Source organism: Pleurodeles waltl, chromosome 10 (assembly GCF_031143425.1).
Source record: "Pleurodeles waltl isolate 20211129_DDA chromosome 10, aPleWal1.hap1.20221129, whole genome shotgun sequence".
In the NCBI taxonomy this organism is placed as follows: Eukaryota; Metazoa; Chordata; class Amphibia; order Caudata; family Salamandridae; genus Pleurodeles; species Pleurodeles waltl.
The window spans coordinates 509,865,140-510,009,318 of NC_090449.1; positions in this window are offsets into that span (position 1 = coordinate 509,865,140).

The following is a 144,179-nucleotide window of genomic DNA, read 5'->3' on the forward strand; positions in this document are numbered from 1 at the left end:
GCCAATGGATTACTGCGGTTGAAAGACCGCTTCGTTGATTCGTGATAGTGTGGGTGTATTCTTGTTGGCGTGACGGTGTAGGTTTTGGTATCGCCAGTTTATCACTGACCTTTGGTGTGGTGGACTTGTGTGAGTGTCTGTATTGTGGCGGATTCCGAGATGTGGATCGTAATACCTGTAGCGGAATTCCGCCACCGCCACGGTATGTTGGCGGCCTTCAGCACGGCGGTAAGCGGGATTTACTGCCAGGGTTGTAAAGAGGGCCTAAGTTCTTCCATCCCAGTCTACCAAATAAATTGAATAAATCCATTCTTGGCATGTGCCACATTTTTTGGCAATGTGAAGTGCTTCCAAAATATATTTCATGGTTTCCTATAACAGATTTATTTTACACCTGTTCAGATTTTTCCCTTTAGTCTTTAGTCTATACAGTGACTGAATAAGCCAAAGCTTAGGCACATGATGAATCCATGATCAGGGCCACTCCTCTATTCTATAGCTAAAGCTCTACCTACCCGCCTACTCCCTCACCCTTACTCTGCAGTAGAATAAGTCAAAATGTATTTTCTTTACTGCACAGCAAATTAATTTGTTGGAAAGAATTTGTGGTGGTGGGCGAGGCCAGTGAGTAAAGTGGGGCTAGTAAGTGCCGATTTGCTTTCAAGTTTGGCGTAAGGGATACTCTGTGACAAATGTGCCAAATACGATCTATATAGCCCGTTCCTTTCCCCATAGTGCAGTGCATCGTTTTCCCCACCGTCTACTTAAGGCAGACAGGATAAATATGCCTGCTTTTTATACATGACATGTGTGATGTATCTTATTTATTCATCTGCCTCTTTAGAGTTGGGGTAGAAACTAAGTGAAAGACATTTGGGGAACAGCAGGGCCATTGGAATTAAAGACAGATAATTGTCAACTACAGCTGCTCCAGATACAGTCAGTAGCAAAGTACTTGGAGCTTTGCCTAGCATGCCTCCATTAATTTGGCACCACAACTTGTACTCTGTAGTGCAAAATGCCTTACTCATAACTGAGAGATAATTCATTATTATTTTTTCCACTAAGAGTGTCTGTTTAGTTAGTAGATAAATCTTTAAAAGAAAAAAATAAAATCACTGTTTTTTTTTTAACCTGGTGTTATTCTGCCATAATTCTTTTCAACCAGTCTGTGCTTTTTATATGAGGCATGTGTGGGTAAACAAATAAAATTGGCCCTTTGACACTCCTAATCATAATCATATCAAATTCCAATCTCCCTAGGGGACCAACAGTATAGTGCTACTGTGCCACCCACTACCTATTTTTGCAGAAGTGTTTGTTCAGAGCATTGTTTAAAATTTGTCTTTTTTATTTTGGTTTTCTCTATATAGCTACTTCTGTTGGACGACCACCAACCAGGCAGAAGATAGCGTCCTGTCTAAGGCGGCAGAGGCTGGAGAACATCCAGGACGAATACCACGGCTGGTGGTCCTGGAGAAGGAAGAGGCTGAAATAGCTGACTTGGACTCAGGCCCCAGCTCAGCAGCACGCCAGCCCCAGCCCCCAGCCTCCCGGACACTACATCACTAGCACTGCCGTCACCAGCTATCAGGGTCCCTGGCTGCAACTGCTCCAGCCCCTCCCGCTTTGACAGGTCATTGCTCCAGCATATCCTGCAGCAGATGAACCGGGTGGAGAGCTGCCTCTCTAGGATCGAGCAGAGCCTAGACCAGCTCCGGACCCATAGAGACAATGCCCTCTTCTGAGCCCTTTTTCAATTATTTGTTTTTGTAGGAGTGACTTGTGAGTGAAGATGGTGGGGATGGAGTTGGGACAGGGTTTTCAAAAACATTTCATATTGGTCTTTTCATTGGACTTTTTGGGGTGGTTGCTATTTGTTTGGGGAGAAGGTTGGGCCTGTTGTGGGTGGAAAGGATAAAAAGGGGGTCATTTATTTGACTTGATTTATGTCTCATTTCTATTTTGGTGTTTTAGTTTTCACAGTTGTTTTTTAGTGTCGCCTGTTTTTTTAAATCTGCTAAATCTGCTAAAACGAATTGTATGTCATTTACTTATACTCTTGCTCTACTGCCCTCTACAACTATAATGACCTCTAGAGGGTGGTTGCCATTGCCATTGTCTGTATTGACTACAAACACCTAGATACAGACAGACACCATCTTCTTCAGTAGGAGTTAATTATTACCTAAACAAGCTAACTTCAATCCATAGTTCTTCTCTTACCTAATTAGAAGAAGTGAGAAAGTCTTCTTACTGCAGGGTTTTTCCCAAGATGGCATCTTAAGGGGGTGGTAGGTAACAGTTGTAGCCCTAATCAGTCTTCAGCCAGGGAAGACTGAAGGTGCCACTCCTACCTATGTGAACTCCAACTGCAGGATTAAATCAAAGGATTATCCATCACTGTCTACAAGATTGAACAAAAAACAGAGAGTTAGTAGGTCACATTGTATCATAACTTTAGGAAGACTGAGAACAGAGTATCACTATGACAATATTTGATACACAACAAATAAGACCTTATATGATAATAAAAACTAAGTATTTAAAAAACAAACTTAGGAAATGAAATCATGGAGTCAGGAGAAGTTGGCTCAGAGTCAAGAGTGGTTGGGCAAGGTTAAGCGTTTATGCAACACACAAAACAACAGGGCTTAGTGATGAAGTTGATGGGGCCGTGTGGAATATTTCTCAGGTAATAGAAGGTCATGCGGTGAGTTGGTCTCACTTTCATCACATCCACCTCAGCAAGTGGAAGATCAGTTTATGGTGTAACATTAAGTCATACTTTAGTAAATTACAGAGCCAGCAGGAAGAGGGTTAGGGGCTCGATGAATGGCTGGGAAAGGGGATTTGGCAAAAGATGTGACAAAGACAAACACTATACAAAAGAAACCATGACAATATTCATTTGGGTGCCAAGAGCACACCATCATCAATTTGTTGTGGAAGGAAACGATGAAGGGATACGTATAACACAGTTCAGTTAAATGCATTGCAAACAGTCCACAAGATAGTATATCTCTAAAAGTTATGTCTTATAGGTTTGAAAAACACAAATTATGGAGGATAGAAGTTAACCCACCCAATTAAATAAATTATGATTTTTAAAAGAAAAATGATTCTGTATTGCCAAATTGGGCGGTGCATCTCCATTCTTCTTGGAATGTCCGTCACTCTTGGGTGCCTGGCTGAACCTGTCCGTTAGGTACGCTGGAGTCTTGAGCTTTCACCAAGTTTTGTTTGTGCAGTAAAGGACTAGAAGAAGGTCTACATTTTGAAAAAAACAGTAACTGTATTGTAGAGTAAAGGCGAAGGACATAAGGAAGCAAGGTAAGCTTCATGAGGAGCCAGGAGTGCACCAAAAAGCATGGTAGTTGAACAAAATATTATCACCTCCATTAGTAGCAAGTAGCAGCACATTGGAATTTGGCAAACTGCATTTATTTCCGGGCTTTAAAAGAATGGCTGAAATGAGTGCAGATTTGTCTGCAGGTGGTCAGTATGTTGCTGACTTTGTCTTCTTTTTTTTTTAGAAAGCCTTACACAACCAGGTTGATGCAGTGCGCCAAACACAGAACCCTGAAATAACCACCATCTGCCATGGCCTTGACTATGTTACTGTCATTGACTGTGGCAATAAATCCAGTTTGAAGACCACTGAGACACAGCCATTTAGACACCTTGCTATTAAATTTGTCCAAGACGTTTGCAGTTATGTGTCATTTCTCCTCAGCAAACTTGGCTACTGTTGCATGCCGCCGAACGCTCTTAAAACTTTCTTCAGGGCCAAGACTTGTAGATAGCTTTTGCTTTACCCCCAAAAAAGAGATCCAGTGCACAGTGAAGCACATAGAATCAGTTGCCTGACAACTGGTCCACATGTCTGTCATCAGGTGGATAGTGTGGATGGCACTTTGCTGCAAAGCTTGCCCAACCAATAGGCAGCACATCATGATGCCAGCAACTCTGGCAAAATAGGCCCAACATGGAATCTTCCATTTCAGGCAGACGGCTGCCACAAAGTTTAAGAATCCACAAAAGAAAAATGGAGGGGGTTCAGCGCTAGCAATTTTGCCAGCTTCCCATTGTACAAACATACCATTGGTTGGTTGCAGTCATAGGGCCCCTCCTTCCTAAACCTGCCCATAGTTTTAGCCTGGATTTTCTTCTTTTGTTCTGCCACTGACACAGCGACTTTTGCTAAGCAGACGGTGGTATACTCAATGTGCATCGTGGTGCAGTCACCATTTGCCGTGGTGTTTCCATCTGACTTCGAGTCTTCCTGTGCCATTGTGAGGTTGCTGAGATGGAGTTTTCTGGCGCACTGCTGGGGACAGGACTGCTTTGCATGAGGATGTCACCCTCTTCTTCCTCACCTTCCATGGTGATTTGACCAGTTGTAGCTGGTGTTTCCCATCTCTCCTCATCTTCACCCCTGCAACCATGTTCAGCCATTTATTTAAGGTTCTCCTCCCACCAGATTGCATGATGTTTTTTCATATGGGCCATCTGGGCCCCAGTACCATAATGTGAACTAGGCTTACCTCGACGAACACTCACATGGCAAATGGAGCATATCACAATGTCTTTTTCTGTATGCTAATTATTAAAAAAAGTCCCAAACTGGGGAGGAGTACTTTGTTGTGGGCCCCTGCCAATGCCTGAAGAAGAACTGGAGGTAGGTGGGTATATTGAATGCCTCTCTGCAGTGCACACTTCTACTAAGGTACAGGTTGGTGCAGGTCTCTGCTAGGGACTTACAAATATGGAAGCTGGCGTGCTTCTTGTGCCACTTCCTTCTGAGCAGGTTGGATAGTTATGTCAGACTCCCCTGTGCCAGCTTCCACGATGACTGGCTCGTCGTCATCATCCTCCTCATCGTCATCATCCTCCTCATCATCATCCCTTCCATGATTCTAAGTCTTTCTGGAACTTTTCTTTTCCATTGCCTCTCCTGGCATCTCCTGGACTCTACCAGGATCCACTCCATGTCCATATCATTGTCATCAGAAGTGGTGCTTGGAGAAGATGGTGGAGTAGTACCCTTCCTTGTACTTGCTGGAGATCTCGGACCCATTGATTCTAAAAGAGGTTCTTGCTCAGCAGGAAGCTTGACCTCCTGTTCTGCTCCAACTTCAGGAAGATTTACTATTGCTGGCTGCAGCTGCTGTCTACTTTGCTCTGTTTCCTGAAACGATTGGGTACTATTTTGCGAAAGAGACAAATCTAATTCAACACCACTAGCCATTACTATATCTAGAAGCAAATGCCCTCACACATCCAATGGATGTCATGCTTCATCATAGGGCTTGCTCCTCGTCAGACTGGCACTGCAATGTCTGACGGGCCCACCGCAAGGGGGCACTTCGCTGGAAATCTTTACTGGAGATCCGTGCCGTGGTTTAAAGAAAGTAGGGAAGAATTCACCCACATGCAGAAAAAGAGTAGGAGAGAGAAAAAAAGGATCAAATTGGTTCAAGAACCCTCCAAAAAAATGCAATTTATTGATCAACGAAGGGTCTCGGTCAAGGTTAAAAGAATGTTAGGGAGTGAAAAAGAGATAATGCTCAACCACTCTACCAACAAAACACAGATAAGGGAGAAGCAATCTACTTTTTTCTGCGTGTAGGTTTGAATTCATCCCTACTTTCTTTAAACCACGGCATGGATCTCCAGTAAAGATCTCTGGCAAAGTGCCCCCTTGCGGTGGGCCCTTCAGGCATTGCAGCACCAGTCTGGTGAGGAGCAAGCCCTATGATGAAGCATGACACGCATTAGATGTGTGAGATAATTTGCTTCTAGATATAAAAGTGCCTAGTGGAGTTCATTATCTGTTTTTTTTTAACAGTGTACTGTTATGTATTGAATCATTACTAGGGAGGCTGTACACTGGACCATTAACCCCCCTGACCCTATTTTGATTGTGTGTAATCTAATTCAACGTCACTGCTCATAAGCGTCGCCATGATTGCATTGGCTGCCTCATTGACAGACATGGTCTTGGGCTTAGGTTGAAGTGTTGCTGTTGATGCTGGAGTGCTACTCCCAGGTTCCTCCTCGGAGGCAGGCGTGGCAGGCACATGTCTCCCAAAAAAGGTTGCAGTTGGCACGCCACTGGTGGAAAGCAGCTTCTTCTCACTGGCCCCTTTCTTGGGAGCAATTTTCTTTGGAGCCATCTTAAGCCCTAAGGCCCGTATTTATACTTTTTTAGCGCCGCATTTGCGTCACTTTTTGATGCAAAAGTGACGCAAACTTGCAAAATACAATTGTATTTTGTAAGTTTGCGCCGTTTTTGCGTCAAAAAGCAGCGCAAATGCAGCGCTAAATAAGTATCAATATGGGCCTAAGTTAGCAATGGCACTAAGATGCACAAGCGGAAGAGTTTGGAGGGCCAAAGTAACAGTAAGGCCTTCTCTTTGGCAGTGTGGTTGCAAGGTGGTCCTGGGGAAATGGAATAATCATTAAAAAAAGAATTATGCTGCTGATTAGTCTGCAATGTTCTGCAGCCAGGGTGTCCAGGAGGAACTGGAATTATTATACACCTAAAGAAACCAAATGCTGTAGTGCACCTGGGTGTCTTTGGTTGATGAATGTATGGAAGAATGGATGTGGATGGATAGATGAAGGCAAAATGCAGAATTGAATAAAACTAAAATTAAAAATTAAAAATAAAACAACAATAAAAAACTAACATACAAATTAAAATAAGAAATAAGAAATTAAAAAAAACTAAAATAAAAAAACAAAAATGGAAATAAACAATTAAATTACAAAATAATAGTATACAATTTTAAATAAAAAAATAAAATAGAAGATTAAAATAAAAGATTAAAATATAAACATAAAATAAACAAATGATCAACATTAATGATGTTTGTATATAAGTCTATTGCAGGGACACACTGGCTGGATGCACAAAATGGCTGCCAGCCACATGGTAAAACCACAACAAGGAACAAGAAGGCATGGCAAACAAACAACACATGAAAGCCTGAGGCAAAGGTACACTGGCTGGATGGACAACATGACTGCCAGACACATGGTCAAACAACAACAACAAGGAGCAAGGAGGCATGAGGAACAAAGAAAACACAGATGTAAGCCTATGGCAAAGGAACACTAGCTGCATGCACAACAAAGCTGCCAGCCACATGGTCAAACAACAACAAGGAGAAAGGAGGCACGGCAGACAAAGAACTTATGCAAGCCTATAGCAAAGGGACACTGGCTGGATGGGCATAATGGCTGGCAGTCACATGATCATTCAACAATAAGAACAAAGAAAGAACACATGCAAGCCTATGGCAAAGGAACCCGCTGCATGCGCAAAATGTCTTCCATCCACATGGTCAAACAAGAAGAAGCAAGGTGGCATGGGGAACAAAGAAAGAACACATGCAGGCCTATGGCAAAGGAACACTGGCTGCATGCACAAAATGGCTGCCAGCCACACGGTCAAACAACAGAAACCAGGAGCAAGGAGAACAAACAAGAACACATGCAAGCCTATGACAAAAAACACTAGCTGGATGCAAATAATAGCCACCAGCCACATGATCAAACAACAACTGCAAATAAGGAGGCATGGAGAACAAAGAACACATGCAAGCCTACGGACATAGGCCCTCATTCTGACCTTGGCGGGCGGCGGATGCCGCCCGCCAAAGTCCCGCCGTCAGGTTACCGTTCCGCGGTCGAAAGACCGCGGCGGTAATTCTGACTTTCCCGCTGGGCTGGCGGGCGGCCCCAGCGGGAAAGAGGCTTCCACGATGAAGCCGGCTCGGAATCGAGCCGGCGGAGTGGAAGCTGTGCGACGGGTGCAGTTGCACCCGTCGCGTATTTCACTGTCTGCGCAGCAGACAGTGAAATACATTTAGGGGCCCTCTTACGGGGGCCCCTGCAATGCCCATGCCAGTGGCATGGGCACTGCAGGGGCCCCCAGGGGCCCCGCGACCCCCCCTACCGCCATCCGGTTCCCGGCGGTCGGACCGCCGGGATCTGGATGGCGGTAGGGGGGGTCGGAATCCCCTCGGCGGCGCAGCAAGCTGCGCCGCCTTGGAGGATTCAATGGGGCGGCGGTACACTGGCGGGAGACCGCCAGTGTTGCCGGTCCAACCGCGGCTTTACCGCCGCGGTCGGAATCCCCATTGGAGCACCGCCGGCCTGTCGGCGGTGCTCCCGCGGTCCTCCGCCCTGGCGGTCTTTGACCGCCAGGGTCAGAATGACCGCCATAGTCTGCACAAACTGGCCCCTGGCCACACATCATAGAGAACAAAGACAAGTGATGGACGATGACAAACACACACACACACACACACACACACTGGCCATAAGGAGGCATGGTAGTAACAATGAAAAAACACTAACATTGTTTAAGCAATCTAAAACACGAAAACTAACTGAGCTGAAAACAATTAACAACAATAGTACACACGTCCTCTTCTGCCATCAAATATTACCACACAACACATATATTTCTTGCAAGAAAATGAAATAAAAAAAATAACCAACATTTTTAATTCAGTCCAATGCCATACCTGTCATAAATTAAGTTTTAAAAACATATACCACTGAAATATTTATTTCATGCACTGATGACTACTAGTACTGGGCCTATTGGCTAGATGGCCGTTTGGAAATCTAGGCCACATAGTAAAATAATATTGTAAATGTTACACACATGTAGAAAAGGAACTGAGCTGCGCAACAATTTTCCTTTACAAAAGATGAAAAATCAATGAAATGCAAAATGAATAGTAACTAGGCCCACACTCAAACTCCAGGCCACCAACCATTATAAAAAGTTTAAAATCTAATTAAAGTACAAAGAAATACTGGTGCATGCGCAAGCAAACAAACAACACCCTTATTCAATTGTTTTTTAACTTACTTGAGTGATTTCACAAAAACAAAGTCCTTAAATCCAAAGGTATATCCAGGAAACAAAAAGAGAGATCCTTCCATCTCGGAATTCAAGTGAAAATGTACTAGGAGGTGGACAAAGCACAGGGAGGAGTCTGCTGGGCAGGAAAAGAAAGTTGGAGTCTGTGGGGCACTTCCTTCCTGTTTGGAAAAAAAGCTTCTCAATCTAAAAAAACAACTTGAAGTGTCCATTGGAAAAGAAAATCCACTCAAAAAACACTTTTTGACTAGATTTAAATGTATCTGGATTCGAAAATCTACTCCAGGTGTATTCATGCTCGCAAGCCAGACTGTTTTGGCTGCCGTTGCAGCCGGAAGCAGAGTTAGGAAATGTAAAATCTTGCAAGGGTGGCCAGAAACAGCGCAATGGAACACAAAGGTGGTCATTATGACATTGGCGGTAAAAGCCGCTTACCGCCGTGCAGAAGACCGCCACCACACTGCCGCGGCTGTGGAATTCCGCCACAGCTATTATGACCCACAGCTCGGAATCCGCCAAAATTCAGACACCCACACAAGTCCGCCACACCAATGGTCAGTGAGAAACTGGCGAAAACAAAACCTCCACCGTCACGCCAACAGAAATACGCCCACACTATCACGACCCACGAATCCACGAGGCGGTCTTTCAACCGCGGTATTCCATTGGCGGTACACACCAGCGCGCTCAAAATACACACACATATACAACACACAGCCACATTGGACAATTCCAAATACACACACCTGATACACATACACACACCACTCCCACACACTCAATACAATATAAAACACACACCCACATCACCCACAAACCCTTACAACAACAAATCACAAACGAAAGCCAGAGAGAGACACCACCAGCAACAACACTAGCATCCAAAGGTACACAACACCATCACCCACATAACTTCCACGCACCTCGCACAACACCCCACTACATATCAGCACACTTATCACCCCACACACCACCCCACACATCACCCACACCACCCCATGGCACGGCAAAGACACCCCAGGTTCTCGGAGGAGGAGCTCAGGGTCATGGTGGAGGAAATCGTCCGGGTGGAGCCACCGCTATTCGAATCACAGGTGCAGCACACCTCCATTGCAAGGAAGATGGAGCTATGGCGAAGAATAGTGGACAGGGTCAACGCAGTTGGACAGCACCCAAGAAATCGGGAGGACATCAGGAAGAGGTGGAATGACCTACGGGGAAGGTGCGTTCCGTGGTCTCCAGACACCACCTGGCGGTTCATAGGACTGGCGGCGGACCCCCACCACCTCCCCCACAACTAACAACATGGGAGGAGCAGGTCTTGGCGATTCTGCATCCTGAGGGCCTCGCAGGAGTAGGTGGAGGAATGGACTCTGGTAAGTCAAAGCTTTACTCTTACATCCCCCACCCTACTTGCATGCTATCACATACCCCCACCCTCGCCCTCAACCCCATCACTCCTACTCCTCACAAATGTCCCAAAATCACAAACCACTCATCCCAACACCAAGCCCTGCATGCAACACCAAAGCATGGACACCGATCACTAAAGCATGCCCACTGCACATACCCATGCACCCCCCTAAACCATCATCACACAAAGTCCCACACAGGAATGCTAGCACTGGGGTACACGGTCACCCACCCATTGCACACCTTGACACACACAGATGCAATAATCATGCCTGTATACCCCTGCAGGACCCCTACCCAACTTCACCGGACAGGAGGGTCCACACATGTCCACACCACCAACAGAAGAGGCCCACAGTGATGACAGCACCTCTGTCCAAATGGATCTAGATGACCAGCCCGGCCCATCGGGGACCTCGGGACAGTCGGTTCCCCACACCCAGTCACAGGCCACTACAGAGCTTCCCCCTTCTGGAAACACCAGCACAGCACCCACCCAGCGGGCCCATACCTCCGTCCCCAGGACACCTCAATCAGCAGTGTGTCCACCACTACAGGGAACCCAGGCTAACCCACCACCCCAACAACAACAGGGACCTGGGGGCAGTGCTAGTGGGCACACGGTCCAGGGGACGGAGGCCCAGGAACACAGGGGACCTGGGAGGGCTGCTGTGCGACAGGGGGCGGACAGGCCCAGGGAACCCACTCTCCACGAGGCCCTCTCCTCCATCATGGGAGCCTACCACCACTCCCAGGAGACGATGGCAACGGTACTGGCCAAGTTTCAGGTGACCCAGCGCCTGCAGGAGGAACAGTATATGGGCTTCAGGGAGATACTCAGAACCATCAATTCCACCCTGGGCACCATAGTAGGGGTGCGCTGAAGGAAGTACTCAGCACCAGGAGTGACACTGTGGCACTACAATGGGCCCCTGACACTAGCCTGGACGATGAACTGCCCACCACCTCCGCCGGCGCTAGTGGACAGGAGGCACCGCCACAGGACCACCACACCAGCACCCCACCCCCTGCAGAGGGAGAACCACCTCACAAACGGTCCCTGAGATCCAGGAACAAGACTGAGAACGATGCCAAGACCCCCGCCAAGAAATGAGACCACCCTGATTGTCATCCTACTGTCCCACTTTGCCACCCTGTCCATACTTAAATTGCCCGGGCTCCACTTCCTATGCTCATTTGGGCAATGCACCTGTGAGACTAATAGACTGGACTCTGCCATGGACATTCCTCCGCCATCACCCCCTCACCATTTTGCTACCCCCTCCAATTTTGAGCACTAAACTAAACACCCTTAAAGCACAAAACAATCTGGAGTCAGTCCGTGATTTTGGAATACTGTATTAGTAATAACTGTGGCAAAAAGCTCTTTCATTTGTAATGTCAACATACCTATGTCACACAGCTCTAGTCCATGAGGAATCAAAGCAGATGTCACACTGTGGGACCCGCATCTGTGAAATCGTAAGGGAAAGTGACAACTAAGGGGCCATACACTGGGTGAAAAAAGACAGACAGTAGAGAGGCAGTAGTGTTTAAGTACATGTAGTAGGCAGGTTTGTATCCTTACCTGTGTTTCACTGGAAATATTGCTGGATCACTGAGTCCCTGTTGTCCATGTCTTCTTTCTCTGCTTCCTCGTCTTCACTGTCCACAGGCTCCACAGCTGCAACAACACCACCATCTGGACCATCCTCCTGCAGAAAGGGCACCTGTTGTCGTCGCAAAGCCAAGTTGTGAAGCATACAGCAGGCCACGATTATCTGGCACACCTTCTTTGGTGAGTAGAATAGGGATCCACATGTCATATGGAGGCACCTGAACCTTGTCTTCAGGAGGCCGAAGGTCCGCTCGATCACCCTGCTAGTCCGCCCATGGGCCTCATTGTAGTGTTCCTCTGCCCTTGGCCTGGGATTCCTCACTGGGGTCAGTAGCCATGACAGGTTGGGGTAACCAGAGTCACCTGCAAATGGCGAGGGACAACTGTTAGACACACACTAACTTGGAGGGATAACCCCAGACCCAGACAACCATTCCCACTGACTTGCTTCCAGGTGCTCACCTAATAGCCACACACAGTGCCTCTGGAGTTGACCCATCACATAAGGGATGCTGCCATTCCGCAGGATGTAAGCGTCATGCACTGAGCCAGGAAACATGGCATTCACATGGGAGATGTACTGGTCTGTCAAACATACCATCTGTACATTCATCGAATGATAACTCTTGCGGTTTCTGTACACCTGTTCACTCCTGTGGGGGGGACCAAAGCCACATGGGTCTCATCAATGGCACCTATGATGTTGGGGATATGTCCCAGGGCATAGAAATCACCTTTCACTGTAGGCAAATCCTCTACCTGAGGGAAAACGATGTAGCTCTGCATGTGTTTCAGCAGGGCAGACAACACTCTGGACAACACGTTGGAAAACATACGCTGGGACATCCCTGATGCTATGGCCACTGTTGTTTGAAAGGAACACCTTGCAAGGAAATGGAGCACTGACAGCACCTGCACTTGAGGGGGGGATTCCTGTGGGATGGCGGATAGCTGACATCAGGTCTGGCTCCAACTGGGTACACAGTTCCTGGATTGTGGCACGGTCAAGCCTGTATGTGATTATAACATGTCTTTCCTCCATTGTCGACAGGTCCACCAACGGTTGGTACACCGTAGGATGCCGCCATCTCCTCACGTGTCCCAGCGATCGGTGCCTATGAAGGACAACAGCGAGCACAGTGTCAAACAACTCAGAGGTACCTACCCACAGCTTACACAGAACACCATTCATACTCAAAAAGTGGCCTGTATGTGTGTTGAGTCTAGGCCTAGGTATGTGTGACGCAGTTGAAAATGAAGCCATGTGGGCCCCTGAAATGGCAGCTGCCTGACCTCTAAAGTGGGACAATGGGATGTGAGATAACTGCGCTGGCATTGTACACCGTCGCAGTAGGCGGTCAAAGACCGCGGCGCAATGCTGCATTGGTTAACATTGGACCCTATGGGTCCCAGGAGCCAATGACGATGTACGCCGGCGGTGACGGTACGCACCGCCGCGGACGTGACCACCATTTTCTATCTGTTCAATCACTCGATACCTGATCTTCGACAGGGGAGGACCTACACTGCAAGTGTTGCTGTGACCTCGGTCTGGAAGAGACAATGGCTCGAGTGCCAGAGGAAAGAGCCCCTGCCTTCACATCGGAGGAGTTGGAGAAACTTGTGGACGGGGTCCTCCCCCAGTATACGCTACTCCATGGTCCTCCAGACAAACAGGTAAGTACAATGGGGGCAAGATGTATGGGCTATGCCTGTGTGGAGAGGGGTGGATGTAGGAAGGAAGGGGCGAGAGTGCGGCGTGCATGAATCGACGGTGAGTGCATGTGCCACATGGCAAGGGTAGGGATGGGGGCCAATCAGTTTGACGGTGCAGTTGGTAATAACTTTCTTTTTCCACTGTACAAATCATGTAGGTCAGCACCCACCAGAAAAAACATGTTTAGCGTGCCATTGCCCAGGACGTCCGGACCCTGGGGGTCTACCACAGACGGAGCACCCACTGCCGGAAAAGATGGGAGGACATTCGCCGCTGGAGCAAGAATACGGCGGAGGCTCAGCTGGGGATGGCCTCCCAACGTGGGAGGGGTGCCCGTCGCACCATGACCCCCCTGATGTTCAGGATCCTGGCGGTGGCGTACCCGGAGTTGGAATTGGTGCTTGAGGGCATCACAGCAGACACAAGGGGGTGAGTACACTCGCATTCTGCTGACTTTGCGCGCAGTGGAGGGGTCTGGGTGGGGGAGGTGGGCTGTGGGTTTCCCTAGGCCAGGGCGAGTTCCGTAGGCAAGGTCCCTCCAAAAGGCAGGCCATGTGGCACCCCACCTCTGTAGAGTGACAACTACACCCAGTGATGCCCCTGTGTCATCTATGTGTGCAGATGTAGTTCATAGCCTTGTAGGCCATTTCCCAGGAATTGAACAGTGGAGCCCAAGAGCGCGGCGTAGTGCAGGGGGCTTCTGTGTCTGTCGTGTCCGCCAACGGTAGCGGTAATGCATGCACTCAACATGTCTTTCTTCTGTCGTCCCCCCCTTTTTGTGGTCTCCCTGTTCTTGTGTGCATTAGCATCATCAGGCGGAGGAGCAGTGGCACCGGAGCACCAGGGGGCTGCATCCCACATGGCCATGGAGGGCCACACTACAGAATCGGACTTCACCAGTGGGACGGAGGGCGAGGGGAGCTCCACGGCGGGGACAGGAGCTGAGACCAGTGACACGGACTCGTCCTCCGATGGGAGCTTCCTTGTGGTGGCAGCAGCATCTGTGCCCTCCCCATCTACAGGTACAGCCGCCATCCCCCCTTCCAGCACCGCCCTCCCAGCAGCCCCTCAGCCTTCGCCCCATGCCCGCTCACCCGGGAGGGTGGGCATCACCTTTGCCCCAGGCACCTCAGGCCCTGCCCCAGTCACCCCTGCTGCCCTCAGTGAGGAGGCCATTGACCTCCTCAGGTCCCTCACTGTTGGGCAGTCTACCATTTTGAATGCCATCCAGGGTGTAGAAAGGCAGTTGCAACAAACAAATGCATTCCTGGAGGGCATTCATTCTGGTCAGGCGGCCCTTCAGCAAGGTTTTCAGACTCTGGCCTCAGCACTGATGGCAGCCATTGTCCCTGTGTCTAGCCTCCCCCTCCAACTTCCTCCACCCCGACCCAATCCCCTGTACCTCAGCCTATCCCAAGCAGACCTACAGACCAGCATGCACACACGTCAACACACAAGGGAAGCTCAGGCAAACATAAGCACCACACATCCCACAGGCACTAACGCAAGCATTACACACATGCAGACATACCAACATCCACTGCCTCCACTGTGTCCCCCTCATCCTTGTCTCCCTCCTCCCTCCCAGTCTCGTCTACACTCACACCTGCATGCACTACCTCTACAGCCACTACGTCCCTCTCCAGCACATCCACCACCACACCCCGCTCACGTGCAGTCACCACCCCCACTACCATTCACACGTCCCCTGTGTCCTCTCCCAGTGTGTCTGTGACACCCTCCCAAGATACACAAACGCAGGCACACACCCATCCAACAGCCATCCACCTCACGACAGCCTCCAGCGCATGCACCTTCACCCAAAGTCAGCAAACTAACACCTCCTACAACCACAACCTCTTCCTCCACTCCCAAACCCCCTCCAGCTACCCATCCCAGTGTGTCAAAAAAACGTTTCCTGTCTAACCTTGACTTCTTTCCCACACCTCCCCCACCCCGTCCGTCTCCTAGGTCCCGAACTAGCACCTCAGCCACAACATCTCCGGGACCAGTGGTGCCTGTAGTCACTGGAATCTGGAGTGCACAGGCCACCAGGGCAGCCAGTGTGGCACAGAGCCACAGCACAGACAGTCCCCCACCTGTGAAGCATCAGAAGTTGGCCAGTGCCCGGCGGGAGAGGGGGAAGACTCCAGCCACCAAAGCCGCTCCCAGGGGTCCCGGTGGGAGTGTGGAGTCAGCTGTGACGCCTTCCAAGGTGGGGAAGGGCCACAAGAAACCCTGAAAGTCTGGGAAGAGCAGCACGGCGGAGAAGACCGCCATCATCCCCGCTGCCCAGGAGGCCACCGCCAGCACTAGCCCGGCTGCCCAGGACAGGATGCCAGCACTAGCCCAGCTGCCCAGGACAGGACCGCCAGCACCAGCCCTGCTGCCCAGGACAGGACCACCAGCACCAGCCCAGCTGCCCACGAGGCCACCGCCAGCACCAGCCCCGCTGAGCAATGAAGGACTGCCAGCAAAAGCCCCGCTGGGCCATGAAGGACCACCAGCAAAAGCCCCGCTGGGCCATGAAGGACCGCCAGCAAAAAGCCCCGCTGGGCCATGAAGGACCGCCAGCAAAAGCTCCGCTGGGCCATGAAGGACCGCCAGCAAAAGCCCCGCTGGGCCATGAAGGACCTCCAGCAGCTGAGTCCCTGCAATGGAGACCGCCACCTCAAGCACCGCTGAAAAGGGCACCGCTGCCTCAAGCACCGCTGAACAGGGCACCGCCGCCTCAAGCACCGCTGAACAGGGCACCGCCATCTCAAGCACAGCTGGCCCATGAGCGCCAAGGGTAGTGATGCTACTGAGTCCGTCACGGGGAGAAAGAAGCACTCTGGGCACAAGGCCCCCTCTAGAACCAGTGGAGAATCACATCCACTACCTATGTCCTTGGCAGTGTAGTGTGGTTAGTTTTATGTATCCTTTGCGCATTAGCTTCAGGCTTTAGCCCTTTGTGCACTTTGCCCTGAATGTATTTTATTCATTTGCTGACAGCTTAGAGCCTCTGTGCACTTTGCTCTAAATGCTTTTTATTAGGCTTCGTACTGTTATTTTTCAAATAGCCAGTTCTACGGTGTTGTTTTTTATTCATATCACACTGTTTTGCCTACTTCAGCACTGGAGTTCTCCATCACATATTCACTCTGTGCTTCAGTCAAGGATACAGTCTGGTACATTGCCGATAGACGTGGTAGGAGTTTAGATTTGGCATTCCTGCGTCGGGACATTTTGTGATCACGATGACATGTTAGTTATAAAATCACTTCCTTGTCCCAATACAAGCAAGAGGGATATTCCGACCAGGGAACCACAACTAGACGCTGACTGCCTCGTTGCAGATGCTGAACCAGATCACAGGCCTTTGCTCAGGTATGAGGGCTGATGTCTCCCCAGTGATTCGGAAAGGCAAGCTAGAAGCTTAACATGCTGTGCTCTAAATAGAACAAGCAGAGGGAGAGTAGAAACTGTTAGGCACTATGATAGCTTTGTTCTTATGTTTTACTCTCCTGGTGACTATTTCAATCCTACTATGTTGTATTGGTCTGGTTATTGCGGCTCACGCCTTATTATCTAAAATACAGTTGTTTTATTAAAACATTATATAAAACTTATACTGTCTTTGTCATTTGTATATGAGATCATATTGTAAATGAGAGAGTTGGTTTGGATCTGAGTAACCACGACTTCCCTGAGAAGTTCCAAAGATGTCATGCGCTCGGCTGCCTAATCATTTCTTCCCCGTGGGAGAAATGAGGCACTGCTAGTTAGCCGGAGCAAAAACCGGATTTAGGGTGACAGAGTTCCTTACACGTGGGTCAGACTAGTCCCCCACACCGTTATCGATCCTGCTGCCTAGAAATCCAGTAGTCTCATTTAGGATAATGAGAGTCCACGCGACAGCAGGATGAAGCACTCTGGGCACAATGCCCCCTCCAGAACCAGTGGAGAAAGGCATCCACTACCTCTGTCCTTAGCAGGATGAGGCACTCTGGGCACAAGGCCCCCTCCAGAACCAGTGGGGAATCACATCCACTACCTCTGTCCTTGGCAGGATGAAGCACTCTGGGCACAAGGCCCCCTCCAGAACCAGTGGAGAATCACATCCACTACCTCTGTCCTTGGCAGGATGAAGCACTCTGGGCACAATGCCCCCTCCAGAACCAGTGGAGAAAGGCATCCACTACCTCTGTCCTTATCAGGATGAGGCACTCTGGGCACAAGGCCCCCTCCAGAACCAGTGGAGAATCACATCCACTACCTCTGTCCTTGGCAGGATGAAGCACTCTGGGCACAAGGCCCCCTCCAGAACCAGTGGAGAATCACATCCACTACCTCTGTCCTTGGCAGGATGAAGCACTCTGGGCACAATGCCCCCTCCAGAACCAGTGGAGAATCACATCCACTACCTCTGTCCTTAGCAGGATGAAACACTCTGGGCACAAGGCCCCCTACAGAACCAGTGGAGAATCACATCCACTACCTCTGTCCTTGGCAGGATGAAGCACTTTGGGCACAATGCCCCCTCCAGAACCAGTGGAGAAAGGTATCCACTACCTCTGTCATTAGCAGGATGAAGCACTCTGGGCACAAGGCCCCCTCCAGAACCAGTGGAGAATCACATCCACTACCTCTGTCCTTAGCAGGATGAAGCACTCTGGGCACAATGCCCCCTCCAGAACTAGTGGAGAAAGGCATCCACTACCTCAGTCCTTAGCAGGATAAAGCACTCTGGGCACCATGCCCCCTCCAGAACCAGTGGAGACTGTTATCCACTTGAGAGACTGTGGCTTTGCACTCCCCAGAATGGAACAGTGGGCAACCCACCCACTGTAGAGACTTGAGAGACTGTGGCTTTGCACTCCCCAGGATGGAACAGTGGGAAACCACCCACTGTAGAGACTTGAGAGACTGTGGCTTTGCACTCCCCAGGATGGAACAGTGGGCAAGCCACCCACTGTAGAGACTTGAGAGACTGTGGCTTTGCACTCCCCAGGATGTAACAGTGGGCAAGCCACCCACTGTATAGACTTGAGAGACTGTGGATTTGCACTCCCCAGGATAATGCAGTGGGCAAGCCACCCACTGTAGAGACTTGAGAGACTGTGGCTTTGCACTCCCCAGGATGTAACAGTGGGCATGTGACCCCCTCGTGGATTTGGCATTGTGCGCTCAACAGGCTGAGGTGCCCCCCCTTTCCCTCCCCCTGAGGTGCCTGTTTAGTTGCTCTCTGATGCCCCTGCAGTGTTCTCTCCGTCATGGTCGGGGATCTTGTGTGGGCCTCGCCCATGCCGTGTGGGCCCAGTGTTCCACGGACTTAATTGGAGCACTACCTGGACTACTATGCTTGATATATATTTTGTAAATGGTGTATATATATATATATTTCTGCCTACTTGATTTTAATATATTACAATGGTTACACTCATTTTCTATTGTCTTTGCATTCTTCCGGGTGGGTTGGGGGGTGTAACTGTGATGTATTAATATGCATTAGTGTGTGTGTTGTAGTGGGTGGGGGTGTTGCGTGTTGCGTGTGTGTGTCTCTGTTTTTTGCCTCCCCCGCTCCCCTGTGTCGTAGGTGCAGTACTCACCGTGGTCTTCGCCACCAGCGTTCCTGCTCCTGGTAGAGGAGCAGGAAGACTATCGCAGGTAGAATTTGGAGTTCCGGGTCCATGGTGTCCTCGTTCCTCGTGGGGTGTGTAGAGGTGAGCGTTTTCCCTTCGGAATTCCTGTTTCCGCCGTGTTTTTATCCGCAGTGAATCCGCCCCGGAAAAGGTGGCGGATTGGCCTGTCATAATAGTGTGGGCGGTACATTGTCTCCCGCCTGTCTGCTGGCGGTGACCGCCGCGCTGTTTGTTTGTACCGCCGTGGCGGTTGGAGTGTTAAAGTGGCTGTATTTGTTGGCGGTTTCCGCCACGGTCATAATTGCAAATTTTTTACCGCCGGCCTGTTGGCGGTCTTACCGCCGCTTTAACACCACCCGCCAGGGTTGTAATGACCACCAAAGTCTTTTGCATGCTCGATAGCAGCCCAGGAACAAAGTGGCACTCACAAGATAGTGCCAAAATCCAACCTCATGTACACAAACGAACTCTGCTCTACACCAGATTGCAGAATTAGGGAATTCTGTGCTACTCAGTGTGGCACGAAGTGCCCAAATTCCACAAACCCTGCCAGTGGAGTGGATTTCTACATCCTAAAAACTAGAAAACATGTGCACACTAAGTAAATTTGACCACCAACAGAGGTGAAAATTGTCACATGATTCTGCCGCCTTACCTCAAAAGATAGTACCTGAAGCAGTGTTTTGTTAATGAATGTACACTTCCAGCTCATAGGCAGTAGTACTGCTGCTACTAGAGGCAGCAGGGGAGTGAAATGTCAGGTTAGGCCCATATTTATGGGTTTTGTGGCAATGGGCAGCACCGTAGGTCACCTTGCTGTACTGTTCTGCGTCCTAGGGAATGGGCAGAAATGTGCCGTATGTATCCAATATGCTTTATCCCTATTTTTTCCCCTCTGCTTTGGTGCCATTTTGTCAGCAAAGGTGCCTGGGTTGCATACAGGATTGTTTTTGTGCAGTAAGGAACACCTTCCTTCACAAAATAATCGTGAGAGGCTTTTCCCTCTTTCTGTGTGTGCTGCAGAATGAGCAGGTGTATCTTTTTGGCACATTCCCAGGTTTACCAGGTATGGTAAAACTGGAAATGCGTAAAAAACCATGGGAGATGCATGGGAACACCCACACAACGCCCAAGAAAGGGCCTCCCTTGCGCAAAGTTAGGCACAGAAGTGATTTGCACTCTCTTGCCTTACTCCATATTTTTTTAGCCATTCAAAGCCACGCAAAGTGGCTTAAAAATATGACTTAGTGGTTTGACCCACTCACGTACCACGTGGTGTCGTTCAAGCATGTTGCAAACTGCTTATAAATATGCCCGTAAGTGTTTAGATCAAATTTGAAGGAGATAATACATGTGTATGTATTCTATTGTGATTGTGTCTGACAAAACTATTGTATTTGTAATTGTGTTTCTACAACGCTTACTACCCCTGAGAAGGCGTCAAAGCACTTTTTGGCAAGTAGCACATTACTCCAGAACCCATAAAGGGTTAGTGGATGATTAGTATGGGGAAATATGAGTTAATTTGAGCGGAGGACAAGCAAGTCTGTTATTTGGATTGAATAGGATAGAGAAGGGATAGAAGAAGGAAGGGAAGAGTCTAGAAAGTGTTATTTGGGAGATCATAGTAGTAAGATGAGGTTTGGGGTGAGTTAAAGGAGAGAAAGAGAAGGCAAGAGTCTCTAGAAATGGTTTAGGGAGATCATAGTAGTAAAATGAGGCATTAGATGAGTCAAAGAAAGGATACAATGAGGGAAGAATTTAGAAAGGGTTGTTTGGATGACCATAGTAGTAAATTAGGTTTGGGGTGATTCAAGGAGAGAAGGGTCCAGAAAGGGTTATTTCAGAGATCACAGTAGTAGAAAGAGGTTTAGGATGAATCAGAGGGTGGAGGTAGAGGACATATTGAGAGACGTATAGGGTGAGACATGGAGTAGTGCATTGGAGAAAGTCAAAGTTTTTTTCTTTTTTTCTTTTTTACAGTCCGAGTAAAGTAATAAATATATTGATACATAAGTACATAGAGATGGTATACATGTTTAAGGAAGATAAATTGAGATTTAAAATTGTATTTTATAAACTTAGACTGTCAAGTGTTGCTGTACTTTTAGCAAATCTATTTGTGCATTTTTATAACTATTTTTTTAAATTTTATATTTTCCTCAATATTTCAATAGAGAATCACTTGTAGATAAAATGGAGTAACCGATATACATGTTAGGCATAGAATTATATATATATATTATATGTATAAATATATAAACATGTACCCATAAGTGATATATACATTTGTTAAGCAGACCTAAAGAATATCTATGTACTTTAAAAGACATAGGTGGTCATTACAACCCTGGCGGTCGGAGTTAAGCGGCGGTAAAACCGCCAACAGGCCGGCGGTAAAAATTTTGGAATTATGACCATGGCGGAAACCGCCAACAAAGACAGCCACTTTAACACTCCGACCGCCACGTCGGTACAGACAAACAGCGCGGCGGTCACCGCCAACAGACAGGCGGAAGACAATGTACCACCCACAGTATTACAACAGGTCAATCTGCCACCTTTTCCGGAGCGGATTCACCGCAGATAAAAACACGGCGGAAACGCTCACCTCTACACACCCCACGAGGAACAACAACACCATGGAGCCGGAACTCCATATTCTCCCTGCGATAGTCTTCCTGCTCCTATACGAGGATCAACAACGCCGGCGGCGAAGACCACGGTGAGCACTGCACCTACGACATAGGGGAGGGGGAGGGAAGAACACAGGGACACACACAATCAACATCACAATCCCCACCCCGACCCTCACCCACTACAACACACACACCAATGCATAACCAAACATGACATTAACAACCCCCAACCCCCCCTATGAATGCAAAGACAAAAGAAAATGAGTTGAACCATTGTAATATATCAAAATACAGTAACCAAATATATACATATATATATACACATTGAACAAAATATACACCACGATTAGTAGTGCAGGTAATGCACCATTCATTGTCCGTGGACCACTGGGCCCAAAATGCATGGGCGAGGCCCACACTAGATACCTGATCAAAACGGAGAGAATACTGCAGGGGCATCAGATAGAAATACAACAGGCACCTCAGGGGGAAGGGAAGGGGGGGCACCTCAGCCGGATGAGTGCACCACGCCAGATCCACGTATCATCCTGGGGAGTGCAAAGCCACAGTCTCTCAAGTCTCACAAGTGGGTGGTTTGCACACTGTTCAATCCTGGGGAGTGCAAAGCCACAGTCTTTCAAGTCTCTACAGTGGGTGGTTTGCCCACTGTACCATCCTGGGGAGTGCAAAGCCACAGTCTCTCAAGTCTCTACAGTGGGTGGTTTGCCCACTATTCAATCCTGGGGAGTGCAAAGCCATAGTCTCTCAAGTCTCTACAGTGGGTGGTTTGCCTACTGTACCATCCTGGGGAGTGCAAAGCCACAGTCTCTCAAGTCTCTACAGTGGGTGGTTTGCCCACTGTACCATCCTGGGGAGTGCAAAGCCACAGTCTCTCAAGTCTCTACAGTGGGTGGTTTGCCCACTGTTCAATCCTGGGCAGTGCAAAGCCACAGTCTCTCAAGTCTCTACAGTGGGTGGTTTGCCCACTGTACCATCCCGGGGAGTGCAAAGCCACAGTCTCTCAAGTCTCTACAGTGGGTGGTTTGCCCACTGTACCATCCCGGGGAGTACAAAGCCACAGTCTCTCAAGTCTCTACAGTGGGTGGTTTGCCCACTGTACCATCCTGGGGAATGCAAAGCCACAGTCTCTCAAGTCTCACAAGTGGGTGGTTTGCCCCCTGTTCAATCCTGGGGAGGGTGGTTTGCCCACTGTTCAATCCTGGGGAGTGCAAAGCCACAGTCTCTCAAGTCTCTACAGTGGGTGGTTACCCACTGTACCATCCTGGGGAGTGCAAAGCCACAGTCTCTCAAGTCTCACAAGTGGGTGGTTTGCCCACTGTACCATCCTGGGGAGTGCAAAGCCACAGTCTCTCAAGTGGATAACAGTCTCCACTGGTTCTGGAGGGGGACTGGTGCCCAGAGTGCTTCATCCTGTGCAGGACAGACGGAGTGGATGCATGTCTCCACTGGTTCTGGAGGGGGACTGTTGCCCAGAGTGCTTCATCCTATGCAGGACAGACGGAGTGGATGCATGTCTCCACTGGTTCTGGAGAGGGACTGGTGCCCAGAGTGCAGCACTCACCCAGTGACGGTCCCAGTTGCGTCACTGCCCCTGCCGCTAATGGGCTAGCGGTGCCTTCCATGGCGGTATTTGCCCTGTTCAGGGGTGCTTGAGTTGGCAGTTTCTGACCTGTTCAGCGGTGCTTGCCCTGTTCAGCGGTGCCTTCCATGGCGGTCTTTGCCCTGTTCAGCGGTGCTTGAGTTGGCAGTTTCTGACCTGTTCAGCGGTGCTTGCCCTGTTCAGTGGCGCCTTCCATGGCGGTCTTTGCCCTGTTCAGCGGTGCTTGAGTTGGCAGTTTCTGACCTGTTCAGCGGTGCTTGCCCTGTTCAGCGGCGCCTTCCATGGCGGTCTTTGCCCTGTTCAGCGGTGCTTGAGTTGGCAGTTTCTGACCTGTTCAGCGGTGCTTGCCCTGTTCAGCGGCGCCTTCCATGGCGGTCTTTGCCCTGTTCAGCGGTGCTTGAGTTGGCAGTTTCTGACCTGTTCAGCGGTGCTTGCCCTGTTCAGCGGCGCCTTCCATGGCGGTGTTTGCCCTGTTCAGCGGTGCTTGAGTTGACAGTTTCTGACCTGTTCAGCGGTGCTTGCCCTGTTCAGCGGTGCCTTCCATGGCGGTGCTTGCCCTGTTCAGCAGTGCATTCCATGGCGGTCTTTGCCTTGTTCAGCGGTCCCTGGCCTGTTCAGCGGTGCTTGCCATGGCGGCCTTTGCATTGTTCAGCGGTCCCTGTCCTGTTCAGCGGTGCTTGCCAAGGCGGTCCTTCATTGCCCAGCAGGCCTGTGGCTGACGGTCCTTCATGGGTCAGCTGGCCTGTGGCTTGCGGGGCCCTCCTGGCCAGTGATGATGGGGCTGGCCTCCTGGGCAGGGACTCTGGCGGTAGCCTCCTGGCCAGTGATGATGGGGCTGGCCTCCTGGGCAGTGACTCTGGCGGTGGCCTCCTGGCCAGTGACGATTGGGCTGGCCTCCTGGGCAGTGACTCCGGCGGTGGCCTCCTGGCCAGTGACTATTGGGCTGGCCTCCTGGGCAGTGACTCCGGTGGTGGCCTCCTGGCCCGTGACGATGGGGCTGGCCTCCTGGGCAGTGACTCTGGCGGTGGCCTCCTGGCCAGTGACGATTGGGCTGGCCTCCTGGGCAGTGACTCTGGCGGAGGCCTCCTGGCCAGTGACGATGGGGCTGGCCTCCTGGGCAGTGACTCTGGCGGTGGCCTCCTGGCCAGTGACGATTGGGCTGACCTCCTGGGCAGTGACTCCGGCGGTGGCCTCCTGGCCAGTGACTATTGGGCTGGCCTCCTGGGCAGTGACTCCGGTGGTGGCCTCCTGGCCCGTGACGATGGGGCTGGCCTCCTGGGCAGTGACTCTGGCGGTGGCCTCCTGGCCAGTGACGATGGGGCTGGCCTCCTGGGCAGTGACTCTGGTGGTGGCCTCCTGGCCAGTGATGATTGGGCTGGCGGTGGCCTCCTGGGCAGCGGGGATGATGGCGGTCTTCTCCGCCGTGCTGCCCCTCCCAGACTTTGGAGATTTCTTCTGGCCCTTCCCCACCTTGGGAGGAGTCACAGCTGAGCCGACACTACCCCAGGGACCCTTGTGAGCGGCTTTGCTGGCTGGAGTCTTCCCCCTCTCCAGCTGGGCACTGTCCAACTTCTGGTGCTTTACAGGGGGGGGACTGGCTGTGCTGTGGCTCCGTGCCACACTGGCTGGCCTGGTGGCCGGTGCACTCCAGATACCTGTAACAGGCACCACTGGTCCCGGCGATTTTTTGGTTGAGGTGCTAGTACGGGACCTATGAGTTGGAAGGGGTGAGGGGGTGGGAAAGAGTTCAAGGTTGGCCAGGAAACGTTTCTTAGGAACACTGGGATGGGTAGCTGGAGGGGGTTTGGAAGTGGAGGAAGAGGTAGTGGTTGTAGGAGGTGTACGTTTGGTGACTTTGGGTGAAGGTGCATGCGCTGGAGGCTGTCGTGAGGTGGATGGCTGTTGGGTGTGTGTGTGCCTGCGTTTGTGTATCTTCGGAGGGGGCGTCACAGACACACTGGGAGAGGACTCAGGGGACGTGTAAATGGGAGTGGGGGTGGTGACTGCACGTGAGCGGGGTGTGGTGGTGGGTGTGCTGGTGCAGGACGTAGTGGCTGTAGAGGTAGTGCATGCAGGTGAGAGTGTAGACGAGACTGGGAGGGAGGAGGGAGGCGACGAGGAGGGGGACACAGTGGAGGGAGTGGATGTTGCTGTGTCTGTATGTGTGTGATGCTTGCGTGAGTGCCTGTGGGATGTGTGGTGCTTATCTTTGCCTGAGCTTCCCTTGTGTGGTGAGGTGTGTGCAGGCTGGTCTGATGGTGTGCTTGGGATAGGCTGGGGTACAGGGGATTGGGTCTGGGTGGAGGAAGTTGGAGGGGGGAGGCTAGAGACAGGGACAATGGCTGCCATCAGTGCTGAGGCCAGAGTTTGCAGGGTTCGATGAAGGGCAGCCTGACCAGAATGAATGCCCTCCAGGAATGCATTTGTGTGTTGCAATTCCCTTTCTACACCCTGGATGGCATTCAAAATGGTAGACTGCCCAACAGTGAGTGACCTGAGGAGGTCAATGGCCTCCTCACTGAGGGTAGCTGAGGTGACAGGGGCAGGGGCTGAGGTGCCTGGGGCGAAGGTGATGCCCACCCTCCTGGGTGAGCGGGCACGGGGGGAAGGCTGAGGGGCTGCTGGGAGGGCGGTGCTGGTAGGGGAGTGGCGGCTGTACCTGTAGAAATGGGGCGGCACAGATTTTGCCGCCACCACAAGGGAGCTCCCATCGGAGGACGAGTCTGTGTCGCTGGTTGCTGATCCTGTCCCCGCCGTGAAGCTCCCCTCGCCCTCCGTCCCACTGGTGTATCCAGAGTCCGTGGTGTGGGCATCCATGGCCATGTGGGATGCAGCTCCCTCGTGCTCTGGTTCCACTGTACCTCCGCCTGATGATGCTGATGCACACAAGAACAGGGAGACCACAAAAAGGGGGGGACGGCAGAAGAAAGACAGGTTGAGTGCATGGCTTACCGCTACCGTTGGCGGACAATACAGACACAGCAGCCCCCTGCACTACGTTGCGCTGTTGGGCTCTACAGATACAATTCCTGGGATATGTCCTACATGGCTATGGTCGACATGTGCACACATAGATGACACAGAGGCATGTATACCTGTACTTGGCACTCTACAGAGGTGGGGTGGGGTGCCACATGGCCTGCATTACGGAGGGGCCTAGCCTACGGAACTCGCCCTGGTCTAGGGAAACCCACAGCCCTCCTCCCCCACCCAGACACCTTCACTGCGCGCGAAGTCCGCTGAATGATGTTGTACTCACCCCCTTGTGTCTGCTGTGATGCCCTCAAGCGCCCATCCAACTCCGGATACGCCACCGCCAGGATCCGGAACATCAGGGGGTCATGGTTCGACGGGCACCCCTCCCACGTTGGAGGCCATCCCCAGCTGAGCCTCCGCCGTCTTCTAGCTCCAGCGACGAATGTCCTCCCATCTTTTCCGGCAGTCGGTGCTCTGTCTGTGGTGGATCCCCAGGGTCCGGACGTCCTTGGCGATGGCACACCAAATATCCTTCTTCTGGTGGGCGCTGACCTACATAACATGTATAGGGGAAGAAGAGAAGTCATTACCAACTGCACCGTCGAAGTGAGTGGCCCACATCCCTACCCTTGCCATGTGGCACATGCATTCACAGTCCTTCATGCATGCAGAACTGTGCCCCCTTCATTCTTACAACCAGCCCTCTCCACTCAGGCATAGCCCATACAACGTGCTTGCTCCCTGTGTACTTACTTGTTGGTCTGGAGGACCATAAAGTAGCGTGTACTGGGGGAGGACCCCGCCTACGAGCTTCTCCAACTCCTCTGCAGTGAAGGCAGGGGCCCTTTCCCCAGACGCACGAGCCATTGTCTCTTCCAGACCGAGGTCACAGCAGCACTTGCAGTGTAGGTCCTCTCCTGTCGAAGATCAGGTATCGAGTGATTGAACAGATAGGAAATGGCGGTCACGTCTGCGGCGGTGACGTCCACGGCGGTGCGTACCATCAACGCTGGCGCACTTCGTCATTGGCTCCTGGGACCCATAGGGTCCAATGTTAACCAATGCAGCATTGCGCTGCGGTCTTCGACCGCCTACTGCGACGGTGTACAACGCCAGCGCAGTTACCTCACATCCCATTGTCCCACTTTAGAGGTCAGGCAGCCGCCATTTCAGGGGCCCACATGGCCTAATTACCAACTGCGTCACACATACCTAGGCCTTGTCGTGCAACACAAATACAAGCCAGATTTTGTGTATGAATGGTGTTCTGTGTAAACTGTGGGTACATACCTCTGAGTTGTTTGACTCTGTGGTCGCTGTTGTCATTCCTAGGCACCGTCCGCTGAGACATGTGAGGAGATGGCGGAATCCTCCCGTGTACCGACCGCTGGTGGACCTGTCGACCATGGAGGAAAGACATTTGATCATCACCTACAGGTTTGACCGTGCCACAATCCAGGAACTGTGTGCTCAGTTGGAGCCAGACCTGATGTCAGCAATCCGCCATCCAACAGGAATCCCCCCTCAAGTGCAGGTGCTATCAGTGCTCCATTTCCTTGCAAGTGGGTCATTTCAAACAACAGTGGCCATAGCATCAGGGATGTCCCAGCCTATGTTTTCCAACGTGTTGTCCAGAGTGTTGTCTGCCCTTCTAAAACACATACAGAGCTACATCGTTTTCCCTCAGGTGGAGGATTTGCCTACAGTTAAAGGGGACTTCTATGCCCTTGGACATATCCCTAACATCATAGGTGCCATTGATGGGACCCATGTAGCTCTGGTCCCCCCCCACAGGAGTGAACAGGTGTACAGGAACCAGAAGAGTTATCATTCCATGAATGTACAGATGGTATGTTTGGCAGACCAGTACATCTCAAAGGGTAAATGCTATGTTCCCTGGCTCTGTGCATGACGCCTACATCCTGCGGAATAGCAGCATCCCTTATGTGATGGGTCAACTCCAGAGGCACCGTGTGTGGCTATTAGGGGACTCTGGTTACCCCAATCTGTCATGGCTACTGACCCCAGTGAGGAATCCCAGGACCGGGGCAGAGGAACGCTACAATGAGGCCCATGGGCGGACTAGGAGGGTGATCGAACGTACCTTCGGCCTCCTGAAGGCCAGGTTTGTGTGCCTCCATATGACAGGTGGTTCCCTATTCTATTCACCAAGGAAGGTGTGCCAGATCATCGTGGCCTGCTGTATGCTTCACAACTTGTCTTTGCGATGACAGGTGCCTTTTCTGCAGGAGGATGGTCCAGATGACGGTGTTGTAGCAGCTATGGAGCCTGTGGACAGTGATGTGGAGGAAGCAGAGGAAGAAGACATTGACAACATGGACTCAGTTATCCAGCAATATTTCCATTGACACACAGGTGAGAACAAATTCCTGCCTACTACAAGTACTTTCACACTTCTACCTCTATCCTGTCTGTCGATTTCACCCAGTATATGGTAAATAAGTTGTACATTTCCCTTACGGTTTCACAGGTGTGGTTTCCAACGTGTGTCATCTGCTTAGATTCCTCATGGACTTGAGATGTGTGACACAGGTATGTTGACATTACATTTGAAAACGCATTTTGTCACTGTCATTGCTAATACACATTTTCGAAATCACAGACTGACTCCAGATTGTTTTGTGTATCAAGGGTGTTTATTGAAGTGCTCAATATTGGAGGGGGGTTGTAAAATGGTGAGGGGTGATGGTGGAGGAATGTCCATGGCAGAGTCCAGTCTATTGGTCTCACAGGTGCATTGCCCATATGGGCATAGGAAGTGGAGCTGGGGCAGTTCCAAGATGGACAGAGTTACAAAGTGGGATAGTAGGATGACAATCAGGGTGGTCTCATTTCTTGGCGGGGGTCTTGGCATCGTGCTCTGTCTTGTTCCTGGATCTCAGGGACCGTTTGCGGGGTGGTTCTCCGTCTGCAGGGGGTGGGGTGCTGGTGTGGTGGTCCTGTGGCGGGGCGTCCGGTCCACTAGCGCCGGCGGAGGTGGTGGGCAGTTCATCGTCCATGCTAGTGTCAGGGGCCCCTTGCAGTGCCACAGTGTCCCTCCTGGTGTTAAGTATCTCCTTCAGCACCCCTACGATGGTGCCCAGGGCGGAGCTGATGGTTCTGAGTTCCTCCCTGAACCCCAAATACTGTTCCTCCTGCAGCTGCTGGGTCTCCTGAAACTTGGCCAGTACTGTTGCCATCGTCTCCTGGGAGTGGTGGTAGGCTCCCATGGTGGAGGAGAGGGCCTTGTGAAGAGTGGGTTCCCTAGGCCTGTCTGCCCCCTGACGCACAGCAGCCCTCCCAGTTCCCCTGTGTTCCTGTGCCTCCGTCCACTGGACCGTGTGCCCACTACCACTGCCCCCAGATCCCTGTTGTTGTTGGGGTGGTGGGTTATCCTGGGTTCCCTGTAGTGGTGGACACACAGCTGATTGACGTGTCCTGGGGACGGAGGTATGGGCCCGCTGGGTGGGTGCTGTGCTGGTGTTACCAGAGGGTGGAAGCTCTGTGGTGGCCTGTGACTGGGTGTGGGGAACCGACTGTCCCGAGGCCCACGATGGTCCGGGCTGGTCATCTGGATCCAGTTGGACAGAGCTGCTGTCATTATTGTGGGTGGGGTGGAGATGTCTGGACCCTCCTGTCTGGTGACGTTGGGTAGTGGTCCTGCAGGGGTATAAAAGCATGATTATTGCATCTGTGTGTGTCATGGTGGGCAATGGGTGGGTGAGCGTGTACCCCAGTGCTAGCATTCCTGTGTGGGGGCTTGTGTGATGATGGTTGAGGGGGGTGTTATTGGTATGTGCAGAGGGCATGCTTTAGTGATGGGTGTCCATGCTTTGTTGTGTCATGCAGGGCTTTGTGTTGGGATGGGTGGTTTGTGTTATTAGTGCATTTGTGAGGAGTTGGAGTAATAGGGGAGGGGGTGAGGGTGGGGGTCTGTGATAGCATGCAGGCAGGGTGGGGGATATGATAGTTAAGATTTGATTTACCAGAGTCCATTCCTCCACCGACTCCTGCGAGGCCCTCAGGATAAAGAATAGTCAAGACCTGCTCCTCCCATGTTGTTAGTTGTGGGGGAGGAGGTGGGGGTCCGCCGCCAGTCCGCTGTACTGCGATGTTGTGTCTTGAGACCATGGAATGCACCTTCCCCCGTAGGTCGTTCCACCTCTTCCTGATGTCGTCCCTATTTCTTGGGTGCTGTCCCACTGCGTTGACCCTGTCGACAATTCTTCGCCATAGCTCCATCTTCCTAGCTATGGAGGTGTGCTGCACCTGTGATCCAAATAGCTGTGGCTCTACCCGTACGATTTCCTCCACCATGACCCTGAGCTCCTCCTCCGAGAACCTGGGGTGTCTTTGCCGTGCCATGGGGTGGTGTAGGTGATGTGTGGGGTGGTGTATGTGGTGATAAGTGTGGTCATATGTAGTGGTGTGTGGTGTTTTGTGCGTGGAAGTAGTGTGGGTGATGGTGTTGTGTGCCTGTGGCTGCTAGTTTGTGGATGGTGGTGTCTCTCTCTGGCCTTCTTTCTGAATTTTTTGTCGTAGGGGTTTGTGGGTGATGTGGGTGTGTGTTTTATATTGTATTGGGTGTGTGGGAGTGGTGTGGGTATGTGTATCAGGTGTGTGTCTTTTGAATTGTCCAATGTGGGGTTGTTTTGTAAATGTGTGTGTATTTTGAGTGCAACAGTGTGTACCGCCAATGGAATACCGCGGTTGAAAGACCGCCGCGTGGATTCATGGGTCGTGATAGCATGGGGTTATTTCTGTTGGCGTGACGGTGGAGGTTTTGTTTTTGCCAGTCTCTCACTGACCTTTGGTGTGGCGGACTTGTGTGGGTGTCTGAATTTTGTCGGATTTCTGGATGTGGGTCGTAATAGCTGTGGCGGAATTCCGCGGCGGTGGTCTTCTGCACGGTGGCCAATGTTGTAATGACCCCCACAATTATTTCATATATTTGTACAAAGAAATACATACATCTAGAAATATATATGTAGGAAAGTACCCTCTTTTGGGCATGGCTACCCCCACTTTTTACCTTCTGTCATTGTGTTTTGACTTTTTTGACTGAGATCCAGCTAACCAGGAGCCCAGTGATTGTGCTCTCCCTCTAAATTTGGTTGCTTAGGACTTTGCACAACCCACAATAGGCATACTGGTGTTCCCATATAAGCCCCTGGTATATGGTACTTCGGTACCCAGGGCATTAGGGCACCTGGGGTTCCACATGGGCTGCAGCATGTATTGTGCCACCCTTGGGAGCCCATGCAAAATGTGTCTTCAGGCCTGCCATTGCAGCCTGCGTGAAAAGGGGCATGCACCCTATCATTACAGGGCACTGCACCAGGTCACTGCAAGTCACCCCTATGGTAGGTCCTCCTAGCCCAGAGTGCAGGTACCTGTGTGTGAGGGCACCCCTGCATGAGCAGAGGTGCTCTACAAACTCCGGCTCCATTGCACTGGACTTCGTAAGTGCGGGGAAGCCATTTTACCCGTGTGGCTGTGTCCAGCAGCATAATGGTAACTCCGAACCTGGGCATGTTTGGTACCAAACCTGTCAGAATCATACCCCAATACTGTTGCCGGTTTTGGTTGTATGATTTCATGCACTCCGAGGGCTCCTTAGAGGCCCCCCCCCCAGTATTGCTCCTACTAGTCTTACAGGGTTTTGTAAGTAGCATGAGCAGCTGGCACCCTACAGACGGGTTTGTACCCTCCTGCTGCTCACGCAGGGGAAAGCAGAACAAAGGATTTCATGTGGGAGAGGGAGGCAACACCCTCTCACTTTGGAAATAGGTGTGACATGGCTTGGGAGGGGTAGCTTTCTCGAGCCACTGATATGTTTTGAAGGGCACATTTGGTGCTATTCTTGCATAAACTGGTTTGCACCAGTCCAGGGAAACAGGGTAATTCCAAGGTTTCTTATTTCCTTATATATTTTAGGAGGTGGTTCCAAATTGTCAGGCCAGGCACCGAGTGGGTCATAGTTCTTCTAATTGCCAAATATTAGTATTTCAGTTTTAGAAGTATTCAACTTGAGATGGCCCCGTGTGATCCACTGATAAACGTCTCTGAGGCAACAGGAGAGTTTTGAGTTTTCCATGTCTTTGGGGCTGTTCCAGTTTAAGGAGTATTTGTGTGGCATCTGGATAGTTGTAAGATGTGAGCTGAAATACATTGATTACTGCTGGTAATTACTTCATGTAGATGTTGAAAAGCATGGATGCTTTTGTGAAGTATGGCTTGGATGTGAAAGGGGGAGTATAGATGACATTTGTTCTGTTTTGACGGTAGGATGTGATCCAGTCTAGAGCAGTATCCTCCATGCCAGCTTCGAAGAGTCTTTATATTAGAGAGTCATGAGTAACTATGTTGAAGGCAGCTGAGACAGCCAAGAGAAGTACTGCAGCGACCCCATTGCAGTCTACTGTGTTTTTAAGGTCATCCCAGATAGCGATGAGAGAGGATTCTGTGCCTCTTCCTGGGCACAATCCTGTTTGGTAGTCTGAAAGTATGGATTTATCTTTGATGAATTGTGACATCTTGTCAATGCTGCTCTTTCTATCAGTTTGAAAGGCCCTTTTGTAACCAGACTGTAGTTGTTGGGGGTCATGCGGGTCCACTTTTGTTTTCTTTAATAATGGGCGTATGTATACCTTTTTTTAGGTCTTCTGGAAAGATTTCCGTAGGTAAAGAATTATTGATGATTCTTCTTACTGGTCTGGCAGCCGCAGTAGTTAAAAGAATGTTTTTGAAAATTTGCGGTGGACAAGGGTCCGAAGGGCAGCCAGCTAGCCTGCTCGCTTTGACCAGATCCATATATTCACTTTGTGATATTTGTTTGAAGGAACAGAGGGGCTTAGTTAGCCTACTCTTGGAGGGGATTTTTGAAAATGGGTTGGTGCTGGTGGTTTTCCTTTGTTTTCAACAGGAGTCCAATGTGGCTGATTTGGTTGTGTAATGATCTGCCAGTTTGGCAGTGAAATCCAGAGTAATGGAATGAGTTCCTTCTGTACATTTAGGTCTACGAAATTTGTTGAGAATTTTATTTAAAAAACGTATTTGCACGTTTAGCATTTTGAATTCAGTGTGACTAGTACCTTTTTTTTTTTTAGCTTTTTTGATTGTTGACTTGTATATTTTGTAAGTTCCTGTAGGTGAAGTTTGTCTTGATTGCTGTTTGCTTGGAGCCAGGTGCATTGGAGCTTTCTAATTTGTTGTTTTATCTCTTTTAGTTCTATATTTCTATATTTCTACAAAGTGCTTGTTTTCTTTTGTCTTTTTTTAGTTTTTAGTGGTATTCGGATATCAAAAACTTCCAGTAGCCAATCAGAAAGCTTTTGAAAAGAATTGATTGTGTCTAGATCTGTGTTGGATGTTAGTTGCGTTTCTAAGTATTCGAAATTGATCTTGTTCTGTGGGTGATAGGTGGATGCATTTAATGTGGTCTTAGGTGTGCTGCTTTGTGGTGTTTTATGTTGAAAAGCTAGCAAATGGTGGTCTGACTATGTCACTGGAGTAATTGTTTGAAATGTTACTAGTTCTGAATTTGCTAAAATGAAATCTAGGATATGTAGAGCAATGTGTGTGAGTTTGTGGACAATCTGATGTAGGTTCAATGTGTCTAGGCCAGAGATGGTTGTTTTTGGATGGGGTATATTGGATTTGTCAACCAAATGTTTAGTTCACCAAGAATGCATAGAGTGGAGGTTAGTGTTATAAGGTTTGAAACTGTTTCTAGAAATGTGTCTGGGAATGCTACATTTTTAGGTGGTGGTCTGTAATGGAGAAGGAAGTTACAGAAGTCAGATGGTATGGGGTTGCATCTGGTGAGGAGGGCCTCACAAACTCGTATGGAAATGTTGTCAGCGTTGGTGAGATTGACTGTTTGTTTAAATAAAACAGCTACTCCAGCTCCTCTTCTGTTTATACAATGTTGTGTGCTACTCTGGTATCCTGGAGGAATGGTGTCATGCAATACTGGGGCCATGTCATCTTCCAATCATGATTCAGTTATGAAAAGTAAGTCAGGGTATGTGTCAGTGAATAGGTTGTAAATGTGGTGATTGTTTTTTAGAGAGTGATCGAGCATGTATTAATAGGCAGTTTAGAGACTGTGTTTTGGTGGTGGTGTGACTTTGTTTTGAGGAAGAGTTGGTAGTATTTTTTTTACTTGTAGCAGGTGTGTCATTAGTGCTTGTATTAGTTGTATGAGGATAGCACTAGTGTTGCTTTGCTAAATCGTATCCCTTTACAAGCAGGCTCAGAAGGCATTTTGATATGCCTGCATGTGTCGGTAGTGGAGAGGGTGGTTGAGGTTAGTTAGTGAACTGTGTTGTTTTTGTAGGGTAGCCGTGTTGTATAATAGACATGGAGATGTGAAGTTGTGAAGAGTGGCATGCTATTACTTTTTAAGTTGAGGGTAGGCATTCAACCTGGTATGTACTTAAGTATACTTATACTGTGGGTTAAAACAATTTCATTTGTTGGTTACATTGTCCTTTAAAAATACTTGCTCACTAGTGGTCAGTTCTGCCTTTGTCTCCCTCCTTTTTCTGTTTCACAGCAGTGACCTACTACTGTATTGCGCCACTTTGGTTTCTTTATCTGTTGTTGTGACAGACTACTTTTTCACATTTCTTTGGTGGTCCCTTTTCATTGTGGGTGTTTTAGGCTGGTAGATGTCTGCGTTTTATTGCAGCATTCCATTCCTCCCATCTCTTCCCATGTCACTGACATTTCTTTTAGCTTAATTCCAGTGCTGTCCTCATACCAGGCTCCTGAAATAAGCTTACTTTACTAAACAAACAACTCCTAAAATAAGCTTATTTTACTAAACAAACACAATATGCCCTTTCATCTCAGAGAGTGTCTCTCTCTCCAGGGCCCCTCTGTTCCAGCACTCATGAAATCGCACCCAGGGTCTTTACTGTGGTCCTAAATCTTCTCAGGCTGCTCTGCTGGTTGAAATGTGAGGCAACAATGCTTGTTCTATTTTTTATTAGCAAGTCTGACCCCTGTTTTGCCTTGGATGTGGTGGGGCGCTCTGCTAAACATAGTCACATAGAATCATGTGATTTGGTTCCCACCAATCACCTTGTTTCTCGCTACCCTTTCATGCTGACATCACCCATGATGCTCTGACATACCACATTTCCTTGCCTGGCTGCAAGATCTTCTGGATGCACATGTCCGATGGTCCGTGCAGTGCACGCGTTGACAGATTTTATATGTTAAACTACCGCAGGCCGTCAATCTCAGTGGCATCTGACTACATCCGCCAGCCTTCCTTATCTCGTGGATTGTCTATTAAACGTCACCAGGCCTGCAGCATCTGCCTCATGATATATGTAGAGCTTGCTCTGCTTATCTGTTATGAGTTCATTGGCTGCACTCTGATGTTTGTGCGAAATGTGTTTATTCATTGTTATGCTCCGTGTGGGTGTGAATTCTGAACCCACTAACTTAAGCACGGAACAGAGCGGGCATATTTTGGCCTTGCTGACACTGGCACCCCTCTGCCTTTGTGTGCAGCGTTTGCCACCAGCTATTGTTCCTACTTTCAACCCTTAACACAAAACTGTGGCCTGCGCCCTTTTGATGTTGAGCAGAGAGCAGTCCACTTTGAAAAGGACAAAGGCTGCAAAGTTGGCAGATTCGATGGGTCTGGCAGTATTTGGAGAGCTCACAGACTTCATTTGAATACAATGAGTCCCCAGGGTCTTTATGTGTTAATTAACCAATTGCTCCGATCTCGGGCAAGGCGAGGGAACCATTCAGCCTGTGAGAATACCCAGGCTGTGTCAGCTAAAGAGTAGAGTTCACTAACACTGCCACTCAGAAATCCAGCTGTGCCCACTGTGATTTGCGTATGCACACCAGGGAATTGAGAGCGGGCGTGGACTATGTTGGGGTTCATGCACCTGTGACAGAAACCTGCGCATATCATTACAGATACATACATATTGGGCCTGATTACAACTTTGGAGGAGGTGTTAATCCATCCCAAAAGTGACGGTAAAGTGACGGATATACCACCAGCCGTATTGCGAGTCCATTATATCCTATGGAACTCGTAATACGGCTGGTGATATATCCGTCACATTTGGGACGGATTAACACCTCCCCCAAAGTTGTAATCAGGCCCATTGTCTTTACAAGATCTCCCCAAAGCACTCTCCCAGCTAGCCCCTTGGAAATGCAAGCACAGAGATGGAGAAGTAACACTTTGAACTGACGTACACTGCTCTCCAGTACACACACGAACTATATACAAACATGGCAAACCCCACAAACAGAATACCGCCTTAAAGTGAGAAACATCAGAACATTAAAAACATACAAAGCACTCATAGCGTCTGCAGACAAAAATGCACCAATACAGAAACAGGAGCAGTGTACGAATACAGAGAAAACTAGTCGCTAAACAGCATGCACATAACGAACACATATACAAGAATACACAGAATCATTAACACTAGCAGAAGTGAACATACACAAAAAAGACCAAAAAAATCCAAGCAGAGTGAAAGACAAAGGCACACAAAGTGAACATACGTGAACAGTGCACACAAACAGGTTAAGAGTAGAAACGTAGATAGAGACACACACCAACAGTGTACAAACATCCAACATCCGCGTCGTCTGTTCTTTCATTGCACAAGAGTTTCTATCGGAGACAACGCATATCACACCTGACACAAAGTCAAGCCAGTTCAGTACTGTATGCGAGCACCCTCAAATAACACAATGGAAAATCATCCACAGTAGTGTGTGGCAGAACGGATATAAGGATGTGCACAGTACACAGCTCTCCTCGCGCAACATTTGCAGTAATTTATCAATGTATTTCCAATGGATACTTCATCCAACACAATTTTCATAAGACACTCTTCAAATGCGTCAGGCCGGATCCAGAAGCTTTTGCGTAAATTCCAGGTCGCTCTCCCAAGATGGCATTTTTTTTGCAGCACAAAACACATGTTAAATAAAGTACCCCCCACAAATTCAAAGTCTAAAATATGTATTAACTAAGGAAATATATCTGAAAACCACAGAGACGTGCGTGCGACAAGTGCCAGCGTCGCAGACGACCCTAAGCTGCACCAGCAGGGGCAACCCATAAATGTGTAGGTTTTCATGAACAGGGCTCCAATGGAGATCGTGTGACGAAACTGAAAGAAATGTGTTACACAGGTGCTGCATTCTGAAGTCACCCGAAAGCACCCAAACAAACTTCAAGTAGATACAGAAATATAAACTCTTGCCGCTGAGCAAGATTATCCAAATTTCCTGCTTTAAGTCTTGGGGTATGAAAATGAGTCTTTACATGTTACAGACATGTTACAGACATGTTACAGGCAGGCACAACTTGTAGGCAGGGTTAGCATGAGCAAAAAGATGGCCACAGCAGTTATAGTTATGATAAAACAAACATTTTAAAATCTCACTGTTCGACCACATAATGTCATGGCGGCATGAATCATACTCCTCAGATGGCGGTATATGACAGTTCCCAAGTTTATCACGTTTTAGGTTGAGCATAGCAGCATGCAAGCGCTGCTCTTTTTGACATGTAATCTATTCTGTGGGCTTTAACCATGCTCATTTCGCGCCCATCACTTTCATTCATTTCTGGTCCTGCCTTTCAAACATCTCTTGATTCTGTTGGTAAATGTTCTACTTTGTCCTGCCTTGAGACTGTTTTGTTAGCCTTGCAGACTGACCGTGTTACATGGGTTATTGTACCATCGGCTATATACTTTCGTGTGGGCGCACTACCTTTTTCTTTGGCTTCAAGGGGCCATTGACATTTATTGGGAGTGTTCGCACCCGAAAGAGTCGGCTGTCCCAACCTCACGCGCTCCGAAGCGGCTGCCTGTACAAAGGGATAATCACAAGATCAGGCACATCGTTGGGCTCATCCATTTTTGTCTAGCACACAAAACGTGCATATTGTGCACGTAGACTACAGGTGCTGACATCGCGCACTCCCCTGTGTGTACCTTCAGATACAGCGTTACTTTTTATTGAATAGTTCCGTTTACTTTCTTGACCCACTCCCTACCCATAAAACGCATCTGCATTGTAACTTTCCCATTTGCAAGGACATTTGTTGCATTCACATCTTCCTCCTCTTGTTCATCAACTCCTCGCACCCTGGACTTTACCGTTTCCTGCACTTTTACCATCTTTGTTTAAAGTTCGTTGTCTTTCCACAGGAGGTAGAAGGTAATATAACATTTTGGGCCATATTTATACTTTTTTAGCGCTGCATATGCGCCACTTTTTTGACGCAAAAACGGCGCAAACTTACAAAATACACTTGTATTTTGCAAATTTGCGCCGTTTTAAAGCCAAAAAATGACGCAAATGCGGCGCTAAAAAAGTATAAATATGGTTATGTCATATGTCATGAGAGATTGCTTTGCTCTCATTCCAAAGGCACCTACAAATCATTTACTCACCCTGCGAGGTGGGTACACTCCAGATACTCGCTGTGTTTATACTTTTTTTCTTGCAGCACTGGCGAGAAGAGCAGGTGCAGAACAAAAGCTTCTACTTTATCAGTAAAGCCTTGCCGCCTTCTTTAGCAAACACCTACCTCATTTTTGTGAGACGTTCACATCATACTAATCCTATGGTGAATAACCAAAGAGCTTGCAAATGATTGGCATTCCGAATACATTTTCATGAAATGTTAAACAGTGCTCTGTATTTTAACAAGCAGTTCTCTCTACTGCTGGTTGAAAGGGTGATTTCCACTCAGCGTGCCATGAAACACCAGTGCAGGATTATCACCACAGATTCACTTTAAAATAAAATGCAGGGCTCCTGTTTCATATTGGTTGGGGGAATAGACGGCAACAAAGCTCTTTATCTTGAGTGCTCATCCCAACACTCTCTCAACTCATCACCCTAACCCTGTAGTAGGTGTGACCGTGCTCTTGCACCCATATATTTCTCTAATCCCCATGTGTTCAGTGTTTAGGGGATTACCATATGATCCCTAGTACGAGCATAGATGCGCCACTCCTGAGGTGCAGGTAAGGGCAGTCCAAATTATTGTGACATAGGGGGAATTTATCACATTATGTGTAATCAGAGAACAGGAGCTCCTGGGTCCAACGTGGTGGGCAGTTACATACTGTCTGGTGTTTTACTGTGTTTGATGATTGGTGATGTATCAGTATGTAATCATCCTGGTGAATGTTTATTATTTATTGTGTTATATGCTGAACTGTCTCTCTTTGCTGTGTTCGGTCTGTCGCTCATTTAGTTATTTTTTCTGTTTCTTGTTTTGCTATTTTTATGGGTGCTATATTTTTCTGATCCTGGCCTCAAGTTGTACCTAAAAAAGTTTTCCTTGCCAGTCTTGACCTGTTCCCTGCTTCTGTCCCACCCCATGATGCCCCTAAGTGCCATGTCTCCCTGACTCAATCCAGACCTTCCACCTCCCATGCCCCTCCCCTGCCAAGAAACCATCCCCTCCAAAGTCTAAGGTCCCTACTCCACCCCAAAATCCAAACACACTCCCCCACAATCAAAATGTAAGCCTAAACCCCCCTTCAAGCCCAAGCCCCCCCCCACTGTCCCCCTCCACCCCTGAGGTGTCTGCCTGCCCCATAGGGCCAATTTACAGTCAGGAGTCAAGTTGGGGCATGTGACTGTGCCCAATGTGCCTGAGGAACTTAAGACATTCTGACTGCCCAGTGAGCCTTACTTGTATATAGTTTTAGTTCTTTATTTGAATTTTAAATACATCTGCCTACATAGCTGTGGATGTCAAGTTTGAGAAATTGTCCTGGATTTCCTTCAGCATGGTTGTGTTATATATGTATACTTTGTGTTGTATATTGGTGTTGTATGTGTATGAGATGTATCTATGTTGCTCCATGCACTAGGTTGATGACTTGTGCCATGTGCTTGTTGTGATGTGTTGTTACGGTTGTGTGTGGCACTGTTTGGTAGAGGTGTGTGCGTTTGTGTATATAGTGATGCATTTCTGATGTCCTTAGTGTGTTGGTTGGACATGGCGTGTCACCTGAGGCCTTGTTTGGATGTCTGTACTATTTCTATGATTGTGTATAGTTGCTACGTATTGCTGCCAGTATGTGTTGTCGGGTGGAGTTGTTTGATGTGTCTTTCTGACAATATGTTTGTGATGTTGTTGTCGTTGTGTGATTGTGGGGTGTTGTGTACGGATGTGTTTGACGGTGGTGTTCGGTGTGCTGTGTGAATGGCACATGTCTGTTGGCCATGGTGTGTGTATTTGGCGTTTTTGTAGTCAGTGTGTGTGTGTATGTGTGTCTGTAGATGTGTGTGTTGATAGGGGCATTTGTGTGTGTGTGTGGCTGTCGCTGTCAGTGCTGGGTGTGTGTTGTGTGTGGGTGTGTAATACTGCCCTTCCCTTCAGTGCGTGCTAGGTGGGGGTACTTACGGTTGTCGTCTTCTTTGTTATCGCTGGTCCTGGCGGTGTATGGTGAGATACAGCAGTGGGAAGACTTCCAGTTAAGGTTCCATAGCAGCCATGGACACATCTGTGTACCTGGAGGTGAGTGTCTCGTTTTATACTGCCTGTTTCTGCCAGGCTTTTCGTGGTGGTTGCACCGCCCCAGAAATCCAGGCAGTCTGCTGACTCGTAATTTGGTGGGTGGTGAATTGATCCCCTCCAGCTGGGAGAAGGCGACCGCTGTCAGTGGCAGTCCGACCGCACTGGCGATACTGGCGGTGACTTGGGTATGTTGCGGTTGGATCACCACCGTGGTCGTAATATGGCGGTCTGCACTGCCGGACTGGCTGTGGTGTGATAGTCACTATTGGTGTGGCGATCTGTTCGTAATGAGGGCCTTAGTGTAAGGTCATGGAGATCAGGTCACCAAAATGCCAGGGCTAGCAAAAGTGACATCGCACTCCATTTGACCTTTACTTTCACTCATACACTCCTCATACATTTCAAAGCATTTTTTGCTTAATTCAGCTGCCAGATAGGGACATATTCCTGCTAACTGTACTCAGTTTTTATTACACTAATAGTGAATAATAATATTATTCACTATTTGTGTGACAAAAAACTGACAGAAAACCAGGTAATTGGAGCCCAAGCAGAATTCCATCAGGACGAGCTGCCACTCTGTTCCAGGCAGTGATGTTGCCACCTCTGAGGGCAGGGTTCGTAAAGGCAGTGCCAGAGGTGGCAAGGGGCAAGCCAGGGGTCGCAGTGGTAATCCCTGGCAACCACTAAATGAAGTCCATATGTGCTCTCATATCATTCACCATTGAAAGAGGTGCTAGGATGTGGTGGCATACTGACTAAAATCTTGGCCTGATTTCTACGGACACAGATACTAACAAATGAGGAGTTCAGGCGTCCATAGTTCCATTGCACTATTTTGAGAAACATCATGGTACTGTTTTGAGGAAAACCATCGTACTGTTTCGAGGAGGAGCCCAGAATGGGAGACAAAGCAAGTGGTGGCAATGGGAATGGCAGACAGTGGAATTAAATCAACACATGGACAACCCAAAAGGATATCACGGTTAAAGAAGTGGATGTAACTAGACACTGGAAAGTGGAATCTATACTCCCTTATTCTTCTGCAGAACTGTTGGAAAACAGAAGGTTTTTTTACAAAATAATATTCAAGTACTAGAAAAATATCTAATAGGACACAGAGAGAAATACTACAACAAGAAGGGGACAACACTGTGAAATTACTGTTGTGGTTACCGACGAGGAAAAATACTGTTACTAGTACTTCTCAGGAATCAAATTGAGTGATTTGATTTGCACACAACTCCCAAGAGAGCAGTAATAACCAAACAATACAGCACTAGTGATAGAAGTCAAACAATCAATAGTGGTAGCACATCACCTCTTGGGGTCCTACTGCTCATGAACCCTAACCATTTATAAAACAATCCAAACCAACATAGGGAGCACTGCAAAATATCACATAAAGATCAGTAGGTCATTGTAACATATATCTAAATATTGCAAGGCAGCCAATAAGACTGAATGATTCTTCATTTAGTCCATTAAAACACAGGAGCCATAGTGTTCTTCCCAATATTCTTTATTCTTCAAGCGCATGTTTCCAGAAAAGCTAACATGTTTTGCCCTTTTAAGAGGGCTTCATCAGGGATAAATAGATTTGGCAGCCAGTTAAATTCTTTGTCATACAAATATGTAAAGAGAGCAGAGTGGTAAGCATTCACAATACCGATCCTTTAACATCCCATAATGTATTACGCCATGTAGCTTCCAATGCTTTTGTGGAAAGGATGAAACATGTTGGCTGGGCTGGAAGCATGAGTTTGACCCTAGACGATGCTCCGCTTGTGGTGTGGCTGCTATCTGCTACATAGCCCCACAGCGTCCAGAGTCACCTCTTCTGGCTGCCATGGCTCAAGGTGGCATCTCCCAATCTGCGCGGCCACACTCCACCTGCTTCCCTCACCAATCTGCTTACTGCACGATACTGGCACAGCACCCCCGTAATTTGGTCCCAGGGGGCCAAGCTCACAAGCACTTGATGGCGATAGATAGGATCGGGGGGGATACCAATATGCAAGGTGGTACGCCCGCTGAAGTGGCCATTTTGGCTCCTTTCCATTTGTATTTTCTTCTGATTATTTTCTCTTTCCAGTACTTTATTGTATATAATGCATCTATACCACCAATGTATAATGAATATACTATTGCAAATTTTCCTTTTTGCTTTTTCTACCCTTTTGATATTTCTTTTCATGCTTGTTGTGAGGTATGTCTACTTGGAGGCTTTGCTTTATATGACATCAATGCTCTAAATACTTTCGATTTGTAAAAGACTTTGAAAAAAATATAATATATATATTTTCTCTTAATAGACACCAAATGGCAAAAATCTGATGAAGGTAACCTGAGTTATGATTTTTAAAAGGTTTTCATAAATCACTGCAGTTCACTCAAAACTTTCATAAATCTCTTGTTTTCACTATTAGCAGTAGATCTGTAAGATTCAAATGAGAGGGTCCAGGCCAAAGTCAAAGTTTCAGGCTGACTGCAATAGAGCACCAGTCAGATGCAGGAGCCGAGTTGTTCCCAGTCAAACTTTTACTTTCCCACTTAGACATTTTTCTGGCTCTTTTTGTTAGTGATGGGCTTGATGGCTGGGTCCTCTGCAGCTTGGATCTGGCTTTGGGGTTAACCTCAGCGGACGGGTGCAGCCCAGCAGCCTGATGTCATTCTTGGGGCCAGATGTAGGAAGAAATGGAATTGTGACTTGCAAATTGCGAGTCGGAGCGACTCGCAATTTGCGAGTCGCAATCCCATATGCAGGATGGTGTCCCTGACACCATCTGCGAATCGCAAGGGGGGTCGCAAAGACCCACCTCATTAATATTAATGAGATGGGTCGCAATTTGTGACCCCCTTGCGATTTGCTGCACTCACAGGGATGGTGGCCTGCTGGAGACAGCAGACCTCCATGTATGTGATTGCTTTGTTAATAAATCAGTTATTTTTTTTGGTATTGCAGCCCGTTTTCCTTAAAGGAAAACGAGTTGCAATACACTCGAGAAAATGAAACCATTTGGTTTAATTTTTTCAGAGTAGGCAGTGGGCCATAGGACCACTGCCTACTCTGAAAAAATATTTTTAGAGCCATTCACAAAGGGGAAGGGGTCCCATAGGGACCCCTTCCCTTTTGCGAATGGGTTAGCACCCACTTCACATGGGTGCTAACTGCGAATTGCTTTGCGACCGCGTTCGCGGTCACAAAGCAATTCTGCATCGCGGTGCGAGTCGCAAATAGGAAGGGGAACACCCCTTCCTATTTGCGAGTCACATTCCCATTTTGCGAGTCGGTAACCAAGTTACCGACCCGCAAAATGGGAATGTGCATTGCGATGCGTGTTTTGCATGGCTCAAACTGCGAATTTCACAGTTTGCGCCATGCAAAACGTTTCGTACATCTGGCCCTATGTTCTTGATAGAAGTTCAACTCCATCCATAAACTGGCATAACTTTTCAGTGGGTGTAATCTGAAGTCAGAAGTCCAGGGAGGCTTCACCAACAATTTGGAGCTGATTAGCGCCAGTCAAGGGTTCATGGTCTGCAGAGCACCTCTTCGGGACTAGGACTCGATCTCCTGGACAGTGCAAGCTGGGTCCAGGGGAACTCTACAGATGCAGGGCTTCTTCATCTTTTGTGTTCCTAGAGCTCAGCAGGAGGCTAGTCAACTAGCGCTTAGAGTCTACTCACTGGTGCTTGGCACAAGTGGGAGCCTGCCCAGCCCTTGGGGTTGCTCTGCACAACTTCAACAGCAGGAGCAGTACTGTTTCCGAAGTTCTGTCCAGGTTGAGCAGGTGCAGTCTTTCTGGATGCAGCCTTTTTTTCTGAGGACCATAGGTTCAGCAGGTGTAGTCTTTCTGATGTTCTTCCTGAGTCCAGTAGTGTTCTGTAGCAGGTAGCTAGGGGTGCCACTTTCATGGCAGTTTCAAGTTTATGGGTGGGCAGGACTACCTAACCAATGAGGGTAAAATCTCATGGGCAATACCACCCACTCCTACATCACTTCCTAGGAAATTGGCACTAAATAATCCCAAAGTGCATCCCTGTCAAATCCAAGATGTCAGCATCTTTCCTGACCTTACCCTGAGATATGTCAAGTATAAAGAGTAATTCCTGCTGGAAAACTGGTTCCACAACAGGTATTGCCCCTCTGGACGTGATGCCAGCCTATCTACCTAAACAAAGAAGAGGGCAGGCTAACCTGTGACTTGCATTTGTGTGTGATAAGCGGCTGGCGCTTTGAAGCTTACCCTTCTGCAGCCAAATCCCTCTGGAGGAGATCATGCCTCCTACTCTCACAGGCCTTTTGTTCCCCTTTCCTGGGAGCCATTGACTCCTGCTGGCAGGAAGGCAGCTGTCTGTCTCAGGTGACAACTGCTGTAGTTAATCAGAAAATAGCTACTAGAACCTTTAGGTAAGAAAGTGGTGACTTCATAAAATCTATATTACCAAAAGCAAAACCCCACTAGTGAGTAGTTAACCAAACCCTGGATCTCTTATCCCCAGAATGGGGTCAATTATAAAAAGACAAGTGTGTCTGTCACTGTACGATAATACAAAAATATGAACTACAAAAAAATTGTAAGGTAGGTCTTCAAATACCTACCCAAGTGTTGTGTTTCATCATGGGGCATCCTCGCTTACTAGAGATTGTTGCACTGATAAGCAGGCTTTCCTGAGTCAGGCAAGAACTTGATTAGAACTCAAAATTAGAGACAAAAGATTCCCACAAGCAAAAATTAAAACACTCCCTATACCCCAAATCGACAATTTTATTTCTTTGGTACCAGGGAGATTGATAAAACAAGTGTACTGGTGTCTAAGGAGAACTGGTACTCCCACATCCAGCTGGTCGACATTAGGGTCCATGGCATTCATCAAAGTAGTTATATACTTGCTGTAAGTAACAGCTGTCGCTTTGTAAATAAAGGTACAGACACATAAGACAAAAATTTAAATCAAGAGAAACTGTACACATTATTGATCATAGTGAAAGTCCACAGTGATGCTATTAATGGATGCTCCCGTGAGAAGTTATACTGCACTGCACTTGTGTATATAGTAAAATCAGTGTACCTACTACAACAAGTGACACACACAACCAGTGCACTCAAACAAAACATTGTGGGGCTCAACTGAATTCAGGGACAAGGATGACCCATGGAGAAGCCGTCTGTATGTGTGTGTATACATATATATATATATATATATATATATATATTTTTTTTTTTTTTTTTCTTGGTTCACATTTTATACGCACAAAACCATAGAAATTTAACTGTCAGAGTTATTTCAAGAAACTATAAGTTGCGCTCCCTGTTAACGCATCAGACCTTATTTGGTTAATTGACATTAATTTGTAAGGAGACGCGTTATTAGGCCGTTGGACCTTTTGACTGCTCTTAGAGTAGTTCCCACTATGTGACCCAGTAGCAATGCAAAATCGATAGCAGTAACAATCAATAACATCAATAATCAATAGGAGTCAGTAATTTCCACACACCATGACCTCTCAGCCATGAATAACCACACCTTGATGTAAAAGTTAGAATGTTTATTTCCCTATATTAACAATGCTTCATTTCCCTATATTAACAATGCTAAAGTCACGTAAGTCTCAAAATCAAATGAAAAGCATACTGAAACAATACTGGTTGACCAAATCTCCTAAAGAATCGGAACTTAATCAAAGCTTGAACCACTACACATTCTAAGGTTAAAGTACAGATCAATAGCAAGAATAACTGCACAAACGAAATGGCATACATTTAGATTTCAGCAAAGAAAAGACATCAATTATTATTACATGTAGCGAGCATCATCAGTGAGTTCCCTAACTAACCTTCAGATTAGAATAGCATGTTTGGACTTCATGCACAGCAATTTAGTCAACACAAATTTGGAAAAACATGGAACTATGGCTCTTTCAAAATTAGCGGTTGGTACCTAGGAACAAAAGCAAATATACATATCAATCTGTAACATCGTCAGTATGGTTCAGCAAGCTGTGACAGTCTTTGTCAATAGGGCATTAGTTCAGTGAGCAAAGCATCAGGATTCGGCATTAAAGTTCAGGAAAAGCAAAGTCTCTTCTAAGCAATAAAGTTAAGCATGTCTCTTCTAGGGGCAATCAAGAAAATAATAGCAAAATGGTGTTTCCTTCTCAGTGCAGTCTGGCTAAGTTAGATTTCCTAAAACTACTTCCCATGTTCTCATTGGTTAAAGAATCATCATTGACTTTTAGTCCAATGGAAATAAAACCCCAAATCTAAGAATTTACTAGTACACGGTTCACATGTCGGAGATTGGCTTATCTTCTCCTGTTCTCATCGTTGGGCTTGTCAGGTATCAATATTGTATCAGCTTATACTCCAGTCAGTGCATCCATTGTCTGCTCCTGGGAAGGTTGCCTTTACACACACTGGGCCTGATTACGACTTTGGCGGAGGGGATTACTCTGTCCCAAATGTGACGGATATCCCACCTGCCGATTTACAAGTCCATTATATCCTATGGAACTCGTAATACGACAGGTAGGATATCCATCACATTTGGGACTCAGTAATCCCCTCCGCCAAAGTCGTAATCAGGCCCACTATGTTATACATTGTATCCCTAGCTAGTACAGCATATTCTAGCAAGCAGTTCTGATGAGAAAGAGTTTCATCTACTAGCATTTGGTAAACGCAGTGGAAAATCACAATTTAATTCTCTAAACCGACATTTTATAAATTGCCCAAGCAATGCATCTTGACATGAGGCCGTGCAACTAGGCCCAAGACCTTGCTAAATTAAGGCCTGCGATTAATAAAGCAAATACATAATACATACCCTTTAATATGACATATTACTACATTAATCAAACATGAGCTCAACATTTTACATTGATAAGCTATTAATAAGTACACTTCATGAATATTGGCGTCTACTCAAGTAGGCACCTTTTTAAATGCGTGCATTGCGTCTCTAAGTTAACTCTTTTTCCATGCAAATTCAAAACTCAGATTACGTGAATATTCATTATTAAAAATTCAGCTTTAACACTATAAGGAAATATAACTTGCGCCGTCGCCATGCACTGTTTTCTCATCAATAATTTTACTGCAAATGTTACAGTCAATGATATTGTCAATGATGTCAAAGAAGATGTCATGAGTGATGTAATATCTTAGGTAATTAGCAGTGCATGGCAAGGGCTTGAGTTATAGTTACTGAGAGAGCGTAGCTTATATAATCAATATTAACATGAAATGATTATGAACTAATGTATAATAATGGAACGAATTGGGCAAAGCACACAGAATGTAGTGTCCAATAGTGTTGCAAGGATAAAGATCCCTGATAGTGTGATGAAGGTTAAAGAAAGTATGAGGTTGAAGAAAAGTCCTGGATCTCATTAGTAGATGATGCCTTTATTCGTGGGTGTTGTAGAATATAACAACATCATAGATAGCCAGCCATAATAACATCATAGATAGACAGCCAACACGTGTTTCGTCACACAAGTGACTTCATCAAGGCTGCAAAAAGATAGTGAAAAAAGCAACAATTGGTATATACAAGTGTGCGGAATCAATAATGAACTCATTGGTGAACATGTAGAAAAGATACCAGAACCAGAGACCAGTGACTAGTGTAAGAGCTTGCGAAAATGTGTATGACAAGCAAACATATGTGAAAGGGACACCAATTAGAAAGACATATATTAGATAAAGTAAGTCAAATGACCATGCAGTAAATATAGAGAACCAATATGTCTCTGATAGTAGACTGTTAGGATGTGAAAAGTCGTCTATAGAAACTGTGAGGTGAAGTATGATGAATACGAGAGTAGGGCAGGATTGAGAGAGACCAAACATGTGGGTGAATAAGAAACACCAAATAGGAAGAAACGGAGCGGTACAAAGTAAGTAAGTGATTGAGAGAGAGGAAGGAAATAGGAGCCCATAGGAGCCGAGAACATTGATTCATACCTGGGCCGTAAGGCCAGAGTGCTCAATGTTAATTAGATATGTGGGCTAGAATAGTTGATATTGATCTGGGAAGGGAAAGAAAAATAATAATAATGAACACGATACGGTAGGTTATGAGTAGACAGTGAAGGAACGAGATCAGAGAGTGTCCATAAGACTGAGGCAAGAATAGTAAAGGAAAGAATGATTAGGAGGAGAAGTCATAGGAGTAAGAATATAGACTAGAAGGTAGAAAAAATCACTAGGTACATACCTTATTGGTTTAGTAAAATTGAAAGTATTATGGCTGCCCGAGCAGCAGCAGGGTTAGTAGGTGTTGGGTACGTAGGTAAATGCAGGTAAAGCAGGCCCTGATAAGCCGTGAGACAAAACCTACAAGGTGTCAAAAAAGAAAAATGAAAGAAAGAGAGTCGGTGTAAAGGGAACAGAAGCAAGAACATGTCCCGTGGGAAATGTAATTGTGGTGTTGGGGTGAAAAAGCCAGTAATGAGTCCAGTCCTATGGGGCTGCAAGGTAAATGCTGGTGAGATGAGAAATGTGCCCAGAAAAAGTAGTGAGGGAAGTAAGGTAGAACGAAGTCAATCAAAATATCATGGGGTAAGTATTAAAAGAATGAAGCGCTAGTGCGCAGGCTAGTATAAACTATAGTGCAAGCATGAAAGAATCTGTCTCAAGGTATGCGTGGTACATATAATAAAAGTGAAAGTGGCGAACCCAAGCGGCAGTGCGAAATGTGTTAAAAAAAAGGCAGGGTAGTGAGGCTAGGGCATTATACGTTGCTCAAAAGTGAGCCCGAAGAAGGAAAGCGTCCTTGTACTGTAAATATGGTAAGTAGCACGTTGGTAACCCGGTAATGTTACGCTGATGATAAGACGAGAGGCGAGCGTAAGACGAGACAGGGTAATAAACAATTAATGGTAAAGCGTGTTTAAAAAATGGGACGGGTCGAGGGATGTAGAGTAACTGGGAAAAAAAAAGTCCGGCGTGGCTAATCTCGTAAAGATGGAACATATATGGCAATAAAGAAAAAATAAAATACATCAAACTTGAAGGAGATGCCTATTTAAATGAATCGGAGCGGAGTGCACCAAAAATCGGGAGTTGGAGGACTTACCTTATAGAGGCAGGCCGGAGAGGCGCGGTGAGCAGCCAAGGAGCGTCTGATGGTCGTTGTGGACCCGCACTCTTATGGTGATCAGGAAGTTACGGTGCTTTAGAAATGGAGAAGGGACCAAACCGTAGTCTGAAGAGGACAGTGTGGCGGCCATCTTGGGTGTGTAGAAAAGAAGTCCGTGTGATAGGAAAAGGACTAATAAAGACCCAATTAGAGATAAGGAGCTAACGAGGAGCAAGTTTACAAATGGATAATGGAACCATGGAAAGTAGAGTTAGGAATGAGGAAAATAAGACAAGCCCTAAATTAGGTAATGGGCCTGGTGATATGGTGATCAGTGGTGTGAAACCCCTATGGCAACAGTAAAAAGGGGCCAAAATGTTATTGAAAGAGCAAGATATAGATGAGATAAGGAAAAAATATAAATAAAATTAAGAAGGGGTTGAGAACGTAAACGACATGCCGGAGGATGATAATTCAAAAGGTAGTGAAAAGAAACATGATAAAAACACAGTAAAACAAGTACAATAATAGACATAATGGACGTCCAGTAAGTCGAAGGCAACGGTGAATATGAAAGGCAAGACCATGAGATGTAATGACCCGATACAACAATTATCTCTATACAAAAGAAATATGTGGATGCCTAGCAAAACATGGAATACAGTGACAAAGTTCACGAGTAACATCTATTAAGAATACATGCGTAAATTAGTTGAACACAGAAACAAATCCAAACATGGTAGAAAATAATGATAGAGTTGTGTACATTGTTAAGCTCACGCGTAGGGATTGTACATGAGTAAATACAATACAACGTAAAAATGGGCAACCTCAGGAAGGAGGAACAAGAAGGTTATGTCAGAAAGAAGTGTAATTCGCGGTCAGTGTTGAGGCCTAGTTCAACTTCGCGGAGTTTTATGATCCATTTGGCCTCGCATCTGCGCAGTTCCCTGGTTCTGTCTCCCCATCTTGGTGAGTTGGAGACCTGGGTAATGCCATGGAATCTAATTCTTAGCAGATCCCTTTCCCCGTGTGCATTGTTGAAGTGAACGGCAAGGGGATAGTTAATATTGACATTTCTAATGGCCCTGATATGCTCCTGAATACGTTCTTTCAGTGGGCGTATAGAGCTTCCAATGTAGATCATACCACATACACATATCAAACAATACACTGTGTATTTTGTGTTGCAATTGATGAAACTCATGATGTGGTACGTTGTCCCGGTGTTGTACGAAAAGGATATGGTTTTGTTGAGGGCTAGTTGGCAGGATATGCAGCAGCCACATTTATAGAAGCCAGTTGGTTTCTCTGGAATCCACCCCAGAGGGCGTGTGGGAGAGGAGGGGTAGAGAAAACTAGGGCACAAAATGTTCCTGAGAGTCCGACCCCTGCTATGTACGATGGTGGGGGACCCGCCTAGTGAGTCTTTGAGACATGTGTCCAGCATTAACAAGTGCCAATGTTTCTTGAGAATGCGTAGTATCGCCTTACTAGCTGGGCTGTACTGGGTGATAAATGAGACAGGTCTCTGGCTGGTGGAATTCTTAGTGCCAAGTTTTTTAGGGTTTTCGATTAATAACTCGTGTTGTTCCTTGTTGGAAATGTGTTTGGTGGCTCCTGAGATAAGTTTATTAGAGTAACCCCTAGTTCGGAAGCGGTGGGTCAGGTTTTCGAGTTCCTGCTTGAAAACATCAGTGTCAGTGCAGTTACGTCGAATCCTAACCATTTCTCCGTATGGGATGGCCCTGATCTGTGTGATGGGATGAGCGCTTTGTGCATGCAAGATAGAATTGCAGGCAGTGGGTTTTCTGTAAAGTCTAGACATAATCTTGTTGTTGGTAGTGTACAGCAGTAGGTCCAAAAATTCAATTCGAGTAGTGTCAACCTTATGAGTAAACGCTATGTTGAAATCATTAGTGTTGAGGTGTTCTATGAGTGTGTTTAAGTCAGGGATGTTGCCAGTCCAGATGGCAAAAATGTCATCGATGTACCTGCCCCAGTACAGAATGTATTTGTATTGTATTTTCTCAAATTGACCCATGTATAGGTTGGCATATGATGGAGAGAACTTAGCTCCCATAGCTACACCCTGACACTGTCGAAACCACCTGCCATCATGCAGAAAAACATTGTTCTCTAACACTAGTCGTGTGAGTTCAAGAAGCATGTGTGTATGTTCATACAATGTTGCGTCCCGAGCACTGAGTGCACGTTGGAGCATTTCTAGACCCCTTTCCAGGGGAATGGATGTGTAGAGTGAGCTAACGTCAAGACAAATAAACATGCAGGCATCCGTCCATTCGATGTCTTCAAGTTGACACAAAAGGTCCCTAGTGTCCTGTGTGTACGAAGGTAAGTTACGTACCAAAGGTTGGAGGAAAGAGTCAATGTACTCAGAAATGTGTTCCGTGGGAGAACCAATACCTGAGATGATAGGTCTACCTGGAGGAAATCCTCCTGGTTTGTGGACTTTGGGTAGGATGTATATGCAGGGGGCACGAGGCGCCTCAATGAACAAGAATCTATATTCCAGATCGGTCAGGAGACAACGATTTTTCAAGGACGTTAGTTTAGTTTTGATCAAGTTGGTGATGTCAGGAAGAGGGTTGGTTAGGACCACAGAGTAAGCCTGTGTGTCACTGAGTTGTCTGTTGATTTCTGCGATGTAATCAATTTTGTTCATAATGACAACGTTGCCTCCTTTGTCTGCCTCCCTGATAACTATATCTGTATTGCTGGAGAGTTTGTGTAATGCTTGGAGTTCATTGGGGTTGAGATTTCTGTTAGGTCTGTAGGTACAGGTGTTAGCCTTGTCCTCTAAGTTGTATAGTTCTGTACTGATGGCTTTGTAAAAGACGTCAATATGATTGTCCGGTGGTAAAATGGGGACAAACGTGGAACTGGGTTTGAGCCCACTGTCTACTTCTAAGTTAGGTGCGATGTTAAGTTCAGTCAGTAATTCATTGAAGCTGAGTGAGGGCGAGGAGGTGTTGTCTAGGGAGAGAACCGTATGGATGTCCTGCAGGTCCCTAATGGATTGATTGCAAGTTGGTAGTGCAACACGGACAGTTTTGTTAATGTCTGGCTTGTCATGGAAAAACTTCTTAAGCTTGAGATTGCGTATGAACTTAAAGAGATCTATATGAATGGTAGTGTAGTCAGGTTTAGAAGTAGGACAGAAGCCCAGACCTTTTTTCAAAACATTTATTTCATGTACAGAAAGTTGCAAATTGGAAAGATTCATGACCTGTACTGTTTCCTCTGAAACGTTAGAGGTTATTTGCTGAGGGGGGCCATTCAGGGTCTCTGGGTTTTCGCAGTAGCGCGAGTTGTCATTCCCTCCCTGGTGTTTACTGTGGTGTTTCCTGCCCCCCCTGCGGGTGGGTTTGTATTTATGCCTGACCTGTTGTAGTTCTGTCGTAATCCCTTTCTGTATCGGCCAAGTTCCTGTACAAAAGAGCTCGACTGTTGGGTTGTATTTAGTGGATGTGTACTAGCAGAGGACCCTTCTGTGAGTGATTCACTACAGTCACTGGATAGGTTAGAGATGTCAGATAAGCTACCCGCGGTTGACCCAGCAGGCGTGTTGGGTTTGGTGGGTCTGTTACTGGAGTCTTTGTTAAACTGGTCGAATTTCCGTGCAAAAGTGTAAATCCTACTGTTACTGTAATCGTTGTCATCTCTGACCAGTTTGCGCATTTTTTTGTCTTTTATGTATAGCTGATACCCAGTAAGCATTTCCTTCATAATAGTGTGGTTCTTGTCAGTAGCTTCCGGGAGGTTGAGGTTTTTAATCTCCTCCTCCAGGGATGCAATGTCCTGTAGTAGTTTGTTACGTTTTCTATCAGCATGTTTAATCAATATGTTAATCATGCTGAAGGAGGTGGAGGAGATAAGGTGTTCCCATTCCCCAAGTAAGTCGGGGTCGAGGTCTTCAAAGGATGGAAAGATTATAACACGCAGTCCTCTAGGGACTTGTTTAAGTTCTAAGTAACGTTTGAGAGTAGTGATGTCCCACCAGCGGGCAAGCTCCTGTTTTCTTAGTCTCTCTAGTTTAATAAATTTCTGTCTCAATCCTTCCTTGGAGGTTGTAGAGTCTGTGGTACGTGAAGCCAGGGGTTTCCTGGAAAATAACTCCGCAGCTAAGGTGTCCTGGTTATCATCAAATGAAGCCATGTTATGAAACCTAACGATGGGGTACCACTTCCGATCAGAAGAAATACAATGATACAGTAATACAGTGTACAATTCCTAGAGTGCGGCTAACCCTATTCAGACAGAATATTAAAAAAGGAAACACAAGGGTAGTAAGGGTACAGAATGCTGCACTTAAAGGCAGTAAAACAATAATTTATAACAAATATATAAGAAAGAGTAATGTCTGGTGCAACCTGGCCGAGTGCTCTACTACCCAAAAGGCACCAAACGGGTAACAAAGTACCCACGGGCAAAACTGGAACGAATTGGCCAAAGCACACAGAATGTAGTGTCCAATAGTGTTGCAAGGATAAAGATCCCTGATAGTGTGATGAAGGTTAGAGAAAGTATGAGGTTGAAGAAAAGTCCTGGATCTCATTAGTAGATGATGCCTTTATTCGTGGGTGTTGTAGAATATAACAACATCATAGATAGACAGCCATAATAACATCATAGATAGACAGCCAACACGTGTTTCGTCACACAAGTGACTTCATCAAGGCTGCAAAAAGATAGTGAAAAAAGCAACAATTGGTATATACAAGTGTGCGGAATCAATAATGAACTCATTGGTGAACATGTAGAAAAGATACCAGAACCAGAGACCAGTGACTAGTGTAAGAGCTTGAGAAAATGTGTATTTCAGTGAACATGACAAGCAAACATATGTGAAAGGGACACCAATTAGAAAGACATATATTAGATAAAGTAAGTCAAATGACCATGCAGTAAATATAGAGAACCAATATGTCTCTGATAGTAGACTGTTAGGATGTGAAAAGTCGTCTATAGAAACTGTGAGGTGAAGTATGATGAATACGAGAGTAGGGCAGGATTGAGAGAGACCAAACATGTGGGTGAATAAGAAACACCAAATAGGAAGAAACGGAGCGGTACAAAGTAAGTAAGTGATTGAGAGAGAGGAAGGAAATAGGAGCCCATAGGAGCCGAGAACATTGATTCATACCTGGGCCGTAAGGCCAGAGTGCTCAATGTTAATTAGATATGTGGGCTAGAATAGTTGATATTGATCTGGGAAGGGAAAGAAAAATAATAATAATGAATACGATACGGTAGGTTATGAGTAGACAGTGAAGGAACGAGATCAGAGAGTGTCCATAAGACTGAGGCAGGAATAGTAAAGGAAAGAATGATTAGGAGGAGAAGTCATAGGAGTAAGAATATAGACTAGAAGGTAGAAAAAATCACTAGGTACATACCTTATTGGTTTAGTAAAATTGAAAGTAGTATGGCTGCCCGAGCAGCAGCAGGGTTAGTAGGTGTTGGGTACGTAGGTAAATGCAGGTAAAGCAGGCCCTGATAAGCCGTCAGACAAAACCTACAAGGTGTCAAAAAAGAAAAATGAAAGAAAGAGAGTCGGTGTAAAGGGAACAGAAGCAAGAACATGTCCCGTGGGAAATGTAATTGTGGTGTTGGGGTGAAAAAGCCAGTAATGAGTCCAGTCCTATGGGGCTGCAAGGTAAACGCTGGTGAGATGAGAAATGTGCCCAGAAAAAGTAGTGAGGGAAGTAAGGTAGAACGAAGTCAATCAAAATATCATGAGGTAAGTAAATACAAACCCACCCGCAGGGGGGGCAGGAAACACCACAGTAAACACCAGGAAGGGAATGACAACTCGCGCTACTGCGAAAACCCAGAGACCCTGAATGGTCCCCTCAGCAAATAACCTCTAACGTTTCAGAGGAAACATTACAGGTCATGAATCTTTCCAATTTGCAACTTTCTGTACATGAAATAAATGTTTTGAAAAAAGGTCTGGGCTTCAGTCCTACTTCTAAACCTGACTACACTACCATTCATATAGATCTCTTTAAGTTCATACGCAATCTCAAGCTTAAGAAGTTTTTCCATGACAAGCCAGACATTAACAAAACTGTTCGTGTTGCACTACCAACTTGCAATCAATCCATTAGGGACCTGCAGGACATCCATATGGTTCTCTCCCTAGACAACACCTCCTCGCCCTCACTCAGCTTCAATGAATTACTGACTGAACTTAACATCGCACCTAACTTAGAAGTAGACAGTGGGCTCAAACCCAGTTCCACGTTTGTCCCCATTTTACCACCGGACAATCATATTGACGTCTTTTACAAAGCCATCAGTACAGAACTATACAACTTAGAGGACAAGGCTAACACCTGTACCTACAGACCTAACAGAAATCTCAACCCCAATGAACTCCAAGCATTACACAAACTCTCCAGCTATACAGATATAGTTATCAGGGAGGCAGACAAAGGAGGCAACGTTGTCATTATGAACAAAATTGATTACATCGCAGAAATCAACAGACAACTCAGTGACACACAGGCTTACTCTGTGGTCCTAACCAACCCTCTTCCTAACATCACCAACTTGATCAAAACTAAACTAACATCCTTGAAAAATCGTTGTCTCCTGACCGATCTGGAATATAGATTCTTGTTCATTGAGGCGCCTCGTGCCCCCTGCATATACATCCTACCCAAAGTCCACAAACCAGGAGGATTTCCTCCAGGTAGACCTATCATCTCAGGAATTGGTTCTCCCACGGAACACATTTCTGAGTACATTGACTCTTTCCTCCAACCTTTGGTACGTAACTTACCTTCGTACATACAGGACACTAGGGACCTTTTGTGTCAACTTGAAGACATCGAATGGACGGATGCCTGCGTGTTTATTTGTCTTGACGTTAGCTCACTCTACACATCCATTCCCCTGGAAAGGGGTCTAGAAATGCTCCAATGTGCACTCAGTGCTAGGGACGCAACATTGTATGAACATACACACATGCTTCTTGAACTCACACGACTAGTGTTAGAGAACAATGTTTTTCTGCATGATGGCAGGTGGTTTCGACAGTGTCAGGGTGTAGCTATAGGAGGTAAGTTCTCTCCATCATATGCCAACCTATACATGGGTCAATTTGAGAAAATACACCTTTGGTCCAACTGTCCGACGCATCTCACCCAGCACATTCTGTACTGGGGCAGGTACATCGATGACATTCTTGCCATCTAGACTGGCAACATCCCTGACTTAAACACACTCATAGAACACCTCAACACTAATGATTTCAACATAGCGTTTACTCATAAGGTTGACACTACTCAAATTGAATTTTTTGACCTACTGCTGTACACTACCAACAACAAGATTATGTCTAGACTTTACAGAAAACCCACTGCCTGCAATTCTATCCTGCATGCACAAAGCGCTCATCCCATCACACAGATCAGGGCCATCCCATACGGAGAAATGGTTAGGATTCGACGTAACTGCACTGACACTGATGTTTTCAAGCAGGAACTCGAAAACCTGAACCACCGCTTCCGAACTAGGGGTTACTCTAATAAACTTATCTCAGGAGCCACCAAACGCATTTCCACCAAGGAACAACACGAGTTATTAATCAAAAACCCTAAAAAACTTGGCACTAAGAATTCCACCAGCCAGAGACCTGTCTCATTTATCACCCAGTACAGCCCAGCTAGTAAGGCGATACTACGCATTCTCAAGAAACATTGGCACTTGTTAATGCTGGACACATGTCTCAAAGACTCACTAGGCGGGTCCTCCACCATCGTACATAGCAGGGGTCGGACTCTCAGGAACATTTTGTGCCCTAGTTTTCTCTGCCCCTCCTCTCCCACACGCCCTCTGGGGTGGATTCCAGAGAAACCAACTGGCTTCTATAAATGTGGCTGCTGCATATCCTGCCAACTAGCCCTCAACAAAACCATATCCTTTTCGTACAACACCGGGACAACGTACCACATCATGAGTTTCATCAATTGCAACACAAAATACACAGTGTATTGTTTGATATGTGTATGTGGTATGATCTACATTGGAAGCTCTATACGTCCACTGAAAGAACGTATTCAGGAGCATATCAGGGCCATTAGAAATGTCAATATTAACTATCCCCTTGCCGTTCACTTCAACAATGCACACAGGGAAAGGGATCTGCTCAGAATTAGATTCCATGGCATTACCCAGGTCTCCAACTCACCAAGATGGGGAGACAGAACCAGGGAACTGCGCAGATGCGAGGCCAAATGGATCATAAAACTCCGCGCAGTTGAACTAGGCCTCAACACTGACCGCAAATTACACTTCTTTCTGACATAACCTTCTTGTTCCTGCTTCCTGAGGTTGCCCATTTTTACGTTGTATTGTATTTACTCATGTACAATCCCTACGCGTGAGCTTAACAATGTACACAACTCTATCATTATTTTCTACCATGTTTGGATTTGTTTCTGTGTTCAACTAATTTACGCATGTATTCTTAATAGATGTTACTCGTGAACTTTGTCACTGTATTCCATGTTTTGCTAGGCATCCACATATTTCTTTTGTATAGAGATAATTGTTGTATCGGGTCATTACATCTCATGGTCTTGCCTTTCATATTCACCGTTGCCTTCGACTTACTGGACGTCCATTATGTCTATTATTGTACTTTTTTTACTGTGTTTTTATCATGTTTCTTTTCACTACCTTTTGAATTATCATCCTCCGGCATGTCGTTTACGTTCTCAACCCCTTCTTAATTTTATTTATATTTTTTCCTTATCTCATCTATATCTTGCTCTTTCAATAACATTTTGGCCCCTTTTTACTGTTGCCATAGGGGTTTCACACCACTGATCACCATATCACCAGGCCCATTACCTAATTTAGGGCTTGTCTTATTTTCCTCATTCCTAACTCTACTTTCCATGGTTCCATTATCCATTTGTAAACTTGCTCCTCGTTAGCTCCTTATCTCTAATTGGGTCTTTATTAGTCCTTTTCCTATCACACGGACTTCTTTTCTACACACCCAAGATGGCCGCCACACTGTCCTCTTCAGACTACGGTTTGGTCCCTTCTCCATTTCTATAGCACCGTAACTTCCTGATCACCATAAGAGCGCGGGTCCACAACGACCATCAGACGCTCCTTGGCTGCTCACCGCGCCTCTCCGGCCTGCCTCTATAAGGTATGTCCTCCAACTCCCGATTTTTGGTGCACTCCGCTCCGATTCATTTAAATAGGCATCTCCTTCAAGTTTGATGTATTTTATTTTTTCTTTATTGCCATATATGTTCCATATTTACGAGATTAGCCACGCCGGACTTTTTTTTCCCCAGTTACTCTACATCCCTCGACCCGTCCCATTTTTTAAACACGCTTTACCATTAATTGTTTATTATCCTGTCTCGGCTTACGCTCGCCTCTCGTCCTATCATCGGCGTAACATTACCGGGTTACCAACGTGCTACTTACCATATTTACAGTACAAGGACGCTTTCCTTCTTCGGGGTCACTTTTGAGCAACGTATAATGCCCTAGCCTCACTACCCTGCCTTTTTTTTAACACATTTCGCACTGCCGCTTGGGTTCGCCACTTTCACTTTTATTATATGTACCACGCATACCATGAGACAGATTCTTTCATGCTTGCACTATAGTTTATACTAGCCTGCGCACTAGCGCTTCATTCTTTTTATACTTACCCCATGATATTTTGATTGACTTCGTTCTACCTTACTTCCCTCACTACTTTTTCTGGGCACATTTCTCATCTCACCAGCGTTTACCTTGCAGCCCCATAGGACTGGACTCATTACTGGCTTTTTCACCCCAACACCACAATTACATTTCCCACGGGACATGTTCTTGCTTCTGTTCCCTTTACACCGACTCTCTTTCTTTCATTTTTCTTTTTTGACACCTTGTAGGTTTTGTCTGACGGTTTATCAGGGCCTGCTTTACCTGCATTTACCTACGTACCCAACACCTACTAACCCTGCTGCTGCTCGGGCAGCCATACTGCTTTCAATTTTACTAAACCAATAAGGTATGTACCTAGTGATTTTTTCTACCTTCTAGTCTATATTCTTACTCCTATGACTTCTCCTCCTAATCATTCTTTCCTTTACTATTCTTGCCTCAGTCTTAGGGACACTCTCTGATCTCGTTCCTTCACTGTCTACTCATAACCTACCGTATCGTGTTCATTATTATTATTTTTCTTTCCCTTCCCAGATCAATATCACCTATTCTAGCCCACATATCTAATTAACATTGAGCAGTCTGGCCTTACGGCCCAGGTATGAATCAATGTTCTCGGCTCCTATGGGCTCCTATTTCCTTCCTCTCTCTCAATCACTTACTTACTTTGTACCGCTCCGTTTCTTCCTATTTGGTGTTTCTTATTCACCCACATGTTTGGTCTCTCTTAATCCTGCCCTACTCTCCTATTCATCATACTTCACCTCACAGTTTCTATAGACGACTTTTCACATCCTAACAGTCTACTATCAGAGACATATTGGTTCTCTATATTTACTGCATGGTCATTTGACTTACTTTATCTAATATATGTCTTTCTAATTGGTGTCCCTTTCACATATGTTTGCTTGTCATGTTCACTGAAATACACATTTTCTCAAGCTCTTACACTAGTCACTGGTCTCTGGTTCTGGTATCTTTTCTACATGTTCACCAATGAGTTCATTATTGATTCCGCACACTTGTATATACCAATTGTTGCTTTTTTCACTATCTTTTTGCAGCCTTGATGAAGTCACTTGTGTGACGAAACACGTGTTGGCTGTCTATCTATGATGTTATTATGGCTGTCTATCTATGATGTTGTTATATTCTACAACACCCACGAATAAAGGCATCATCTACTAATGAGATCCAGGACTTTTCTTCAACCTCATACTTTCTCTAACCTTCATCACACTATCAGGGATCTTTATCCTTGCAACACTATTGGGCACTACATTCTGTGTGCTTTGGCCAATTCGTTCCAGTTTTGCCTGTGGGTACTTTGTTACCCGTTTGGTGCCTTTTGGGTAGTAGGGCACTCGGCCAGGTTGCACCAGACATTGCTCTTTCTTATCTATTTGTTATAAATTATTGTTTTACTGCCTTTAAGTGCGGCATTCTGTACCCTTACTACCCTAATGTATAATAATGTTGCTTAGAAAATGTATTAATTTACTTTGCAAAGTGCATGCTTGAAATGTGGCCACGGGGAGTGGCCATCAATACATACAGGGACTAATGAAACTGACTAATAATTATGGAATGTTATATTAAAAAAAAAGTGATTTGTACTAATAATGAAAGGTTATATGTTAGAATTCTGTTAGTAAGTTATTAGGCTTTAGTTAGCGTGAGTCGAGGCCTAGCTGCCCGGTTTCATATTAAATGTGTTTTTCTAACGTGCAGTGTGCTGACTTGCTGAAGGACATGAACTCTTGTTTTCTTCCAACTAGAAGATGAATGTAACCGTAGTAGATCCGTTCTCATGAAAATCGAATTGCTTGTAGAAACATTTTAACTGAATGCAACAGTGTAGATTAATACCAGGTACAAGGTCGCCTGAACCGGTACAGACAATGGAGCCACTGACTGAAGATGTGCAAAGGACCACAAGAGTATGAAATCATACCGGACATTCCACCCGCTAAAGACGTCAATCATAAGGACCAATAAAATATGTGAGAACTGTTATGGGGTGACAAATTTGATGAAGTAATCGAAACTCTATTGGAGGAAGATAGTGAGGTACAACCCCTCATCCAACCAAACTTTAGGGGAATGTACAACGAAAAAGGGATAAAAACCCTTGACACAAGGAAGTAAAGGAGAACAGGAGACTAGGAGAGAGATAGGGAGATGCTGATGCGATTTGCTATGACCCAAACACTTTGTCACTCTGTATAGAGACGTTGCTGTTTGGTTCTTAAAACCATCCTTGCCTTATATTGACCGTTTACACTTTACCTCCTTATGAGGGAAGTGCCCCTTTTTACCTGATTGCTGAACTCCTGATGGTGAACCAACTGATGTCCCGAGGACGAAGACTGAACCTGAGTGCTGACCCAATACAGAGGGTAACTATATGACAATGATATTGTGATTGTCTGTTTGCTTTTCCTTTCTAGGTACCGACTGCTTTTTTTGACAGAGACCATAGTTAGATGTTTTCCAAATTGGTGTTACTAAATTGTTTTGCATGAAGCCCAACATGCCAATGCTAATTCGAGGGTAGATGAGGGGTTCACTAAACTGACTCAAATAGACAAATGACTGAATCTATGCTTTGTTGAATAACGTGATGATGATACTCTGCTAAGGATATCCTATGTTGACTCCGTGCTATGTTCTAATATTCGTGATTCTTGCTTTGATGAAATCTTATCAGAGTTGCCATATTGTGACTATGCTCATGTGTTTCTTGGTTTTGAGACTAATAAACTTGCTAGTAGAATTGTAATCAATAGGGAATAAAATTCATATAATAGTACTAAACTGGTGTGGTTATTCATGACTGTAAGGTCATGGTGGTTTCTGAGTTTTATTAAATGTCTTTGACTAATTTGAATTGTCGTATTACTGTGAACTTTGATGACGTTATTGACATATTGATTGACATGCTGATTAGTTATCTCGTTCTAAGGTGTCTTCAATCAGGGTCAAAAGATTCATTGGCCTAAAACAAGTCCCAAAGTGAGTAAATTAGTCATAAAGGGACGCGTTAACAGTTCTGGTAGCAGAGCGACGGTTTAGGCCCTTTGGGGCCCGAGGACGAGGGACCATTGTTTAAAAGTGTTTTTCGAGATAATGCAAATTGGAGGTATGATGGTTTTCTACATTTCCCATGACTTTCCCGGAATCTCAGAGCTCACCTGAGTGAGTTGGGTATATTCTCGGCATTTTAGCATGTGTGGTGTAGAATTTGCACTTGCTCAGCTTATGTATATTGCAGGTGATTTGTGAAATTTGTGTGGATTTAGGCCAGGTAATGTTGTTTTAGTAGGAGTGGGCGTACTCCGCAGTATGAGAGTAGGGAAGTCGGCGAACTTCATGTGAGTGTGGCGCTTTGTGCTAAAAAATTATCCATGTGGTTGTTGGTGATGTACGGACCCGTCGTGGTCTAAGACTCCGGAGTATATTGACAAGTGTAGGAGACACTTGGGTTTATGTTATAATTTGTGCGGTTTAATAGGTCAATCGGGCGTAGTTGACAAGTCGAATTTGAGTCTAAGTGTGTGAATGAAACGTTTGATGGAGATTTGGCAAGTTTTAAAGTGCACTAGAACGAACCATTGGCAAGTCGAGAGTAGGATTTGCGGGTCAAATTCTGCTTGCGAGTGCGGGAGCTGAGAAGGAGAGAGCAGCGGCCGAGGCTTCAAGTGAAATCTCTTTAAAGTTCTGAAGCGATTGTGTTACCCTTCCTGTAGTAAACCGGAAAATTTGGGTTTTTGTTGTTAAAGGTGCTCACAACGATTTTGCATTAGTTTTGTGTGCGGAGGACAAGCCGCAAGACTTTGTCAGCTGCAGTGTGTGTGAGTGGGACGTCAGTGGTGCCGCGCTGGGATAGGTCAGTTGCTGAAAGGGGTAGCGCATGGATTGGCAGCCGTCCGTGAGAGGCAATTGGTTGAGAAAGGTGGGTGAAGAGTGTTCTGGGAATTAAAGTCACTTCCTGATCAGATTCTAAACAAGACAAAAGACGCAAAAATTTAATTTTTCAAGGCTCTAAAGAGTGCTTTGAATGGAGATACATATATTATGGCAAGTGAAGGGGAGCCTACACCGCCTGAGGGTACTCCAGCCTATATCGTAATGGAGGAAAAGGGAGTCGCGCCATGTCTTTGGATGAAGCAGTGGCGCAAATTAACAGAGAAGGAGGGATGTTTAGCGTTCCCGGAATACGGAACGTTTAATACAAGAATTTTGGAAAACTTGCGAATGATGTTAAGTGTACAAAAACCGCCTCCGAGACCAGCTCAGTATGAGGCATTAGCAATCTGGGATTTGATGGCCATACGACAGAGACAGCAGAAATTTGAAAGGAGAATGAAAAGAGCAGAAAAGACTTTAGCTGAGGCTAGGTGGCATAATGAGACCAAGATGTGGAGAAGGGGAATAGTTGACGGACTTAAATTGTACCCGGCAATAACACAAGAAGATGAGACACAGGGAAAGAAAGCCACCTGTAAAACAGACAAGGGCTCTAGTAAGTCAAAGGAGGCTCAGAGGTCTTGGGTAGATGAAGATGACTCAGACGATGAAGAGTTTCTTAATCAGTTGTTACATGATCTCCCGCCACCATATTCCATAAATGATAACGCACAGAGCACTAGTGTGAGTTCTGAAGACCTGGCACAGAGTAAGGGCGTCTCAAGTACAGTGCAGACAAGTGATACAGTTTTGATATAGAATGGTGTCAGTGTACCCACCACACCAGAGACACAGATACAGTTGCAGCCACCACAGATTCAAAGGATTTATCCAGATGTCCCAGTACTAGAGACAAATACGAGTCTGATCCGATATATACGAGATCAAAGTTAGTGCAGATTGAGCCAACTCCGCAATTGCTGCCCCAGCCGCAGCAACAGCTGGTTCCAAGTTACACTTCAGTTGCAGGACCGCAGTCAGTAGCTACAGCACCAATGATGAATCAAGCTAAGGGGTTAATGCTCCACAGGGCTTGGGACTTGGACAGTCACCAGCTGCCATATCAGTGCCAATTACTGTCGGTCCACCAGTACCGCTGTATGCGCAAGGTAAACGTGGCGTGTATGATCAGGGAGTAATGACCCAAGAGGCAGTAAGAGGAGGGTTTGCAGGAACTTCCCAAGGAATGACACCAAGAGAACAGACAGCAGAATGATCTAGGTCCTTGTTAGACTTTAGTCCGATTGGGGTTCCTTTGGAGACAAATGAGGCAAGCAGGGTTGGGATTGCTAATCCCACAGGTAATGAGTACAAATACAACACAGACACCAATGATGCAGTCTGGAAATATCTTGTTGCAAGGCTTAACAGCGCAACAATTGAATGAGTGGCTAGACAAACTCAACGCTCTACAGACTACTGCAGTGACCGCAGAGAGTTCAGAAAGGGAAGAATACCTGAATTTTGTTAGACTGGGTGTAGAAGCCATGGAACTAGTGGAAGGAACAATGGGGGTGAACAGACTAGAGTCATACACGGAAGCAGAATTGAGGTATCTGTGCCCCAAAATAACTAGAGAAGTGAGCAAGGTGCATCAGAGGTTGGCAAACCTGGCGGATAAATACAACATAGACATTGAGAATACTAAACATTTGAAAAGAAGCTATAGATTACATTTTGAGCCTAAATATTTTGAGCACATGAGGTCTACCGTAATGAAGACACACCTTAAAGAAAAACTGCAAAGTGCTCAACTTTGGGGAGCCTTAGAAAAGTGGGAAGGCAGATGGGCAAAGAAAAGAGATAAAGAGAAAGGTGATGGTCCGGAACCAAAGCAGGTTAAAGCCGCACCGGACACGGGGACAATAAAAATGTTACCAATGAGAGAAACAGCCAGAGGGGTTCTAGTCCATGTACCGTGGTCTAGGGGTGACATCCTGTCATTCACAAATGTCTACCCCAGGTTGAGAGAGAAGCCAATAGAATGGTACCAGCAGACATATAGATTTGTGAAGCTTGCAAAATGTCTCTGGGAGGACTTGAATACCCTGTTTGAGATTATAGTTCCACCTGATTTATGGCTTGAGTGCAAGAGAGGTGCAGATTGGCCGACAGAGGAGCCGGCAAGGGATAAGGTTACCGGAGCACCGTCCGCAGAAGTGATGAGGTATTATCACAAAGTGATTGAGGTTTTGAAGCAGAAAGTGTCGCCGAAAGTGACTGATTGGCAAAAAATCGATCAAACATCACAGGAGGCCAAAGAGTCGATTCATGCTTACTATGAGAGATTGTTGAAAGCATTCAAACACTATAGTGGCACTGAGGTAATTGAGCCGAAAGACATGAATCATCTTGTGTTCAGGTTTGTTTAAGGGTTGAGGCCAGAGATTACCCAGATGATTAAGAATCATTTGATTTGTTGGCAAGCAAAGCCGATTGATGAGGTGTTGCAGTATGCGAAATACTGTAGTGACAAGATTGAGTTGAAGCAGGGAAAGTTGAAAGAGAAGGTGATGGTGATGCAGATTAAGGCAGTGCAAGCAGGGATGCAGGGAAATGGAATACAATGGGGTGTTTCAGGCACAACCAAGAGGCCGAGGAGGTTTTGTGAACCGTGGTCCAGACTTGAGGACTGTTGTGGTTCAAAAAGATGTCACCATGTCACGCGTGTGTGGGCGTGGGGCATTGGAAGCGGGAATGCCCAATGGTGGTGCAGGATGGTGTTGTTCAACAAAGCAATGATGTCAGTACATTTCAAAATGTGAGGGGTCCAAAGATAAAGGGCCAAAATCAGAATTTTCAGAATAACATGGTTCAGATGCAGGGGTTACAGCCCATGCAGCAAATGCAAATGCTGCGTGTTCAACCAGCACAAATGCAGCAGGTACAACAGCAGATTCCCATGGTGCCTAGACAGCAAATGCAAATACCATTAGCTCCAATGGGACAGCAACAGGTGATGCTTCCTCAACAGGTCACAGGCCAAACAATGAGTCAAAATAACACAGTACAACAGTTCCCATTGCGTGGTGAGGATGGAATAAACAATGAATGGTCTGATGATTGTTCAGATAGTGAGGAGTGCAGGCTTGCAGCGTCCCTAGAGGTAGATCAGAGGGGTTCCTATGTAGAGGGAAAGGTGATGGGTCATAAGGTTTCATTCCTAGTTGATACTTGAGCTACATGCTCTACAGTCAGAAGTGCAGAGGTTCCGAAATTGCCACTTTCAGGGCGTACCATAAGAGTGGTAGGAGTAGCCAATCAGTTCCTGACAAATCCAATTACATATCCGGTCCAAGTTGAGATTGGCAACCTCCCGGGATTACACAAAATTGTAGTCTGTGATTCTAATCCCATATCTCTTCTGGGAAGAGACTTACTGTACAAAACGAGATGTTCGATTACCTGTTCCAATGAGGGAATTGAGGTGCAGACAAACAGCGATGATGAAGGAGATGATGGCCAGTTTCTAGAGTTAGAGACGGGGACTGCAAATGAGGAATACCCTTTGATAAACCTATTCCCAAAGCTTACAGTGAATGACTTGCCAGCTGGGTTGCAGGGAACAGTGACAGAGAAAGTGTGGGACCTGACAGGAAAGGAAGTGGGACTAATAAAAGGAGTAGAACCGGTTAAAGTAGAGGTGAAGCCAAATGCAGTGTTTCCTCAGGTACCGCAGTACCACATGGCACAAGATGTCCTCATCCAAGTAGCGCAAATAATTGCGGACTTTGTGAAGGAAGGGGTTCTGAAGGAGGTGCTGAGTAGCCCGTGTAATTCACCAATAATGGGTTTGAAAAAGCCTTGTGGGAAGGTTCGAATTGTGCAGGACTTGAGGAAAATAAACGAGATTGTGGTAAAATGCTGCCCCATAGTGCCAAATCCAGCAGTGATTATGTTTCAGGTTCCGTGTGATGCAGAGTGGTTCAAGCATTCTTTTCGGTGCCTCTTCATGAGGACAGCAAATTTCTCTTCAGTTTCAAATTCCTGGATAAGGCTTACAGTTGGTGTAGAATTCCTCAAGGGTTTTCTGTGTCACCTTCCATCTTCAATCAGATATTGAAAAAGGACTTGGAGTCATTAGAACTGCCTTTCAGTTCGACTCTAGTCCAGTACATTGGTGACATGCTAATTGCGTCCAGAACAAAAGATGACTGCAGGTACGACACAATTGCCTTATTGAACCATCTGGGAAAGAATGGACATAAAGTGTCCCCAAAGAAGCTGCAATACTGTCAGAGAGAGGTGAAGTACTTAGGTCACCTGATTGAGAAAGGGTCAAGAAAAATATCCAAAGAAAGAGTGACAGCCATACTGCAGATGAATCCCCCGACAACTAAGAGAGATGTCAGGATGTTTTTGGGAATGGTAGGATACTGTCGTCAGTGGATTCCCAACTTCTCGATTATCTCTAAACGATTGGTGAAACTGACAGTTAAGGAAGTCCAGGGTGATGCGGGTATCGTAACCATGTCCGAGAAAGAGATGGAGGCATTCATGGAATTGAGGGAAAGCATGTGCAGTGCAACAGCTTTAGGTATGCCTGATTACACGAAGCCTTTCATACTGTTTTGTCATGAACGTGATGCTTGTTCTTTGTCTGTCTTGACACAGGTCCATGGAGGTGCAAACTGCCCAGTAGCATATTTTTCAGCTACTTTGGACCCAGTCACAGCAGCCTTACCGGGTTGTTTGCGTGCAGTTGCAGCAGTTGGTCAAAGCCTCACTCAGTGTGAAGGCATAGTGATGGGACATCCTTTAACAGTAATGGTCCCACATTCAGTTGAAATTCTGTTAAATCGAACCAAAATGCAGCACATGACAAATGCGAGGTTGACAAAATATGAGACAATTATACTGGGGGTCTCCTAATGTGTCCCTTAAGAGATGTACTGTATTGAACCCGGCAACTTTACTTCCTATTGATAATGCAGACATTGATGATGCCGAGGAAGTAGAACATGATTGTCTTGAGGTAACAAAACTATGCACCAAACCAAGACCTGACATTAAAGATACCCAATTGGAAGAAAATGACTACATTATGGGGGTCATTCTGACCCCGGCGGTCTAAGACCGCCGGGGCCAGGGTCGTCGGGAGCACCGCCGACAGGCCGGCGGTGCCCTGCAGGGCATTCTGACCGCGGCGGTTCAGCTGCGGTCAGAAGAGGCAAACCGGCGGTCTCCCGCCGGTTTACCGCTGCCCTTAGAATCCCCCATGGCGGCGCAGCTTGCTGCGCCGCCATGGGGGATTCTGACACCCCCTACCGCCATCCTGTTCCTGGCGGTTCGCCCGCCAGGAACAGGATGGCGGTAGGGGGTGCCGCGGGGCCCCTGGGGGCCCCGCAAAGTATTTCAGTGTCTGCTAAGCAGACACTGAAATACGCGACGGGTGCAAACTGCACCCGTCGCACCCCTGCAACTACGCCGGCTCAATTCTGAGCCGGCGTCCTCGTTGCAGGGGCATTTCCTCTGGGCCGGCGGGCGCTCTTTTGGAGAGCGCCCGCCGGCCCAGAGGAAATGTCTAAATGGCCGCCGCGGTCTTTTGACCACGGTGCGGTCATTCAGCGGCGGCCTCCGCCGTCCACCAGGGTCAAAATCAGGCCCTATGTTTGTTGATGGTTCATGCTTGAGAGACTCAGTAGGAGTACTGAGAGCTGGATATGCCGTGTAGACAATCACGGGTATTTTAGAAGCTTCCTGGCTCGAAAGAGAGTACTCTGCTCAAGTGGCTGAATTAATTGCCCTTACTAAGGCATGCCACGCAGCTGAAAATCTGAAATTCACTATCTATACTGACAGCAGATACGGATTTGGAATTGTACATGACTTTGGCCAGTTATGGTCACAAAGGGGTTTCATAACCTCTTCCGGTTCACCAGTGAAAAATGGCAAACAGATTAAGGATTTGTTGCATGCTATTCAGTTACCTCTTGAAATTGCCGTGGTGAAATGCAATGCTCATGTTAAGTCACAAGACTTTGTGTCAATGGGAAATGGATATGCAGATCAAGTCGCAAGGTTTTGTCCATTGAACTGTATATCGTTTCGAGATCAGTGGGAGTTGTTACCTGAAACTGAAAATGAGACATGCTTAAACTTTGCATTAAGGGTGGTTGACACATTAGATGAGCTAAAATCACTGCAGGGACGTGCCAGCAAGGAGGAGAAACGCTCCTGGCAGAGAATGCAATGTGTACAGAGATCTGATGACTTATGGGTCTCAGAAGAGGGGAAAATAGTTTTGCCAAACAGTCTTTTGTCACAGTTTGCGAGGTCTTATCATGGTCAAGAACATGTTGGGAGAGACGCAATGATCAGGTTGTTCAAAATCGATTGGTTCAATCCAAAATTCAGACAAGCTGTAGAGGTTATCTGTCACAGGTGTATAATCCGTCAGCAGATGAATGCAGGGAAAGGAACTGTGGTGAATATGAGTCACGTTGGGAGAGCTGGAGGTCCGTTTAGCAGGATGCAGATGGGTGTTATTGAGATGCCTGTGTGTGGAGGATTGAGATATGTGTTGGTGATTGTGTGTGTTTTCAGTCACTGGATTGAAGCTTACCCTACACGTAGAAAATGACAGACTCACAGTAGCAAAGCTGCTGCTTAGGGAGTTAATAACACATTTCGGATTCCCGATCTCTTTAGAATCAGATAGGGGCAGACACTTTGAGAATAAGGTGATTTAGCTCTTGTGTGCTGCATTAAATATTGAGCAGAAGCTGCATTGTAGTTATCGCCCTGAAGCATCAGGACTAGTGGAACAGATGAATGGTACCTTGAAATCAAGAATGGCAAAAATGTGCGCAGCTACCAATTTGAAGTGGCCAGATGCATTGCCCCTGGTACGGATGTCAATAAGAAACACACCTGACAAGAAAACAGGACTATCTCCACACGAAATTCTAATGGGTCGAGCTATGCGATTACCCGCAGTGCCTGCAAATGCTCTTGTGAATATCACGGATGATATAGTGTTGGACTACTGCAAGGGCCTGGCTGATGTGGTCCGCTCTTTTTCTCACCAGGTGGAGGCGACCACATTGCCACCGATAAGTGATCCAGGTCACACTCTGAAAGCCAGTGACTGGGTGGTTGTCAAGAAACACTTGAGGAAATCGTGTTGGAGCCGCGTTGGAAGGGGCCATATCAAGTAATACTGACAACAACTACTGCTGTGAAATGTGCAGGCCTTCCGATACATGCCAGTCACACAAAGAAAGTGACATGTCCAACTGATGAGGAACTTGAAGTGTCCAAAACAACAGCCGCAGAGAAGGAAATCTCAGGGCCGGAGAGTATTCAAAGGGGAACTGAGACTGAAGGAGAGCCTGCTGAGGATGGCTTAGTCACTCAAAGCGAGTTCCAGAGGGATGACAATGAGCCTATCTCAGCTGAGGTAACAGGGGAACTGACGCAAAGAGATGTTCTCCCAGAAACAGATGGATTCAGGTTTGAAGTTGAGCCCGAAACAGACCCTGAAGGCGAGGGGGAAGAGGCAGAGGGAGGTCAAAGTGTTCTGACTCCTCCTGAGCCGCTTACAGAGCCATCAAGAGAAAACACCATAGCACAAGAGGAGGGTGCAGTTCAACATTCTGAAAGGCCAAGCAGGAAGAAAACACATAAAGGAGATAACTGTCCGAAGCCACAAGCTGCTAGAGAGAAAGTGGTCCCTAGTGAAACAATAGAAGAAGAAGTTGACACAACCAGAAAAGAGGATCTCAGTGAAGGAGAGTTGCAAAGTGAACTTAAACTGAAAAGAAGGAGAGTTGCAAACAGAAGGTACGCAGGTCCTGAATGGGCGTATGCAACATCAGCTGAATGGCAACAAAAATTCTTGGCGTTCTGTTTTGATTGGGAGCTACCAGGTTATTACTACGGCACCTGAATTCAACCTTAGAAAGAAACTGTGTTAAATTGAAATTGAAATTGAAAAGCTGAGAAAAAGACTGATAAATTACTGGATGTGACATTGATAACCTGAATTGACTCTGAAAAACCGATTAAGACAAGCCGCTAACCTGCTTTGACAAAGGGGCCTGGAGTGAGTGAAACGCTGTAAATAATCGCAGAAAAAGAGAGACTTTGCACCAAGAGAAAAAAAAAAAGAGAGCTTTATATCGTCCTCAAATTGATTGTTTGCTTTATATTATTCTGCTATCTGATTCTTTACAGATTATGAGTTATGCTAGAGGTAATACCAATAAGGGTAGGATGTGTGGTTGGTTGAGTGCTATTCTGGGTATTGTGTGTACAATAATAATTATAGGTGTGATTGTGGGAATGCCATTGGTGGATAAGAAAGTGACTAACAATGCTTCAAATCCTGAGACTGCTACATTAACACCATGGGAGAAGTTTATGCAGGATGCAAAATACTTGCATGAGGGAAATAATCCAAAAGGGGAACTATCTACTAATGTCTTCTATCGCTTGCTGAATGAGTATGTTGACACAATGGATGCGAAGAATTGTTATGTGTGCACAAAGATTCCTTCATCAGTACAAGAAGGGGTTACTTACCATAGTCTGCCATTAACCTACGGGATAAACTGTAGTTTTCTGTTAACAAGATTCTATGATCAAGAACATGTTCAATACTTCTATTCTAACTTAGATGTAGTGTTTCCTTTTGTGTCTGTGATTGAGTTTCTAAATAAATTAGCTAAGGAACATAGCATAAAATTAGTTAGGGGTTTCTTTGATCCAACACTCTAACTTGCTTACTAACACCTGTAGAGAAGAGCTTCTTAGATCACACTGATGATAGACAAAAGTCATTAAAGGAAAGAAAAGGGATTAGAAAAAAGCACGCTTGCAAATGACTATGCTTACACTGCAATAAAGACACAGGGCAAATTAGCTATAGATGCATTACATGTAGGAAGACTTTGTATATATAGGCCGAAATCTGAGCATGACACTTTATTTGTGGGAATGAGTGAATGCAGGCATGTGTTTTTGTTTCAGAGTAAATGGACATTCATGTTAAATGGACAGGATCCAGTGATCCCTGGGATCTATTATTTATGTGGGTTTAATGCTTATTACCGTCTTCCTAAGAGATGGTATGGGACATGTTATTTGGGAATAGTTTTCCCAGAGATCTACCAGATTGATGACTTATAGCAAATTCCTAAAATGTCTGAATTACAACATACTAGACAAAAGAGAGAGACAGCGGCTGCTGTCGTTGGTGACATATTTGGAGCCATAATTCCTTAAGTAGGGGTTATCTTAAACTCCATAAAGATTCGAAAGTTGTCTACTATTGTGGATAACATGCTGACAAATTTCACAGGGGCTATACTCCTGATGGATACCGAACTAGCTGCGGAAAGAGCTATGACTCTTCAAAACTGGCTTGCTTTAGACATTCTTTTAGCAAAGAGTGGCGGAGTCTGTAAGATGCTTAATGAGCGCCATTGTTGTGCCTTCATTCCTGACAATAGAAAAAAAGATTAGAGGTATGCTTACTAATCTAACAAGAGATTGTGCAGATTTGAAGGAGCTGAAGGAACCTGAAGTGTGGGAAAGAGTTGGGAAAGGAATTACCAAAGTAGGAAATTGGTTTAGTAGTATTTGGAACGGGGTTCTTGCAAAAATATTAGGGGGTCTATTGATTGTCCTGATATGTTTATTGGGATTATGGTTATCATGTAAAATTAATGAAAGAATTAAAAGAAATTTGGCAAAATGAAACAAAATAAATGAAGAAAAAGAAAAGGAGAAAATGTTCAAAGAAATTTGGGAAAAATCACACAGGGGGAAGATGTTGAAATGCGTATAATGAGAAAAATGAAAGGTTGTGAAGGGAAAGGTTTTGTGTGATGACAAGTGTCATCAGAGGAGGGACTGAGAGAGCGTAGCTTATATAATCACTATTAACATGAAATGATTATGAACTAATGTATAATAATGTTGCTTAGAAAATGTATTAATGTACTTTGCAAAAAGCGTGCTTGAAACGTGCCCACGGGGAGTGGCCACCAATATATACGGGGACTAATGAAACTGACTAATAATTATGAAATGTTATATTAAAAAAGTGATTTGTACTAATAATGAAAGGTTATATGTTAGAATTCTGTTAATAAGTTATTAGGCTTTAGTTAGCGAGAGTCGAGGCCTAGCTGCCCGGTTTCATATTAAATGTGTTTTTCTAACATGCAGTGTGCTGACTTGCTGAAGGACATGAACTCTTGTTTTCTTCCAACTAGAAGATGAATGTAAACGTAGTAGATCCGTTCTCATGAAAATCGACTTGCTTGTAGAAACATTTTAGCTGAATGCAACAGTGTAGGTTAATACCAGGTACAAGGTCGCCTGAACCGGTACAGACAATGGAGCCACTGACTGAAGATTTGGAAAGGACCACGAGAGTATGAAATCATACCGGACATTCCACCCGCTAAAAACGTCAATCATAAGGACCAATAAAATATGTGAGAACTGTTATGGGGTGACAAATTTGATGAAGTAATTGAAACTCTATTGGAGGAAGATAGTGAGGTGCAACCCCTCATCCAACCAAATTTTAGGGGAATGTACAACGAAAAATGGATAAAAACCCTTGACACAATGATTTAAAGGAGAACAGGAGAGAATAGGAGACTAGGAGAGAGTTAGGGAGATGCTGATGCGATTTGCTATGACCCAAACATTTTGTCACTCTGTATAGAGACTTTGCTGTTTGGTTCTTAAAACCATCTTTGCCTTATATTGCCCGTTTACACTTTACCTCCTTATGAGGGAAGTGCCCCTTTTTACCCGATTGCTGAACTCCTGATGGCGAACAAACTGATGTTCTGAGGACGAAGACTGAACCTAAGTGCTGACCCAATACGGAGGGTAACTATATGACAATGATATTGTGATTGTCTGTTTGCTTTTCCTTTCTAGGTACCAACTGCTTCTTTTGACAGAGACCATAGTTAGATGTTTTCCAAATTGGTTTTACTAAATTGTTTTGCATGAAGCCCAACATGCAAATGTTAATTCGAGGGTAGATGAGGGGTTCACTAAACTGACGTAAATAGACAAATGACTGAATCTATGCTTTGTTGAATAACATGATGATGATACTCTGCTAAGGATATCCTATGATGACGCCGTGCTATGTTCTAATATTCGTGATTCTTGCTTTGATGAAATCTTATCAGAGTTGCCATATTGTGACTATGCTAATGTGTTTCTTGGTTTTGAGACTAATAAACTTGCTAGTAGAATTGTAATCAATAGGGAATAAACTTCATATAATAGTACTAAATGGGTGTGGTTATTCATGACTGTAAGGTCATGGTGGTTTCTGAGTTTTATTAAATGTCTTTGACTAATTTGAATTGTCATATTACTGTGAACTTTGATGATGTTATTGACATATTGATTGACATGCTGATAAGTTATCTCGTCCTCAGGTGTCTTCAATCAGGGTCAAAAGATTCATTGGCAAAAAACGAGTCCCAAAGTGAGTAAATTAGTCATAAAGGGACGCTTTAACAGTTCCTTAGGGCATGAGTTACAGTTACTTGAAATAACTATAACAGCAAATTTTCGATGGTTTTGTGCGTGTAAAATCTGAATCTAACTATAACGTTCTTGTAACCTTTGGTTTTGTAGTGAATTTCTAAGGTTGAAAAAAAAAAATGTATTTCCTAAATATAATGCCCCTCTAACCTTTTGCTTTTACAGTAAATTTCTAGTTTTTTCAACATTAAGTTAGATGCCCATTGCAATGCACGGTGGGGGAGGCCGGGGTTTGGATACCGAACCTGGCTCCCTAATTTTCTTATTTACTGCACTATCCTCAGTAGAAAATACTTTCAGTTTTCCACTTCGATTCCATCAAGATGGCATTCAGATGTGTCACACTTCTGGCATAAATTCAGAATGTTAGCACTCTCATTGCTCATTATAATACTGTAAGCTGCTAATCACCAGGGAGATAACTACCAATCTGCTGCTGGTGTTGAAAGTGCATGATTCAGTAAGCATGTCAGAATATTTTAATGAAATTGAAGAAAAAGGTATTTGAGAACTCACTTAAAACATGCGCTATTTTTTCTTTCTATAACACTAACCATAATTTCTAAGAAAAAATGAACCCCCTCATTTTGTTCCTTTCTAAATTAGGGCCCATATTTATATTTTTTTAGTGCTGCATTTGCGCCGCTTTTTGACGCAAAAGCAGCGCAAACTTACAAAATACAATTGTATTTTGTTAGTTTGAGCAGCTTTTGCGCCAAAAAGCGGCGCAAATGCAGCGCTAAAAAAGTATAAATATGGGCCTAAATGTTTTAAGTTTTCCCAGTTTTGCCAGTTTGAGCCAATCAAGATGGCTTCAGGTGTGCTACACGTTTGTCATAAGTAAAGCTGTTAGCACTCTAGTTGTTCTTTAGAACACTCTGGGAGGCTGCAGTAGAACTCAAGGGATTCATCTGATAGTTAGCTCCTGTTGAAAGTAGAACATAATGATATTTTAGAACTCTCTTAAAACATGTCCTAACATTTCTTTCTACTGTACTAACCATAATTTTATGAACCCCTCATTTCGTTTCTTTCGAAATTAAATGTTTTGATTTTTACCATTTAGATTAAATAAAGATGGCTTTAGGTGTGCCACACATTTGTCATAAGTAGGACTGTTAGCTTTCTAGTTGTTCATGAGAACACCCTATGAGGCTGCAGTAGAACACAGGGGAATCAACTGACAGACTGCTCCCTTTGGAAGTACATGTTTTACTGAGAGTGTCAGTCTTTATTCTCATATGGCTGAGACAGATAATGGGAATTTACAGAAAATATGCTCTCATTTTAGCTTCTATGTGGGAAAATCATGAGAAAACAGTTCTCCCTCAAACATGATTCATGAAATCCCAGCAGGGTAAAATCACCTTAGAACAAACCACAAATCCTAAAATGAGTATATTACCATCAATAAATGATTTATCTTGTGACTAAAATTTGTTATCACCCCTTAAACATTCTGCTTTTGTGACCCTCAAAACCTGCCATTCACTACAAGGTATTTCTATGGGGTGCTATTGTGTATATTGGTCCTGCTGAAGCAGATGTCTTAATTAGAAATTATTAAAGAGTGTTTATGAATTTTGAATAATGAGATTTGTAGAAAATGAATAACGTAGAAATGTGACCTCAAAGAATAGCCACCAGGATCCACTAAATGTACTAATTAAATGATTAATACATATGAAATATTGAACATATATTAGATTATTGTAGTAATATGTGATATTGAGAGTTATGAGACATGTTCTTGCTTACTAATTGTAGGCCTTAACTTAGCGAGTGTCTTGGCCTAGTTTTGCCAGGCCTCATGCAGAAGCTGTATTTCTTAGAGTTTAATAGAAAATGCTGACAGAGTGAACTAACTGTGAAATGCCCATTGTTTTAATAAAATGCTTAGCAGAAGCTTTCCATGAGAACCGACTAACAGAAGAGAATGTCCTTAAAAGCACAACAATCATGTGTAAAATGTGTGAGATGTACTTTCCCAGGACGCGAACAATGAAGACACTGACTAGAGAAGAAGATGCAACAAAATTGATACCTGATGAGCCGGATGATGAGAACATTGTAAGGTGGACCAATCAACGTTATGTGAAAGAAGAAATATTAGAATTCATAGATATGGGATACTAATATTATTGGATAGAGGAATAACATACGATTAACTGACCAATTGGAAATTAGGGGATAGTCTGGGTAACCTTGATATAACAATGTGACAGAGGGAAGAGAGATCAGATTTTTAGGCAGACTGCTGTTGAGGAGAAGAGGCTTAGAAGAGATTCAAGATTATGTAATTGGGCTCATACTCTCTGACTGAGAGCCTGATGTGTTGCTGATCAGTTGATGACCCGTGGACGAAGACTAATTCTGTTTGCTGACCCATACCATGGATAAGTAGATATGACAAATCTGATTGAAATGTCTTTATGTGCCTTTTTTTCTTTCTAGGTACCAACTGCAATGTCTTAATTAGTGTTCCTTAGCTAGATGTTTTTTAAATTCATGTTCTAATATTATTTAGCATGAAGCCCCACATGCTGATGCTAATCTGGGTTAGTTGAGGTTTTCTATATGACGACTGACAATTTGCAGAGACAAATGGTTGACAAACTATTTTGCTGAACTTTATGGATTGTATAGCATTATTGAAGCTGAGTTTACTAATGATTTGCACTGATGCTTTAGAATGTATTGTGATGCAAGTTTTGATTAGATTGTGTTTCTTGCATCTTTTTGGTTAATCAATACTATTCATATATGCGTTTGATTTGATATTGAGATTAATCTACATGACTTTAGTATTGTTAATATAAGGGAAATAAAATGACGAAACTTTCACTAAAGGTGTGGTTATTCATGGCTGAAAAGTCATGGTGCGTGACAATTACTGACTCCATTGATTATTGATTATTGATTTGACTAATGATTATTGATTATCGCGTATTAATTATTGTTCCCTATACTGGAGCTATGGTAAGAACATCTTAAACAAGTCAAAAGGTTAATCGACCTATACGCGTCCCCTTGTTTGTTTACTTATTAAGGACCGAAGAGCTAACAGTTATGGTAGCAGACTGATGGTTTGTCTCTTTAGGAGCTTGCCATACATGTATGATATAGGGTGTTAGTGGTTTTGGTAAGGGGTCTGATGGTTACCCTCTTTGAGAGCTCGCCATAGGTGTCCCGGACGGAGTGACAGGTGTTGACAGTTGTGGTAAGAGACTGATGGACAGGTGTTCTTAGTTATGGTGATAGTTTAAGATCGATATGTTGAGAGTTCACTATTATTGAGATTTGGATTTTGTTTTTCAAAAAATTACATTTGTAGAAAATATTATGTTCCCTTAAGCCCAGAAATGACTTTCCCAGATCCTGGATCTTGCTAGTGGTGTTGGGTATGTTCTCAACGCTCTGGTGATAGAGTGAGAGAGATAGGTTGCGCTTGCACAGCTTATGCAAATCACATATGAATTGCGACGTATGTGACGGAATTTAGGGAGTCTGCGTATTCCAGATGAAGTTTTAGTAGGAGTGTGTGTACTCCACAATGTGGGTGTAGGTAAGTCGTCGAACTTCACATGTATGTGGCGCTTTGTGCTCAAATATTGTCCACATGGTTGTTGATGTACGGACCCTGCTTGGTCTAAGACTCCGGAGTATATTGGAAAAGTGCATGAGACACTATGGGGGTCATTCTGACCCTGGCGGTCAGTGTTAAAGCGGCGGCCAACCCGCCAACAGGCTGGCGGTCCAAAAAATGGAATTCTGACCCTGGCGGGAACCGCCAACACAGGCCGCCGCTTTAACACTCCGACCGCCACGGCGGCACAAACAAACAGCGCGGCGGTCACCGCCAACAGCCAGGTGGCAGAAAATGTACCGCCCACCCTATCACAACTCACCAATCCGCCACCTTTTCCGGGGTGGGAGCCCCGCCGATAAAAACACGGCGGAAACAGACATTTCCAATGGAAAACGCTCACCTCGACACACTCCACGCGGAATCGGAACTCCACGGAACTCCACGGAACCGGAACTCCACATCCTCCCAGCCATTGCCTTCCTGCTCATCTTCCAGGATCACGAAGGTCGCCGCAGACGACAACGGTGAGTACTGCACCTATGACACAGGGGAGGGGGGAGGAGGAAAGGTTACGGGCACACACATACGCCACCCACCCACCCCCACCGAAATACCTACACACCAATGCAGATTAAAAAGTCAGAGTGACACCCCCAAACCCCCAAAACAAAAATGCAAAGACAAAAGGCAATGATTGTAAAAATAGAACTATATTATAGCAATAATGAAGTATAGCGAACTTAGCAATATATACAGAATTATTACACATCTAGAACTATATATATACAAGTAGCAAAAGTCCGGCACATTTTTGCAAAGTTCAAATGTCCGTGGGCCAATGTGCAGCAACACATGGGGAAAGCCCACACACGAGATCGAGTCCATTGAAGAGAACACTGCTGGGGCATCACAATAATAAAATACTGGCACCTCAGGGGGAAGGGAAGGGGGGGCACCTCAGCCACATGAGTCCACGACGCCAGATCCACGAAGGGCCTCCATGCCCACTGTGCCATCCTGGGGAGTGCAAAGCCACAGTCTCTCAAGTCTCTACAGTGGGTGGATTGCCCACTGTGCCATCCTGGGGAGTGCAAAGCCACAGTCCATCAGGTGGATTACAGAGTCCACTGGTCATGGAGGAGGCATGGTGGGCAGAGTGCCTCGTGAAGCCCTGCCCGACACAGAACCGGGCATGCCAATGGGCCAGCGGTGCTTGACAGGAGGGCCCAGCGGAGCGGTGCTTGACAGGAGGGCCCAGCGGAGCAGTGCTTGACAGGAGGGCCCTGTTCAGCGGTGCTTGACAGGAGGGCCCTGTTCAGCGGTGCTTCTCACGGCGGGGCCCTGTTCAGCGGTGCCTGTCTTGGTGGGGCCCTGTTCAGCGGTGCTTCTCACGGCGGGCCCTGTTCAGCGGTGCTTCTCACGGCAGGGCCCTGTTCAGCGGTGCTTCTCACGGCGGGCCCTGTTCAGCGGTGCTTCTCACGGCGGGCCCTGTTCAGCGGTGCCTGTCTTGGCGGGGCCCTGTTCAGCGGTGCCTGTCTTGTGTTTTGAGTGAACCACACCTGGCCAATACTTCCCGCTCAGTCAGCATCGGACCTTTCCGTTGCGGGGCCCTCCTGTGATGGAGTCCTGGGGCCCTGGGTCTCCTCCGATACCCCCGGAATGGGGCTGGTGGGGCCCTCATGGCCAGGTCGGCTGCTCCCTGCCTTCGGCGCTTTGCTGCCCTTGGCCTCCTTAGCAGACTCTCCGTGGCCCTTGGCTCCCTTACCCGATGTGGCAGGTGACGGTGCAAGGCTACCCTCCTTGGGGGCAGGCGTATCAGGCCTCTCGCGCCTGCCCTTCAGTTTTTTGCTCCTCTTCCCAGGGGGGGGGGGGGGGCTGGCTGTGCCTTTGCTGCTGGCCGATGTCCCTGCCCAAGGAAAGGGCGGACTCCAAAAACCAGGCACAACGTTCTTGGGAGTTGCTGGGCTGGTGGTGGCTGAGGTGTTTTTGGAACTCTTACGAGATGGAGGGGGTGGGTCAGGTGAGGAAAAGATGTTCACTTTTGAGAGGAATAGTTTTTTAGGAGCAATGGGAAGGGTAGCTGGAGTGGATATGGGAGTGGAGGAAGAGGATGTGGTTGTAGGAGAGTCAAGTCTGGTGTCTTTGGGGGCAGGTGCTTGGGCTGGAGGCTGACGTGAGGTGGCTGGCTGTTGGTTGGGTGCCTGCCTGCGTTTGTGTGGGTTGGAAGCGGGGGTAACAGACACACTGGGAGAGGACACAGGGGACGTGTAAATGGCAGTGGGGGTGGTGACTGCACGTGTGCGGACTGGGCTGGAGGGTGTGCTGGTGATGGGTGTACTGGCTGATGGTGGTGTGCATGCAGGTGTGAGTGTAGACGTCACAGGGAGGGAGGAGGGAGACAAGGAGGTGGGGGACACAGAGGAGGTAGTGGCTGTTGGCATGTCTGCATCTGTATGTTGCTTGTGTGAATGCTTGTGTGTTCTGTGGTGTTTATGTCTGGATGAGCTTCCCTTGGGTGTTGAGGTGTGTGCAGGCTGGTCTGTAGGTGTGGATGGGATAGGCAGAGGAACAGGGGAGTGGGACTGGGTGGAGGGAGTTAGAAGAGGGAGGCTGGAGACAGGGACAATCGCTGCCGTCAGTGCTGAGGCCAGAGCGTTGAACGATCGCTGCTGGGCAGCCTGACCCGAATGAAGGCCCTCCAGGTATGCATTGCTTTGATGCACCTCCCTCTCCACACCCGGGATGGCATTCAAAAGGGTAGACTGCCCAACAATGATGGTCCTCATGAGGTCAATGACCTCCTCACTGAGGGCAGCAGGGGTGACTGGGGCAGGGCCTGAGGTGCCTGGGGCGAAGTAGATGCCCGCCTTCCTGGCCGTGCGGGCACTGGCCGAAGTCCGAGTGGCTGCTGGGAGGGCGGAGCTGGTGCGCTGGGTGACGGCTGTACCTGTAGTTTCGGTGGGCACGGATGTTGCCGCCACCGCAAGGGAGCTCCCATCCGAGGACGTGTCGGTGTCACTGACGTCTGCACGGGTCCCCGTGGTGGAGCCCCCCTCGCCCTCCGTCTCACTGGTCATGTCGGAGTCTGTTGCATGGCCCTCCGGGGCCATGTGAGATGCAGCTCCCTCTTGCGCCAATGCCACTTCTCCTCCGCCTGATGATGCTAATGCACACATTCACAGAAAAACAAAGAAAATTGGGGGGGGGTGGAGAAATAAAGACAAGTTGAGTGCATGCATTGGGGACACCGTTGGCGGAGAGGACAGACACAGAAGCCCCCTGCACTACGCTGCGCACTTGAGGTACACTACTCATTCACTGGGACATGCCCTACAAGCCTATGGGCGACAACTGCCCACACAGAATACACAGGTCCATGAATAGCGTTACTAGGCACCCTACAGAGATGGGGGGGCGGGGACACAGGACCATACCTCACGGAGGGGCCTAGCCTACAGAAATCGCCCTGGCCTAGGGATACCCACAGCCCTCCTCCCCCACCCAGGCACCTCCACTGCGCGCAAATATAGCTGAATGTGCTGGTACTCACCCCCTTGTGTCTGCTGTGATGTCCTCAAGCGCCCATCTAAATCGGGGTAGGCCACCGCCAGGATCCGGGACATCAGGGGGGTCAAGGTATGACTGGCACCCCTCCTAGGTTGGGAGGCCATCCCAGCAGAGCCTCGGCGGTCTTCCTGCTCCCGCGGCGGATGTCCTCCCACCTCTTGCGGCAGTGGGTGCCCCGTCTCTTGTGGACCCCCAGGGCCCGGACGTCCTTGGCGATGGCACGCCAAATATCGATCTTCTGATGGGCGCTGACCTATGTGACATGTACAGGGGGGGAAAAGAAACATCATCACTTTTCTGCATGCTCGATGTGAGTGGCCCCTCCTCCCCAAACTTGCCATGTGGCACATGCTCTCATCTGTCGTGCCATGCATTCGTAATTCGCTCCCCTCCCCTCCATCATACATCCACCCCACTCATCACAGGCATTGCCCACTATGCATTGGCCCCCATGTACACACCTGTTGGTCTGGAGGACCGTAGAGTAGCACATACTGGGGGAGGACCCCGTCCACGAGCTTCTCCAACTCTTCGGAACTGAAGGCGGGGCCCTTTCCCCAGTCGCAGCAGCCATTGTCACTTCCAGACCGAGGTCACAGCAGCACTTGCAGTATAGGTCCTCTCCTGTTGATGCTCAGGTCTCGTGTGATTAAGCAGAGAGAAAATGGCAGTCACGCACGCGGCGGTGCGTACCGCGACCGCCGGCGCACATCGTCATTGGCTCCTGAAACCCATAGGGTTCAATGTTAACCAATGCCTACCGCCACGGCGTGCCACGCCAGCGCAATGACCTCACTTCACATTGTCACACTTCAAAGGTCAGGCAGCCGCCATTTCAAGGGCCCACATGGCTTAATTCCTACTGCGTCACACATGGCTAGGCCTTACATCGACACTCATACAAGCCATTCAATCCAGAGAGATTCGTGTACTATGCAGGCTGTGGGAACTTACCTGTGGGTTGATTGACTCTGTGCTCCATGTTGTCCTTCCTAGGCACCGTCCGCTGGGACTTGCGAGGAGACGGAGGAATGTTCCCGTGTACAGACCGCTGGTGGACCTGTCGACAATGGAAGAACGACATGTCATACTCACCTGCCACTATATAGGAACTGTGTGCCCAGCTGGAGCCAGACCTGATGTCACCCATCCGCCAACCCACAGGGATTCCGCCTCTAGTGCAGGTGCTGTCAGTACTCCATTTTTTGGCTAGTGGATCATTTCAAACTACAGTGGCCATTTCATCTGGGATGTCTCAGCCTATGTTTTCAAAGGTATTGTCCAGAGTGTTGTCTGCCCTGATGAAATACATGCGGAGCTACATCATATTCCCTGAGGTGGATGACTTGCCTACAGTGAAGGGTGATTTCTATGCCCTTGGACACATTCCCAATATCATTGGTGCCATTGATGGTACCCATGTGGCTTTGGTCCCCCCCAAAGACAATGAGCAGGTGTACAGGAACCGAAAAAGTTATAATTCGATGAATGTCCAGGTGGTCTGTTTGGCTGACCAGTACATCTCCCATTTAAATGCCAAGTTCCCAGGGTCAGTGCATGACGCGTACGTCATGCGAAATAGCAGCATCCCTTATGTGATGGAACAGCTACAGAGACAGCGTGTGTGGCTAATTGGTGACTCTGGTTACCCCAACCTGCCTTGGCTATTGACCCCAGTGAGGAATCCCAGGACAAGGGCAGAGGAACTGTACAATGAGGCCCATGGGCGTACTAGGAGGGTGATCGAGCGGACCTTCGGCCTCCTGAAGGCCAGGTTTAGGTGCCTGCATATGACAGGTGGATCCCTAATGTACTCACCAACGAAGGTGTGTCATATCATCGTGGCCTGCTGCATGCTTCACAACCTGGCTTTGCGACGCCAGGTGCCTTTCCTGCAGGAGGATGGTCCAGATGGTGGTGTTGTGGCCGCTGTGGAGCCTGCGGAGAGTGAAGAGGAGGAAGACAAAGAGGACGACACAGACAACAGGGACAGAGTGATACTGCAGTATTTCCAGTAACACACGGGTAAGAATCTACTCATATCTGTAACAGTACTGGCTCTCTACTGTCTGACCTGTCACCCCAATGTATGGTAACTTAGTTGTGAATTTGCCTTCCTATTTCAGTGATCTGGTCCCCACGGAGTGCCCTCTGGTTTATTTCCCCATGGACTACCGCTGTGTGACACTGGTATGTTGTCATCACAATGTAATTGGACATTTTTGGTTGGTTATATCGAATACATTTGGTTTAAAAAAATAAATAGCAGACTCCAGATGGTTTTTGTGCAATAATTGTGTTTATTGAAGTGCAACAATTGGTGTATAGTTCAAAAAGGGTGATGGGTGATGGTGGAGGCATGTCCATGGCAGAGTCCAGAGTCTCGTTCGCACAGGTGCATTGTCCATATGCCTGTGGAAGGTGGAGCAGGGGCAGTTCAAGGTTGGACAGGGTGAACAAGTGGGACAGTGGGATGTCATCCGGGTGGATCCGTGCATGGCGGGGGTCGTGACATCCTACTCTGTCTTCTTCCTAGGTCTCAGGCCTTTCTTGCGGGGTGGTTCATGTTCTGCAGGGGGTGGGGTCCGGGTGGCCCGTTGCTGTTGTGTCGGGGCCTCCTGACCACTAGCGCCGGCGGAGGTGGTGGGCTGTTCTTCCTCCTTGCTAGTGGCAGGGGCCCTTTGGGGGGCCACATGGTCCCGCAATGTGGTGACAATCTGGTTGAGTGCCACCACGATTGTACCCATTGCGCAACTGATGCTGCGCAGTTCTTCCCAGAACCCCATGTACTGGCCCTCCTGCATGGCCTGGATCTCCTGGAACCTGGCCAGGACCGTCGCCATCGTCTCTTGGGAGTGGTGGTACGCTCCCATGATGATGGTGAGGGCCTCTTGGACAGTGGGTTCCCTAGGCCTGTCCTCCCTCTGTCGCACAGCAGCCCTCCCAGTTCCCCTTTGTTCCTGGGCCTATGTCCCCTGGCCGGTGTGCCCACTACCACTGCCCCCAGGTCCCTGTTGTTGTTGGGGTGGTGGGTTGCCCTGGGTGCCCTGTAGTGGTAGACACACCGCTGCTTGACCTGTCCTGGAGACAGAGGCATGGGCCCGCTGGGTGGGTGCTGTGCTGGGGTTTCCAGAGGGGGGTAGGTCTGCTGTGGCCTGTGGCTGCCTGAGGGGAACCAACTGTCTAGAGGTCCCCGATGGTCCGGGCTGGTCATCAGGTTCTAGGTCGACAGAGCTGCTGTCATCACTGGGGGCCTGTTCTGGGGGTGGGATGGACATTTCTGGACCCTCCGGGCCGGTGTGTTGGCGTTCGGGCCCTGCAGGGGTAAAAGAGTATGGTTATTGCTTCTGTGTGTGCCATGGCGTGCGATTTGTGGGTGCCCTTGTCCCCCAGTGCTGGCATTCCCTTGTGGGAGGAGTTGTGAGGGTGGTTTGGGGGGGGGGATGGGTATGTGCAGTGGTCATGCTTAGGTGATGGGTGTCCATGGTTAGTGTTGGCATTCAGGGGTTGGTGTTGATTTGGGTGGGTTGTGCTGGTGAGACATTAGCAGGGAGGATATGTGCTGGGGGGTTGGGGGTGAAGGTGGGGGTGTGGGTTGGCATGCTGGTGGTTGGGGGGGGGAAGTAGTTGAGATTAGACTTACCAGAGTCCATTCCTCCGCCTACTCCAGCGAGGCCCTCAGGATGCAGGATGTTCAAGACCTCTTGCTCCCATGCTGTGAATTCGGGTGGAGTGGGTGGGGGTCCACCGCCAGTCTTCTGCACAGCGATGTTGTGTCTTGACACCATCGCCCGCACCTTCCCCCGTAGGTCGTTCCAGCGCTTTCGGATGTCTTCCCGATTTCTGGGATGCTGTCCCACAGCGTTGACCCTGTCGACGATCCTTTGCCATAGCTCCGCCTTCCTGGCTATTGTGGTGTGCTGCACCTGTGTGCCGAAGAGCTGGGGCTCTACCCTGATTATTTCCTCCACCATGACCCTGAGTTCTTGGTCCGAGAACCTGGGGTGTCTTTGGGGTGCCATGGGGTGGTGTGGATGAGGTGTGGGGTGGTGTTTGTGGTGATGAGTGTAGTGGTGTGTGGTGTTTTGTGCGTAGATGTAGTGTGGGGGATGATGTTGGGTTCCTGTGTGTGTTGTGGTTTGCGTTCCCTGTGCTCTCTCTCTGTGTATTGCGCCTTGTCTCTGAATTTCGATTTGTGGGGGTTTGTGGGTGATGTGGGTGTGTGTTTTATATCGTATTGATTGTGTGGGAGTGGTTTTGTATGTGTATCAGGTGTGTGTATTTGTAATTGTCCAATGTGGCAGTGTTTTGTAGATGTGTGTGTATTTTGACCGCTGTGGTGTGTACCGCCAATGGGATACCGCAGTTGAAAGACCGCCGCGTGGATTCGTGGGTCGTAATGGCATGGGCGTATTTCTGTTGGCGTGACGGTGGAGGCTTGGTCATCTCCAGTTTATCGCTGACCGCTGATGTGGCGGCCTTCAGTGGAGGTCGGGTTTTTGGCGGTTTGCCAGTTGTGGGTCAGAATGACCCTGGCGGGTTACCGCGGCTGCGGCGGTGTTATGGCGGTCTTCTGACCGGCGGTAACTGCCTTTTACCGCCGAGGTCAGAATGACCCCCTTGGTTATATGTTGTAATCTGTCTGGTTTAGTAGGTTGACCGGGCGTGGTCAACAAGTCAGTGTGTGAGTTAAAGTAGGCAAGAGAAAATTTAGACGGAGATTTGGCGAGTCCTATGTGCACCAGGACTGACCCATTGATCAGTTGAGAGTAACATTTATGGGTCGAATTTTGCTTGCGAATCTGGGAGACCGAGAAGGAGGAATAGCTGCATGAGCGAAAGGGCCATCAGTGAAAATCTATAAGGTTTCTGAAGCGATTGTGTTACTTTTCCTGTAGCAAACCATCAGATTTGGTTTGTTTTTTATCTTTTGATTGTTGCTTGCAATATTATGCATTAGTCTGAGTTTAGAAGGATGAGCCGCAAGACTTTGTCAGCCAAAGTACGTGTGGGTGTGATGTCATTTGGAGCCACACTGGGATAGGTTGATTAGTGAGAAGGGTCGCGCACAGATTGGCAGCCATCCGTGAGAGGCAATTGGTTGAGAACATGGGTGAAATGAATCTTGGGAGAAAAGGTAATTTCCTAATTTGATTTTGAATACACAAAAAGTAGAAAAGATTATGTTTTTCAAGGCATTGAAGAGTGCCCTAAGGGGAGATACTTACATTAGAGCGAATGTAGAGGAGACTACACTGCCGGAGAATACACCAGCTTACATTGTAATGGAGGAGTGAGGTGCGCGCCATGTCTTTGGTTAAAGCAATGGTGCAAGTTGACAGAGAAAAATGGGAGCTTAGCGTTTCCTGAGAATGGGACGTTTAATTCGAGAATTGTGAAGCAATTGCAGATGATGCTATATAAATCGAAGCCCCTTCAGAGACCTGCACAATTCGAGGCATTGGCAGTTTGAGAGCTGGTAGCTAAGCAGCAACAACAAATGAAATTTGAGAGGAGAGTAAGAAAGGTAGAAAAATCTTTAGCGGAAGCGAGATGGGATTGGGAACAGAAGAAATGGAGATCAGTGACATTGCAGGATGTTAAATTGTTTCTTGCCATTACACAGAAGAATGGGACGGAAGGAAGGAAAGCGACTAGAAAAACTAATAAGAGTCCATCTGAGAGTAAGGAAGCAAAAAGGTTTTCCATAGTGGAGGAGCAATCAGATGCTGAGGATCTTGTTACACAAATATTGAGAGACAGACCACCACCGCATGCAGTGCATGAGAGTGGTCCGAGTACTAGTGCTGATCTGACAGCCCCAGCACAGGCACAGGAACAGTGAGCCCGGTACAGGTTAATGCTAACCAGACACAGGGTGTGGTGCAGGATTGTCTCAATGGATTGACCACTCCAGTAGTTCAGGCACAGATGCATCCGCCACCGCTACAGAGAATCTATCCTGATGTGCCTATTCTAGAGACGACTTCGAACTTAGTGGTGCCTACGGAGCAAGTGGTTCCGAGGCCACTGCTGGTTCAGACTGACTCCGATATTGTTGCCCCAGGCACAGCCGCAGGGGTTGCTGAGGTTTACGCCAGTGACAGGGACACAGCCAGACTTAACTCTGGTAATAAATCAGAGTATGGGAGTTCCTCTCCCACAGTGTACAGGTGTCCGAGCAGCCCCAGATGCAATACTGCTGCTGAATACTGTTGGTCTACCAGTACCATTATTTGCACAGAAGAAACCAATTGTGAATGAGCAAGGAGCGATGTCTCAGAGTCTGATGAGGAGGGGAACAAATGAACAAGTCCAGGTAGTCTCTTCCGTGGGTCAGACTTTTGATAGATCGAGATCATTGTTAGATCTCAAACCACTCATTGCACTTCCAGACACTGTGAATGGTCCTAGTGCAGGTCAGAGATTGAAGTTATTGACACCGCAGACACCAAATGTAGTGGTACAACCGATGCCACCAGTGCATGCGAGTAACATTTCATTACAGGGATTGACAGCACAGCAGTTGACTGAATGGTTAGACTAGCTGAATACTCCACAGAATGCTTCCAAGGGTGAGGAGCAGATCAATTGTGTCAGATTGAGCATGGAAGCAGGTGAACTAGTTGAAGGGACAATGGGGGTGAATAGATTAGAGTCTTACACAGAGGCAGAGTTGAGATACTTATGCCCAAGTATCACAAGAGAGGTGGGCAAGGTACACCAGAGATTGGCAGAGTCGGCAGAGAAGCATGGCATAGAAATTGAGAAGACGAAGCATCTGAAGAGGAGTTACAGATTAGATTTTGAGGCAAAGGATTTTGAACACATGAGGTCAGCCGGAATGAAGACGCACCTTAAGGAATTATTGCAGAGTGCTCAGGTTTGGAGAGCATTAGAGACATGGGAAGGCAGACGGGTAAAGAAAAGAGACAAGAAGTATCGCAATTCTCTAGAAGTGACTGAAATTGTACAACAGGACAAGGATCCGGTAAAGATTCTACCATTGATGGACATCCCAGGGGGAAATTTTGTTCATGTCCCTAGGAGTAGGAGTGATATTCTATCATTTACAAATGATTATCCAACGCTGTGAGAGAAGCCAGTAGAGTGGTATCAGCAGACAGACAGGTTCATGAAGCTTGCAAGGGGTTTGTGGGACGACTTGAACAACTTATTGGAGATAGTGGTTCCAGTTGATTTGTGGGTTGAGTGTAAGAGAGCTGTAGATTGGCCAACAGGTGAACCAGAGAGAGATAAGAGTACAGGTGCACCATCTCCTGAGGTAATGAAAAATTATTATAACGTGGTTGAGTTCCTGAAGACAAGGATTTCACCCAAAAATATTGATTGGCAGAGGATTGACACGATAGTGCAGGAGGTAAAGGAGTCGATACATGCGTATTAGGAGAGATTGTTGAAGTCGTTCAAGGAGTACAGTGGTAAAGAAGCAGTTGACCCGAAAGACATGTTGCATTTTGTGTTCAGATTTGTGGAAGGACTGAGTCATATGATTAAGATTCATTTCATTTGCTGGCAAGAAAAGCCAATTGATAAGGTGTTGCAGTATACGAAATACTGTAGTGATGAGATTGAGTTGAAGCAGAAAAAGTTGAAAGAGAAGACAATGGTGATGCAGATTAGTGCAGCTCAAAACAGAAGTGCAGGGAAATATTGTGCAACAGATACCGCAGCAGCAGGGAAATGTCATGGTTCAGCCTCAGATGAGAGGTAGGGGTCGTGGAGGTAATATGAATCGTGGTCCAAATTTGAATACTGTAGTGGTTCAGAATGATGTGCAGGAGATGAAGAAGCAATTGCCGTGTCACATTTGCGGAGCTGTCGGACACTGGATGCGGGAGTGTCCGATGTGGGTGCAAGAGGGTGTAGCTCAGCAAAGTAATGACGTCAATGCATTTCAGAATATGAGAGGACCGAGATTAAGGGGTCCTAATCCAAATTTCCAGAATAATGTAAATCAGATGCAAAATTTTCAGCCCGTGCAACATTTGCAAATACCCTCTGCACAAGTGTCACAATTGCAACCACTGTAGCAGCAAGTTCCCATGGTACCTAGACAGCAAATGCAGATACCTCAAGCCCCGATTGAGTAGCAACAGATGATGCTTTCTCAACAGGTCACAGGTCAGAGACAAGACAGAAGTAGTAACGCAGTGCACCAATTCCCGTTACACAGTGAGAATGAAACAAATGATGAATGGATAAGTGATGGATGAGGAGCCATGTGCGCTTGCGACTTCTTTAGAAGTAGATCAGAGAGGACACTATGGGCCTCATTCTCACCCTGGCGGTAATTACCGCCAGGGCGGAGGTCGGCGGTAGCACCGCCAACAGGCTGGCGGTGCTCCGGCGGGCATTCTGACCGCGGCGGTACAGCCGCGGCCAGAAGCGGAAAGCCGGCGGGCTACCGCCGACTTTCCGCTGCCCGTCTGAATCCTCCATGGCGGCGGAGCGCGCTCCGCCGCCATGGGGATTCAGACACCCCCTACCGCCATCCTGTTCATGGCGGCTCTCCCGCCATGAACAGGATGGCGGTAGGGGGTGCCGCAGGGGCCCCCGTAAGAGGGCCCCAAAAAGTATTTCAGTGTCTGCCCAGCAGACACTGAAATACGCGACGGGTGCAACTGCACCCGTCGCACCTTCCCACTCCGCCGGCTCAATTCTGAGCCGGCATCCTAGTGGGAAGTTTGATTTGCCCTGGGCTGGCGGGCGGCCTTTTGGCGGCCGCCCGCCAGCCCAGGGCAAATGTCAGAATCACCGCCGCGGTCTTTCCACCGCGGTGCGGTGTTCCGACGGCGGTACCTTGGCGGACGGCCTCCGCCGTCCGCCAAGGTCAGAATGACCGCCTATGTGAGAGGGAAGGTAATGGGTCACAGAGTCTCATTTCTGGTGGACACAGGAGCTACACGCTCTATAGTAAGAAGTGCTGAGGTCCCAAATTAGCCCCTTTCAGGAAAAGCAGTTCAGGTTGTGGGGGTAGCGAATCAGTATTTGACAAACCCGATCACGGATCTAGTGCAAGTAGAGATTGGCAATTTTCAGGGACTGCATAAGTTTGCAGTCTGTGATTCGAGTCTGGTATCCCTACTGGGAAGGGACTTGTTGTGTAAAACAAGGTGTTTGATTACTTGTTCAAATGATGGGATTGAGATCCAGACAAATAGTGATGATGAGGAAGACCCAGCTCCAGAGACCGAGTGCAAAACCACAAATGAGGAGTACCCCTTGATTGAGTTTTTCCCAATGTTCACAATGAAAGAGCTTCATTCTGACTTGCAGGGAATAGTGCAGGGGAACATGTGGGATTTGACAGGGAAAGAAGTGGGTTTGATTAAGGGAGTGGAGCCGATTAAGGTTACCTTGAAGCCGAATGCAGTGTTTCTGCAGCTTCCACAGTTCAACAGGCCACAAGATGTCCTGATGAAAGTGGCTCAGATAACTGCAGATTTTGTGAAGCAGGTAGTTTTGAAAGAGGTGTTGAGCAGCCCATGTAATTCACCAATAATGGGTTTGAAGAAGCCACATGGGAAGATCCAAATTGTCCAGGATTTGAGAAAAATAAATGATATTGTGGTCAAGTGTTGTCCCATAGTGCCCAATCCAGCTGTAATATTGTTCCAGATTCCATGTGATAGAGTGGTTCACAGTAGTTGATCTGTCACAAGCGTTCTTTTCTGTGCCTCTTCATGAAGATTGTCAATTTCTCTTTAGTTTTAAATTCTTTGATCAAGTCTACTGCTGGTGTAGACTTCCTAAGGGGACTACGGAGTCACCTTCCTTGTTTAATCAGATCTTGAAAAAGAATTTGGAGTCATAAAATTTCCTTTTCAATCGACTCTGGTGCAGTACATTGATGTCTTATTGACTGCATCTAAGACAAGGGACGAGTGTAAGTATGACTTGATTGCCTTGTTGAATCATTTGGGAAAGTATGGTCATTAAGGTGGTCATTACAACCCTGGTGGACGGTGTTAAAGTGACGGTAACAGTGCAAAAAAAAAGGGAGCACACTGCCTCACACTCCAGCAAAAAGTTGGCCCCAATGCATCTTGGTAAATGCAGTCAGATTCGTTTCACATTAACAAAAGTAATCAAAGTCTTTCACCTTAGTAGGTGCAGCAAGTGCTGTGTATCTCTGGACACGTGTTTCTGGGTTTCGCCCGTCATCAGCAGAGAGCAGCATATTTTGTGGGGTTGCTTGAAATGCCACCAAACGTCTTCTCAGGTTTATGTACCACTCTGGTGCGCAGGTGCCTCACCAAGGCTCGTCAGCCCGTTAGCTCAAGGGAGCCGTCATTCGACACAGTGCAAAAAAAAAAGGGAGCACACTGCCTCACACTCCAGCAAAAAGTTGGCCCCAATGCATCTTGGTAAATGCAGTCAGATTCGTTTCACATTAACAAAAGTAATCAAAGTCTTTCACCTTAGTAGGTGCAGCAAGTGCTGTGTATCTCTGGACACGTGTTTCTGGGTTTCGCCCGTCATCAGCAGAGAGCAGCATATTTTGTGGGGTTGCTTGAAATGCCACCAAACGTCTTCTCAGGTTTATGTACCACTCTGGTGCGCAGGTGCCTCACCAAGGCTCGTCAGCCCGTTAGCTCAAGGGAGCCGTCATTCGACACAGTGCAAAAAAAAAAGGGAGCACACTGCCTCACACTCCAGCAAAAAGTTGGCCCCAATGCATCTTGGTAAATGCAGTCAGATTCGTTTCACATTAACAAAAGTAATCAAAGTCTTTCACCTTAGTAGGTGCAGCAAGTGCTGTGTATCTCTGGACACGTGTTTCTGGGTTTCGCCCGTCATCAGCAGAGAGCAGCATATTTTGTGGGGTTGCTTGAAATGCCACCAAACGTCTTCTCAGGTTTATGTACCACTCTGGTGCGCAGGTGCCTCACCAAGGCTCGTCAGCCCGTTAGCTCAAGGGAGCCTGTTAAAAGGCTCCCTTGAGCCACTGAGCTGATGAGCTCTGGAGCCTGTTAAAAGGCTCCCTTGAGCCACTGAGCTGACGAGCTCTGGAGACGCACCTGTGAGCCTGTGAGTGGTACTAGACCTGAGACGATTTTGGCAGCATTTCCAGCAACCCCAGATATTTTTGATGCTTTCTACTCTCTACTGATGAAGGGCAATTACCCTGAAACACGTGTATAGAGATGAACAGCAATGACTGCACTAACTTTAGTGAAAAACTACGGACACTTTCAAGTAAGCGTTAAATTTGAACTGCATTTACCAGGATGCAAAGGGGCGAACTCGACTGGGATGTGAGGCAGTGTGCTCCCAACCCGCCTTCCTGTTAAAAGGCTCCCTTGAGCCACTGAGCTGACGAGCTCTGGAGACGCACCTGTGAGCCTGTGAGTGGTACTAGACCTGAGACGATTTTGGCAGCATTTCCAGCAACCCCAGATATTTTTGATGCTTTCTACTCTCTACTGATGAAGGGCAATTACCCTGAAACACGTGTATAGAGATGAACAGCAATGACTGCACTAACTTTAGTGAAAAACTACGGACACTTTCAAGTAAGCGTTAAATTTGAACTGCATTTACCAGGATGCAAAGGGGCGAACTCGACTGGGATGTGAGGCAGTGTGCTCCCAACCCGCCTTCCTGTTAAAAGGCTCCCTTGAGCCACTGAGCTGACGAGCTCTGGAGACGCACCTGTGAGCCTGTGAGTGGTACTAGACCTGAGACGATTTTGGCAGCATTTCCAGCAACCCCAGATATTTTTGATGCTTTCTACTCTCTACTGATGAAGGGCAATTACCCTGAAACACGTGTATAGAGATGAACAGCAATGACTGCACTAACTTTAGTGAAAAACTACGGACACTTTCAAGTAAGCGTTAAATTTGAACTGCATTTACCAGGATGCAAAGGGGCGAACTCGACTGGGATGTGAGGCAGTGTGCTCCCAACCCGCCTTCCTGTTAAAAGGCTCCCTTGAGCCACTGAGCTGACGAGCTCTGGAGACGCACCTGTGAGCCTGTGAGTGGTACTAGACCTGAGACGATTTTGGCAGCATTTCCAGCAACCCCAGATATTTTTGATGCTTTCTACTCTCTACTGATGAAGGGCAATTACCCTGAAACACGTGTATAGAGATGAACAGCAATGACTGCACTAACTTTAGTGAAAAACTACGGACACTTTCAAGTAAGCGTTAAATTTGAACTGCATTTACCAGGATGCAAAGGGGCGAACTCGACTGGGATGTGAGGCAGTGTGCTCCCAACCCGCCTTCCTGTTAAAAGGCTCCCTTGAGCCACTGAGCTGACGAGCTCTGGAGACGCACCTGTGAGCCTGTGAGTGGTACTAGACCTGAGACGATTTTGGCAGCATTTCCAGCAACCCCAGATATTTTTGATGCTTTCTACTCTCTACTGATGAAGGGCAATTACCCTGAAACACGTGTATAGAGATGAACAGCAATGACTGCACTAACTTTAGTGAAAAACTACGGACACTTTCAAGTAAGCGTTAAATTTGAACTGCATTTACCAGGATGCAAAGGGGCGAACTCGACTGGGATGTGAGGCAGTGTGCTCCCAACCCGCCTTCCTGTTAAAAGGCTCCCTTGAGCCACTGAGCTGACGAGCTCTGGAGACGCACCTGTGAGCCTGTGAGTGGTACTAGACCTGAGACGATTTTGGCAGCATTTCCAGCAACCCCAGATATTTTTGATGCTTTCTACTCTCTACTGATGAAGGGCAATTACCCTGAAACACGTGTATAGAGATGAACAGCAATGACTGCACTAACTTTAGTGAAAAACTACGGACACTTTCAAGTAAGCGTTAAATTTGAACTGCATTTACCAGGATGCAAAGGGGCGAACTCGACTGGGATGTGAGGCAGTGTGCTCCCAACCCGCCTTCCTGTTAAAAGGCTCCCTTGAGCCACTGAGCTGACGAGCTCTGGAGACGCACCTGTGAGCCTGTGAGTGGTACTAGACCTGAGACGATTTTGGCAGCATTTCCAGCAACCCCAGATATTTTTGATGCTTTCTACTCTCTACTGATGAAGGGCAATTACCCTGAAACACATGTATAGAGATGAACAGCAATGACTGCACTAACTTTAGTGAAAAACTACGGACACTTTCAAGTAAGCGTTAAATTTGAACTGCATTTACCAGGATGCAAAGGGGCGAACTCGACTGGGATGTGAGGCAGTGTGCTCCCAACCCGCCTTCCTGTTAAAAGGCTCCCTTGAGCCACTGAGCTGACGAGCTCTGGAGACGCACCTGTGAGCCTGTGAGTGGTACTAGACCTGAGACGATTTTGGCAGCATTTCCAGCAACCCCAGATATTTTTGATGCTTTCTACTCTCTACTGATGAAGGGCAATTACCCTGAAACACGTGTATAGAGATGAACAGCAATGACTGCACTAACTTTAGTGAAAAACTACGGACACTTTCAAGTAAGCGTTAAATTTGAACTGCATTTACCAGGATGCAAAGGGGCGAACTCGACTGGGATGTGAGGCAGTGTGCTCCCAACCCGCCTTCCTGTTAAAAGGCTCCCTTGAGCCACTGAGCTGACGAGCTCTGGAGACGCACCTGTGAGCCTGTGAGTGGTACTAGACCTGAGACGATTTTGGCAGCATTTCCAGCAACCCCAGATATTTTTGATGCTTTCTACTCTCTACTGATGAAGGGCAATTACCCTGAAACACATGTATAGAGATGAACAGCAATGACTGCACTAACTTTAGTGAAAAACTACGGACACTTTCAAGTAAGCGTTAAATTTGAACTGCATTTACCAGGATGCAAAGGGGCGAACTCGACTGGGATGTGAGGCAGTGTGCTCCCAACCCGCCTTCCTGTTAAAAGGCTCCCTTGAGCCACTGAGCTGACGAGCTCTGGAGACGCACCTGTGAGCCTGTGAGTGGTACTAGACCTGAGACGATTTTGGCAGCATTTCCAGCAACCCCAGATATTTTTGATGCTTTCTACTCTCTACTGATGAAGGGCGATTACCCTGAAACACGTGTATAGAGATGAACAGCAATGACTGCACTAACTTTAGTGAAAAACTACGGACACTTTCAAGTAAGCGTTAAATTTGAACTGCATTTACCAGGATGCAAAGGGGCGAACTCGACTGGGATGTGAGGCAGTGTGCTCCCAACCCGCCTTCCTGTTCAAGGCTCCCTTGAGCCACTGAGCTGACGAGCTCTGGAGATGCACCTGTGAGCCTGTGAGTGGTACTAGACCTGAGACGATTTTGGCAGCATTTCCAGCAACCCCAGATATTTTTTATGCTTTCTACTCTCTACTGATGAAGGGCGATTACCCTGAAACACGTGTATAGAGATGAACAGCAATGACTGCACTAACTTTAGTGAAAAACTACGGACACTTTCAAGTAAGCGTTAAATTTGAACTGCATTTACCAGGATGCAAAGGGGCGAACTCGACTGGGATGTGAGGCAGTGTGCTCCCAACCCGCCTTCCTGTTAAAAGGCTCCCTTGAGCCACTGAGCTGACGAGCTCTGGAGACGCACCTGTGAGCCTGTGAGTGGTACTAGACCTGAGACGATTTTGGCAGCATTTCCAGCAACCCCAGATATTTTTGATGCTTTCTACTCTCTACTGATGAAGGGCGATTACCCTGAAACACGTGTATAGAGATGAACAGCAATGACTGCACTAACTTTAGTGAAAAACTACGGACACTTTCAAGTAAGCGTTAAATTTGAACTGCATTTACCAGGATGCAAAGGGGCGAACTCGACTGGGATGTGAGGCAGTGTGCTCCCAACCCGCCTTCCTGTTAAAAGGCTCCCTTGAGCCACTGAGCTGACGAGCTCTGGAGACGCACCTGTGAGCCTGTGAGTGGTACTAGACCTGAGACGATTTTGGCAGCATTTCCAGCAACCCCAGATATTTTTGATGCTTTCTACTCTCTACTGATGAAGGGCAATTACCCTGAAACACGTGTATAGAGATGAACAGCAATGACTGCACTAACTTTAGTGAAAAACTACGGACACTTTCAAGTAAGCGTTAAATTTGAACTGCATTTACCAGGATGCAAAGGGGCGAACTCGACTGGGATGTGAGGCAGTGTGCTTCCAACCCGCCTTCCTGTTAAAAGGCTCCCTTGAGCCACTGAGCTGACGAGCTCTGGAGACGCACCTGTGAGCCTGTGAGTGGTACTAGACCTGAGACGATTTTTGCAGCATTTCCAGCAACCCCAGATATTTTTGATGCTTTCTACTCTCTACTGATGAAGGGCAATTACCCTGAAACACGTGTATAGAGATGAACAGCAATGACTGCACTAACTTTAGTGAAAAACTACGGACACTTTCAAGTAAGCGTTAAATTTGAACTGCATTTACCAGGATGCAAAGGGGCGAACTCGACTGGGATGTGAGGCAGTGTGCTCCCAACCCGCCTTAAAGTGACGGTAAGACCGCCGAAAAGGCCGGCGGTAAAAAAATTGGAATTACGACCGTGACGGAAACCGCCAACAAAGACAGCCACTTTAACACTCCGACCGCCACGGCGGTACAGACAAACAGCTTGGCAGTCACCGCCAACAGACAGGCGGAAGACAAAGTACCGCCCACAGTATCACAACCTACCAATCCACCACCTTTTCCTGGGCGGATTCACCGTGGATAAAAACTCGGCGGAAACAGGACTGCGAAGGGAAAACGCTCACCTCAACACACCCCATGAGGAATCCGACGCCATGGAACCAGAGCTGCACATCCTGCCAGCCCTCATCTTCTTGCTCCTCTACCAGGAGCACGAACGCCGGCGGAGAAGACCACGGTGAGTACTGCACCTACGACACAGGGGAGGGAAAAAACAGGGACATACACACGCAACACCCCCACCCCCACCGTCACCTACTACAAAACACACGCTAATACATGTTAATACATTACAGTTACACCCCCCAAGCCCCCCGGAAGAATGCAAAGACAAAAGGAAATGAGTTTGACCATTGTAATATATTAAAATGCAGTACGCAAAAATATGTATATACACCATAAACAAATTATACACCAAGCTTAGTAGTCCAGGTAGTGCTCCAATGAAGTCCGTGGAACACTGGGCCCACACGGTATGGGCGAGGCCCTCACAAGATCCCCGACCATGATGGAGAGAACACTGCAGGGGCATCAGAGAGCAAGAAAACAGGCACCTCAGGGGGAGGGAAAGGGGGGCACCTCAGCCGGTTGAGTGCACGAGGCCAAATCCAATAGAGGGCCACATGCCCACTGTTCAATCTTGGGGAGTGCTAAGCCACAGTCTCTCAAGTCTCTACAGTGGGTGGGTTGACTACTGTTCCATCCTGGGGAGTGCAAAGCCACAGTCTCTCAATTCTCTACAGTGGGTGGGTTGCCCACTGTTCCATCCTGGGGAGTGCAAAGCCACAGTCTCACAAGTCTCTACAGTGGGTGGGTTGCCCACTGTTCCATCCTGGGGAGTGCAAAGCCACAGTCTCTCAAGTGTCTACAGTGGGTGGGTTGCCCACTGCCATATCCTGGGGAGTGCAAAGCCTCAGTCTCACAAGTCTCTACAGTGGGTGGGTTGCCCACTGTTCCATCCTGGGGAGTGCAAAACCACAGTCTATCAAGTGGATGTATCTCTCCACTGGTTCTGGAGGGGGCCTTGTGCCCAGAGTGCTTCATCCTGCTAAGGACAGAGGTAGTGGATGACAGTCTCCACTGGTTCTGGAGGGGGCTCTGTGCCCAGACTGCTTCATCCTGCTAGTGACAGACTCAGTAGCGTCAGTGCCCTTGGCGCTCATGGGCCAGCGATGATTGGAGCAGCGGTGCCCTGTTCAGCGGTGCTTGGAGCGGCGGTGCCCTGTTCAGCGATGCTTGGAGCGGCAGTGCCCTGTTCAGCGGTGCTTGGAGCGGCGGTGCCCTGTTCAGCGGTGCTTGAGGCGGCGGTGCCCTGTTCAGCAGTGCTTGAGGCGGCGGTGCCCTGTTCAGCGTTGCTTGAGGCGGCGGGCTCCTTTGCAGTGACTCAGATGCTGGCGGTCCTCTCTGTCCCAGCGGGGCTTGTGCTGGCGGTCCTCTCTGTCCCAGCGGGGATGATGGCGGTGGCCTCCTGGCCAGCGGGGATGATGACGGTGGCCTCCTGGACAGCAGGGATGATGTCGGTGGCTTCCTGGCCAGCGGGGATGACGTCGGTGGCCTCCTGGTCAGCGGGGATGATGGCGGTCTCCTCCGCCATGCTGCTCTTCCCAGACTTTACTGGTTTCTTGTGGCCCTTCCCCACCTTGGAAGGTGTCGCAGCTGACTCCACACTCCCACCGGGATCCCTGGGAGCGGCTTTGGTGGCTGGAGTCTTCCCCCTCTCCCGCAGGGCACTGGCCAACTTTTGATGCTTGATAGGTGGGGGACTGTCCGTGCTGTGGCTCCGTGTCACACTGGCTGCCCTGGTGGCCGGTGCACTCCAGATTCTTGTGACTACAGGCACCACTGGTCCCGGAGATGTTGTGGCTGAGGTGCTAGGTTGGGACCTGGAGAGTCGGGCCCTAGGAGACGGACAGGGTGGGGGAGGTGTGGGAAAGAGGTCAAGGTTCGACAGGAAACACTTTTTGGAGACACTGGGATGGGTAGCTGGAGGGGGTTTGGGAGTGGAGGAAGAAGTTGTGGTTGTAGGAGGTGTTCGTTTGGTGACTTTGAGTGAAGGTGCATGCGCTGGAGGCTGTCGTGAGGTGGATGGCTGTTCGGTGGGTGTGTGCCTGCGTTTGTGTATCTTGGGAGGTGGCGTCACAGACACACTGGGAGAGGACACAGGGGACGTGTGAGTGGGAGTGGTGACTGCACGTGAGCGGGGTGTGGTGGTGGGTGTGCTGGTGATGGCAGTAGTGGCTGTAGATGTACTGCATGCAGGTGTGAGTGTAGACAAAACTGTGAGGGAGGAGGGGGAGGAGGAGGAGGGGGCCCAGTGGAGGCAGTGGATGTTGGTGTGTCTGCATGTGTCTGATGCTTGCATGAGTGCCTGTGGGATGTGTGGTGCTTATGTTTGCCAGAGCTTCCCTTGTGTGTTGACGTGTGTGCATGCTGGTCTGAAGGTGTGCTTGGGATAGGCTGGGGTACAGGGGATTGGGCCTGGGTGGAGGAAGTTGGAGGTGGGAGGCTAGAGACAGGGACAATGGCTGCCATCAGTGCTGAGGCCAGAGTCTGAAAAGCTTGCTGAAGGGTCGCCTGACCAGAATTAATGCCCTCCAGGAATGCATTTGTTTGTTGCAACTGCCTTTCTACACCCTGGATGGCATTCAAAATGGTAGACTGCCCAACAGTGAGGGACCTGAGGAGGTCAATGGCCTCCTCACTGAGGGCAGCAGGGGTGACTGGGGCAGTGCCTGAGGTGCCTTGGGTTGTAGTGTGGTTAGTTTTACGTATTCATTGCGCTTTAGCTTCAGGCTTTAGGCCTTTGTGCACTTTGCCCTGAATATATTTTATTCATTTGCTGACAGCTTAGAGCCTCTGTGCACTTTGCTCTACATGCTTTTTATTAGGCTTCGTACTGTTATTTTTCAAATAGCCAGTTCTACGGTGTTGTTTTTTATTCATATCACACTGTTTTGCCTACTTCAGCACTGGAGTTCTCCATAACATATTTACTCTGTGCTTCATTCAAGGATACAGTCTGGTAAACTGCCGATAGACGTGGTAGGAGTTTAGACTTGGCCTTCCTGCGTAGGGACATTTTGTGATCACGATGACATGTTAGTTATAAAATCACTTCCTTGTCCCAATACACGCAAGAGGGAGATTCCGACCAGGGAACCACAACTAGACGCTGACTGCCTCGTTGCAGATGCTGAACCAAGATCACAGGTCTTTGCTCAGGTATGAGGGCTGATGTCTCCACAGTGATTCTAATAGGCAAGCTAGAAGCTTAACATGCTGTGCTCTAAATAGAACAAGCAGAGGGAGAGTAGAAACTGTTAGACAATATGATAGCTTTGTTCTTATGTTTTACTCTCCTGGTAACTATTTCAATCCTACTGTGTTGTATCGTTCTGGTTATTGCGTCTCACGCCTTAATATCTAAAATACAGTTGTTTTATTAAAAACATTATATAAAACTAATACTGTCTTTGTCATTTGTATATGAGATCATATTGGAAATAAGAGAGTTGGTTTGGATCTGAGTAACCACGACTTCCCTGAGAAGTTCCAAAGATGTCATGCGCTCGGCTGCCGAATCATTCCTTCCACATGGGAGAAATGAGGCACTGCTAGTTAGCCGGAGCAAAAACCGGATTTAGGGTGACAGAGTTCTTTACACGTGGGTCAGACTCAGTCCCCCACACCGTTATAGATCCTGCTACCTAGAAATCCAGTAGTCTCATTTAGAATAATGAGAGCCCACGCGACATGGCGCCGCCAACGATTGGTCTGGCTCTAATGATTAGGTCCGACTGACTCTCTTGGTCTCATATATATTTTGACTCCTCGGTTCCGTATACGGAGACGTCCGTGGGGCTGAGGGTTTCCGCCGCCACGGCATAGGTGCTTCCTATTGCTTAGTGGTTGGTTGTTCAAGCTTGAACTTTGAAAGGAAAACCCCGATATTGGTGTGCCTTCTCTGACCTGGAGCTATTTTTTATAAAATGGCGAATCCTAATGTAGTGAATATAGCAATTAATATGCGTCACCCGCTCACGGGACATCTGTTGACACATGGACTGACAGTCCAGGGGGGTCCAGTCACTTTTGTGGTGGACGCCCATGCAGCCTATAGAACGGAACTTTTTTATTCTTGGGTCGGATTTCCAGCAGTGGATGGGGGAACAAATACTTTTCACAAATACACTGTTGCGAATGTCCCTGGACAATACAGGGCTTACGCCTATTTATAAATACCTCTATCTTATCAAGAACACCATAATTGGCTTGATGGCGCCCTCCCACACACAGTAGCACAGGTTAGGTTAGGTCCGCTGAGTAATGATGGTCCTATCTGGCCTTTATTGGCTACATACACACCTCATCCTGCGGTTGCTCAATTGGCAGTGGTTGAAGTTCGTCGTTTATATACAGGCTTAACGGCTACATATAGACGATTAGTTCAGTTTGTAATGCAGACACTAAATACAAACGCAGCGCGTGCTGCTCCAGCGCACCCACAGGCAGTGGTTCCGGGTATTAATCCGGCCACTGTACACTCTGTTATGGGTAAAGTACTGGCTAAACGAGAGGAGACTCCATTTTGGCTGGCGCAAAAAATTAATACGCTGGAAGCAGTATTTCCCCATACGGGACCTCAGGATAAACATAGAATTTTGACGATGTGTTTGCCGTATGGGATGGTTCCTCCGGTGGACCTTTGTAATACCTGGGGCACGGTGTTTGCCGCACTCTACACTACGGCACATGGTACACCGACATTAGCTAATTTACCGGACGTGCTTAAACAGATTCAAGATGAATATGGGGCTGCCCCTGCCTTAGATTTGGGCATGCAGTTGCTGGGCAATTTTGCCACAGTTTCTTCTATTATTTTGAGTAATCTCAAAGGAGAGGCAGTAGCACTAGCAGTGCGAATGCGTCTTCGGGATGTTCCGCTGCTTAATCAGGAGCGGTAGCTTCCGAGAATAATAGCGGAAACATATTCTAGTATTGGTCGTGATAGCCTAGGGGCTAGACCACAAAAACCCCAGTTACAGGGTAAAAATAATAAAGATAATGCTAAACAGCAACAACCTGAGGGTTCGAAAAAGCGCTGGGAAAAGAAACAGCAAACACCTAAGAAAGATGGTGGGCAGTCTCCGCAACCGGAGACCCCACAGAATAAGTATAATCTCAGGAATAGGGATACTTTGAAGACGCCTTATAGATATCAATATACTGATACACGCCAATCTCGTTCCTTTCAGGACTCCTCGGAAAAGGGAAGTGAGAGAGGTGGGCGGTCAGAGCGGAGGACGGAGTACGTGAAACCGAGACAGGATTCACAACGCTCAGCGGAGGTTTCTATTAAACAAGAAGAGAAACCGCTGCAACAAAAACAGCAATTTAAAAAGAAGAAAGTGGCAGCAGTCTCAGTTAGACATGCCGCTCAAGAAGAGAGTTCTCTTGACGAACAAGACATGGGCGTTAGCACTGTTAGACAGCACGGCAGAGGTCACAATAGTTCGCCGGAGTCTTCTAGAGCTTCTGGAGGTGAAAGCAACTGATGACTTCATACAAGTAGAGACGGCGGATATGCGAGTCTCTGATCCTGATAGAGTATATGAAGTGACTCTGCGATTGGAAGGGGACATTGACCGTATTATAAACGCCATTTTTTGGGACCATGTGGTAAAATCATATGATGTTCTGCTGGCCGAACAGGATTGGCCACCTGACTTTGTTCGCGACTGTCCGGTTGGGGAGGAGGTTATTACACCTTCCTTCTCACCACTTGTTCCGAGAGAACTAGCGGAGTCCTATAGTAAATCATGGGCTCTAGCACAGGCTCCCGCCTTGTATAGAAATAACGTGGGGTGGGACAGACAATCACCTTATCATGTAATTCCGATAAAGGGCGAACCTCAGCCACAACCGCAGTATCCTATCAAATTTGAAGCAAGTGCATCGGTTAGGAAAATTCTTACACAATTGGAGTATCAGTGTGTAATTGAGCCCTGTGTCTCGCCGATGAATAATCCCTTGTTTCCGGTTGCTAAACCGGACCATTCATATAGGATAGTGGTGGATTACCGACATTTGAATAGTCATACACGCACATATGCAATACAGAATTCACACAGCGCAGCGCTTATGAATAATATAGTGCGTAAAAAATACAAGACAACATTAGATATCTCGAATGGATTTTTCTGCCAGAATATAGCGCCCGAGAGTCGGGACTATACCTGTTTCAGTGCGTTTGGCTCTCAGAAAAAATGTTGTCGTTTGCCTCAGGGGTATAAGAATAGCCCAGGACTGTTTTCGGCTCGTGTCACTGAAATGCTGCATGAGTTCGACCCTGAAGCGTTGTCATATGTTGATGACATATATCTGATGGATGATGAGATTCTGCAACATCTAAGGAGTGTATCGCGCATTGTTGTGGGGTTTGCTGATATTGGCTATAAGTTTAATTTTAAGAAATCAAAGATTGCCTTCCTCAGCGTCATTTTCCTGGGATATGAGTTGTCGAGTGAGGGCAAGAGCTTAGCGCCACATTTTTTAGAGAAATGTGCTTTATTGCAGCCTCCTAATACGGTTCGGAAGCTCCAGTCATTGTTGGGGTTTCTGAATTTTGGCAGAACTTACATTCCTGAATATGCGACGCGTATAAAACCCTTATACGAGTTGATTCGCCCGAATTTTTCGAGTAGATTTTGGACGATTGAACATACACACATACTACGAGAATTACAAAGTGATCTCTTAGCAGTTAAACACTTACACACACAGGACAATAAGACACATTTAGTCATCAGGGTGATACCTGGGGCTGTTGGGTTTACTTATGTCACCTTTAATGAGGGGGAGACAGTCCCGATTGCATACAAGTCTCACTTGTATTCTGCTGCAGAACAACGTTTTGCACAGACTGAGAAAATTCTCACTGCAGTACAGATGGCTGTTATTAAAGAAAGACCGCTGGCCCAGGGTCAACGCATTGTTGTCGTTTCCCAAATTCCGGCCTTGGAGGCAGTTACAAAAGCGAGTGTTCCAAATTCGAAAGCTTTGCACCCGCGATGGATACAATGGGCTACGTCTTTGACAGCCACTGATGTAGATTACATATTTGACCCTAAACTGCAGACTCAAGAATTTCTTCAATATGAAATGGAATACCCTGTTCCTGCTGGTACGTTGCCTATTGACCAATATCAGGTGGTCATGTATACCGATGGCTCTGCGCAACCAGCGGTTGGGACTAAACAACAGTGTTCTGCTGCATGTGCGGTGGTGAGCGGCACTATGGAGGGGGACGTGTTCTGCCCCGACATACTTATACTAAAACCTTGGGAGATTGCACGGCACAGCTGGCTGAGCTCAAAGCTCTATTGTTAGCATTGGAGCACGCGGATCCGGCGCTTTTAACCTTGCTGGTCTGTGACTCCTACTACTGTGTGCAGTCTTTCAACGAATATCTACACTATTGGAAGATGAATGGGTTCAGAGATTCTAAAGGCAACACCATTAAACATAAAATGTTGTGGGGTAAGTTTGCGGATCTGAAGGAAACGCTTCCTAAAGTCCATGTTGTGCATACACTTGGACACCAGCGCGTTGGAATACACGTTGCTGGGAATACTTTGGCTGATGAAGCCGCGAAATCGGCAGTGGCTGTCGCCACTGTGGCCGCAGTGACTCGTTCGAGTTCCAAACCAGACACAGAAATTTCGGCTGCCATAAAGGCTACGGTTCATGGCACGCCCTTTCCTAAAGGATTTCCTTCAAAATATAGTTACTGCTTGAATGGTGCGCTGAATGCTACTGTTACAATTCCAGGCATTGGTGTACGTGAAATTCCCAATAAAATTGAGAGACCTCGATTGATTTCTGCAGCACATGAGAGGGTGGCTTCTGCACATGCTGGGGTGGCTGCCACGATTTCACTTTTACAGGCTCGTTACTGGTGGCCTGGTCTCTATAAAGAGATGAAGCAATATGTCCTTTGTTGTGACGTTTGTCAACAAATTAAAGCATCGTCGGCTAGACGCCCGCAGCAGACGCCCCTTCTGATTTCAAATAGACCATTACAGTGTGTGTACTTGGATCATTGTGGTCCGCTGACACCAGATAGTGCAAACAAATATATATTGGTTGCTGTAGATTCGTGCTCCAGATTTGTGTGGGTGTGGCCACAACGCTCGGCTGACGCTCGAACTGTTATTAAAGATTTGCACATCTTTGTCGATATATTTGCAGTTGCGGCTTTTCATTCAGACCAGGGCCCTGCTTTTGCCTCTAAGGCATTCAGGGACACCATGGCTTCGTTGGGGGTCCAACTCCAATTCTCGTCTCAAATCGTGATTTAAAGCAGTCCTTAACGGCCAGAGTTATAGGTACGGGTCGTGGTTGGCTAGCCCACCTATATGGAGTACAGAGAGCACTTAATAACTTGCCTAGAAGGTCACTGGGGGGTCGTACTTCATATGAGTGCCTGTTTGGAACACGAATGTATGTTCCTGATCTAGATGGTCCTGGTGTGTCGGCGGCAGATACGCCCTTTGACATAAATGATCGTGTCACTGTTTTGCAGGATTTACAACAATTCCGTGAAGATAACTCTTCTGCCAGTGCTGCCTCCTCAGGAATTAAGGATGAGCCTGTAACACCTACTGGTTGGATACCCAGGATTGGGGATCTAGTGCGTGAAAAGGTCGCAGTTAAAAAAGAATTTGGTCCTTCTTATCGAGAACCTGTCCCTGTGTTGGGGGTGAGCGGCACGAGAACTGTGATTTTACCGCCACTGCGAGGGGCCAAAGGAAATCGCTTTGTTTCCATTGATAATGTCAAGTTACAACATGTGGCCGATTCTGCACAGCAGACCAAGAGGGACACCCAGTAGTTCTGGAATCCCTCTCACTACTGGGGAAGAAGTCCAGCTGCAGGTGATTTTCACCGACACTGTTTCCTCTCCGAGCTTGGGGAGGGTGGATGATGATCTTGCGATTGTTCCACCGACGGCGATTAATATGGAATCTTTTGATCAAATTGCTGTACGTTCTACTGATGTTTCTGAACATGTGGTTTATAGCGTGCCACGGCGAGAGCCTCCATCTGCTTCTTTGTTCACAGTTGCACCTTTTGCTAGAACTGCTTCTGGCTGCTTCAACTACGCTGATAATGATGTGTCCGGCTCCTCGTCCTCAATGTCTTCTGTCCACGGTCCACGACAGCTGCTGGGTTGGCTTAAACGCACATATTTTGTTTTTCCTTGGAACTATTTTTGGCTGTTTTTGGCCGTGATGACTCTTTTATTATGGTTGGGATTTGTGGTTACTTTTTTTCTGATAATACATGGTCATTTTCTTCCTGTTCGATCTGACATTGAGCACGTGGAGACTGTGTTCAAACCGCATTTTTCGTCTCATGGTTCGAAGAGACTTGTCCACTGTAAACATTTCTGCAATACCAGTTCCGGATGGAATTGTGTGGGATAAAGTAATGTTTGATATATATGGTCCCACTGAATTGATTCAAATACCGTATGTCCTCAAATTATCAATGAATGATATTGTTATACCTGGCATTGTTTCTGATGATTGGGATGTGAAGACAGTAGATTCTATGCTAACGGATTTGCAATATTATACTGTCTATGACGATGATGATGCTTACCAGTTTAGAGATAATCATGGTGACATGTTTTGTTACAACTATTATGGACACCACTTTATTCATAAAGCTAGTAGCCCTAAGCCCATGTTTAATTATGTGCAATGGGAACATTGCTCGACTCCTCCACAAGGGAGTTCGAAAACGTATTATGATAAATTTGCATATTTTTCTGGGCATGATCAACGTAATGCTAAGTCCTACTATTTTAAAGTTGCACCGTATTCTAATAAGCAAATGTTATTGACCAATACTAAATTACTGTATTCCAATTTGTTTGTATCTAAACTTTCGGTCGAGGGATATGAATACTGGTTTAAAACTGTTGACTTGAAAAGTGTTTGGGGTTAGAAAAATTGGCAAATGCAAGGCAGGGACACGTTATTTAGAGCATGTATTATCCCTGTGCAGATGATTTTCCTCAATGACACAGTACAACAGACTAGCTGTTTGGGCTTAGCGACAATTAGGGAGTTGACTTTGCTTAGTATACCTGTCCCTTCTAAATTAAAAAATTGGCAGCACTATGTGAATGCTACTTTTAGTGACTTTACACATTGGGTCCAGAATGGTACGCTTAACACTTCATCGTTACATCCAGGCGGGTGGTTATTATGGCCTGTAGACACTAATGTGTGTCATCAACGTTTTGTCACCTCTTCAGTGGGGTTCAGGACTAGTAGGGCAGACCCTCGTTACTTATCACCAGAACATGCTGATATTATAACTACATACAGTGTGGGGAAGCTTTGTCAGCAATGGTTGAAGTCATCCACGCTGGATGCAGTTAAGTCACATCTCACGTTACTGTCTAATGATACTGACTTACAAGATTTTTTGTCAGGTCCCAAAGTACCACGGAAGAAAAGGTTCTTACACGGGGTTTATAATGAGATTTGGAAGCTTTCACAACAAGAGGCTGCAGCCCGGTTGAGGCAGATTGATCAGGAAAATCTGATGCAGACTTTGTCTGTTGTTCATAATGGCATGCATACCCTTTCTGACCGTGTTTACACGATTGACAGCATTGTTTCCTCTGCCATTGACATTATTAAATCGGACATGTCTTCTTTATTTCATGGGCAGAGTCAGACGCGGTCCATCATGCAGCTGGGTTGGACTCTTCAGACCTTGAAGGCGGGTCGCGTTCCATGGCAGCACATTCGTGCCAGAGAGATCTTTATCTCTTTTAATTTGACTCGTCAACAACAACTGATGGCTAAAAAGGAAGCGACATATGTTATGTTAAATATTGAGAAATTAGAGAAACTGCCTTTCACAGTAGCTGAGATTCCGTCAGCTGAATGGTTGATTCATTGGGTTATTAATTTGCCTATCTCTACTTTGCAATTTACTTCTTGTTTGAAGCACATTCCGGTGGGTAGATATGAACTATTGGGAGACAGTTACATACACGAGGTGTGGGAGCTTTCCTTTCAGTACAGATGTGTTAATGGTTTGAAGGAGGTTTTTCTTAGCAGCAGCGAATGCGAAGCTTCTGTCAGCCATTCAATGGTTTGTAAACAGCTGTCCTTGCACGGGGCGTGTAACGCTTCGATTGCTAACTTAGCTTGTTATCTGAAGGGAGTTCCAGTCCCAGTTATTAAAAACACTTTCCAGGTGCTTTCTAACGGCAGTTACATTGTTCTAAACAGCGAACACTGCTGTGGCATGCGTGCCGGAATAGTTTACATCGTCGTTGTCAACAAGGCCGTTACGTGCTGCGGGAATGTGTTGTTTCCCCCCACTCAATTTAGGGAGGTAGCGGACATCTGGCCTCATATTGCTACTTCCAAGGTTGATTTCGACAAGTTGAGTCGGCTAAAAGCTTTATTGTTTCAAAAGCATGTGGCCCTTACATCTGCTAGCGAGACCTACGCACTTCAGGTGGCAAGGTCATCGGCGGAGATATAGTCCCTTTTGAATACTAACTTTCCAAATCACTTCTGTGAACTTGTGGGACGTATATTTAATGCATCCAGCACTGCTGGTATTGCACATTTTTTCAAAGTCGTTGGTGTTGGTTTTGCTCATACCTTCTCTTCCATATTCGGTTTGATACCTTCGGCTATACATTCTATTTTCAGAAGCATTTTTGGGGGTTTCCCGATTACTTTGGCTTTATTGGCTGGAGTCTTGCTGTTGTTGCTATTTTTTCGCAATGGCTGTCCCGTCACAACGAGATCCTGTATTGCTGCTCCCGTCAGCGCAGCTGTGTCGTGAACGCATGATGCAGCATTTTGGAGCGACACTCCTGGGACATTTGGAGTGTGACTGGTCTCTGTCATTCAGACCGGTTTTGGATTGTGTGCAACCCGTGTTTCGATGCCTTTGGTGCTCGTTTGAGCATGCACTGGCTCTCTGTCTCTCATTGCAGCGCCTTCCAATGGTCGATACTGATCTGTTGATGTTCCCGATTAGGGCTCATTCCCAGACTTGTGCACTACGGATGCGCTTGCTTCGTGAGGCAGTTTATGAGATTCCCTTCCTGGAGGAAGATGGTATTGTCTCTTTCATAGGCCCTGCACGGGGTGCCGCCCTGAATGGTTTTGGGGCTTTGGATCACACCTGCTCCATGGTACTTTGTGGCGTGGATCTTCCGATATTGACATATATCGAAGTGGAGGAACTCCTGCGTTCTATTGCTTCTATCTGACGATTGGATTTTTACGAAATTGACACTATATTGAATTTGTCTTTATGATCACATGTTACCTAAATTTATGACTTTGTTGTCTTCTCACCTTGTCGAAATAATTGTTTTAGGTATTGTTTATATTTGGGGCATCCTTTTATATTATTGGAACCACTTGCTACCGACAAGGGGAGGGTGTAGTGTGGTTAGTTTTACGTATTCATTGCGCTTTAGCTTCAGGCTTTAGGCCTTTGTGCACTTTGCCCTGAATATATTTTATTCATTTGCTGACAGCTTAGAGCCTCTGTGCACTTTGCTCTACATGCTTTTTATTAGGCTTCGTACTGTTATTTTTCAAATAGCCAGTTCTACGGTGTTGTTTTTTATTCATATCACACTGTTTTGCCTACTTCAGCACTGGAGTTCTCCATAACATATTTACTCTGTGCTTCAGTCAAGGATACAGTCTGGTACATTGCCGATAGACGTGGTAGGAGTTTAGACTTGGCATTCCTGCGTAGGGACATTTTGTGATCACGATGACATGTTAGTTATAAAATCACTTCCTTGTCCCAATACACGCAAGAGGGAGATTCCGACCAGGGAACCACAACTAGACGCTGACTGCCTCGTTGCAGATGCTGAACCAAGATCACAGGTCTTTGCTCAGGTATGAGGGCTGATGTCTCCACAGTGATTCTAATAGGCAAGCTAGAAGCTTAACATGCTGTGCTCTAAATAGAACAAGCAGAGGGAGAGTAGAAACTGTTAGGCAATATGATAGCTTTGTTCTTATGTTTTACTCTCCTGGTGACTATTTCAATCCTACTGTGTTGTATCGTTCTGGTTATTGCGGCTCATGCCTTAATATTTAAAATACAGTCGTTTTATTAAAAACATTATATAAAACTAATACTGTCTTTGTCATTTGTATATGAGATCATATTGGAAATAAGAGAGTTGGTTTGGATCTGAGTAACCACGACTTCCCTGAGAAGTTCCAAAGATGTCATGCGCTCGGCTGCCAAATCATTCCTTCCACATGGGAGAAATGAGGCACTGCTAGTTAGCCGGAGCAAAAACCGGATTTAGGGTGACAGAGTTCTTTACACGTGGGTCAGACTCAGTCCCCCACACCGTTATAGATCCTGCTACCTAGAAATCCAGTAGTCTCATTTAGAATAATGAGAGCCCACGCGACAGGGTGAAGGTGATGCCCACTCTCCCGGGTGAGCGGGCACGGTGCAAAGGCTGAGGGGCTGCTGGGAGGGCGGTGCTGGTAGAGGGGTGGCAGCTGTACCTGTTAATGGGGGAGCACAGATGTTGCCGCCACCACAAAGGAGCTCCCATCAGAGGAGGAGTCCGTGTCGCTGGTGTCAGCTCCTGTCCCCGCCGTGGAGCTCCCCTCGCCCTCAGTCCCACTGGTGAACTCCGAGTCCGTAGTATGGCCCTCCATGGCCATGTGGGATGCAGCTCCCTCGTGCTCCGGTGCCACTGCTCCTCCGCCTGATGATGCTAATGCACACAAGAACAGGGAGACCACAAAAAGGGGGGGGCGACAGAAGAAAGACATGTTGAGTGCATTCATTACCGCTACCGTTGGCGGACACGACAGACACAGAAGCCCCCTGCACTACGCCGCGCTTTTGGGCTCCACTGTTCAATCCCTGGGAAATGGCCTACTAGGCTATGCACGACATCTGCACACATGGATGACACAGGGGCATGACTAGGTGTACTTGGCACTCTACAGAGGTGGGGTGGGGGGCCACATGTGCCTACTAAACTCGCCCTGGCCTAGGGAAACCCACAGCCCACCTCCCCCACCCAGACCCCTCCACTGCACTCAAAATCAGCAGGATGAGAGTGTACTCACCCCCTTGTGGCTGCTGTGATACCCTCAAGCACCCATTCAACTCCGGGTACGCCACCGCCACCGCCAGGATCATGAACATCAGGGGGGTCATGGTGCGACGGGCACCCCTCCCGCGTTGGGAGGCCATCCCCAGCTGAGCCTCCGCCGTCTTCTTCCTCCAGCGGCGAATGTCCTCCCATCTTTTCCGGCAGTGGGTGCTCCGTCTGTGGTAGACCCCCAGGGTCCGGACATCCTTGGCGATGGCACGCCAAATATATTTTTTCTGGTGGGTGCTGAGCTACATGAATTGTACAGGGGGAAGAGAAACTTATTACCAAGTGCACCGTCACAGTCATTGGTCCCCATCCCTACCCTTGCCATGTGGCACATGCACTCACCGTCGTTTCATGCACGCCACAATCTCCCCCCCCTTCTTACATCCACCCCACTCCACACAGGCATAGCCCATACAGCATGCTCCCAGTGTACTTACCTGTTTGTCTGGAGGACCGTAGAGTAGCGTGTACTGGGGGAGGACCCCGTCCACAAGTTTCTCCAACACCTCCGATGTGAAGGCAGGAGCCCTTTCCCCAGACACTCGAGCCATTGTCTCTTCCAGACCGAGGTCACAGCAGCACTTGCAGTGTAGGTACTCTCCTGTTGAAGATCAGGTATTGAGTGATTGAACAGATAGAAAATGTCGGTCACGTCTGCGGCAGTGCGTACCGTCACCGCTGCCGTACATCGTCATTGGCTCCTGGGACCCATAGGGTCTAATGTTAACCAATGCAGCATTGCGCCGCGGTCTTCGACCGTCTATCGCGACGGTGTACAACACCAGAGCAGTTACCTCACATCCCATTGCCCCACTTTAGAGGTCAGGCAGCTGCCATTTCAGGGGCCCACATGGCTTCATTTTTTACTGCGTCACACATACCTAGGCCTAGACTCAACACACATACAGGCCACTTTTCGGATTAGGATTTGTGTTCTGTGTAAACTGTGGGTACGTACCTCTGAATTGGTTGACTCTGTGCTCGCTGTTGTCCTTCATAGGCACCGTCCGCTGGGACATGTGAGGAGATGGCGGCATCCTCCGGTGTACAGACCGCTGGTGGACCTGTCGACAATGGAGGAAAGACACGTGATCATCACATACAGGCTTTACCGTGCCACAATCTAGAAACTGTGTACCCAGCTAGAGCCAGACCTGATGTCAGCTATCCGCCATCCCACAGGAATCCCTCCTCAAGTGCAGGTGCTGTCAGTGCTCCATTTCCTTGCAAGTGGGTCATTTCAAACAACAGTGGCCATTGCATCAGGGATATCCCAGCCTATGTTTTCCAACGTGTTGTCCACAGTGTTGTCTGCCCTGCTGAAACACATGCAGAGCTACATCGTTTTTCCTCAGGTGGAGGATTTGCCTACAGTGAAAGGTGATTTCTATGCCCTGGGACATATCCCCAACATCATAGGTGCCATTGATGGGACACATGTGGCTTTGGTCCCCCCCGCAGGAGTGAACAGGTGTACAGAAACCGGAAGAGTTATCATTTGATGAATGTACAGATGGTATGTTTGGCAGACCAGTACATCTCCCATGTGAATGCCAAGTTCCCTGGCTCAGTGCATGACGCCTACATCCTGCGGAATAGCAGCATCACTTATGTGATGGGTCAACTCCAGAGGCACGTGTGTGGCTTTTAGGTGAGCACCTGGAAGCAAGACAGTGGGAATGGTTGTCTGGGTCTGGGGATATCCCTACAGGTTAGTGTGAGAAAGTAGCCTCTTTCTAGCCTTGTTACCCCCACTTTTGGCCTGCTTGTGAGTGTATGTCAGGGTGTTTTCACTGTCTCACTGGGATCCTGCCAGCCAGGGCCCAGTGCTCATAGTGAAAACCCTATGTTTTCAGTATGTTTGTTATGTGTCACTGGGACCCTGCTAGCCAGGACCCCAGTGCTCATAAGTTTGTGACCTATATGTATGTGTTCCCTGTGTGATGCCTAACTGTCTCACTGAGGCTCTGCTAACCAGAACCTCAGTGGTTATGCTCTCTCATTTCTTTCCAAATTGTCACTAACAGGCTAGTGACCAATTTCACCAATTTACATTGGCATACTGGAACACCCTTATAATTCCCTAGTATATGGTACTGAGGTACCCAGGGTATTGGGGTTCCAGGAGATCCCTATGGGCTGCAGCATTTCTTGTGCCACCCATAGGTAGATCTGACAATTCTTACACAGGCCTGCCAGTGCAGCCTGAGTGAAATAACGTCCACGTTATTTCACAGCCATTTACCACTGCACTTAAGTAACTTATAAGTCACCTATATGTCTAACCTTTACCTGGTAAAGGTTGGGTGCTAAGTTACTTAGTGTGTGGGCACCCTGGCACTAGCCAAGGTGCTCCCACATTGTTCAGGGCAAATTCCCCGGACTTTGTGAGTGCGGGGACACCATTACACGCGTGCACTATACATATGTCACGACATATGTATAGCGTCACAATGGTAACTCCAAACATGGCCATGTAACATGTCTAAGATCATGGAATTGTCACCCCAATGCCATTCTGGCATTGGGGAGACAATTCCATGATCCCCCGAGTCTCTAGCTCAGACCCGGGTACTGCCAAACTACCTTTCCCGGGGTTTCACTGCAGCTGCTGCTGCTGCCAACCCCTCAGACAGGTTTCTGCCCTCCTGGGGTCCAGCCAGGCTTGGCCCAGGAAGGCAGAACAAAGGACTTCCTCAGAGAGAGGGTGTTACACCCTCTCCCTTTGGAAAAAGGTGTTAGGGCTGGGGAAGAGTAGCCTCCCCCAGCCTCTGGACATGCTTTCATGTGCACAGATGGTGCCCATTTCTGCATAAGCCAGTCTACACCGGTTCAGGGATCCCTCAGCCCTGCTCTGGCGTGAAACTGGACAAAGGAAAGGGGTGTGACCACTCCCCTGACCTGCACCTCCCCTGGGAGGTGCCCAGAGATCCTCCAGTGTGCTTCAGACCTCTGCCATCTTGGAAACAGAGGTGCTGCTGGCACACTGGACTACTCTGAGTGGCCAGTGCCAGCAGGTGGCGTCAGAGACTCCTTCTGATAGGCTCCTTCAGGTGTTGTTAGCCTATCCTCTGTCCTAGGTAGCCAAACCTCCTTTTCTGGCTATTTAGGGTCTCTGCTTTGGGGAATTCCTTAGATAACGAATGCAAGAGTTCATCAGAGTTCCTCTGGATCTCTCTCTTCACCTTCTGCCAAGGAATCGACTGCTGACCGCGCTGGAAGCCTGCAAAACTGCAACAAAGTAGCAAAGACGACTACTGCGACCTTGTAACGCTGATCCTGCCGCCTTCTCGACTGTTTTCCTGGTGGTGCATGCTGTGGGGGTAGTCTGCCTCCTCTCTGCACTAGAAGCTCTGAAGAAATCTCCCGTGGGTCGACGGAATCTTCCCCCTGCAACTGCAGGCACCAAAGAACTGCATCACCGGTCCTCTGGGTCTCCTCTCAGCATGACGAGCGAGGTCCCTTGAACTCAGCAACTCTGTCCAAGTGACTCCCACAGTCCAGTGACTCTTCAGTCCAAGTTTGGTGGAGGTAAGTCCTTGCCTCCCCACGCTAGACTGCATTGCTGGGAACCGCGTGTTTTGCAGCTACTCCGGCTCCTGTGCACTCTTCCAGGATTTCCTTTGTGAACAGCCAAGCCTGGGTCCCCGGCACTCTAACCTGCAGTGCACGACCTCCTGAGTTGTCCTCCGGCATCGTGGGACCCTCTTTCGTGACTTCGGGTGAGCTCCGGTTCACTCCACTTTGTAGTGCCTGTTCCAGCACTTCTGCGGGTGCTGCTTGCTTCTAAGAGGGCTCCTTGTCTTGCTGGGCGCCCCCTCTGTCCCCTCACGCAATTGGCGACATCCTGGTCCCTCCTGGGCCACAGCAGCATCCAAAAACCCTAACTGCGACCCTTGCAGCTAGCACGGCTTGTTTGCAGTCTTTCTGCATGGAAATACTTCTGCACAACTCTTCGCGACGTGGGACATCCATCCTCCAAAGGGGAAGTTTCTAGCCCTTATCGTTCTTGCAGAATACACAGCTTCTACCATCCGGTGGCAGCTTCTTTGCACCCACAGCTGTTATTTCCTGGGCATCTGCCCACTCCCGACTTGATCGTGACTCTTGGACTTGGTCCCCTTGTTCCACAGGTACTCTCATCAGGAAATCCATTGTTGTTGCATTGCTGGTGTTGTTGTTTCTGGCAGAATTCCCCTATCACGACTTCTGTGCTCTTTGGGGAACTTAGGTGCACTTTGCACCCACTTTTCAGGGTCTTGGGGTGGGCTATTTTTCTAACCCTCACTGTTTTCTTACAGTCCCAGCGACCCTCTACGAGCTCACATAGGTTTGGGGTCTATTCGTGGTTCGCATTCCACTTCTAGAGTATATGGTTTGTGTTGCCCCTATCCCTATGTGCTCCCATTGCATTCTATTGTGACTATACATTGTTTGCACTGTTTTCTATTGCTATTACTGCATATTTTGGTATTGTGTACATATATCTTGTGTATATTTGCTATCCTCATACTGAGGGTACTCACTGAGATACTTTGGCATATTGTCATAAAAATAAAGTACCTTTATTTTTAGTATATCTGTGTACTGTGTTTTCTTATGATATTGTACAAGTGACACTAGTGGTATTGTAGGAGCTTCTCTCGTCTCCTAGTTCAGCCTAAGCTGCTCTGCTAAGCTACCTTTTCTATCAGCCTAAGCTGCTAGACACCCCTCTACACTAATAAGGGATACCTGGGCCTGGTGCAAGGTGTAAGTACCCCTTGGTACTCACTACAAGCCAGTCCAGCCTCCTACAGTTAGTGTGTGTCTAACAGTTGTCCCTCACCATTTGCAGGTGACTCTGGTTACCCCAACCTGTTATGGCTACTGAACCCAGTGAGGAATCCCAGGACAAGGGCAGAGGACCGCTACAATGAGGCCCATCGGCGAACACAGCGGATAATCGAGTGGACCTTCGGCCTCCTGAAGGCCAGGTTCAGGTGCCTCCATAGGACAGGTGGATCCCTATTATACTCACCAAAGAAGGTGTGCCAGATCATCATGGCCTGCTGTATGCTTCACAACTTGGCTTTGCGACGACAGGTGCCTTTTCTGCAGGAGGATGGTCCAGATGGCAGTGTTGTTGCAGCTGTGGAGCCTGTGGACAGTGAAGACGAGGAAGCAGAAGAAGAAGACATGGACAACAGGGACTCAGTGATCCAGCAATATTTCCAGTGTGACACAGGTAAGAATACAAACTTGTCTACTACATGTACTTTAACACTACTACCTCTCTACTGTCTGTCGTTTTCACCCAGTGTATGGTCACTGAGTTGTCACTTTCCCTTACGATTTCACAGATGTGGGTCCCACTGTGTGACATGTGCTTTGATTCCTCATGGGCTAGAGCTGTGTGACATAGGTATGTTTGCATTACAATTGAAAGAGCTTTTTGTCACAGTAATTGCTAATACACTATTTCGAAATCACAGACTGACTCCAGATTGTTTTGTGCTGCAAGGGTTAAGTGCTCAATATTGGAGGGGGTTGCAAAATGTTGAGGGGTGATGGTGGAGGAATGTCCATGGCAGAGTCCAGTCTATTAGTCTCACATGTACATTGCCCAAATGGGCATAGGAAGTGGAGCTGGGGCAGTTTAAGGATGGAGAGGGTGACAAAGTGGGACAGAAGGATGACATTCAGGGTGGTCTCATTTCTTGGCGGGGGTCTTGGCATCGTTCTCTATCCTGGATCTCAGGGACCGTTTGAGGGGTGGTTCTCCCTCTGCAGGGGGTGGGGTGCTGGTGTGGTGGTCCTGTGGTGGTGCCTCCTGTTCACTAGCGCCAGCGGAGGTGGTGGGCAGTTCATCGTCCATGCTAGTGTCAGGGGCCCCTTGTTGTGCCACAGTGTCCCTCCTGGTGTTGAGTACTTCCTTCAGCACACCTACGATGGTGCCCAGGGTGGAATTGATGGTTCTGAGTTCCTCCCTGAAGCCCAAATACTGTTCCTCCTGCAGGCGCTGGGTCTCCTGAAACTTGGCCAGTACCTTTGCCATCGTCTCCTGGGAGTGGTGGTAGGCTCCCATGATGTTGGAGAGGGCCTCGTGGAGAGTGGGTTCCCTTGGCCTGTCGTCCCCCTGTCGCACAGCAGCCCTCCCAGTTCCCCTGTGTTCCTGGGCCTCCGTCCCCTGGACCGTGTGCCCACTGCCACTGCAGGCCTCATGCAGAAGCTGTATTTCTTAGCGTTTAATAGAAAATGCTGACAGAGTGAACTAACTGTGAAATGCCCATTGTTTTAATAAAATGCTTAGCAGAAGCTTTCCATTGGAACCGACTAGCAGAAACAGTGTCCTTAAAAGTGCAACAATCATGTGTAAAATGTGTGAGATGTGCTTTCCCAGGACGCCAACAAGGAAGACACTGACTGGAGAAGCAGATGCAACAAAATTGATACCTGATGAGCCGGATGATGAGAACATTGTAAGGTGGACCAATCAATGTTATGTGAAAGAAGAAATATTATAATTCATAGATTTGGGACAATAATATTATTGGATAGAGTAATAACATACGATTAACTGACCAATTGGAAATTAGGGGATAGTTTGGGTCACTTTAATATAACAAAGTGACAGAGGGAAGAGAGATCAGATTTTTAGGCAGACTGCTGTTAAGTAGAAGAGACTTAAAAGAGATTGGAGGTTATGTCATTGGGCTCATACTCTCTGACTAAGAGCCTGATCAATTGATGACCCGTGGAAGGAGACTGATTCTGTTTGCTGACCCATATCGTGGAGAGGTAGATATGACAAATATGACTGAAATGCCTTTATTTGCCTTTTTTTCTTTGTAAGTACCAACTGCACTGTCTTAATTAGTGTTCCTTAGCTAAATCTTTTCTAAATTCATGTTCTGAAATTGTCTTGCATGATGCCCCATATGCTGATGCTAATCTGGGTTAGTTGAGGTTTTCTACATGACGACTGACAATTTGCAGCAACAAATGGTTGACAAACTATTTTGCTGAACTTTATGGATTGCGTAGCATTATTGAAGCTGACTTCACTAATGATTTGCCCTGATGCTTTAGAATGTGTTGTGATTCAAGTTTTGATTAGATTGTGTTTCTTGCATCTTTTTGGTTAATCAATACTATTCATACATGCTTCTGATTTGATATTGAGATTAATCTACATGACTTTAGTATTGTTAATATAAGGGAAATAAAATTACTAAACTTTTACTAAAGGTGTGCTTATTCATGTCTGAAAAGTCATTGTGCGTGACAATTACTAACTCCATTGATTACTGATTTGACTAATGATTATTGATGATCGTGTATTGATTATTGTTCCCTATACTAGAGCTATGGTAAGAACATCTTAAACTAGTCAAAAGGTTCATCGACCTATACGCGTCCCCTTGTAAGTTTACTTATTAATAGTCCCAAAATGGCTGTTTGAAGTGCTGACACCCAATCAGATCTCACGTGAGATCTGTGTTTAGGCTCTGTCCAGATATACAAATTCCCTTTGATAGCTCAAAAACTACTGAACGAATTTAAACTAAATAGAAAGAAACATAGGGCCATATTTATACTTTTTGACGCAAAACTGCGCCGGCGCAGTTTTGCGTCAAAATTAGTACCGCCGGCTAACGCCATTTTGGTGTGCCGTGCGGGCGTCAAATTTATACTTTGACGCACGGCGGCGCAAACCACAGGTGTGAGTCATTTATTTTGACGCACACCGCAGCATCAAGTCGTAAAGCAAAATGACGTTAATGCGGCGGAAATGACTGTGGGTCGATTTACGACCCAGCAAACCGGGTATGCAGCATTTTTTGATGCAATAGCATCAGAAAACCCCGCGAACACTGCCATTTCAGCAGAGGAGAGCCAAAATGGATCCCAGATGCCTCTACAGACTCCAGGAAGATGACAACAGACCAGGAGCCAGCCAGGAGGACCCACACAAGAACCAGAACACTTTTAAGAAGAAAAGAAAGTGTTGCTTCAGTGCAGAGGAAGAGTAAATTCTGGTTAAAGAGGTGACAGAACACCAGCACCAACTGTTTGTCACCTCAAAATGGCCTATAAGTAGGAGAGAGGCTATATGGCAACAAATTGTCGACAAGATCAACAGTGTGGCAGAAGTACGCAGAACAGTCATCGAGTGAAAGAAATGCTGGCATGACTGCAAGCGCAGGACCAAGGAAAAGATGGCCAGGAACAGGAAGGCAGCACTGCAGACTGGAGGTGGGAGTCCAGCACACCAGGAGGCCCTGGACCACATGGAGGAGATGGTCGCAGCCCTCATCCCTGAGGAGATCGTCACAGGGATTCAAGGACAGGACAGCGCAGACTACCAGGAGACAAAGCACATGCAGGGTAAGTCGCATGGGGAATTATAAATGCACTAATGTCAACTACAACAGGGGGGGATACTGACCACAAAATGCATGGAAGTCATCATATACATGGAGTGGCATGGGTAAAGGGGGATGGCATGGGGGCATGGCCTGAACAGACAGAAGCTGGGGCACACCATTACACTACACCAACAACAGTCCCATGGGGGCATGCTGCCATGCCAACGATGGAGCAAAGGGAAAGCCACACCAGGAGGGAAGGGCACAACGTCAAACTGACATCCCGGCACATGTCAGCCACCATACCCCCTACATTGACTAGGGCCCTATTAACAACCTCTAGCCATACCGACAACTGGAATGTAACTGCGACAACAGTTGCCACTACCACCTCCGCTCTGTGTGCAGCTCAAGTAGCCAATGGCAGTGACCTCCCCATGGATCATACACACCTAAATTAGAGGGTTGAGGATGACAACTTCAACAATCCCCTGAAAAAAGACAAAGGCCCCAGTACTGTCAAATGTCAATGACCATAGTTGTTGCAAACATCAGCCAATGTCAACAACAATAGGAGCTACACAGCACTAAGGACACACCCATGCTGCATACGTCAGGGTCCATCCTGTGCCTGGGTCACAATGTAACATCCCAAATGTCATACTGCTCAGACAACAGCATTGAGGGGGAGGACACATGTAACTGGTCACTGAAATACACCTGCTCAGTCAGAGGAGGAAATAGGACACTGATACGATTATCAGGACAATCCAATGTACCACACATTCCCCAACATCAGCTGTACACATTACCAATGCCAACATCCATATCGTACCATAACATTTCTATGCATAGGATATGCTACATGTTAAACTACATTTAAGTGGATGTGAAAGATCAGAGACTGGGGCAGGTCCAGATTGTCAAGTGTGCTGCCAGTGCCATCAGAACACCCGCAGCCAGTGAAAGGCCTCACCATTAGAATGGAAGTACGGGGAGGGTTGAGTAGGACAAGAAGGTGGCAATTCACAATTTGGCCTAAAACTACACTAGAGGAGATGATGCAGAGAAGTCCAACAACTTAATACTATACATGTGACATGCAGGTGGGCCATGGGTCTGGGAGAATTCCCATCTGAAAGACTGGATCAATAAACACGAAACAAGATCACAATGTGAATTCATCACAGGCAGGCATGTCACATCACTAATGCCACAACACAGGCACACTAATTGTACCCCGTTTCATTGCAGAGGAAGATGGATCTCTTGCGGATATGCCTGTCCCAGAATACCCTGATGACATGGATGACGAGCTGACAAACATTCCCCAGGAGACCATCCAAGAGGTCCTTGGAACCCTCCAGACCCCACCTTCAGTCACAAGGGGGAGCACAGAACAAGCAGCCATCACAGAGGAAACACCCACCACCCTAATTGTAAGACCTGCCAGCTCCAATACAGCTGAGGACTCAGATGACACAGGCACCAGCTTTGAGCGAACTGTAGTCGGAGTACAGCGGGAGCTGGCCAAGGAGGTGTGGGTGGGGATGCAAACTATTGCAGCCAGCCTTGAGGGGGTGCGCTCGTGCATGATGTCATCTGCAGATCAGGCAGCAGCTATGCAAGCGCTAACATCTATCTTGCAGGAACAGCAAAAAAGCATGAAGGAAATCAGCACAGCTGTAATACAGTTGACCCAACACCTACAACAGCAATCCTGTCAACGCATGCACGAATGCAACATTGAACCCCTCAGGACTGACCTGGCTGCCTACCATCGTGATGTGGCTGCTATTCTTAAGAATCAGCAGATCCTCCTTGCAGCAGTACTGCCCTTAAGACCTTGACAGGTAGCAGCGACCGGGATGTCTGACTCCACGTCTTCTAACACTGAGGTACGTGTTGCCCCTTCACAACCACCACCAAAAAGGACAGAGGAGGCAACACACATATCAGAAGAAGAAGACATGGAACAGATCACATTCACACGGAAAAGTACCCAGAAGCACTAGTCCCTGCCACATGGCCAACTATTACCAAGGTCCTGCACTTAGTAACATGCCAGTCTTACAACAACTGTACTTAATGACTGTTCTGCTTACCACTGTATATCTTGTCAGCTTGCCCAGTGATTGCCTCTCTCTTACTCATTGGCAAATCCTGTCCCTCTGCACTGTCTGAAACATCACCCCAGCATGTCAAAAACATTTCCTTAACCCCTTGTGTAGGATCACAATGTAAGATGTCACTATAATGGAGTCACAATCATGGACAATGTACATATAGCACTACAGCACTTTTCAATAAATAGCACTTACACAACAAATCTGTCTCTGGGTAATGTGACATATCAACTGTGCAGTAGATAACTGAAATGTGCCTACTGTCAAATTGCGTAGCTTGTCAATACAACTGTCCTTATATTATGTAGTCATATAAATCTGCACAGTGGCCATGATTGCATCATACTCTGCCCTTCCTGAGGGTAATATCTGATGAAGTGAGAAACCATACACCATCATGCTGTGTTGGACAGAATAATGCTTCCTCAAGGGATATCTAAGTCATCAAATAGTGGCCGCAAAATGTTGTCACCATGCAATACTAACACATATAACAGTGCACACAAATCTAAGCAAACACTACAAAAACTGCATGAATGAAGCTGTCTGAGTTTACATCCAAATAGACATGCTGAACTGTGTCACAAATGATCAATGTGAGTCAGGAAGACAAGAATACAAGAATGCTTACGAGAACTCATCTTATAAGGGTGTCCCTGAACATCACACTGCAGTCAGACCTAAAACTGTTCCCCCAATACCCAGTCTGGAAGCACTGTTTGTGACGTAGAAAACATACTTATCGACAGAAACACGTTGGGATCCATATAAACTGTGATTGGTGGTTGCAACGAATGGTGGAAATTTTGCAAGGAAGCTCTGGGGTAGCTGCCAATCTTACAGCTCAGTTGGGATTTGTTTGTAGCATAGGACACAAATGTAATAGAACAGCATTCATGTACACTAATTCCAAGGCCATGATCAAGTAGCATTTAACACATACTGTAAAGGGTTAACTATATATTTATTAAATGCTAATCACAGAAGAGGACACTGAGGGAAAAGCCTTACCTACCCTAATCTACCCTGACTACTCATTACCCACAACTGTCCCTAACTAACATAAGCTAAACTTACTTATCACATGTAACGAAACGTTCTAAACATCAACCCCCCACCCCCATTATGAGAAGGGACACATGGAGGACAACACATACTAACCTAAACAAATAATATACTATCCTATACAAATATATATATATATATATATTTTTTTTTATTAAACACACAAGAACCCCAACATAGCCCCCCAGACACCCACCCACCCACACACTTAATAAGTAAAAATAAAAAGAATCCGGACCCCCCACCCACTAACACTAACTAAACTAAAAAACAATACTAATCTAACACTAAGCCCCCTAAGCCCACTAAGTATGAGAACAAGGAAAGAGGAGGGAGGGGTGGGAATCATGTCCATTGTCACAACAGTCTAGAGGTTGGCCCTCCGGAGGGTCCTCTTTATGGACTTCAAACGCCTGTTACTGTGGCGAACATCCCGGCTCAGATTGCTTAACTTCCGCAACACACGGTCCATCTTCCGTTCCATTTCGTGGAATGCTGCAGGGTCAACTGATGGGGCAGTCTGGGTACTGGCGGAGGAGGTCTGTGCGTGTGTGGAGCCAAGGCCCAGCGGGCTGTCCTGCACCTGTTGCAATGCTGGGGCCTGGAAGTACGGCAGATGTAGGGACAACAGTCCCAGCTGTGGGTGGGGCTACCTGGCTTGAAGTGGTGGTTGTGCTGGTGGTGGCTGTGGTGGGCAAAGTAGGGCCACCCTGTGGGAAGGCCCTCCAAGCCCCGGAGGCCCGTTCATGGAGGGATCGACGGGTCATCCTCCTGAACCCCGACTCTACCAGCAGGATGTGCTGGTATCTCATGGCCTGCCGCTGGAACTCACGGACCTGGTTTGGAGTCATGTTTGCAGCTGTGAAGACAAATGCAAAGAATTTACATTAGGAACTGCATTGTGTGAAATGGCATAAGAAGTCAATGAGACAATACATCTACTGTACTTGTAACAGCTCATATCACAATACAGATCATTGAATGTCCCCGAGTAAGTACATGGCAGGCCAGCCTACAAAGGTCACATCACACATAGCACATCCAAAACCTACAAGATGGGTAACAACTGGCATTGATTTGCCATCTGAGTTCTGCCAGTTATCAGCTAACAATCATGCTGCATATCCTCTACCAATACCTGGGCTACAAATGTCAGTGTACAGAATGCAAAACTAAAGCCACATGGTCTGCAAGTTGTAACAGAACTTGCCAGTAGAGTACCCAGGTGCCATACCTGAGTGGGTATACTAGGTTCCGACCAAACAGTCACTTATTCACATGTATGTGTAACATACTGGTAGCATCAGTCCTAGGTACCCTATTCCCAAACCCATGCCTGTGTTTGAGGTGGGGGAGAAACAACTAACAATTCCAAACAACATGGACACCGAGGAGTGTATAGAAAACTCCACACGTGTTTGGCTCTACACACACACCACAGGTAAGTTCTATCAACAATTAGGAGTCTACAAACCGTTGACCAATCATAGCGCCACACATGTCAGGAAATGCAGAGCTTGGTACACAACATATACTTCCAGTAAGGCATGACTTACACCAGACATAGAGTTGCAAGAACACCCATGATCATGATCAGCATGCACACCGAGGCCATTGCACTCAAGTTCCAAATACATGTAGCACTACATGTGGAAGTACATGCTGCTAGGAAGTTCTACCTACAGTTTAATACCTTGGTAAATAGGGAAGCAGAAGTCTGTTGGAAAGAAATTTGCTGTACCAATCTGGGAGAATGTGGGTCTGACAGGCTGACTAAATCTGAGCTGACTTCCAGTGCGACTCTTGTTGATACAAGTGTCATCCACATGACTCACCCCAGTACTCATTGTGGGGCCTACAGGAATGACCTACAATCCCTAGATAATACAACAGGATACGCATTGGCCAACTCAAAACATTTGAGAAACTGAAATCCCACTCATGGAACAAGACAAATGATTGGCCAATGCATCACACCTTGCTATGCGTTCAACACACAGGAGTCCATCACACATAACCAGCAAACACAACACATAACAGACATATCAACACTTACTGGAGTGGTCGGGGTCCTCAAATGTAGCCACCTCTCCCACAGTGTAGGGTGCTGGTCCACCTGTAAGGCATGGAAGGAGGAAATGTGCTAAAAATCTGTCCACTGACCAACAATTTCAAAGACATATACAATGTGTAGGCTGAATAAGGAAATGACAGCGATTCTGACATGATGATACTGCATCGGATATATCACGGCCAACATGTACATAGCATGGGTCTCCTGTGACAGTTACACACTTATCTGCACACATGCAGTGGCCCTAACTATCATGTGGTGGCAAACATGCCCCGTCATTAGTGACCAGAAAAAAATATGAAGTGTAATCGTCTCATCATGTGCATCCAAGAGAGACATCCAAAGCCTGGTTACCTGAGGACTGCATTACCAGTCAAAAAGCCTATGTGGCCATGACACAGTTCATATACATTGGTACAATGTACAGAGGGGCAGGGACCTTTGTAAGCCCTCCTGTTGTTATAGTTTCTTCATTTGATGTGGCCCTGCAATGGTGATTTGCACCAACCATGGAGATGTGAAGCCATGTTCATACCTTTGGACTGCCATCCCTAATTGGAAAGTGGCACAACTCACTCCAAATACCAGCCTAAGATGTTAGCTGAGGGCACCTTACACCTTTTCACAATTTTTTCAAATCCAGATCTGACATGTATCCAAAAAGATGAAGGACCACAATAATCCCTAACATTCATAGAACTTCCGTGAATGCTTTCCTTCCACACTCACCAGACTCACATGAGACATATGTCTGGGCCACTTTGCTATCATCAATTGACGTGAAGCCAGCACAAATTTTCTGCATCATGTAGTGATTCTAAAGTCAGTCTAGCTATTGCGTCAACAAAGTTAGCCAATATTATAGTACATCTTTACTTCTCTGGCAAATGTGGCCGATATAGACATGATTGGCTCCTATTTTGTTTGGTTGTCTGACACAAAGGCAGCACCAATTTACTTAACGGAAAAGTATCCTGTAAGTTTGTAGAGCACATGCTACCTGACAGCTAGCAATTGTGATCCTTCCCATAGTGCATCAATTACCCTGTATGTTTCCCCAGCATTACACACAGTCAGCAAGTTAGCTGGCAGATATGGTACAAATCCTCTGATGTCACTACAGAGCATTTAATCATGCACATTTACATGATTAGTACTCACCAACAGTGCCACCAATCACGATTCCCAGGTGGTCCAAGAGATCCTTCTCCCTGGTGATGAGGTCAGTGCTTCAGATGGTGGTCACTCCTCTGGCTGGCATACACACGCTGCAGGTGATGCAGCACCTTTCCCCACCGGATTCTGCGCGCCTCAGTGTGATACCCCTGTATCACCCTGCCTCGATCATCAGTGGCAAGAAATGGCACACAAGCCATATAAAGCCCCCCAACTCTTCTTCACCCATCCTGCCAAGACGTGGCCTACCAGACATTGTGCAAATGAGAAGGGGATTAGGGGTTAAAGAAATAGAAAGGGGAAAAGGGGGAAAGTAGGGGTACAAAAACAGAAGAAAAGTAAACTTAACCACTAAAAAAGCCCAACTATCCCCAAACTAGCACTACCCACAACAGACTCCCACAAACAACAAAAACAATAGAAAACTGGACAAATGTACACAAAACACAGTAGGACACTATACACCAACAATATTTATTTCACAAATTGACATTTGAGACAGCACACAGGACACAAAAGCACAAAATCAATGGACACCACTCTCAACACAGCCATACAGTCTAGAAGATTCACAGACTGCAAAGTGAAAGTGAAAGTACACCCACTGTACATGATCTGTAAACAGGTTATCTTATTACATCACTTCCTGAATAAAATGTCTGCCGTTTTTTCGCGTTATGTGTCATATTTTTTCATGCATACAGTTTGTGCGTCATAATTTTTGGCGCACAGGAGTGAAAATTAGCCCAGATCCAAATAATAGTAAATAGTCTGTACAATTATTTGGATGCGGCCTAATTTTCACTCCTGTGCGTCAAAAAATATGATGCAAAATCTGTATTAGTGGGAAAAAATGACGCATAACGCCAGCAACGTCAACATTTCAGTGCATGAACTGGTTTGGGGCATTTTTTCTGTTTTTATGTTATGTTACATTTGGGACACATCAGAGATAGGCTGATAGCACCCACTGTGGTGTTGTTGGTGTATTTTCACATGTGAGACATCATACTGCAGCGGACCATGACCCGCTACTTCCTTCACAGTATTTTGACGGTTGGCTGACGCACTAGATGGCCATATGTGTGGCCTACATATATGCATCACATAAATTGGGCATGTCTGGCATCAGGAGCGGATAGCAATGTGACGCACATATGTATAATATCTCAATGCCTATGGCTCAATGTGTGTGCTGTGGCAACTAATGTATTTGTTGACCATGTGTGTGTGTGCATCACATGATACATTATTGAACATATGCCTGTATGAATGTGGTAACAGCTTCCTAGGCACTTGTTGGTGAATCCCACAGTGAGTCAGACACATGCATAGAAGAAGTGGGTACCATGTAGTTGGCCCAGACAGCCAAAGGTGAACCACAAATGTAATATGACGCCACAGTTGAGGTCATATAACTGTGCCACAACTCTCCAGTTGCTGTGGTGGACCAGCAGATGAGGCAGCACGTGCCCACATATTTCCAGTGATCAATTGCACAGAGGTGTCTTGTTCATGTGTGTGATCCAATGTTCAGCCTGTATATTTGTAGTGGTGTAATTTGTCACAGTTAGGTCCAGGTCTCATCATGAGTCAGTGGCAGCTATTCCAGTATCTACTGAGTATCCTTTGTTGACCAATGTGAGTAAAGTGGATGTGGACATAAGAACCTACATGGGGATGGTCCCACCCTGTCACTGAAGATATGTAATGAGACAGTCAACATGGCAACCTTGGTGTGCTGAGTGAGATAATGTCTCAGGTGTCATGTTCCTTCAGGTGTCATTTCAACATTTGTACACAGGTTAGCCTCTGCAATTCCCACTGCATCTGGGAACATCTTAGCCTCTGTGCTGATTATTCTCGCAGCTATTCACCACACACGGGCCATCAAAATTGTGTGAGAAATGTAATTCTGTGTGTGAACTGTCAGGGTCCTGACATATGTGGATTTTTCATGGACATTATCAGAGGTTGCTAGTTCTGCTGAAGGCCCCGTACCAAATCCCTGCATATGGCCCTGGGACACTGTCACACTTTGTCATTCATGCATAAATGAGAACTAGACAAGGGATGGGCCATGAAGTTTGGTATTCACAGGGGATTTAACAAATATGGTACAATTAAAAGGCAGATGATGCTATACAACGTATTTGGGTATGCATTGATGAAGCACATGCCCAAATAGCCTCTGAGGAATGAGAGGTATGCTAACGCAAGTGTGGTACATATGTAGCCACAGGGAAACTTTAGGGTGACGCACAGACAGATGCCAGTCAGGCTGACAGGATGCAGGGTGAATCAGGATCCAGCAATTTAACAAGTTACATAATCAGTGGTCTGGCTAAGACTGTTTGGAGGACGAACTAGACAGTTGACCTGTAAAACTGTGTATGTCCTGTGTTTTTGAAGGTGACAAATGAACCCAAGGCCTGTGTTACACGGCTTAATTAGTAGCAATGCTTAACGGTGTATTTGACAAAATGGCAACTCCTATGCTGTTCCAGGCATCAGCAGGGCCAGTGCTTGTTGAAATGGGTGGTGTGAATGGAGGTGATCACAGGTGTGGCCTGCATCAATTTCTTACAAGTCCTGTAGGTGAGATTTGCATTCTAATGGCCAACAGACATTTTCATACGGGAAGCAATCTACAGCTGCTAACAGGGCTTGAAAACTAGAAGCCAGTGTATGAATTGACCGGACGTCCATGCAGTCAGATGTTCTATGACAATGGTATACTGTAGGAAAGTGTGTAGCACACAGGATTACTATTGTTTGTCTGTGTGTGTAAAGGAGGGAATATCAGGGTACACATCTTACTATTCCAGGGACGTCTTCAGAGAGGTGGGTTGTGACCAGGTGCATGGGTGTGTCAGGAGTTAGGAAATGGGCTGACATGTACATGGAATGTCATGTGCGCAATGCTTCTCATAGGTGTGGCACTTGTGCTGTCTATGTTCTGCTTCTATGGAACTCTGGTCACAGATAGTCCTTGCAAAGATTGGATGCAGTTGGACTTACTGCTGTCAAGGGTCTGGTCATACATTCCTGTTTCTGATGCAAAAACACATCAACTGCCTCATGTATGAGGCTTGTTTTCCCCTTGTTGAGTGATGGTGTCTTAGTTGTGAGCCATATGCTGCGATGAGCCATGTTTTCAACATGTATGTGTGAAATAGGTGTGGTCCTCTGCTATTGACTTTTAAAGGTGAAATGTACAGGATATATGTCATTTACTGTGTGTGTGTATGTGACCGTTGTATGGTACGCCTCAGATTTGCTCTGGGATTTTCAGTGTCCTATTCGGTATATCAGCAATGCTCCATGAGGCAACACTCTTAATCTGATAGTTAGAGATAAAGGTGTGCAAAAATGAATAGCCAAATAATGATATGGTGATTATTATAGGTGGTTATTTCAATTAGTTAATAAAGTGGTGATGGTGATTATATTGAAAAGAAATTGTTCATGATATGTTGCCGCCTACGTAAACAAGCGGCCGTGTTTTGTTGTTCCCCCTCACGTTGCAGGCCACCATCATCCTCTTCCTCCTCTTCAGGCATGTGTGGCTCGGGTTCCAGGAGGGGAATGTTCCTTTTTATGCAAATGTTGTGCAGAATAGCACATGTTAGGATGATCTTACAGACCATTTCCGGGGAATATAGGAGGCTACCACCAGTGATGTCAAGGCAACGGGAACCTTGACTTGAGGATGCCGAAGGTCCTCTCGACTATGGTGCGTGTCCTCCTATGTGCGTCATTGTAGGCACGCTCTGCTGCAGTACTCGGGTTGCCAATAGGTGTCATTATCCATGGCTGGATGCCATACCCCTTATCAGCTGCAAGAGAAAATGAATGGGATCATGTTGATGTAGCTAGCCTCATTGAAATCACCTTTCATGGCAGTAGTTGTCTTGTGTTGTCTGTGACTCTTTTGTGTTATTATGTCGCATCCTAGGCTAGTAGGATGTACCATCTGCATTAGGTTGTTTCCTTGGCTGAACGAGTGTTTGGCTGTTGACCGGTTGTCAGCAGTGTGTTTTGGGATTTGCAGTACAGTGTCCCCTCCCTAGCATTGTGACTTGTGATACTGGTGTCCCTGTGTCTTCACTGGGGGTGAGTTGATAGTTCCATACACAGGTTAAAATTGACAGTGGTGGTAACATGTTGGCATCTATGTACCCTGGACATCCCATACCTTTAGACTTATGCAATGGATTAATGTAAACATTATTGAGACGCTTACAATTTGCAAGGTGACAATTAGGCAAACCACTCCAAACGTGATCATTGACGTCTTAACATTAGGCTGTACAGTAATTTCAGATGTGTGACAGGTTCAATGGTAACCTACGAAACATGGCTAGCGATGTGACAACCTCAGTGTGTTCCTGTCGACATGTTGTTGTTGTGGTGTATGTGTTGTGTGTCCTAGAGGGTTGCTGTGCTGTGTGTATGTAAGTAGGTTTTTGTACTTACCAACAAGTAGTCCATTGCCATACTGTCCATCCTGGAAGTGTTCATTGATGGTGCAGTGATGGAAGATGAATGAGTCATGGACACTCCCAGGATATTTAGCCACGATGTTGGTGAACAATCCTTGGTGATCGACAATGGCCTGCACATTGATGGAATGTGTGTGCTTCCTGTCGCGGGAGAGGTATTCAGTTGCAGCAGGTGGCACAAGGCGTACATGTGTGCAGTCGATTGCACCAAGGACGTGTGGGAAGCCACTAATAAGGTAGAACCCCGGTTTTGTTTCCTGCTGTTTCTGCAGTGTGTTAGGGAAGCAGATGTGGCGGGTGTGAGTCCAATGATGGCATCCAGTACTTTGGGAAAAAAGGCAGAGAATGATGGCTGTGATATTCCGGCACCCAGGGCACCAGTTGTTTGAAAAGAGCCACTTGCCAGCATGTGAAGTACGGCAAGCAGCTTGGTTTCTGTTGGGATGGTGCTGGGTGTCAGCAAGGTGGGTGCCACCTGTGACTCTATATTTCGCAGCAGCTGCTGAATGGCCTGCCAGTTCAACCTGTACCTCTGGATGATGTCATGTTCCCTGAGGCCATGAAGGGTTGCTCTGGGGTGGAATATCCTCTCCTGCCTTCTGCGCTGCCTTTGGGTCCCTGCTGGTGTTGTGGTAGCTGCTGTTGTTGCTGCTGAGCTCTGCGTCTGTGTGCACGCTGGATAAGAATCACCTCCATGTCTCCCTTTTGCTGCTCTGCTGCTCTGCTGTTGCTTCTGTGTGTTCTGATTAAAATACAGGTGTGTTTGCCCCATTTTAACGCCTGCCCTGACCCAGGCGTAAATTTTGACGCAAATCGGGCTGTGCGTCATTTTCCAGCTCCGCCTCCCGGCTGTGCGTCATTTTTGCCCAAAAGCACAAATACGACGCACGGCCATTTAAGTCATTTTTTGGACGGGAACGACTACCTTGCATATAATTAACGCAAGGTGGGTTGCCGCATCCAAAAAATGACGCACACGGCGGAATTTTGACGTCCGTGGGCTCGGGCGTCAAAGTTTAAATATGGGGCAGGGTTTGCGTTGGATGTGCGTAAAAATTCTTTACGCATATTCGGCACAGACGGAGTATAAATATGCCCCATAATCTGTGGAACAAAATATAGCTTTCAGACAAATTTGGTGTATTTCCACCCACGGTTCAAGCTGTAGTCATATTCAAAACTCCTAAGGGAATTAACATGTGAAATGCACGTTTTGTGATCCCCCGTTTTTCTTGAACCCCCCCCCCACACCCTCCACTTGACAGATCACCCTGAAACTTTCCATGTGAAACAAGAATCACCGGCACACTTTTTTGGGGAAATTTTGTGGAGATTCGCTAAATGACGCCAAAGATATAGGCAGTCAAAAAATGCTTTTCCAATGGAAACATGGTCTTAACTATAACTACATACTGGCAATCTCCAGTAGGTAATATGCGTTTATGCCATGTATTGAAATATGACTATGTATAATGTGTATATGAATGTACAGATATATATATATAATTATGTATGTGTATGTATAGATTTATATATTATTATTTTATATTATATTATATTAAAACAAAAATAAAATACCTTCAGCATCTCCAATGCAGTGCATTGAACAGAGCCAAAATAAGGTATTCTCTGATTGAAATTTGAAAAAATGTATCTGCTTATTAATGGAAAAGTTATACCAATTCGGGTCACCACTAATTACACAGCGCATTATTCTGAGGGCTTTACATTGCAGAGGCCTCCCATTAATCACGGGCATTTGGGCAATCAGCAAAAGGAGAGTGTTCAGGATCACTTAAATTGTTCAATCATTTAAGGATACTGGAACTTTGGCCCCAATTGACAGGTAACAGAGTCACCAAATAATGTCTGCATCCTAGAAATGTTTACACGTGATGCAGGAATGAAACCCAGAACACTGATGAAGCATCCCATGACACCCAGTAAAATGTGACTGGGTGCATTAATGTTTGAGTAGAGAGTCATGATGAAATGTCATGATTTTTTGTAAAGTGTCTTATTCTATATTAAGGTTACCTCAAAATGTTGAGGGCAGAAAATGAGAGGAGGAAAAGAAGGGCTAAGAAAAATAAAGGCGGGGTCAAGGTTGAAAGAATGAGGAAAAAGCTTTGTGAAGGTAACAAAGAGCTAACATCTTACCAGAAAATGTGATTATGCATTGTGGGCAGCCAGACTGGAGTGGAGTAGCTGGACTTAGGTATCAGAACATCAGGAAGGCAGCAGGAGAGGAGAGAGTTGGTGTAATATGAAAACAGAAAGGAATAGGATAGAAAAGGTGGTACAAGTGAAAACTGCAAGTGACAGCAAGAAGAGTCAGAACCTGACAGGAAAGATTTGTTGATTCAGAATGTTCACAGCTTCTCAGCACCAGTAGACAGCAGCATCAGGGGCAGAGTAGAATACGTGCTGCACCTAAAGTATGTCATTAGTTTAGAACCAATTGGGCATATTGGAAAGTCACAACATAAAGACTAAATATGGCAGAACGCTAGGAGAGGAATAGGAACTGACAGCAGGAACACACAAGAAGTACTCTACTCTACGTTTTAAAAATGTCTCCCTACCTAGACATGTCCACAAGTTTCTGATTGGTCCTTCATTTGGACTCATCTTGCGCAAATTAATCAATATCCAATGGAAAACCATTGACAACATTAAATTTGTAACTATTCTGGATTTTCTCAGGGAGTGTGCAAACTCATCTCGATTAATTCATACAACTCGTTCAAAAAATAAGACTTGTTAATTAATTGTAACTTTGCGATTCTTTCCCACAGTACACAGGATGATTCTAACAGTTGTCATGCAAATTTAATAATGCTTCCTGCCTTGTTCGACAGCTAGAACAAATACTGTTACATGTGTTATTAGTTAAAGCATGCTCTCTGTCTTTAATACAATAGGATATTCACCAACACATCAGTAACCTAGGAAGTTTTTTCAGGTCAAAGGAAACAGAATGAATAAGTACTTTTCCTCTACTGCTGCTTCACAAAAATGAATCTTCAGGCCTACTCTCGCTAAGGAAACCTAAATACATATTAATGCAATTAATACTCATAAATCCTATTGTGCACCGTACAATTTGAATTAAATATGCAAAGCAAATTATTTAATTGCAATCATTATTTATGTGTAATATTAGAAAACAGTTTAAACATGCATTTATTTCTCTGCACACATGTAACTCACGTTAACAAACTAATTTACGTCAATATAAGTATGATTAATTCATATTTGTTTAATACTCATAATATATGTTAATTTCTACTAATCTTCTAAGAATAGTACTTTTAATATCAATTCATGTCAAGTAGTTCATATGAATATAAACGCACAATTTCTTTCATGGCAAAACATGATGTCAAAAAAGAAATGGAGGTCACAATATCTGCCATATTTCAAACGTGCAAATTTTTACATTTCATGTTAATTTCTATGTTAGTGTTTTAAATAAATCAAGGTTTATAAGTTGCCATATGTTAACATTTAGTTCACTAATGTATTAGTAAATTTTGATCTCTATCAGTCTCTCCTCTGACGGCAATTTGCGCTATCACAAAAGGACATTCTCATTTACAATTAGAGCACTCAAAGCCTTGTAGTATGATAATGCATAGGTCTAGGTCTATGATTATTTTCAATTCTTTTCATGGTCTTGTAATATTTGTTTCTCATATTCTCTATTTCAATCTCTGGCATCTTCTGTTTATATTATTCTCTTCATTTTCCAGAAATTATAAGTCTTGTAAAATCCAAGTGCACAATTATGCACATTGTTACAAACAATAAAGGTTTCAGGATCATTCTCACAAATCGATTCTCTAAATCTCACCGACTGTTTCCCAAATAGTTGTCTGTTTCAGGTCATTCAAGTCATTTTTCAGACTCGTCAGATTAGAAAGGTATATTCTTATCCCTTTACTGTTGTCAGGTATGAAAGTGCAACAATGTTATGTCTTTAAAACTCCACCATCTTTTACTAAAAGGATGTATAACGCCAGGCGATTCTGCAAAACCATTGATTTTATTGCAACCATTTCCATGTCCATTAGAAGTATTGCACCTGCAAAATCAGTTGACATCTTGTCTACAATAGTTGATAACTTCCTGATCTTAATTCCATTTAATATCACACCTACTGATGAAATAAAAGCTTCAAAAATATCTCCAGTAATCTCTGAACTACTTGCTCCTCTTTTAAGCCCCATTTTACGTCTCTCAGTCCCAGCTGTATTGTCAAGGCTGTCTACTTGATGGATTTTTGGAAAAAACACTCCCAAACAGCATGTACCATACCAACCTTTTAGTAATCTGTAAGAAGCCTTCTTCCCACAAATAAAATATACACCAGGCACAACGGGGTCATGTCCATTTAACATAAAGTCCCATATATTCTTAAACCAAAATACGTCTGCATTCACTAGTTCCTACAAACTCATTATTAGTTTTTGATTGTAGCCTATATATACAAAGCTTCCCTACATGTTGCCAATCTTGTGTATCAGGCATGCTGTGAGCTGATTTTTTTTTGTAATCATGTGTATCTATCTTTTCTTTTAATGCTTTCCTCCTGTCATCAACTTAACTAATAAATTCTTTCTCTACTTGTGTAAGAATACGTGTTAGATTATTCCTGTGTGCACCTGCTGTGCTGAACGTTAGTGTAGGTTCAAAGAATCCACCTATGTTCTTAGCCTTTGCAAGGCTGCTCAAATGCTGATTAACAGGAACAAAAGAGAAAACAAGGTCAAAATTTGAATAAATATTCTGAATGTATTTATGATTGTACAAGCGTGTGAACAGTAAGCTGCAACTAATGCCATGTTAGTGGTAAGCTGTGATATGTGATCCCTTCTTCAACTGACGAAGGAATCTGTGTACACACGCAAGGGTTGCACACATTCATTGTATCCACATACTCTTCCAGTAGACTATAAAAAAAAATTGGAAGACAAATCTCCCTTTGCTAAATGAAGCAATCCCTCATTCTTATGAAACTTATCCCACTTAGATGGTGTTATTCTCTGCACTGGAGTGGTTGTGCTTTGCATATTCTCTTTCACTGAAACACTGAATCCCACAATCAATAAAATACAAACAATCATACATACTATAATTAAACCAATTCATACATATTTACATTTATTGCGTTTAACCTGTTCTGGATTCATGGCTTCTGTAGAATCAGGGAAGGAATGGAAAAAGAAAAAAAATTATTTTCATTTGCATTTCTTCTCAAATCCAGAGCGGCTATTCAAAAGTCTTTCTGTACTTATTTACAACAGTTCTCGATCTTCTAGAAAGTTCATCAAGTTTCAACTAAAATGTTCTAAAAATTAGTTCAAAATGATGATTACTTATTGTCACTTCCAGTGTGTAATGCCTCTGTTGATCAATTGGCAAGGTTATTTCAAAACTCGTTTCAAATGTGATTTCAAGATCCAGAATGTTCAGCTGAATTATCACGGTAAAAACAAAAGTCCATAAACTCGTTCTCCCATTCATTTGCAACAAGGCAGATCCAGCCAAGTGAGGAGTATTTGCGGCTTTGCACTCTTTTCCTTTTTGTTCTCTCACCAAAAAGTTCGTCTTCACTTTGATTCAACTCTTAAACTGCTGTTGGCTAGGCCTCTATCCAATGTGAAAAAACGCACCCAATTACTAGCACATACTTCAATCCATTACAGGCAGGCATTTCAACAAAATCAAGTTGCATTTTGTTAAATGGACCTCGCGATGTGCCTATGTGGCTCAAATTTACCACAGTGTGTTTTCCCACATTCATTTGTTGACATGTAACACATCTGAGGCATACTGCTTCTGCAATTTACCTAAATCTGGGATTGTACCATGTCTGTTTGAATGTGCGAATCATTGCATTTCTTCAGAGATTAACTTGACCATGGTAATACCTAGCCACAGGGGTCAATAAACAATCCAGTCATCAGCTTCCTCTCTTTGTACACACCCTGCTCTACTCCAACTTCTGCGTTCTTCCTGTGTTGCCTTTTCCTGCAATCTCTTCATTTAATCTCAGGTATCACTCACTGACATTAGGAAGCTTTGATTTGTCTCACTAGTATCACTTCCACCACCCCACTCTTCATTGAAGGTGACGCAATCAATCAGTCAATCAATCAATGCATTTATGGAGCGCGCTACTCACCCAAGAGGGTCTCAAGGCGCTGGGGAGGAGGGGTGGGTTACTGCTGCTCGAAAAGCCATGTCTTGAGGCGCTTCCTGAAGGCAAGATGGTCCTGGGTAGTTCTTAGGTGTGCGGGGAGGGAGTTCCATGCTTTGGCTGCCAGGTAGGTGAAGGATTTTCCTCCTCCAGTGGTTTTGCGGATACGTGGGACGGTGGTGAGGGCGAGGCTGGCTGAGCGAAGCTGACGGGTGGGCGTGTAGAACGAGAGGCGGCTGTTGAGGTATTCGGGGCCCATGTTGTGGAGAGCTTTGTGTGCGTGGGTGAGGAGCATGAAGGTGATCCTCTTGTTGACGGGGAGCCAGTGCAGGTGTTTCAGGTGGGCGGATATGTGGCTGTGGCAAGGGATGTCGAGGATGAGGCGTGCGGAGGCGTTCTGTATGCGTTGGAGACGTTTCTGTAGCTTTGCGGTGGTCCCTGCGTATAGGGTGTTTCCGTAGTCCAGACGGCTTGTGACGAGGGCATGGGTAACTGTCTTTCTGGTTTCAGCGGGGATCCATCGGAAGATTTTTCGGAGCATGCGTAAGGTGTTGAAGCATGATGACGAGACGGCGTTGACTTGCTTGGTCATAGTGAATAGGGGGTCCAGGATGAATCCGAGGTTGCGTGCGTGGTCTGAGGGGGTTGGTGCGGTGCCCAGAGCCGTGGGCCACCAGGAGTCGTCCCAGGCGGAAGGGGATTGTCCGAGGATGAGGACCTCCGTCTTGTCTGAGTTCAGCTTTAGGCGGCTGAGCTTCATCCATTCCGCAACGTCTTTCATTCCTTCCTGTAGGTTGATTTTGGCGGTGGTTGGGTCTTTGGTGAGGGAGAGTATCAGCTGGGTGTCGTCGGTGTAGGAGATGATGTTGATGTTGTGTTTGCGTGAGATGTTGGCGAGGGGGCCCATGTAGATATTGAAGAGGGTTGGGCTGAGCGAGGAACCTTGGGGTACGCTGCAGATGATCTCGGTGGGTTCTGAGCAGAAGGGGGGGAGGTAGACTCTTTGGGTTCTGTCGGAGAGGAACAAGATGATCCAGTCAAGGGCCTGTCCTAGGATTCCAGTGGAGCGGAGGCGGGTTATTAGGGTGCAATGGCACACGGTGTCGAAGGTAGCCGAGAGGTCCAGGAGGATGAGGGTGGTTGTTTCTCCGTTGTCCATCAGAGTTCTGATGTCATCGATGACTGCGATGAGGGCGGTTTCTGTGCTGTGTTTGGCCTGAAATCCTGATTGGGAAGGGTCGAGCGAGTTGTTAGCTTCAAGAAAATTGGTCAGCTGCTTGTTGACAGTCTTCTTGATGACCTTGGCCAGGAAGGGGAGAAGAGAGATGGGGTAGAAGTTCTTCAGGTCATTGGGGTCAGCCGTGGGTTTTTTCAGGAGGGCGTTGACTTCTGCGTGTTTCCAGCTCTCGGGGAAGGAGGCAGATGAGAATGAGCTGTTGATGATGCTCCGGAGATAGGGGGCGATGATGGAGTCGGCTTTGTTGAAGATGTGATGGGGGCACGGGTCCGAGGGGGAGCCGGAGTGGATGGTGTTCATGGTGATTCTGGTCTCCTCAGAGCTGATGGGGGTCCAGGCGTTGAGTGTAGTGGTGGGGGCTGTTGGTTCGGTGGTGGGCGGTGGGGTCTGGGGTCCGAAGCTGTCGTGTAGGTCTGCGATCCTTCGGTGGAAGAACGTAGCGAGGGAGTTGCAGAGTTCTTGTGAGGGCGTGATGACGTTGGAGCTGGCGCTGGAGTTGGAGAGCTTTTTGACGATGTTGAAGAGTTCTTTGCTGTTGTGGGTGTTGTTGTCTAGTCGCTCTTTGAATGATGTCCTCTTGGTGGAGCGTATCAGCTGGTGGTGTTCACGGGTGGCGATCTTGAGGGCTGACATGTTTTCTGTGGTGCGTTCTCTGCGCCAGGTTTTTTCGAGGGTACGGCAGGATTTCTTGGATTCTTTGAGGGCGTCCGTGAACTACAGGGGTTTCCTGATGCTGGTCCCGCTTGGGTGGCTTTTAAGTGGAGCGAGGTTTTCGGCACAGTTGGTGATCCACTGTGTGAGGCTGAGGGCTGCGTTGTTGGCGTCAGTGGTGATGGCTGGTGGGTTTTGGTTCAGTGTTGAGAGGAGCTGCTCTGTGGAGATTTTGCTCCAGTATCTGCAGGGGATTTGTTGTGTGCGATGGTGGTGGGTCTCCCGTTTGAAGGTGAAGTGGACGCATCTGTGGTCGGTCCAGTGTAGTTCAGAGGAGTGGCTGAAGGATATGTGGTTGCTGGCGGAGAAGATGGGGTCGAGCGTGTGGCCAGCGGTGTGGGTGTTCACCAGTTGCTTGAGTCCGAGGTTGGCGAGGTTGTCAAGCAGGGTGGTGGTGTTGTTGTCATTGTTTTTCTCCAGGTGGAAGTTCAGGTCCCCGAGGAGGATGTAGTCTGGAGAGGCTAGGGCGTGTGGGCTGATGAAATCTGTGATGGTTTCGCTGAATTGGACACGTGGGCCCGGGGGCTTGTAGACGAGAGTTCCTCTGAGGGTGGTTCAGGGGTCGGTGTGGATCTGGAAGTGTACGTGTTCGGCGGCGAGGGGGGTGTCTTCGGTGGTGGTCGTGATGTTGATGGAGTTCCTGTAGATGATGGCGATTCCTCCACCGGTTTGGTTGATGCGGTCCTTCCAGACGATCTTGTAGCCGTCGGGGATGGCTATGGCGATGTCAGGAGCCGAGGAGGCGTTCATCCAGGTTTCTGTGATGAAGGCGACGTCTGGTGCTGTTGTGTCCAGGAGGTCCCATAGTTCGATGGCGTGCTTGTGGACGGGGCGTGTGTTGAGGAGGATGCACTTGAGGTGGTTGTTGGTGCGAGGGCCGGTGGGAGGTCTGCAGGCTCGGTGGAATGTGTACTTGCAGGCTTGACAGGTGAAGGGTCCATGAGTACGTTTAGGGCTGGCTTGGTAGCAGGTGGCTTTTCGTCCGGGGTTGAGGGCGTTGAGGGAGGCGGCGTCGTATCTTAGTCGGGTGTTTTGAGCGTGGTGGGGGCCAGGGGTTCTGGCGCTGGGCGCGGTCCAGGCGCGGACGGGCGCAGACGGGCTTGCCTTTGGTGCGCCTTCATCTTGGCCGCCATAAGAGGGAAGGGGGGGAGGAGGGGTCAGCTGGGAGGCGGGAGGCGGGAGGGAGGACAGCGAATGGGAGCAGGGGGGGCGGGGCCACACGGGTGGCAGTGGCGGGAAAAGCAGGAAAAAGCGGGAAAAAGCAGGAAAGCGCACAGCAAAAGAAAAGGAAACAGTGGAAAGCAAAGAGCAAAAGGTAAATGGCAAGAAACAGTGGAAAGCAAAGAGCAAAGGAGAAATGGCAGGAAACAGTGGAAAGCAAAGAGCAAAAGAGAAATGGCAGGAAACAGTGGACAGCAAAGAGCAAAAGAGAAATGGCAAGAAACAGTCGAAGGTCAAGAGAAGAACCTGAAATACTTGAACACCCTAGCAAGGCGTGGCAGGGGCCTGGGCAGGCGGAGCTGCAGTGGCGGGGAAGCGACCTACCCGAGGGTCAGGGTCGCTGTCTCTGCCGCGCAGCGGCCGCCATAAGAGGGAAGGGGGAGGAGGGGTCACCTGGGAGGCGGGAGGGAGGACAGCGAATGGGAGCAGGGGGGGTGGGGCCGCACGGGTGGCAGCAGCGGGAACAGTGGGAAAAGCGGGAAAAAGTGGGAAAAAGCAGGAAAGCGCACAGCAAAAGAAAAAGAAACAGTGGAAAGCAAAGAGCAAAAGGGAAATGGCAAGAAACAGTGGAAAGCAAAGAGCAAAAGAGAAATGGCAGGAAACAGTGGACAGCAAAGAGCAAAAGAGAAATGGCAAGAAACAGTCGAAGGTCAAGAGAAGAACCTGAAATACTTGAACACCCTAGCAAGGCGTGGCAGGGGCCTGGGCAGGCGGAGCTGCAGTGGCGGGGAAGCGACCTACCCGAGGGTCAGGGTCGCTGTCTCTGCCGCGCAGCGGCCGCCATAAGAGGGAAGGGGGAGGAGGGGTCACCTGGGAGGCGGGAGGGAGGACAGCGAATGGGAGCAGGGGGGGTGGGGCCGCACGGGTGGCAGCAGCGGGAACAGTGGGAAAAGCGGGAAAAAGTGGGAAAAAGCAGGAAAGCGCACAGCAAAAGAAAAAGAAACAGTGGAAAGCAAAGAGCAAAAGGGAAATGGCAAGAAACAGTGGAAAGCAAAGAGCAAAAGAGAAATGGCAGGAAACAGTGGAAAGCAAAGAGCAAAAGAGAAGTGTCAGGAAACAGTGGACAGCAAAGAGCAAAAGAGAAATGGCAAGAAACAGTCGAAGGTCAAGAGAAGAACCTGAAATACCTGAATACCCTAGCAAGGCGTGGCAGGGGCCTGGACAGGTGGAGCTGCAGCGGCGGGGAAGCGACCTACCCGAGGGGTCAAGGGTCGCTCTTGGTCCACGCAATGGAGTGCACAATATCTGGTAATTTGGTCAAGGGTCGCTGTCTCTGCGGCGCAGCAGCCGCCATAAGAGGGAAGGGGGGGAGGAGGGGTCAGCTGGGAGGCGGGAGGGAGCACAGCGAATGGGAGCAGGGGGGGCGGGGCCGCACAGGTGGCAGCGGCGGGAAAAGCAGGAAAAAGCGGGAAAAAGCAGGAAAGCGCACAGCAAAAGAAACAGTGGAAAGCAAAGAGCAAAAGGGAAATGGCAAGAAACAGTGGAAAGCAAAGAGCAAAAGAGAAATGGCAGGAAACAGTGGAAAGCAAAGAGCAAAAGAGAAATGGCAGGAAACAGTGGACAGCAAAGAGCAAAAGAGAAATGGCAAGAAACAGTCGAAGGTCAAGAGAAGAACCTGAAATACCTGAACACCCTAGCAAGGCATGTCAGGGGCCTGCGCAGGCGGAGCTGCAGCGGCGGGGAAGCGACCTACCCGAGGGTCAAGGGTCGCTCTTGGTCCACGCAATGGAGTGCACAATATCTGGTAATTTGGTCACCATAGGCATTGCCCAACAAGACATAATCATTTGATCTCTGATGTGCAGTATAATTTACAACCAAAATTTTCTCAGGTAATTGTAATGCATTTAATAAGCTGTGTATTCTTTCACCATTTTGAATGTGTGATCCTGAAGAGATCATACAACCCCTCTGGTCCCATAACTGCCCGAAGTCATGCAACACACCAAATACTTAGTGACTATCTGTGAATACTGTCACTTTTTGCTGTTCAGATACACAGCATGCTCTTGTAAGGGCAACCAATTCAGCTACTTGAGCAGAAATGACTCTTCGAAGCCAGGAAGCTTCAACTACTCCTAAGTGGGTGCACACTGTATAACCAGCACTCAGAGTTCCCTCATTATCTCTTCACCCCTTCGGTGACTTGGACGTAACGGTTACATCCTCAGCAGCACCACTCGGGTGCTGAGGACATAACCGTTATGTCCTGCAACATGCCCACAGGGGGAGCGCTGGTGCTCCCCCCATGGGCCTCCCACCCACCCCCCAGGGCTAGTTGGAAGGGGAATTGCTTCCCCTTCAATCACCAGCCCCCTCATCTCCCCCAGTGTCGTCTGATGATGTCAGCATGCAATCTCGCACTGACCTCATCAGAGGCCACCCCCACAAGGCCAGAGAAGCTCAGCTTCTAGCACGATTGGAAGAGAAATGCTTGCATTTCTCTTTCGATTGGGGGTTGGGGGCAGGCAGAGAGACATGAAAGGAAAGACGTTTCCTTTCATGTCTTTCTGAGCATTTCTGCAGCCTGATCGTAAAGCGATCGGGCTGCAGAAATGCCCACTAGACACCAGGAATGTTTGTTTGTCTTTGTTATGAATAAGGGGAGTGGCTCCTTGGGCAAGGACCCCTTGCCAAGTGGGGCATTTTTTAACTAGGCCTCCCCCCCCCAAGGGGCAGATTGGCCTATTTTAAAAGGCTGATCTGCCCCCGGGGGGGGGGGGGGGCAGAAGCTAGTAGACACCTGGGATCATTTTTTTCCATTTTTTCCACATGAGGAGTGACCACTTAGGCAAGGCTCATTCCCCGGGGGGGGGGGGCAAGATCAGCCTGTTTTTATTATGTCAATCTGCCCCCAAGGGGGGCAAAAACCACTAGACACCAGGGATTTTGTTTTGGGCCAATTTCACTCAAGGGTTAGGCAAGGGTTGCTCCCCTGGGGAGACAATTTTATTTTAGGCCATTTCTGCCCCCCTTGGGGGCAGACCAGCCTATTTTAATTAGGCTGATCTGCCCCAAAGGGGGCAGAAACCACTAGGCACCAGGGATTTTTATTTTATTTTTATTTTTACAGATGGGCGGTGACCCATTAGGCAAGGGTCGCTCCCCTGGGGGGCAAATTTATTTTAGCCCATTTCTGCCCCCTTTGGAG